We start from the raw sequence: 144,179 nt of genomic DNA, 5'->3' as shown, positions 1-144,179 counted from the left end.
ATGGTTCTTTATGAATGGTTCATTGAATCATTAGGCTTTTTCGGCTTGAAGTGGATCATCACCATCAGACCGATCGGTGTGTGACATCATCATCTCCATCAGACCGATCGGTGTGTGACATCATCATCTCCATCAGACCGATCGGTGTGTGACATCATCATCTCCATCAGACCGATCGGTGTGTGACATCATCGTCTCCATCAGACCGATCGGTGTGTGACATCATCATCTCCATCAGACCGATCGGTGTGTGACATCATCATCTCCATCAGACCGATCGGTGTGTGACATCATCATCTCCATCAGACCGATCGGTGTGTGACATCATCGTCACCATCAGACCGATCGGTGTGTGACATCATCGTCTCCATCAGACCGATCGGTGTGTGACATCATCGTCTCCATCAGACCGATCGGTGTGTGACATCATCGTCACCATCAGACCGATCGGTGTGTGACATCATCGTCACCATCAGACCGATCGGTGTGTGACATCATCGTCACCATCAGACCGATCGGTGTGTGACATCATCGTCTCCATCAGATCGATCGGTGTGTGACATCATCGTCTCCATCAGATCGATCGGTGTGTGACATCATCGTCACCATCAGATCGATCGGTGTGTGACTTCATCGTCTCCATCAGACTGATCGGTGTGTGACATCATCGTCTCCATCAGACTGATCGGTGTGTGACTTCATCGTCTCCATCAGACCGATCGGTGTGTGACATCATCGTCTCCATCAGATCGATCGGTGTGTGACATCATCGTCTCCATCAGATCGATCGGTGTGTGACATCATCGTCACCATCAGATCGATCGGTGTGTGACTTCATCGTCTCCATCAGACTGATCGGTGTGTGACATCATCGTCTCCATCAGACCGATCGGTGTGTGACATCATCGTCTCCATCAGATCGATCGGTGTGTGACTTCATCATCTCCATCAGACTGATCTGTGTGTGACATCATCGTCTCCATCAGATCGATCGGTGTGTGACATCATCGTCTCCATCAGACCGATCTGTGTGTGACATCTCCATCAGACCGATCAGTGTGTGACATCATCATCTCCATCAGATCGATCGGTGTGTGACTTCATCATCTCCATCAGACTGATCTGTGTGTGACATCATCGTCTCCATCAGACCGATCTGTGTATGACATCAAAGAACCACAAGAGCTTTAGAAAGCAGACGACTCCTTGTGCTTCTGATTCTTTCTCGTGGTACTTTGATGTCATCACCGATCGGTCTGTGCAGCGCTGCTTCAAAGCCAACGCATATGCCAGTGTTTCAACACGCCAAATGGTTCACCAAATTCATTCAAAACATGGATTAAGAAATTAAATGCCGCTGTGGGTTAACTTAAGTAGCACTTGAAAATCATCTTAGATCTACGAGTGCTCTGGAGTAATCGTAAAGTCCTAAGTGCATCGTAAGAAGACAGATTTATGTGATCACCTGCAGGACAATCGGCAGATTACACCTTTAACTGGATTCAAGTGCTATGTGATTAATATATAAGGATTTGATTGTGCTTTATTGTTATTATATTCATTTATAAATTAAATAATTAAAAAGGGCAGGAAAAAATTTCAATAAACATATAAACATACATAGTGTGATATTGCACTTAGCCTACAGCTCGTGTGATATTTCTTAACTACGTGATGTAAATATGAGACACAATTTCAAAAAGGGACATTTTGCCCCATGCTCTGCTTCGTATTAGTCATCAATCGACTGAATGAACTGGCAGATGATGCACAGAGGTCTGGGGCAGGGCAAGTGTGTCAGATGCGTTAATAATTATAATGCGTTATTTTTCCCCATAATTAATTAATCTAATTAACATGTTAAATAACCAGCCCTAATAGTTGCGATTAATCATTTGTCAGCACTATATATGTATAGTCATATATAAAAAGAAAATGCATCTAGAATCTTCTCCAGGTTTTTATTTTATTTTATTTTATTTTATTTTATTTTATTTTATTTTATTTCAGACATGTTTCTTGAACACTCCCCCATCTCCCCCTTTGTGGATCAACAACAAAAAAAAATAAAGAAAATAAAAGAAAGAACAATTTATAATTTTATCGACATTTTATTGCTATATTACATGCTTGCCAAAAAGAAAATGTGCTCTTTTTTTTCTCCATCATTTATAGTCTCCACAGGCTTTCTTTCCCCAACAACATTACTGAACACCTTTGAGAGTTAATTTCATTTTTGTTGCAATATCATTATTCATTGTTCCTTAATTTGGCTCTTATCCTGTTGTGTGTCATGGAAAATTTTGTGAAAGGATACAGATCATCTTAACAAATGTTCTGTATTTAAACAAGATGAGTGGAATTTTTTCAGAACCATGCCGACTAAACTAATTAAAGCTTTACCTTTGGGTGTATCTTTACAGCATCGTTTCACATGGACACTTTCGGCAAAATCTGCCCTAAATATTTAGCTATTTTTATTATGAATAGTACTGAAGTACCAAATATATCTTATTGACATGTTTGTCACGTGAAAGCAAACAGCAAATGTGGGGTTATTTTTCTCTGGTATTACTTTTGTGGCTTAAAAACAGATAAACATTGTTAATGAAGCGATGCGAATCAGTGTTTGCCAAGAGGATCAGCCTGATTTCAGGATGAAGGCACGTATTGAGCAGAAGAGATAGCAGTAATAAATATGCACTACAATTTCAGTTTAATTACATTCAACAGGACACATAATTCATTATAATGAATGTTTGCCAGCCAACACAGTTCACATTGAAAATGTGTTCTAAAATTTATAGAAACACTGTGTAGAGAACTGAGTGCATTGTCTACTGGAGATCTTGCCTCATTACAGGATCTCTTTGAGGATCCATGGTCACAAAACATTAAAAGCTCTCGGCAGTTCTTTGTACTTCATGTAGGTCAGTATATATTATCTCTGAACTGAATTAGTGACAGAGTATGCTAATGTTATTAGAACATCTAAGAAACAGCAGAAACCACGAGCATGTTTTTATTTTCAATTCTTCTTTTGGAAGGTTTTTATTGATGCGGTAAGATTCACCAATTTTTTTTTTTTTTATTATAGGCTAGTGTTGTTGAATTGTTGAATTCGTGTAGCATTCTAATGAAACATTTACAGTCATTTTACATAGCTTTGAATGAATCTTAAATGTAGATACGTGCTTTGAGCCACATAAATTTGATTATTTTCAACATGTGGATAGATTAAGGACTAAAACAGCTAAAGAGTAGCTACATAAAACATTGTTCTATCATACTAATATATATTGTTGACAGTGCATACCATAAATATTCTTAAACATCAGGAGATATTAACTATGGCCAAGAATGGCCAAACTTTGAGTTTATAGAAAGGCAATGTCATCACAAATAACCACTCGTTACAACAGAGATGCTGTCATATTAACAACATAGACTCATTGTAAATACGTGCCTCTACCTACATTTCTGAAAAAAAAAAAAAAAAACTATACACACAAATCGCTGAAGTTTCCAGTTGAAATGAACACTTGCGGCCGTTAAACTCAGATTTAAGAGTTAAACTCTTATTCCTTTTCACATTAAGTATGATTTACAGGTTTACAGTTTCAATCAATAAAGCCTATTTTTTTGCAGAATATTATGTTATGACTTCAAAACGAGTATAACATGCTGCGAGGTTTGAAAACTGATACTTTTGAACATTGTCGTCACATATACAGCTCCAGTACGAATGCTGAGAAATAACAGTTCAACCAAACAGATCAAATCCATTCAAATAAAAAGGAAGATAAAATAGCACGATTGCCTCACGGTAACAGTTTTGCATTTGTTAACATTGCATTTGTGTAGGGGATATTTTCAACATGATAGGGCATTAACTTTTAGAGACGTTATGAACCACCACAATGCATACCTGAAGCAACGTAATAAAAACACCGAAAAAAACACGTCAAAAAGTGCCAGTGTTCACGTATTGAACCTGCTTAGTAATGCCACTCACTGGACATTTCAGTTTGAAACTGCCATAAAACATGCGATGACGGTGTTGCAGAAATCTATTTAGAGCATCAACTTTATAAAAGCTTGAAAGTTGTGTCCGTGACGTTACCCATAGGTTTCTGAAAAATGTTTTTGAAGCTAAAAATGGACGGAGCCATCCATCGCCAACTTGGCAGCGCATCACTCCCAGATAATCAAAAATGGGCAAAGATGTGAGTGGAGCTGGTCCCCCACCCAGTTCGACGGTGGGGACAGCAGGGCAATCCACCTGTCAATCAAGTGGCCACACCCTTTATTATGCAGAACTTTAATGGTGCATTCACACCAGATGTAAATTAAGCATTACACGTGAGTAATTTACATGTTAAGTTAATGCAAAGGCTCAAATAGACAACCTGCTATGCGATTCGCGCGAATGAGGTTCCAAAATCGGCGAAACACGTTTCTAAATAGGCTCTGTCTTTATAAATAACCAGCAGATTTGAGTTTTAAACATCTACATTCTCACCTGAAATACCTTTAAAACTTCATTTCATGACATGATAACAGTAATAATTTGAAAATTATCCAAAAAAACGGTGGTTGAAATCACAATGTTGCGTGAACTCAACTGGCTGAAACCCCCCATGATGCAGATTTGCATCTGTTGTGAAGTTAATTTCACGTTCGAATGAAGCAAATAAACTCAAAATGTTCAAGCGTCCAACTATGCGCGCATAGCTTCAATAGATTTATTTGTGCAAGTCTGGTGTGAACGCATAGTAAGGTTTAATATAATTTAAGCGGATAATTAGCAAAAAAATAAACCCCCTTACAGTTGTAATGGGGGCAAAATTTGATATATAGACCACAATTGCTTTTTGTACTAGTCTGTAAAAAAAAGGAAATAAATAAATTAAAAATGTTCTAAAAATGGGCATTTTAACATGGGGACGATTAACTGCAGTTTCAGTCATTTCCGTGTTGATTTCAAGAGGCACGTTTGAGTCTGTGTTGCATGTAAATATATCTCTGAGGAATGTTTTCGTAACCTTGTTGATTACCTTAAAATAGGAGTTCAGTACAATAGAGTTCAATAGAGACAGTTCTGAAGACCAAAGGGGCCCATCAGTATTAAACACAATTTGTTTTCTGGCAGACTGATTAAAACCTGACGTATAGTTGTTAAATGCACACGCTTTTCTTATGCTTTGTCCGCTGCAGGAGTGACCACTGTCCTTACCATGACCACCCTGAGTATCAGCGCAAGAAACTCTCTGCCCAAGGTGGCCTACGCCACAGCCATGGACTGGTTCATCGCCGTCTGCTACGCCTTTGTCTTCTCGGCTCTCATTGAGTTTGCCACTGTAAACTACTTCACCAAGAGGGGGTACGCCTGGGACGGGAAAAGTGTGGTGCCAGAAAAGGTAAAACCATTTCAGTTTTCAAACAAACGAGGGGGAAAAAAGTTTTAGTCGTACTTCAATAAAGGACTTGTTTTGTAATATGTAATTTTTTCACACTCTCGTGATATTTAGAAGTTACTGTTTTCCATACACTGACAGTGTACCGTGCTTACATTTACTGTATAATATTATATTAGGAAAATGACTTATAATATGGTAATACTTTACAATAAGGTTCCATTAGTTAATGTTAGTTAATGTATTAATTAACATGACCGAACAATGAACAATACATTTATTACAGTATATGTTATTCTTTTTTAAAGTAAGTTAATGAGAATACAGTTGTTGACTGTTAGTTTGTGTTAATTCAGAGTACATTAACTATTTACAAGCACAACATTTTAATAATGCATTAGTAAATGGTGAAATTAACATGAACTAAGATTAATAAATGCTGAAGAACTATTGGTCATTCTTAGTTTGTTAACCAAAGTAGTTAACTCATGTTAACTGATGAACCTTATTGTAAAGTGTTACCAAAATAACCTAAAACAGTTTAATAATAGGAAACTTTTGCATGATTACAATTAAATTTTGTGAAATTTAGAGACAGTTACTATGATCTAGCATCTCAACAAAAGGACTATGCATTGTCTTGACTTACTATATGGTAATAATTATAGTATCTTGTAAAAAAATTAAGTTTTTGCATAATGATACAATTTTTTATTTCATAATAATTTAGTTTTTCACAATAATATGACATTTTCTTCTAATAATTAATAATTACACTAGCGACATCCACCGGTCAAATCCGCATAAATTCGAAAAGATCATGCACAGTAATTGTTTTCATTCACATATGATCTATAGTTTAATTATAGCATCAATTAACATATTATTCCTTTGTAGCGCATTTTATGAACAAAACGATACTCAATGACGCTATAGTTAGGTATCAACAATACCAGCAATAGTAAGAGCCGATGACATACTTCCTGTTGACCTCCCTTACAGCAAAAGAAGAAGAAGGAGTCATTGCTGAAAAAGAACAACACCTACACCGCTGCGACGGCGACGACGTTTGCTCCGAACATTGCCAGAGACCCTGGTTTGGCAACTATTGCTAAAAGTGCCCCCCTCCACCAACCGAGCCCAAGGAAGAGCCGAAACCCAAAGCCCCCGAGGCCAAGAAGACCTTCAACAGCGTGAGCAAGATCGACAGGATCGCCAGAATAGCTTTCCCGCTGCTCTTCGGAACCTTTAACTTGGTGTATTGGGCAACTTACTTAAATAAAAAACCCAAATTACAGGGCGCCGTGCAGCCACACTAATTCTATCGCCCCGGTTTTTCTCTCTTTTCTTTCTTATGTTTCTAAACAATGACAAAAAATGTGAAGCGAAGCGATTTGTTTCAATGATAGTCAAGCTCCCACTTTGTGTCGACATATTTAACATTACTGTATCTTCCTATATTATAACGAGAGGGACTGTATTATGTACAAACCACTGCACTGGAAGAAAACTCATACTATATATACAAACAGACACAGTATATCAGACCTGAGAGAATGCTATTCTGCAAATGCACATAGAATTATAGTTTAAAACTCTTTCCTTAGAGAATAGTTAACCCAAAAAAAAACGTCATTAAATAAGCTCCCTTGTGTTGTTCCAATCCTGTATGCTCTTGCTGAACACAAAAGGTGACACTTTTTGCTCTTTCTGTTATAATGGCAGTTTTAGTGAAAAACAACAACACGCAGCGTAAAATTAAACGTAGTCTTTGCAAATCACGCACTTTATTCCAAGTCTTCTGATGTGCTCCTCACCCCTTAGAAATATATATATATATATGTTGTATGCAGTTTTTTTTAATGTCGCTCTCATTTTCTTTTTCTTTGTTTGATTGTTTTTGGACATATGTGCTGATGGTGTTATTGTACGTGTAAACATTCGAAAGAATCTTCTACTTTTGTGTTTCAGAAGAAAAAACAGACAAAACAGGTTTAAAACAACATGAGGGGGAAAAAAAATAATAATAAAAAAACGGGGTGAACTGTTCTTTTTAGATTCTTTTAACATAAAATATGTTTTTGCATTACATTAGCAATGTCCATGGAATACGTTTGCATGGGTGATGCAGAAAACCCAGTTTGAACCAGTCCTGTGTTCCTCTGTTTCTTCTCTTTAGCCTGTGTTCTGTTGTTTGACCTTATATTCGACTAGGATTCCATTAACAGCAATAAAACATGTCTCAGTGGGGAAAAAAACAATCATTAACTCAAGTGTAGAGAAAAGGTTCGTGTGTATATCATAAAGCATACTATTTATTTTGTTTTCATGTAAATATTATAAAATCTTAGAGATGTCAATATTAATTTTGAGCTTTGCTAAATGTAACTACAAGGTACAAACTCAGTGCTTGACAGAGAGAGAGAGTGCATTGTGTTTTGGAAATTCGGGTATATGAATATTGATTTTATTTTTATTTATGTTTTTTGTTTTCTAGATCCTAGTTTTGATTTACCTTTTGATGATTATGCGTGTGCCGATATAAGTAAAATCTAGTATTTTAAGGAGGGACTAAAGTAGATGCTTAGAAAGAATGTAAACGTCTGTCTTGGTGTCGGAATGCAATTTTATATTTAGCATTTAAATACTCTTTATTGATTTTAGTAGATGCTTTTTAAAAGAGAAATTATGGCGGGTGCTTATGTGATATATAAATGATGGCACTAGGGTTACTCGCTAGCATCACTTAAAGTGAACGAGTCCGAGTGGATCAAGAGTAGTGCCTTGTATATATTTGCAAGTTAAGAGCGTACTTTCTTAGAAGGTGCTCTCCTTGTTTCTTTGAATTAGATATAGTCAACCTTTCAAAAACATCACTGAAGAACGTATCAGCCACACTGCCTTCGTCTCACAGCCCATAGTGAACATATATTCCATTCCAGACATGTTTGTCTCTGCTCGTTAATGAAAACTAAAAGAAGACATGTCTAGCGATTAGCCATGTATGTGAATACCCTGTTCTACATATAAATATGTCTTGTAGTGCTATAACAATGCCAGTTTTGTTTATTTCTTTATGTTTGTGGCATGTCAGTCGCTCTTCTTGAAAAGAAACCAAACTTATAAAGAGCACGCTCTCTACTTTTGGACTGAGAGTAAAAAAAAAAGGAAATAAGTTCTCTTTAATGAGGAACTTTGACATTATCATACTTTACTTTGATGTAGCAATATAGGTTAGTAAGGGCTTTTCTGTGACGGAAAGTGATAAAAGGCACAACATTCGGATCAAATTCAGTTGCTCTTCTTTGGTATGTTTATGAATGCCTGAAATAAGAAGCTCTTATAAGTTGCCATTACTCCTCTTCTTCTTGTTTTTTTTTTTTTTTTTTGTCGATTTGTTACTTTTTTTTTCTCAAAATAATGTGCACACAAAAAATTTGTAACTGATGTTTTTTGGGGTACAACACTCACATTTTCTGTGATGCAGATAAATGTTGTGTTATCCCTCTTCATTTTATTCTCTGATCTTCACAAAGAGCTTTTTGACAGAATCTAGAGTTTGCTGAGTTTGTGCCAGATTGAGCAAAGATGGAAAGTTTATTCTGGGATATGTGTGAAACAGTATGTAAATGCACAGTCGTTGGAGCCAGACTTTTGTGAATGCGGTAAAATTATGAGTTCACTGATGCTATACACACACACACACACACACACACACACACACACACATTCCATGATGATACTTGTTCTAAAGATGCAACATTTTATTTGTACCAACCTCTTGCATTTTGCACATTATAGGCATATTTAATATTTATGTAGTCAGCTTTGTGCTATGCAAGGGTAGCTTTAAACCGTATTAATTAGCTTCACACCCTCCCCACTGTTGTTTCCAGTATATATTGTAAAAAGTCATTTACGAACTGTTCACCCTATTTAGCTGTTTATGACTCTTTGTCATTCTGGAAGCATGTAAAGACGGGTGTTTCAGATCTAGAATAATCCATTTTAAAGACAGGGTAATGTGGCAATAAAAAAATAAATAAAAAAGATAGATTGAAAAGAACATTTCAGTTATATGTATTATATTATTTACACAACGGATAATAGATATATTTAGATTGTTTTGTTGCATCTAATAATATATATTTTTGATGACCTGTGCTATGGATTAAGAACTTGTAATTTTACTTTATTTGTCTTATGGGAGATTATAGCATTTCATATGCACACCAGATTGTAAAAGTGGTAACATTTTTGATTTTGCTCTGTACTGAAGAAATCCAACACTGCATTTGTGCTTGGCAAAAGTTGAACATGTGCATAAACGGTCAGCAATGTGCACACGTCCAGAGGCGAAGTATGATGTATTCTGTACTGTACACTGGGAAATCGTCTTTGTAAAAGTTTGCTTTCTTAAATGTCATGGCCCTGTAGAATTTGATTATCTTCATTAGTCATTCAATAAAATAAAAAAGAAATCGATCCATTTTGGTCGTTTTTGTTGCTTTAATTTGCTTGATGCATATTTTTGCATCAAGTTTTCTACGGGTATCCCTGACACTTGTTCAAACAGGAGGAAAACAGAAGACAAATCCATCTGCAGATTATAAAATCTGACAAAAGTGAATCAAATCAGATAGCTGTCCTCCAAAGATGCACCCTTAGTTAAAGCCTGAGAGGAAGCAACACACCGAGTAGTGAGCGATAGAAATAACAACCTTTGTTTGACAGCTGAAAACTGACTGGCCTTAATGCAGTCTCATGCATGTGTCCCAAAACTTACTCTGATGTCATGCTGATGCAAAAACCTTAGCAATGACGAGACATCCATGCCAGACTGCAGAGTAAGGTGCATTTGGGATATGTGTTTGTTATATTTCTATAAATATATAAAGAGTTTATTTGCAAAAACAGATACCATTAAAACATTTTCAAAAATCACGTTTTTTCACTGTGCATTTCAATTAATCTCAATCAAACTGTAGTTGGGTTACTGGGTTAAAAAAAGAACAAAAAAATACAGCACGACAACACGAAAACACGATAACAATAAATAAACACGATTTTTGAAAATTAAAAGAAAACAGAGTTATGTGCTTAAAAGGAAATTCTTCATATGCATTTATTGTGCTATATTGTGCTTATTTTCACATTATTCTTGTGTTAGTTAAAATAAGTGTTCAGATGCACAGATGAAATTTTCTTATAAAATTAGCTTTTTTTATCAGGCTCCTATGTGTAGGTTGTAGAAGTGTTACCAGAAATGCATTGTGTCAAGTCAAATTTAATGTAAGTACATAGTAGTTAGTATAAAAGTAGTTAATATAAAAAATGAATTAAATTTATTTTTGCAGTTCACTTAGTATTTTTTCTTCCAGTTCTCTTCCAGTCATCTCCAGGGCACAGGCGATCGTAATGTGCTCTGTGAATCAGTTCATCTTATGGTGATGGAGTGTTAATTGGTTGAGACCCATCCTCCTCAGGTGAAGCACTGCTTGTTCTTCCTCCGGAGCAGCTGAGGTGTGCTTCAGGACGCTCACATAAGCATGCTGCTCCTTCAGTGGAGCGTTCCTGCGCTCACCTCGTCTTCCCAAACCCTCACACACGTCCTTCTCCATGATGCAAGACGAAGCAGAGGAAAGCAGAGAGTCCGAGAGACTGTTATTACACACTATTACATCAGTTACAAACAGTGCACACAGTGTAATAATCTGAATGTGCTTGTTAGTTAATGATAAGAAAATGTTATTATTTAGGATGCTGATCAGAGGAGGTTATGTTCTCTTTAAATCATGATCTGTCTCCTGCCTAACTGTTTGGGGATTGATTCAATTCTATTTGACTTAATCATCTACTTTGTGCATGTTTACTCCACAAACTATCACATGAAATCAGTGCACTTAGTAGTGCACATTTGCAGACGTAAAATATATTTGAATATGTTAGTTTTGGTACGCACTTTGTTAATGCAATGCTTTGTTCTTTTATCCCTGAATCTTTTTTCAGGATATATGCTGGTGATTTCTGTTTGTTTGTGTCATGTTCAAAGGAGATAAAGGTAAACATCCTTCCTTCACGGCAGAAGCTGTTGTTGCATGCGTCTCCCCTCGGGACGATATTACAGGAGGAGGTGTGTGAAGACAGAAACTATCTCACCATCCTTGTGTCATCCCTTTATCAACACTACCTAATGTCATTTCCTCATTTTAGTTGGTGAAAACCTATGTTTGTGAGGCAGGCTTACATAACCCAACTTATGTAATGCAATTAAAAACGACACTCTGTTTTTATTCACACTGTTGTGTGCAAGCTCTTTTCCCAAAGGAAGTGCCAAAACATTCGATGTAGGATACTGATTCTGCTGGTTTGCCCAGCAACTGCACAGAATTTCACAGTATATAAATAGCCATACAGCCCTGACATTGTGTTATGAGCTTTGTGGTATGATGGTATATATATCATGTGTTTTCTAAAGATGCGTCAACCACAATCCTACTTTAGGGTTTATAAAGCAGTGTATCGGTGAAGTTCGTCACCAGGCAGAAAGCTATAACAAATGATGTAAACTGTGACACTTTAAAATATATTTAACGTGAGTTTTCATGGTCAATTACAGGCAGTTTATTAATTTTCCCTCTTCCTATAGATGCTTACCATACGCTTGTCAAAATAATGATTAGTTAATGTTAGTCCCACGCACAACTATATTAACGACATTAGGACTCGACATTAGGACGTGATTGAAAATAGTGTTACATTTAAAAAGTTACATTTGAAAATAGTGAAACAAACCTCATTCAGTATTTAAAAAATATATATTTGAATTCCAAAATGAAATGTAAGTCTTAGCACTGAATCTGGATCACCTTAACGTTTGGCATTAAGGGTGCTTTCACATCTCTAGTTCGATACATTTGGTCCGAATCAAGGGCAAACAATTTTACATTGTAGCATTTTTCAGCTTTTTTGGTTCCTTTTCACACCACAATGATTGCTTTGGTCCGTACCAGTTGAAACGAACCAAAATGCAGTCACATGACAACATCTACATCACTCATTGGCCACTACGTAATTCCTAAACTGCTTTTCGATTGGTCAGAATTTACGTGTGGGAAAATTCCAACAAAAGTGGAAAAGCCAGCAAACCACACGGAAACAAAACAACTACACGACTGCGCGGGCTGGTTTTGTACCAGGCCATAATCTATTACATTGTTTGTATGCACCACAATATTAAAAAAATACATTTCTGTAATGAAGCGCAGATGCGGCTTGAAAATAACGTTCTAATGCAGTGCAAACTGCGAGCGGGAATCGCTCGTAACTTCAAGCGGAGGCGTGCATTAATTCGTCTCAACTCTGACATGCTTCATGGTCATCTGACCACATTTCTATGAGGCACCGCACCTCCTCACCACTCCCAAGTTTGTCCACGAGCTGCCATGCTAAAGTGCAAACTGTCAACAAACACTTCCTCATCCCATAATGCACAAAGCAGCTGACTACAGCAGCTAGTTTAGTCCAAAAATGATCAGTACTTTTTGCAGTTGGGTCTGTTCGAGGTCGGATAACTTTCTCACCAAAAACGAACCGCTCCAGAGTTCGTTTGAAAGCGTACCGAGACCACCTCTTCAAGCAGGTCTCGGTACGCTTGTTTGGTCCGCTTTTGGTGCTCACCCGAATGTGATTGTTGCTTTCTCACCTGTCCAATCGAACCGCACCAAAGGGGGAAACGAACTCTGGTACGATTCAACCGAACTAAATGAGGCAGGTGTGAAAGCACCCTAAGCCGTAACTAACATTGAAACATTGAAAATGCGAAATACATTTGGTACAGTATTAATTAATTTTTGTTGACTAATAAGATTTCAACTTTTAGATATAGTTAACAGATAAAACTTTCATTTTAGTAATGTATTAGTAAACGTTGAAATTAACATTAATTTATTCAATGCTTTAGTCGATTTGTGTATTGAATCATCTGTCGTGAACAGAATTTTCTGTTTGGTAATTTGATATGTAGTCATCATCCACCCAGTCCTATTGGCTATTGGTTTTTCTCAAATAATGTGAAGCAGCTGATGCAAATATCTAAAAGTTATTGACTCATTGAATTAACTGATTTGCTATAAATGCTACAAGTGTTTCCATCCATCATATCACCACAAAACTAGATTACTTTCTCCCCATCAGGGTTATGTCATATTTTACCTGTTCTCTGCTCATTTGGTAATGTGGACTAGTTGTAGTTTTGTTCCCAAATCCTGTTTCCCTTTGTCTTGTTATTCAGTTAGCTTCCCTGTGTATGTAGTTCTATTGTTTTCTGATTTTCTATTACAGTTCCATCACAGATGTTGTGTTGGTGTACTCGGGTAGTGTTTTGTGTTCCAGTTGCTGAATTAATTGTATTTTTGATATTACGTTTGTCTCTGAGTTACTCCAAATGTAACAGTGGAGATGTGCTCAGACTCTAATGACAGATTTCTGTGCTCCGTGCTTCTTCGCACCAGACTTTACAATAATAATTCACAACAGGGGTTGCTGGACTGAGGCATAGTTGGAGGCCAGACAACATTCAAAAAACAAAAGCGAGTCATAAGAGCTGCCATCCTGCATAAATATCTGCCTCGTGCTGGCGAGATGACATGTGAAGAGAGCCAAAGCAAACCAGCCACTTAAAGAGACGCAAACACACTGCTTCTGACTCACTCCAGACTGATGCATGCATTCCTCTCCTCGTTATTTTCTATAAGATATAGTTTTATGCTGTGCATCTTTCACTGTGTTAATGATATCACTATCAACAAAATCCATTTACACTGCAATTACAATTGCATAAAGGATGTTCTGAGATTAATGTTTTAATTATAACTAAAACCGAAACTAAAACTGTTTGCGAGTTGTAGCAAATGTATGCTGATATTTGGGAAAATTCCAAGTTTGTCCAAACACTTTAACCAGATAAGAAACGCTTATGGTCATTTATCATGTTTCTTTTTACAGTCCTTGTTCTATAAGATATTTGAAGATGTAAATGCAACATTGTGGCAATGTTAATGGGGTAAAGTGATTAGTGAAAATATGTGCACAACTGAGAAAATCATATTAATGGAGATAAAATGTGTGTCTTACGGAGCATACCCGTACTGTATGTGTGAATGTTTTGAAGTGCAAAAATAATTTGTGATCCATCACATACTGTATAAGTTACCCTTGCATAGGTAGAATAATTAAAAAGATATTCCATGCTAGTTCACTTAATTATTCGTACACAGTCAAGAAATAGGAATATTTGGGGGAAAGGGGTAAGAATGCATAGATAAATGAAAGTTTTTTTTTGTATTTGCATAGCTTGTTTTAATGCATGCAATGCTTTTCATGATAGTTGACTTTTTTTTTTTTTTTTTGTACGGGGAACAGAACAGCGTGTATATGTAAGCACCATGAGACGAGTCCCTTTGTGGATGAACAGCATGGGTGCACTGGACCAACTTCTAGACCAACAAAGTCTATGCTGGTTTCCTAAGCAGGTCTTCTTAATAGTTCTGTTGGGCAGATCCTCTTTCCTAACCTTCAGGTCAAAACCGTAGTAAGCCAGTGTGTCTCTACACAGTTTCTTGATTCAGTCACTTCACATCTTCTGCATCTCGACACTCAGCCAACAGCGAATGAGAGGCAAGCGATCGGAATCTTTATCACGTTAGCACAATTGAATTTTGTTCCATTTGTACCTTTGACTTTGCTTTGAAAGTGCGTGCTACAGTCGGCAGGTTTGCAGGAAGAATGCAGATGACTGACTGAGAGGAGTGAGACAGATTTCTGGTTCCCTCACAAATTTTTGAAGCAGTCTGTAATCAAAAATATGCAAATTCTGAGTGCCCTTTATGGAAAGAAAGAAAAGCTGTGGGATATGAGCAGCGGGCAGTGCTGACAAACAACAGCCCAGCATTCTGATTGCATTTGATACTGCGCTGTCCAAACAGCAATATCTCTGTTTGCACATGGAGAGCATATCGAACAACCTGTATGAGGAGAGAGAGAGAGAGAGAGAGAGAGAGAGAGAGAGAGAGACTTGGTTGGCTTTTTTTGTTTGTCAATGCAGAGCCTCCAGCAGGGGGAGGCGTTTCAACGGCCGAACGCTGTCCAATAAGACAACAGAGACAAAAGACACCGAGCGAGAAGGACGCTCATCTCAATCAGCTCCGCTCCTCTGTCGATGGTCTCCTGGGACAGATCATTTTAACCAAGTCCTTAATTCCAGCTCTCGGGACAGAGTCATTGCGAGAATCAAACACAGAGAACAGCGTAGGCTGAGCCTGAATATCAGCATTTCTCAAGCTGTGTCATTTCACTGGAGATAGCAATGCCCATAAACTGTCAAGTCTTATCATTTAAAATGGGAGTTCATCTGTCAGACCAAAATGGTTACACTTATTTTTATGGTCCTCTTTAGAAATTATGCTGATTTTTAGTAACTTTGCAAATGTATGTCAAGTAATAAGGCTAGGGCCAGTAGAATAATGCTCAGTATCTGCAAACGTATATAGTAGACAGTCCCATTGCAAAGCAGGGTTATTCTGAAAACTGACAATTACGTTTTATTTCACAATGCAGTTGTTGCTCCAATAAATAACTGTGTGTGAGCATAACTGACACTTTGTTGCCTTTCTTGCATTAATGTAAAAAAAATAATAATAATTATAAAACTCTGCTACATGGATATATTTACATATACATATGAAAAATATGTAAATATATACATGCAAAAACATTCTCTCCAATAATATGGTCACTACATTATTATATATTCTTATTTCCCACCTCTACGTGGAATCAGTTTACATTACATTGCTATCATTCTCATAGATAATGACAGGGTGTTGAGTTTGATATCAGTCACTCTGCCGGTGTTTGAAGAACAGACTTCTTTCAACACAGAAACATTGCTACATTATGACACAAGCTTTCTGTTTCTGATGCTAATTCATGCATTCATGACCTCCAGACTACATTACTGTCAGCCGACTAAATACATGCCATGGCCATTTAATTTAAATTTATCTTAATTAATCAACTTCCCGACTGCTGCATTTAAGTTGTAATTATTTAGAACTGCATCTATGTTCTGATTGTAATTTAGTGCTTCTCTGTATAATCTCTTCTTCTTTTTTTCCATGCAGTGCATCATTCTCTCTCAGTTTTTAAAATATGGAAGTGCTTTCCCGTCAAGACTTTCCAGAAAGCGCTGGGGCTTTTTGTTTTAAGCTTCGCCCATAGTCCCATTTCTATTCTCATGGAAAGGTCAGGTCACGTACTATATAGATTATCTTGTCTCTTTGAATTTTAAATATAGAGACTCATACATACACATTGCACAATGAAAACCTTGGGTGGGTTGTGGGAGGCAATTCATATTTTATTAAAAGTGTATTCGGAGCCATTTACTTACTTTAAATGAGAAAGTTTGCAGTCTTGTTCCTCTCTGTTGAGTAATCTATAAATGTGTGATGATAGCGTAGCCAGCTCACAATGAGACTGGACATTAAAAATGAGCTTTCTGTAAGCTTCTGTTAACTAAAACTTAAGATAAAGAATCGCCTTTAGGATTTGATGTAATCTACAACACTATTGCTTGAATTAAACAATTAAACAGTAATCTTTAATATATTTATAGAAACATAATTTATTAGTTTTATTATCATATACAGTACATATTACTCATTTAGTAGATGCATTAATGCAAAGTTAGGTATACATTAAAGTATTGTTTTTTCTTAAGCAGACAAAAACATGAATAGCACAAAGATTCGAAACGATAAATGTTGTTGATAAAGTTTCAAATGTTGTCTGTATTTGTACAGGCTAAAGCAGGGAAGGAATTAAAGAATAGAAAAGTAAGTATATATATTTAAAGAGTCATAGTTTTCATCACATTCAAGCTGAAGGCTGGAGCTGCATGAGTTCTCAGGCGTTGTTCTGGTGGTTTGTCAGTGCTAACGTTTCAGAAGCCGAGTAGTTGTTTATCGTATTAAAAAAGATAGAAAAACATGTTGATGTGTACATGCTGGCCTTTATAACACTAGACAAGCCTCTCTCTTTCCACATTAAATGCTTTCAGTCTAATTGATCCAGACCTCTAAGAGCCTCTCGACAACATCCAGGAAAGAGAAGCTCAGTTTTCTTAAAGCCGGAGGGCAATTACTCGGTCTTGTGATCCGATTTAGACACAGGTAACTGCCTCACTGAAGCATTATGGATTTAGTTAAGAACTTTTTAATGTTTTCTCTGGAACGTGTTCAAAACTTAGATGGATTATTTAACTATTCAGGTTCATGGATCCTCTCACCTCTTCCTCAGGAGCTGGAAAGCTGAGCGTTTTCGAGCGGAAGCTCTCTGGACTTTGCTGAGATATGGATGCCCTCGGCCGCCCTGTTAGTGTGATATCTGATTCTCTGTCAGCCGACTGAAGCCAGGCCTGGAGGTGCTTGACTGGTGCTCACAAATCAGCAATGATGCTCTGCTTTCTGTCAACATGTCGACGAGACTGACCCGGTACATTCACGAAAAAAGAACCAGCTTTTAATTGAATAAAGGCTCTATTGAAATGCACAAATTCATTCGTTTTGGATTTACAGTGTAATCAATACACACTAAATGAAGAAACAACTAGACTGAGGTTTTGTGAATCAGTTTTGTACTCCGCTTCAAAAAATGTAGAGAAAATTTGCTTTTGCAGTCACTTTTGATACTGATTTTTATTCAGAAACATAACTGGTCTGATCTGTTATCACACATGAATGATGTTTGTAATGCTGAATTGTATAAAATCTCACATAATTCAAGCATATTCGGTGACTGTTGAAGGACTTAGACGTTTATCGGCATCACTGGGGAAAATCCTCTTCATAGTTTTACACCAAGTATATACAGTAAATTAGACAGAGCATCTGAACTCAGAAAACAAACGTCATGCTGGAGCTCAATCGCTTTGTGAATCCAAATCTCAATTCAAAATGAACTGTTTTACCATTGCCTAACACCGTCAGTAACTACTGCACTTCACTCTTATTCACATGCATATTTAACTTTATTTTTACATGCAGTGTTTGTACTTCTCCCACTGTGTTCATGTTAATGAATGTTCGTTCATGAGGCATTTATAGCACGGACAGTTCTTCCTCGTTGTCGTACATATGAATGAAATGTTAAAAAACACATCCATCAGTTGTTAAATTGATTGGAGGTTGATCTGAAAGCCGTTTAAGCTATTTGTTAACTGGTTCCTGTGCTCTTGTTTGTTTCGTGCTTCGTTCACGTCTGCTCTTCAGCCATGTCTGCTCTCATCTTGCTCTGTATCTCTCAGTTTAGTCCAGTTTGCTAATGCAGCTCTAGGTGCTTCCTGCTGCTCTCTCTTCCACTGCACACGGCTCAACCTGACACTAAATATGCCCTGCGTGGCTTTCCTGAGAGCTCAGTGCCTTCTACACAACACTCAGTGACAGTCATCATGAGTTTGCACATCTTTAATACATCAAGAATGACGAGGACATGAGAAAGCACTCATCCTCGGAGACATCCGTTCAGAGTGAGAGAAGCACCACTCTCCCAAAAAGCTGTCTGAAAGAAAATAATTCATGTATATACTGTATATAGTATGTGTGATGCTTATTTAAATTTGGAGCTTAGATTCTGCCATGGTTGAAACTTTTCAGCTCTATTCTCTATTCAAATTCTATTTTCATATTACATTCTTATTATTACATATTTGTTTACTTAAAATATTTGAGTATATGAAGAATTATAGAGTAGAAAATTACTTAAACATTGATTTCTCACACAATCACAAAACAAATAATCTGATATATATTGTTTCATGTTCGTTATTGATGACATTAATTAGGATCTGCGGTTTAAAAACATTTACATTTAAATTTAAAGCATCCACAAGACCTGTTTCTCATATTTTGGCTCCTTTGGGTGCGATTTCCTCAAGACTTTTAGGTAGAGGTTAAAGTGATGAGCTTTGCATTTCAATATTCAGGTTTTTTTTTTTCTGCTGTTCTTCATTTTTTCAGTCTGCTCAGGGAGGTCCAGTTTGTTCAGTTATAGTTTGTGCTCTGTCCGGAGCGCTGTGGACCAGGTTTTCATCTAGGATTTCTGTGTATTTTGCTGCATTCAGCTTTCATTCTAGCCTGTGTCCCAAACGCTGAAATGAATCACCGCACAGCATGATGTTACCGCAGTGGAAACGTTTGGGAAACTCCAAGCAGGCTTTCATGTGTCTTCCTCTGTGATGAAGAAGACACTGGGGCTCACAAGGATCCAAAACCAGAAATACAGACAGGGGATCAAAAACAATCCACTCAAGCAACCAAATCCAGGGGTTAAGCAGAAGAGACAGCAGGGCCATGCATGGGATAATACACAAGTAAATAAACTCTCATCATTTTTTTTCCCAAAAAAGACCAATTCTGTTTTTCCCAAATGCTCAGCCAAATTTGTAGAGTCCCGTGTGCTCTAGGGAACCAAGATGCAGCAGGAATGTTTTATTTTTATTTTTTATGTCTAGCCCAGATCTGTATTTGGCAATATTTCTGAACTTTGTAGACAGTCCCTTTCACCTCATGGCTTGTTCGTTTTCCCCGATATGCAGTTTCATCTTTTAGAGTTTATTTAAAGACGTGTGCATTATCGAATCATGTCCAAGCAATTAATCCCTTAACTGTCACTCATAGTTTTGAACATTGACTTTGTAGTGCACGATTCAAACTTAAATTTTTATTATTCAGGAATGAAAACATTTTGTAACATGATATTGATGTACCATTTACATGGTAATGCAATGTCTGATTTTAAAATGGGTTTTAAAGGATGAATTTTAAGATTTTAAGTTTTCAGCTGATATATAATTTCTCATGATTTCTAAAATGTGATAGAGAAAAAAGGCAACAAAGAAGTGTTGATTTTTTAACAAAGGTCAAAGTTTTTGAGGGTGCACTCTTGTCATAAATTAATCTATTACTTTTCATACATAATTTTTAACAAAAAACATTGATAAAATATATATTTGAGAGTCTTAGACCTTTCCAACGATATATAGTTTGTCAAGATTAGATTAGATTTGATTGTAATATAGTGAAGTAAATGTAGGCGTCCCACAGAGCGGACGGGTGACAGTTAACAGGTTAAAGTTGCCACAGTTGGATTCAATCTTCAACGCTTCAGACAATATGCTATCTTTACAAATACATGTTAAATTTTCCTACTAAACCTAACCTAACCATCTATTAGTTGCTTATTACTAGTAACTATGACTTTTCTCTCAATAAATTCTTAATTTGCTGCTTATTAATAGTTAGTAAGGTAGTTGTTAGGTTTAGGTATTGGGTAAGATTAGGGATGTAGAATAAGGTCAAGTAGAATAAGGCATTGATATGTTCTTAATTAGCACTAATACATGGCTAATATTGTAGTAATATGCATGCTTATAAGCAACTAATAGATGAAAAAAAAAGGATTTTATAAAAGGCTGCAATATAGTTAAATGAAAACACAGGGATCTGAATGCTTCCTGAATGTATTGTATTTAGTTCATTTAATTTACTTGAGTCTCAAATAATCAGTGCTTTATTTTTTAACATGATCTTACATCGGATTCAACCAAAGTTCAGAGAAACTTGTGGCCAAGTGTTCGAGTATGAATCACCTTACACCCATCCCCATGATATTAAAGCTTTATAATTTCTTTCTCTCCCTTTCAGATAATCTTTCATAAATATTTAACATGTTTCCCTGCAGAGATGATGATATGAATGATTTACGAGCTGAGTTTTAGAGATGCTCGTCTCTTCACGAGTTTGGAGAGGAGCATAGCACAAGAACGAACTCTAATGTTCAGCTACAAGGATTTATTTGTTTGTATATCATTTCCATTAGTTAGCATCGGAAAATTCCAGTCCAGTCCAGTTGCAGGAAATCAAAAAAAAAAAAAGTCAGTGATTGTTTTTATTAATTCTGTGCAACAGATAAACACCTCGTTTCATTAATCCAAACATCAAAATTTGCATGATTATTTTATTTTTTTTTTTTGCCAGTTTACATTACATTGGCAGTGTTGCAAAAGTCGATCAGCAGCACAACCTTGAGAATGAGATGACTGATTTGCTGAAGCATGGTGCATTTGTTCAGTAGTTCCCACCAAATGAGATGCACCAGCGGCAGAAGACAAATAAAGAGTCACTGGCTGAAAGAATTCACCTTTGACGCACACTTCGGCCGAGCACAATCTCTACCCAACAGTCAAAGCGGCATTACATCACAAAGGCATGGACTCAGAGAAAGACTGTGAGGGTTTAGGATGCCATTAGGTCCCTAATTGTAAAAACTATACATATATCCATACATGAACATATAGGAATTATTGCAACATTTAAACATTTAATCATTTACAATGAACAGTTTTACGTAATGCTACAGCCCCAAAAGTGTCAAGTATGATCATTTGAAAGAATATAAACTGGTTTCACCAGTGAGCAGTTAGTGTCTAAGATGTGGACTGATTATCTCTTTTTTTTTTACCACACATTGTTGTATTATTCATTAGAAATATATTGAGCCACGTGACAGCATATCCATCCATCTCATTGATCAGTGTGTCTCCAATGGGGCAACAAGTAACACAGATTTTCATTCTCATATATATTTTTGACGCATCATTTTACCCATAAAATCGATTTCAAATCAAAAATATATTAGGGCTGTGAATTGATTTAGAAAATGTAATTGTGTTAATAACAAATAAACTGGGCTATAAATACTTTAGGTGTTTTTCTCTGAATAAGCTGAAAAGTGTATCTTTTTATATTTTTAAACAGCAGTGTTTGGGACTGTGCAAGTTCTGCAGATTTTTACACCTTCACAGTTTGCATATGAAACTTGTAAATGTAGTTGCATTAAATGCTCACTTGATCCATTGTTTTATTTGAAACTGATTTGAAATACACAATGTCAATAAGAAAGCTGCAGAATAATGTGCAGTCACTGTAGAAATAAAAACAATGTTTCAGCAGCTGCACTGTTGATGCATTCAGGGGGGCAATAATCGTAGGCCAGCGATGCAAGAGTTGCAGAAGCTGTAAAATAACCATGTCCAAGCTGAGGAGCTGAGAAGCAATGCATGAATTTGCATCTTTGTTGAGGAAAACCCTTCTCATCCTGATAGCAATTTAGATCTCATCTATATTGTATCATAATTATATTAATTCAAAAAAAAGTATATGTATGTAAATAGCTACAAATACAGAGGTGTAAATTATTGGTGTAACATGAGTATTTATACTAACGTTGAATTAGTGCTGCAGTCACACATTACGTTTTGCATGGACCTAGCTTTTTCTGCAGCAGTTTATTTCTGCTACAAAAGATGTGATGCTGCCAACTACATGGCACTGAAAGCCCTACATCTTATGAGTTTTGCCCTTCAGCCAAGGCTACTTTCCATGAAGCTGAGCAGCTTAGCAAGTAGCTGTGAACCACCGGTGTTTTATACATGACTGCAGCCGAAACCAACACATCCAGTGCAAGAAGGAATCCACTTTTTAATTTTATTGCATCTATCCATTATACTCAGAGGTGTCAAGTAACGAAGTACATATACTTCGTTACTGTACTTAAGTAGAAATTTGGGGTATCTATACTTTACTTGAGTAATTATTTTTCAGACGACTTTTTACTTCTACTCCTTACATTTTCAGGCAAGTATCTGTACTTTCTACTCCTTACATTTTAAAAATAGCTTTGTTACTGCTATTTCATTTCGGCTTGTTTTCATTCCGGCTTGTCATCATTCAAAAAAAAAAAAAACCTATCCAGATAAATTGCGCCATCCGGATGGAGTGAATTTGATTGTGGTTGGATGAGAAGTATAAACATATACCATTCCGACACCCTATTGGTCTTTACGCGATCCATCGCACCTGCACGTGACACAAATCACATCACAGTCCAGCCAGGACATAGACAGTTTTGGGTTCGTTTATCAAAAAATATATTTCTTAAAAGTAGGGTTGGGTATGGAACCGGTATCCGATCGCCCCAGAGTCAGTCCGCTTAAATTTCACATGAAACCAGCGTCAGACCGGTCTCCTCCCCGTCTTTCAGCGCGCTCTTCAATCCACAGAGACGCAGACCGCGAACGGAGCAGCGCATGCGCACTTAAACAAACAGAGGACACAAGGTGTGTGTTTATCGATAGATTGTTAGAATATCCATATCTGTGCAGTTCTTTGTCATAAATACAGTTTACAAAAGGTCACGAGGTAGCAGTCGGTTTCTCATCTGTAAAGTTTTCGCTCATCACACCACAGCCGGTTTCCTCCAGCGAAAATTTAGCCCTTAACACATATGAACGAACACATACTTTAATTACACTTACTTAAATATACTTAATTTAATCATACGGACTTTATACATACACTACTGTGCAAAAGTCTTAGACACTTTAGTATTTTCACTTAAAAGAATGGTGTTCGGACAGTTATTTATATATTTTGCTGTAGTGTGTCAGTAGAAAATATCAGTTTACATTTCCAAACATTAATTTTGCCGTTGTCAAACTGCTTGTGCATTCAAAATCGCACTAGATTATTATTAAAATTAATGGCAAATTGATATTTCCTACTGACACACTACAGCAAAAGATATAAATAACTGGCTTAAAACCCTTTGGGGTGAAAATACAATTTTTCCATAAGACTTTTGCACAGTACTGTATTTTAAAAACGACATTGTTGCTACTTCATAAAGAATGACCATACAGTAATTCACAGAACTGATTTAAGACAGTGACAGACAGCACTCATCTTAACTTTTATATCAGAGTGAGTGACAGAGATACAGTAGAAACATTATGTGTGGTTTTGTATTAAATAATGACCCAGATTGTGAAATACCTTTATTAGCCTTAAATTAAGGGAAGCACAACTTGGGAAATGAGAGCATCCAAGCTGAAAAGCTATGGATTTATTTTAAATATTTGTAATGTTCTTTAAAGTTATCCATAGTTTTTTTGTGGTTCTTTTTTTTAAAGTATCGGTTCAGGCACCGTTTAGGAGCCGGTACCGTTTTAAAAGTATTGAAAAGGCACTGGACCCTACTTAAAAGTTATTATTTCTCACTGGCTCATTTACCAAATGAGTGCTTTTTCTTCGTCCTCCACAAATGAAGCTACTGTAGGTAGTTCGGTAGCGAGATGTTTGAATAAATTAGCGTTTTCGATTGATTGACAATGTTGTGATAAGTAGGCTATACCAACTTTGTAACTTTGTAACTCGTTGTTGTACCAAATACAAGAAGCTATCAATCAAGAAAGTATCAGGATTATGATTTCTTTTTCAGTTTTAGTTTTTGATTAATCACTTGGAATAATCATTCATTTTGACAGCACTATAATGTTTACTGTAAATAGACAACCGTACAAGTGTAATTGTTACTAAGCCTGCACCAATGTTCTTGTCCATTGCCCTCGCAGATTCCTGCAGCTAAGCTTGGATGTACATTTACATTCCATTAAAAGTTATTGATGACAAGCCTCTGAAGTTTGACTTTTTACACCATAACAATACTTAATGGCATTCATCATATCTCTAGTCCTTTAATGTATTTGCATTGTACTAAAGTGCGTTCATTTTAAATGGGCATATATGCGGCTGATGAAGACCTGAAGGTCGAAACGTTGCTTGATTAAATTCCTCTGGAGCAGTAGTTTTCAGTGTTCAGACTTTACTTCTTTATTTGTCTATATCATTTAGTTGTCTTGCACCTTCGTCCTAATTGGATGTTTGGGATGTGCACACCATTTTTGTATTTTCATATATGCGGATGAAACAGGAAGCCTAGTGCTTCCCAAATTTTTCAACATGAACATTTTAATATAACATTATAGTCATTATGGCCTATTGCCTTTAGAAAAATATTTTTTTGAGGAGGTGGGGTAGTGTACAATAGGCCCCTGTGGTGCGGCCTAAGCTTTTGTTCTTAATGGCATTTTTTCCCCCTTACATTACTTTTACTTTTATACTTTAAGCATTTTTTTAAACCAGTACTTTTACACTTTTACTTGAGTAAAAAGCTTGAGTTGATACTTCAACTTCTACAAAAGTATTTTTAAACCCTAGTATCTATACTTCTACTTGAGTAATGAATGCCAGTACTTTTGACACCACTGATTATACTATTATATCTATCCATTATATAAATGTGATTGCTCTCCTATCAAATCAAAGGGGAGAGATGCTCATTTATTTCTTCAATTGGGATGTGTATGTCATAGTGCATTATGTTTTAGTACGCTTCTCTTTCTCTTTCTATTTTATTTAAACAGTTTTGTGCAAACTTTCCCTTTTACCTCTCCTTTGAAACTAAAGCGAGATACATGATTATATGAATACACAGAAAAGTTCAACATTTTAATATGCAAGTAATGGTCTCACCAACAGCTTAGTAAATTTGGGCAGGAGATGGCGACATGCATTTGATTTAAATGATTTTTGATAATCTAACAGATTAGAGGGAAATGAATGCATGTGCTAACCAAGCATGACCACAGGCACGACACGTTCCGCGGCTAACTTCTGCGTTCAGCACTAATACTGAGCGTTCATAAGCTGACATCAGTGGAAAGTAGAACAGGCCAGGAGCGTGAATTATAATCTGTTGCAAAACAGTGGTGAATTAATAAACAAACACATGCATGCATGGATTAATAGATATTGTGCCACCCTAAATATAGTGTCAAGTGTTTTTTTTCTCTCTCTAGTTTGCCCAGAGATGTCACAGTGGAGACAGATGAGGAGCTGTCCATGGTGCTAGAATACAATCCCCTCCACTAGATGCTCACTAGATGTGTACATGGTGCTGAAACTGAGTTTCTTCTTATAAATAGCTGTTGTCATTAAAATTATGTCACTCTAGCTCAGTTTAGACTCATATGTGACATCTGTAAACCGTACGCAGCGATTGGCCGCCGATGTCACGTGGAATTACCATGCTCTTCTCTTTCCTCATGCTGTGAGGAATGACAGCTTCCTGTGCTCACACCATTACAGTCTCTCTCTCTCTCTCTCTCTCTCTCTCTCTCTCTCTCTCTCTCTATATATATATATATATATATATATATATATATATATATATATATATATATATAATCTCCACATCCATTTACAAGAAGCTAGAAAGAAAATGAAATGCAATAAAAACTAATAATTAAATAAATAAAAAAAAATGCATCAACATATGAGCAAAACATTCAAGGTACAAATGCAGAGAGCCAGCCTTTTAGTCAGAGAACAGCGTATTTTAATTCTAACATTAATAAATGCCCCAATACGTTAACAAAATAGCCTACATGAAACAGTATCTCATCAGTTCTGATTGAATAAGTCGCGTTCGACGACACTAAAATACCGCGATAAAACACGCACACTCTAGTCGCTCGGGTTGTCTGTTCCCTTTTAATAAATATCATTGTGTTTAAAATTAATAATAATAAAACTATCACCAGCAAAAAAAAAAAAATAATAATAATAATAAATAAATAAGACTCCTTGATATGCATGAGTTGATGCTTTGTGTAAGACGTTGTTTGCGTGTTAGTTATAATATTATCTGTGTATAATGGAGAGCTTGTGATAATAGAAGCATGTGAGCTTGGGTTGCATCTCTACCACGCATGTGTTGTATTGCTGCAGCGACGTGCATCAGATCCGCTTTCACACTCTTCATCTGCATTCAAACATTTAGCAGTTGTTCCAGAGCCGGTCTTGCTTTTTTTTTTCAGATAGCTGCCAGTAATATTTCAGTAGAGAAGGAGCTCGCGAAAGCCAACGCGATCTGCTATGTGTCACAGCGAAGAAAGGCAGTAAATAAAGGGGACGCGTCCGTCTGCGTGAAGAGAGAGAGAGAGAGAGCAAGATGGTGATCATGGCTTCTTCTTCTCATCGTTCCTCTAAATGCTTGAATGCGATGATGATCCCCGCGATCTCGCTCAAGCTCTGTCTGTGGGCTCTTCTTATCGCCCATCTTCCTCCGAGGTAAGAATATCAGACGAATTTATCATGTTAACGTGCTGAACCTTATGTGTCTGCGGTGATTGGTGCTGCTCTATTTCACATGCATTCCTCTAATCTGTCCTCCTTGGAGTCTAGGAGTGGATGCATGTTTTCAGATCGCCTATTGTGACATTATGAAGATGAAATTTGATTAATATCTGTCGACAATTTTTTTTTTTTTTTTTTTTTTTTTTACGTTGCTGGTGGCGAACCCCTTTATAAATAAGCTCTAAATGAGGCAGAGATGTGTAAATCTATCGAGTAGTCGACGGGATAATAATTATAATAATATTAATAATTATATAACTAATACTAGTCATTTAATGACCGTGTTCGGTCGGGAGGTGTGTCTTGATTCAAACAGCCATTAAACCGAATTCAGGACAGAATCAGGATAGATGCGAAAGCATGCTTTTATTTAGTCAAAGGCTAAAGTTCAAAGCTTTGCTGTGTACGTGACGCCATTTCAGTCAAGACGCTTGTTTGAGAAGATTTAAGTCAGGGATTGACTCCTCCTCTCCACCTGCTGATGAAGAATCAGGGATAATTCTGGCCTGTAACTACACAGTCTGAGCGTGGACAAGTCACACAAGCACTAGAAGAAAATAATGATATTAAAGTACTGAAATAAAGGAGGTTTTATGCGTTATGTTTTGTTGAGATGGCTTTACTTTACGTGTGTTTCCTTGAGATCCCAGTGCTGTGTGTGCAAAAGTAAAACTAATAATCATTTTGAAATGAAGCTATTATTTTGATATGCACATGTACTAATGAATCTTCTGATCACAAAGCACTGCTGGTGCTTCAGTTTTGGGGGTATTTTGACCAAGGTGGGATTCTAAGCATACACATTTAAATGAAAACTTTGTGCATTTTGTCACCTTTAGCTTTTAGTTGCATCAGTCACATGGGCTTTCTACGTCCGAGGAGATTACTGGCAAAGGCATCTATTGTAATTATAGTAAAAGCCTGCTTTTGTTCCAGTACTTTGTAATATAATACTTGCTTTCCATTGTCAGGATAATGCTATCAATGTCATAAAATGTTTTTATCGTACAGTACTTCCCAGCCAGTTTCACACAGGGCATCCGTCCAGAAAGGCACCTGTATTTGAGATAGGCTAGCGATAATTGATTGGGAAAGGACAGCTAGACCTTGTGTGCAGTTATTGAGGGGTTCAGACTGTCAATACAGGAGCTGTGCAAACCTAGGAGCATAAATTGTATTTAACCGTGCAGAAATCATTGATTGATTAACAGTGACTTGCTGAAGGAATTGCATTGACAGAGCTGCTAATACTGACACTCAGGGTTATTGCTCTAATCTTCTCAAGATTATAGGTGTTCTACTATTTTGCACCTAAATTACTTTGTTGATTAGGCTGTTTGAAAGATATAAGAGTATATTTTTCTAACCAATAAGGAATAGCAGGTAGGTGTCAGATTCACAGGGATCAAAAGCTCATCAGACGGCTGTCGATGTGGCACGTGTCGGCGGCACCCAAAGACTACATGGCATTTTCATCTGGAGTCGCACCACAGGGACTAATATACACCGACTAGTGTTGAGATGAAAGCTTGCTGCTACCTTTGATATCTCTCATGCTGGTTTAAGAGCAAGGCCTGTGGTAACACCTCAACCTTATCACGGAAGATGTTCTGAACCTAAGCTCACATGTTTGACAGTTGACTCCCAAATGCCTCCGATGTGTCGCAGACGTACATTATGATATTCAGAAGTGAGTCTCATCTTCCCAAGTGTCCAGAACACAGTAAAAGCATGTTTATTACTGATCCATAAACAGAAATATGTGATATGTCTTTGATTTCCTTGCTTAAAACAAAATGAAAAGGGCAGTATTAAAAGATACTAAGGTGTACTAAAAAAAAAAAAGATAAAAAAAAGTCAATGTTGGTCCATTTTCATAAATCAGTGGTTCTCGGTGAGTTGCAGCCCAAAATATATAATAATGCATATTGTAGTTAAAAAAGCAAAATAAACAGGCCTGAAGTGAAACCACTCAACAAAAGCTGCAATAATGTTTTTTTTTTTTTTTTTTTTTTTTTTTTTTATATTAAAACTGACCCTATTTAAACTCCAAATGGATCTTATGGTAACACTTCATTTTAAGGACCAATTCAAACTATTATCTAGCATGCACATCACTAGCAGATTGGCTGTTTATTACTACTTATAAAGCACATATTAATGCCTTATTCTGCATATTTGATCTCTTAATCCTATACCATACATAAACTTAACAACTACCTTGCTAAATATTAAGCAAATAACCAGCCAATTAGGAGTTTATTGAGGAAAAGGTCTAGTTAGAGAATTGGACATCGAATTGGACCGATCTTATTTAGTTAGGATTAAGCTTTAAGACCTGTCAATATCCAGACTGTTTAAAGGTCATCTAATTAAGGAACTGAAGGCCATTACAGGTCAGCTGTTGAATTGTTAATAGCGCCTGGTCTTCAGGACACATCTGATTTCCTCTGTGGGCTACATGCACCAGATGATGTAATTCAGTGGAGGAGCTGCGCCCAATAAACAAAACTGGCATCAGCGTCCCATCATGGGAAATATCATCTCCTTTCCATTATGAGCTATCTTATACTGAGAAGCGTCACGAAAGGGTTACGGTGAGCGTGTTCCGGCATCGCTGCATGGGCTGATTGTTGAATCGCAGGTTGGTTATTTCATTATACTCAATAAGGATAAAATGAAAATCTGATGCAATGGCTCTCATGACCACACAGAAGCCATTTGAGCCAAGTTATTTCTTCACACATTGCAAAAATTGAAACAATTTCAGAGTATATCATTGAATACCATTATATTGTACCATTATACTTTGCATGAAGAAAATTAAGGCTTTTTAGGACCTTATGCATCCTTCAAAAAATATTAAACCAGGTATTTGTAGGCAAGCTGCCCACGAGACTATCAGCAAAGACCTTAGTCTGTCTTTAAGAAAGGTTGGGTTAACTCTGCAGAGTTAACATTTTTAGCATGCTAAACCATTAATATTAAATAAAGATCATTTTGAGTTTAAAGGGGTCATATGACGTTGCTAAAAATAACATTATGTTATGTATTTGGTGTAATGCAATGTGTTTATGTGGTTTAAGGCTAAAAAAACACATTCATTTCCAGATTCTGTAAATTATTTTTGCTCCTCCATGCTCCGCCTTCTGAAACCCATTGATTTTTACAAAGCTCATCTTTCTGGAAAGCAAGGTGTGCTCTGATTGGCCAGCTATCCAGTGCATTGTGATTGGCTGAATACCACAAGCGTGTGACGGAAATGTGACCATACTGTGATGCAGTGTGTCCCGCCACGACAAGACAAAACCAATAAAACCTTTACAAATGAGGCTTTTGTTGCATCCAGAGGGGACATGATTACTGATTATAATGACTTATACTGTCTTTTTATGCGTTACGTTGTGTATCGCGCCACGTAAACATAAAGCCATGTCTGGATTTGTAATTGGAGAAATGACAAACAAAAAGTGCTACTCTACACGGATCAAAACTCGTGTTTGAATCATCAGTGGAAAATTCTTTAAATATAAAGAACGTACTTACAGGCTGTGAATCAGAAGTGAAAGACACATGGTACGGTCCCGGATCAGCTCTAGGTATGAGAAGCAGATATCGTCCTCTTTTGGAAGACCAAAAACATGGAAACACACAGCGGCTCCATGACATGGTGGAAGCCGGCAACAACAATAATACAGCGAGAATAAAGTTACGCCTTCTTTCTTTGCGTGAACATTTGAGCGGCATTATGCAAATCTTCCCAAACAGTGATGTAGATATGTGGGGGCGTGGTCAAACAGGGCATTTTAGGACAGCGTGGTTGACTTGAAATTTTATAAAGAATATTTATTTGGATTTGAGACTTTAGTTTTTGCAACTTTACAGATCTTCTTTATGCACCGAGAGCTTGTAACACTCCAAAGAGAAAGGACAAATCAAAATCTCATCATATGATCCCTTGAATGTTGCATTCTGGAGAGTGTTGGGGGTAATGTACATTAGAAGTAGCATGATATCTAATCAGTTTACTCTTTTCCATGTATTGACTTACAGCTCTCCTGTTCACATGTTGAGAGAAATCAGGAGTAAGTGCAGAGGTGGTGTGTGAGCTGTGTGAACAGGATCTTACTGTAGTTCTCAACTATACGAATAAGCAACAATGACTGTAAATAAGCATATTTGTGTTTTTTATTTTTTATTGTTCATCTTTATTTTCCTGCGTCCTCTAATGTACAGATGTGAATCTACATTTCCTTCAGCCTGAGGCTTATTGATTTCACATTTGGTCTGAAAGGGCTTTCACATTTGCCAAATATATACATTTATATATTAAAAAAGAACAAGCAAGACCAGTCAGATGAGAAAAATTCAAAAGTAACACAATTAGTTACTGTTTTAAGGAGTAACACAATATTGTGGTGCATTACTGTTAAAAGTATCTTTCCCCAACACTGATTCTGAATAAATGATGGTGTGGTAGGCTTCCTCATTAAACATCTTAAGATTTTACTTCTTGTAATTAATTTGTCATTTGACTGTCATTGGTTGTGTTCTTAGGGGGTTGATGAAGACCTACATCTCAAGTACACTGCAGGAATTTTTAATTTAAGACTAATTAAAAATCTTATTTTCCAATCCAGGCATGAGGGTTTATTAATGCTTCAAGCTGTGAACATAGTTCTTCTGACTTTCTTTTCATATTTTTCTAGTTATTATTATTCCGTTTCTTCCCTAAAACCATCTGTACATCAGAAACAGTCACAGAGCTTGGTGAGATTGTTAGAAATCCCGGCTGAATTTCAGGAATTACCCTGATGCTCCTGGGAATAACAGCAATTTCTAAAAGATCAGCTGTAAAACTAATGCTGTCCAGAGGAAAGCACATGATAGGAAATCCTCTTAGGTCTCAGGTTAAAATCTCCATAAATAGTTCAGTATATTGACATGTAGTGTATTTATATATACAGAGAGAGAGAGAGAGAGAGAGAGAGAGAGAGAGCCGCCATAGAGTAATAATGAGAAGAATAACAAAGTGCAGTAAAAGGTAAAACAGTTATACTTCACACCAGTGTGTTTATAATTAAGACAATGCTTTAAATATAATATGGTATGAAACACTGGTGTGCAATATTGCACAGCCGGAAGCAGATGACACTTGATGCCATGCACATTCAATTTACAGCCATTTTATGTGGAAAATAGAAGATGGATAGCTGTGCTACTGAAAACAATTCAGTATTATTTGTATCTCCTGCAATAATGCAAACTACAGTACTTCTATAATGTTTAATTGTTGTTGTTTGTATCTTTTATGTTGTTATTGTTTTTGCATGACTATTGTATCACTGTGTCATCTACTTGAGTCACTGGTCCTTGCCCTTTGAAAATCACCATTTGAGGCTATATTTATGGCTTTTATTTTTAATATGACAATTTCTGGAACAAGCCTCTGAAATGTACTGTTAATATGTGAAGTATAATATATTGTATTCTTAACTCTTCATGTGTAGTGTTCTCAGTAGAAGAGCAGCTCCAGTGCTCTCCAGCTCTCTGTGATATTAAGTTTCACATTATAGATGCAACAATTAAACTGCTGGGAAAATGTGTGAAATATAATAACTTCATTGATATTAGGCCTGTCACTAATATGCTGTTATCACTATTATTGCAGGCAATTAATAGTTGTTGTATGAAAATTGTTGTGACCAGTGATTAATTGAAAGGCATCAGTTCTCTTGTCATTTCTTTTTAAGGCAGTCCAATTAAACCCACAATCTATTGTTCATTGCTACAAATATACCCCAGAGAATCAAGACTGGTTTTGTTGTCCAGGATCACATATTACTCAAGATTTCTTGATATACAAAATTTAATTACACTTTATTAGGAGTACCATTTTTGCACAATGCACATTTCTTAATATTAAGCCTAAAAATGTGTTTTAATGTCACTGTTGATGAAGACTGTATGATCTTTGAATAATACCAGCCTTTAAATGCAAGATATTTAATTTGTACCTGAAACATACTGTAGCATAATCAAATATACGTCGGTATATCTTTAGTTGGACTTTAGCACTACTTTCTCACCATTAAATTGCATTAAGCACAAAATTATTTGTTTCAGTTTAGCAGACTTGAAGTATACCAGTACTTTATTCATACTTTATCCAGTACATAAATATGTAAATGTATTTGTATACTTAGCATGAAATAAATGTATTTCAAATACAGATTTTTTTTTTTTTTTTTTTCACTAGGGTCCCCATATTAATGTACAGTGAAGTGTCTTGAGAATGTTACAGTCTGGCCTTTCTGAAATGTTTCGTCAGAGCAGCACAGCTCTGTCATGTTTCTCTCAGAGATGTGCTTTCTGTCTTCTACTGACTCCATGGTTACTGCCTCACACCATCCATTGTCTGATTGCTTTGCCAAGGTCCTCAGCATTCATTTGAGAAGGATCTGGTATACTTTAATAATTCAATCAATTACATAGGATAGATAGATAGATAGATAGATAGATAGATAGATAGATAGATAGATAGATAGATAGATAGATAGATAGATAGATAGATAGATAGATAGATAGATAGATAGCAGCTGTGCACTTCTATGCAAACATAAACTCTACTCTTAACCCAAGCAGGTAGTTTATGAAACACATAAGCTGTGATTAAAATGATTATAGCCTATTCTCATAGAACACATGAGATAATGCTGGAAATGCAAGACAGAGGCTTGTGTTTGTCGCACCTTCCCCTCACAATCTGATTCTGGGATCACTACCAGGCAGAAAGACGGAGCGAGAGCACATTTCCACTTCTAACGCAACACTATTATTGTACGTCTGTCTGTCTCCAGCCTCCTCCATCACACCCACACTCTGCAAAGACTGAACGTTATCTTTGTCCTCCTCTAGATGACGCCCTTTTTTTATGGATCTAGTTAAATGGCCTTTTAAAGAACTTTGTTGGGTTTCATGGTCACATGTCCAATTAAAGCCCAGGAGAAGCATTGCTTTTCATTTTTTGTCATTTATAATTGTTATTTTAGACACCTTGTGTTTGTGTGTAATTTATTTCTCTGTTTTGATGAACATTGTTAACATTTTCATGTGGAAGACATTTTTCATTACCATACATTACAGTATACTCGCTTGACAGCTTGTTAACAGTAACATGTATAAGAGCCAAACCATATCAGATGGACGTATATTATGTTGTCAATCCAGTCAACATGAGCTTACACTCTAGAGACAACAGAAATAAATCTGCACTTACGAAAATGTAAGACATTTAAAAGATTGACAAATTAGCAAGTTTGATTCACCTTTTTTAATGTTGTTTTGTTTTTGTTTCCCTTTAGCTCTGTCCAGCTGGAAAGTGATGATGATGAAGTGACAAACAAAACGTGGGTCCTGACCCCCAAAGTGTACGAGAGCGACGTCACACATATTTTGAACAGCTTACTAGATGGCTACGATAACAAGCTGAGGCCAGACATCGGAGGTAGATTCTGTTTCTTTTTTTACATTCAGATCTGAGCTACTGAAGGTAGTTCAGCAAGTGTGTCATTTTGTTTAATAACTGACTCAAATGCATGTTTAATGTCCAAGAATATTGAACCTCTTTACATTTTGATTTAATAGCTTTAATAACACAGCAAACACCCTCTCAATTCCAAACCGTGATTCATTGTGTGTGTCTGACTGTCGAAGCATACCACGTGTTTTGTGGGAATACTGCATCTTTCTGATTTACTCTTTCAGCTGGGGTTTTATTTAAAGTTCACTTAATTGGAGTTGAGTTGGGTGTACTATTTTAACCTTCCAAAAAACAAATCTACTTCCTGTCACAAAATGTCACATCTCTTTATGAAGATGTTCAGTTGTGATATCCTCTGAAATCAACTAACTAAACTTTTAAGAACCTTCAATCAATTAAAATAGCAAGGTATAAACCCAGAACCCTATTTTATGAGCTCAACAAACTTATCAAACCATGATCTCCCTTTCATAATGGATCTTCTGACCTCTGTGAAAACTTTTATGTTTTGCCCTGCCTCATTATACCTATCACTAACACAATAAATAGATCCCTTATAACTGGTTACGTACTTCCTGGACTAAAAGGAGCCATGATCAACTCAGTATAAAAAAAAAAAAAAAAAATTAGACCAATGTCCAACCTTCCCTTTTTTTAAAGTTCTTAGAAAAAGTAGTCGCCACACAACTACAGTCTCAAAAGGACAGAAACAATTTGCATGAACCTTTTGTCAGTCTGTATTTCTTCCTCTCCACAGTACAGAGACTGCACTTCTAAGAGTAGTGAATGACCTTCTCCTTGCATTTGATACTGGTGTCATCAGTCTTCTAGTCCTCTTGGACCTTGGACCACAGCTTTTGATAATGTTTGCCATTCTATACTCCTGTCTCGTTTGTCTGCAGTTGGCACTACAGAAACTGTCCTGCATTGGCTAAGCTCATATCTCTCAGACAGGCAACAGTATATTAGCATTTATACACACAAGTCTCGATCCGTCACTTCTTCCCGTGGAGTGCCTCAAGGATCTGTTCTTGGTCCACTTCTGTTTTTAATCTAGTGAAGTGACATTCAGCCAAGTATGGTGACCCATACTCAGAATTTGTGCTCTGCATTTAACCCATCCGAAATGCACACACACACAGAGCAGTGAACACACACACACACACTGTGAGCACACACCCGGAGCAGTGGGCAGCCATTAGTTGGGGGTTCGATGCCTTGCTCAAGGGCACCTAAGTCGTGGTATTGAAGGTGGAGAGAGAGCTGCACATGCACTCCCCCCACCCACAATTCCGTCCAGCCCGAGACTAGAACCCACAACCCTTCGATTGGGAGTCCAACCCTCTAACCATTAGGCCACGACTTCCCCACATCTACATGCTTTCCCTGGGTCAGATCATCAAGCGCCATCAATACGCAAATACATTTTTCTGCACAACTCAAATGTCTTTTCTTCTAGTTCTTTAACATCTTGCCTATATGATCTTAAAATATGGATGGCTCAGAATTTCTTAAAATTGAATACTGAAAAAACAGAGATTCTGTTAGTTGGCTTTGTCTTCTTTCATCTTGATTTTTCTATTAATATCAACAGAGTTATAGTACATCCTTCCCCTACTGTTCGTAATCTTGGTGTACTATTTGATTCTGCGCAATGCTTTGAACCCGATATCATCCAGCTTGCCAAGTCCTGTTTTTAACAACTTAGCAATAATTTCCGTTTATGACAATCCCTGAATTTTAAAGATGCTGAAACTTTCATCATGGTTTGATAACTTAACGCCTGTACTATTGTAACTCTTTGTTAAATGACCTACATAAAAAAGTCATTAACCTTGCCTGTATTACTTATCTAGATCTAGAACATAAGATATTCCCTGTCTGCTTTATTTGGTTGATCATGTGACATTTCACATGTACTGTATTTGTGTTCATGTTGTCTATCAACTTTATGTAATGTGTCCTTGGGTTTTGAAATGCGCTACATAAATAGAACATTATTATTATTATTATTATTATTATTATTATTGTTGTTGTTATTATTACAGTATTTATTAAACATTCAATCTAAGCTCTTCAGTCATTTCTGTGCAGGTAGTTCCAGTAATCATCTGAGCCAAATGCTAATCATCTGCCAAAATTTGAAGGAGGAGTAAAAAATAAATGGAATACAGTGCATTTCATAATGGCAACAACTGCAATGAATGGGGCCTCAATGTAACATACTCACTTTGATCTGCATGACATAAATTAAGATCTTAGTTTATTTCTAGGACAAATAGTTCAAAAGTTAAGAATTCTTAAACTTGCGGTGGCACAATAGAGTTGGCCCTAGAGACACCAGAATTAATTATATTTCTATTTAGGGCCTTCCCTTTAAGTGTGCCAAATTTCATCATTCTCCTTCCTATGGTTCATAGGGCTGCCATAGGCAACATTTGGGGAGGAATAATAATTACAGTCCTTTCAGGGCTTGGCCCCTAATAAAAACAAGAGTTGCAAGCAGTTGTATTGGGGCCAAGCACCAAACATTCTGAAATATGTTATCAACGCTAGCTACAGTAAATCTTAACTATAGAAACATGAAAGTACTGCCTAGATGTGGTCTTTTGAGCTTTTTTTGTGCTCTTATGATGTCTAATGGGTTTGAAGGGGTTTATTTGGGTCTGAACTGGTTTGATATGGTTTCCGAAGGGTCGGTTGACGTTTAATGGGCTCTAAAGTGGTTTAATGTGGTGTTCATAGTGTTTATTGATTTTCCGGTCTTCATCTTACTTACTCTATGTCTGTCTGACCATAAAATCTTCAAAATTAAAACTTTTAGACAAAGTTTTATAAGCCGAAAACATCTAACCATCAGCAAACTTTATGTAGTTTGCATGGTAAAAGAGAAAATGATGCCTGCATCTTTGGGCCAAAAACACACATTGGAAAAAAAAAGTTCTCGTTCCAGGACCACATGAGATGAGATTTGAGTGCACAGCTTTCTGCGGTTTACATTTTCAGCATGAAAGGAATGTAATTACTTTATGTACTGAACTCAGCATGCATTGCACTCAGAATAATAGACAGGCAAAGATATACTGTTACAGAAAGCCTAGATGAGATGTGATTACACAAACTCCTGATCTCTTCTGCACTTCATCATTTAACACAGGGGTTTGTGACCTCTCATGTTTTTGAATGCAGTCCAAAATATAAAAAAAGTGTACTTTAAATAATTATGTTAGTCGATTAATGGAGACAGAAAATGAATAGTGGCCAAATAGCCTCAGTGGAGTTTTTGCATATATTATTAATAAATAAATACATAAGTAAATAATTGTGTGTTTGAGGCTTCTTAAATTGGTGCAAAATTTTATAAAATATAAATTTTAGCTTTTTGTGAAAATTACTTTTGCCAATTTACCAAAATCAGTGCTTTTGTATATAATACAGAGAACTGTCTCAGATTTGTCAAATACTAAATGATGCCTCTGTGATTTGTACACACTTTCAAGCTCAGTCTCACATTTCCACGCTACATCACTAAATCGCATGTCAAAATACAAAAAAATAAGTGTGTATTCTCTAATTCTAAAGTTTATTCTAGAGTTGTCAAGCAATAAAAAAAGATGAATCTAATAAATCACAAATTAATCCTACATCAAATTTGGCTGTGCAGTGACCACAAACTATTAAATTATATTGCATAGATCAATTAATGGCACGTCATTAAAATATCAAGCAAAACATTTTCTAAAGAGAAGCTGGTTTGAAATTATGCATCTACAGATTTAGTGTTGACAAACATTTTCTAGGAACTTCTAGAAACGTACATAGATTACCATAAAATCTCATTAAATCTAAGTTTGTCATAATTTACTCAGTGTTATGTTGTACTTATAACTTCATTTCTTCTGCAGAACACAAATAGTGATATAACACAACTAATGATTTAATGAATATCCTTTGAAGTCAGTATATAATGACAGTATGTTGTCATTTACTTTAACAAGAGTGTCAAATAATATGTACATCTGGCTTTTTTCATGTGCTCTGGTTGTTTTTTGTTAAAAAAAAAAAAAACTTACTCCATTGTTATTACCTTAATAAACCTTGTCAAATTTACTCTGAACTAACTGAACTAATTGTACATTTTCTCTCCTCTGCTGTCTACAGTCAAACCAACCGTGATCCAGACTGACATGTTTGTCAACAGTATTGGTCCAGTAAACGCCATCAACATGGTAAGAGATATCCTCTAACACATTTTTATGAATATAAAAGTATAAAGTGTTTCTTTCAGGAAATGCATTTTTATTTTATAATGTATCAGTATATTTTTTATACACTAATGTTATTAACATTAGAAACTAAAAAACCTGTGAAGCTGAAATTCTTACACATACTGTATCTCAGAGTGATATTACAAATTGCAATCTTTTGTCAAGCCTTTTTTTTTTTTTTTGTAGCCAATTTTATTTCATTTTTTGTCTATTTTTTTGGATGTTCATTAATGCTTGCATGCTCACGTACTTTTTTTTAATTGTGTGATATAAATTCACAGTTGTGAGTTATGAATCTGTAAATGTCAGATATGAACTCGTAATTGCACGAAAGAAGATTCGGAGTCAATTCTGACTTTTCTCAGAATTTTGAGATATGAACCTGCAAATGTGAGTTATAAAGTCCAGTTCTGAGAGAGAGAGAAAAAAAAAATACTATTTTCTTAAAAATTATCTCACAATTCTGACTTTATTTCCCAGAATTGCAAGTTCATATCACGCAATCCTGACTTTAGAACTTTAAATTGCAAGCCAGAATTGTGCAAAACAGATTCGATTTTTGACCAATGACCGTTTTTTTATATATTCAGTTATTGAAACGGGCTTCTATACATACTCATTGAGGATATCTGCAGTAAATGAATATTGAATGTCCAAACAAAGGTAATTCTGGGATATATCCAATTAAAGGAGTGAATACTGTTCAGTATTCTCTGTCAGTCCCAGGACTGAGGCGACTATCTAATTGCAGCTTTTTTTTTTTTTTTTTTTAAATAAGAAGATAATTAAAGAACAAAGTGACCCTAAGGAAACTACACACATACAAATGAACAAATAATTAACAGATATCAACTGAAAAATATGACTATACAGTTGTAATAATATACAAACTTCATAATCTCTGGAAGAAGGAGGCAGGAACTGGCAGATAATCAAATCAAGATTTAATGACAAAATAAAAACAAAACAGCACGACAGCCCCTCACGGACGACTGCCATGCACAAACAAAACCAAACACAAAATAAAACATTTTTTCCTGTATGGTATGTATCTGTGAGAAAAGGAGTTGATCCAATTCCCTTCTCTTCTTAAAGTTGAACGCTTATTCTCATTGGGACTAAGGGCTATGCATTCAAGCACTGGTTTTCACACAAATATCTGAAAGGTCTGCCCTTTCTAATTCCTTAGGAGTACACAATTGACATCTTCTTCGCTCAGACGTGGTATGACAGGCGGTTAAAGTTCAACAGCACCATGAAGGTCCTGCGTCTCAACAGCAACATGGTGGGAAAAATCTGGATCCCTGACACGTTTTTCCGCAACTCTAAGAAGGCAGATGCCCACTGGATCACCACACCTAATCGCATGCTTCGGATATGGAACGACGGGCGTATACTGTACACTTTAAGGTACATGCAATTTTTAATTGTGAATTATCATGCATTAACTGAGCGTACCCAGATAGCAAGCACTGAAGCAATGCAAAGTCATTGTTGAATGCAAATTGCACTGAATTAGTTACAAAGCAATGTTGGTTGAATATCAGTTCTGCTCTCTCAGGTAATGTTAAAACAGTGTTAACGTTTTTAATACTTGCCGATGTTAATTCTAGATTCTTGTTGATTTTGAATGATCATTGAAATTAACAAAAAGAATCAGCTGCGATGTTAAAAACAACAACAGCAGTAGTGTCACCAAATCAACATTATACTGTGATTCTAAAACTGTTGTTTTAACAAGACTAAAAAAAACTACTCATGAAATGTTAGCAATACAATCATGTTTCACATGTTTCATATATATATATACAGTACATATAAAATAACAATGCTTCAATTTTACAGTATTATGAATGCAAGTGCCCAAAGTTTCAAGTCTTAAAGATGTTGTTTACTACCGCCTCATTATTTATTTATGTTTGTTTGTTATTGATGAAATGTCACCTGAGAGCAAGTCCATTTAATCGTTAGTATTGTTAACTGTTTAATTGATTCACCATGCAACTCTAGTCTTATTATTTGCTTTTAGGAAGAATTCATCCAGTTATATCAATTATGATGCATGACTGCTGTTAATAGCACTTGATTTGTCAGTCGTTTCATTATTGTGCTGCTGTATGTACATCAGCGAATTCTGGCACCTTCCATATAAATGAGGGGTGTGCTAATGAAATGGCTTTTAAAAAGGAATGTAATTAAGGACATTTCTGTCTGTAGGTTGACCATTGATGCAGAGTGCCAGCTTAAACTGAATAACTTTCCGATGGATGAACATTCATGTCCCCTGGAGTTCTCAAGCTGTAAGTCTGGCCATACGCCCTACATGCAAATCCATCCACATCTCTTCCATTCTTTATTGCTTTTCCTCAACAGTTTTCTACACCTCATGTCTGCTTCCGCACTCAGATGCAGCTGAGAGCATAGAAACCATTTTTAGGATGCTAATACAGACATTGCACTTCTATTTTCGTCCTGAAATATTAAGGACGGATAATGAGGAGAGTGAAAATGTGGCCTAATGTGGAGAGACGTTTCTTCACATGCTCACACGAGCAAGCTGTGCCAGGAAGAAACCACCCCCATGGAATTCTTCCTGTCCTTTGACTTCTGGAGAAGATGTGGGGGAAATGGTTTATGATGGTAATAATGAAGCAGCAGATGTACCATGGACAGTCTAATGGGATAGCATCATCTGTAGTTTCAAAAGAAATGAAAAAAACATAGTGGTTTTGTGTTATTTTATGAGAGTTTGCAAATTGTTGTAGATTATCAGTGGGAAGAAGCTAGTGAGCTTGTGTCTCCTCGTGCTTTGAAAACCACACTTCTTTCTCAACCCACATGGACTGACAGTGAGTTTGTGGAAAAGGACTTAAGATATCAATGTCTTGAAGCCATAAAACATGGAAACCCAACAAGTGTGTGTGCGTGTGTGTGTGTGTGTGTATGTGTGTACTTGTTTTTCTATTCTGGTGGGGACTTAAACCTGAATACACACAGACTCATGGGGACTCGAGTCACGGTGGGGACCTAAATTGAATTTTTTTTTTTATTATTATTGAAGCCAAAAAAAGTTATTTGATATCAGCTAGGCCTTTGTGAAATATCCCCTGTAGTTACTAATTCCCAAATAGATGAAACTGCATTTATAATGGGGTCCAACCGGACTAGCGGGGACTCGTCCAAGAGTCACAAAAGACCCGATGACAACATGGAAGACCACTGATTCATTCTTTCAGTTGAGGCTTCAGGGCATCTGGTTTATGAAGCCAGACAATGATCCAAAGTGATTGAGATGTGGTGACAAGACATTACATTGGCAATTAATGCTCAAAAACCACTCAGTGTGCTGATTGTGCTGAACTGAAGCAGTTCTGCTGTAAGAGTAGTCCGAAAAGCACTGTGAAAGACCTTGACCAGAAGCAGTCGGTTGCACTTATTGCTGCTAAAGATGGCCCAACCAGATTGTAAGTTTCAGGGGGCAATTACTTTTTCACATGAGTGATGAAATTGCTTAAAAAATGTCTGTATGTAATCATGTTGCCTTTGTGTTAAACTTTTATTCATTTTTTTTTTTGATAATCTAAATGATATACACACAAAAACAAAGGAAATGATATATTCATGTGCATGATATAGTCAATGGCATATTCACTGTGTATGTATATAAAAAGATATTATATAAATATATTCAGAAACCTAGCCTTCACTGCACTTTTTGCTGGAGTGGTACAGATCACTACTGCTTCTAGGCATCAGCTTGCATAGTCTATCAGAGTGATGCCCCTGTGCTGAGCGTCCTAATGGCTTGATAAAGTCCATACAAATTCACTTGAATTGGACCTCAATCCGAGGGAAAGGACACAATGATGCTTTTGAGGCAATGGGGCTTTTTTGTGTTCACGGGAAGTTGCACACCATCTGTGAACTTTACTGCAAATGCCTGGCCAGTAAAATCCTGTCATAGGATTATGGCGAGCTGCCATGAATGACACTTCTGAATGCTCTGTGGTGGTAACATCTGGGTCACGATGTCTTTTGTATTTATGCTTCGAGTCACGTGAGGTCATTTATATTTGCAAAACCATATATTTTTATTTTACCACATTTTTTACCTTACCCTTCCGCACCCTCACGCCTCTTCTTTCCCTTGAGCAGCATTTACACTCATGTTTCCTAATAATTGCAAAAACCCATGCCAGTTCGTCCACCAAATTAGCAGATGCCTGAAGTGAGGTTTTGACCCCTTGAATCATGATGGTCACTTGGGGTCAGTACACTGCATCCCTGTGCATGCCCTCACCTTGCGGTTATTACCCAATACCCCTGCTGCACTCAGTGGTATTTAGTTCTGTCTGGCAGTTTCCACTTTTATAATGGGGCATTGGTCTTCACTTCACAATCACCCTGCAACATTATGAAGGTCAGTGTGATTGTGAGGAGAGAGAGAGTGAGGGAAACAGGCAATGCTTGATGCATTTACTACCCCATTGGGTGGTGGTCATTAATGTTAAAGTGGGCAGAATGCTAGAACTAACGAGCTGTAAAAATAATCATAATTTTTAGCTTTTCGGTGAAATATTGTGCTACGAACATCGTTAACAGCTTTAACTTGTCAATGCTGGCAAATTACCAAAGTGGGATCATGCTTGGCTAGCTGTGCATTAAACAATTTTAATGCATTTTGTGGAAACAACGACTAGGGTTGTAAGTAGATATCCCAATCTCTGTGGTCTAGACAGCTCTGCAGGAAGGCTATCTTGATTGTTATTCTGGCCTACAAGCCGTCATTAGCACTTAATGGGGCAGCTGTGGCCTAATGGTTAGAGACTTGGACTAGTTACCTGAAGGTCACAGTTTTGAGTCTTGGTGCTGGCAGGATTTGCAGGTGTGTGTGGGGTAGGGTGAATGAACAGTGCTCTCTTCCACCCTCAATACCCATGACTGAAGTGCTCTTAAGCAAGGCACTGAACCCCCAGTTGCTCCCCGGCGCTGGATCTATAGCTGCCCATTGCTCCAGGTGTGTGTTCACAGTTTGTGTGTGTTCACTGCTCCTGGTGTGTGTTCATGGTGTGTTCACTTCTCACTGCTGTGTGTGTGCACTTGGATGGGTTACTTGCAGAGCACCAATTCTGATTATGGGTTACCATACTTGGCAAATGTCATGACTTTCAGTTCACACTTTCACTTAAGGACATAGCTATCTGAGGATATCTGTGTTCTAGCTCAGCAGCTACTCTCATCACCTGAGATTTAAGTGGTGATCTCTTGAGCTCCTCTAGAGGCTTTCTAGTTGAGCCTCTTCATTGGTTTTGTGTATCCAGTCAAGTATTGCTTGATAGCATAGCTATCTAAGGTAAGCTGTGCTCTTTACTTGGGTGAGGTGTTCCCATTTCTGCCAGGTTATTTTAGGTAAGGTTTCTAAGGAAAGGCTTGGCGTATGCCTGTTGCATTCTTGGTGCTCTTCCACAAGGTGGACAGGCACTCGCCTCAGAGAGGCATGATTGGATTTCATTCCACAATGTGGCCCCTAGGTGGTGCAGTACGAAGTTCCCAAGAAGAGGAACGTCTTGGGTTATCCATTCGGCCAGCCTATTTACGTCTCCTTCAGACAGTTAAGTTGGTGACCTATTTAGCAGATGCCCTTTTATACTTCCGGGCACCCTGCCTATGAAGTCATGGACCATGTGCACCAATAGGATTGGCATTGTATTTGTAATATAATTTATATGAATTTATAACTTATACTATTTGTAATATGATTTATATGAATATAAATATAGACATGTAAATACGTATAAATATTTTCTAAATATATATATTGTATATGTGTGTATTAATATAATCATAATAAATATACTTAATATATAACTTATTTTGTATGCAATTAATCGTGATGAACTGTTTGACAGCACTATATTGTGTAAATATTAATATTAACTCTTATTTTGATGAACAGTTAGCATAATTAGAGATATTAATGTATTCTCACTGTATGAGTCAAATGTAATGATTTTTCTTCTATGCCAAAAATCATTAGGACATCAAGTAAAGATCATGTTCCATGAAGATATGTTGTAAATTTCCTACCGTAAAGATATGTTTTTATAAATTGTATTTTGTGATTAGTAATATGCATTGCTAAGAACTTAATTTGGACAACTTTAAAGTTGATTTTTTAGCACCTTCAGATGCCAGATTTTCAAATAGTTTTATCTCAGTCAAATATTGTCCTATCCTAAGAAATCATACATTTATTTATTTATTTAGCTTTCAGATGATGTGAAATCCACTTTATTACTGCAGGTCACATATTAAACTGGCACTGCATATATTTATTTAATTGCGTCATAGCAATTTTGAATTTACTATGGCATAATGCTTTATTTTGATTTTAAATGGGTTTAATATATCATGCAGCCAGGAAAATGGTCTAATAATGTGTTTCATGAATTCTCATGCATGAAATGCACCACCTCCAGTAGTTTGCTGGTTAATTGACAAAAGTAAAATGCAATCGAGGTTTTTTTTTTTTTAAATCGAGTACTTGATTGGATTTGAAGAATGCTGACAGCCCTAATATTGACCTGCATTGTGTTGTCTATTTTTCTGGAGTGGCCTGGAACAATCACACTTAGGTTTGTAATGAAGCAAATATGCCTAGTTTGAAAGCAGCTTTAGACTAGACAGATGCTGTCCATCCTGATGCCCACATGACATGAAATTAATTTCCTTGTTAAAGAAAAGCTCCTTTCTCCAACAGGGAATGCATTTCCTGCCATGAGCTGGAAGAGTCCAGTGCTCCGAGGGCATTGTTAAAACAGGCAGAGGTGCTTCAGAAGTCTGACACAGTTCTTCAATTTAGCCTGTCACAAAATGGGAAATGTACAGCTTGACTCAATATGAGGGGTCCAGAATGCACCATGGAGGCATCTTGTTAGGGCACTTTGTTCATGTAAACTGAAGCACAGGTCCTAAGCTCTGAGGGTGTTGTTGCACAGTTTAATTGTTGTCATACGAAACCCAGCAGTGACAGAGTAGAATCAGTAACGGTGCAACCAAACACACGAGCCAAACGTTTTGTAGCCCATAGCAAGTGTAGGCCTTGCTTCCTGGTTTCATCAAAGTTTGAAGCGGCAGTAGAACAAAAAAATATATATGAACTGAGTTATGAAAAATATGAAATGCAACAGTCTCTTGACTGAGGAAACAGTTCAGTTTGGACTGAAGACCGATGAGCCACTGATATGTGCATGTGTGAACCCAACACTTGAATGAAGAGGACAAATTAACATTTTTATGGTTTCTCATGGTTAATGTAAAAAGATGAGCTGATGAAAACTAGTTTATTCACTTTATTTGCTTAATACAGTACATGTAAAACAACATTATTGGGTTCTTTAAGAAATAAAATTGCAGATAAGTTTCATCATTGCATGATTATGTAAACGAATCAGTTATTTGAATTAGTTTGTTGAAATGAACTGAAAGAATCAGTTAATGGAAAAGAATCAATTTTCTCCGTTTGCCTGAGGCTCTGAATTACAGGTAATAATGTTGTAAATAATGTTCAGTTTCATAAGAACTCAATATATCAACAGAAGCCATGGGGATTAATTTTGTGTAGCATGATATACTTGTTTTACTCTCAAAAGCCACTGAGTTGCATTTTATAAATCACTAAGGAATATGGTTTCAACTTTACTGTTTTACAGAAGAAGAAAAAAATAATGTACATCCTGGATGGTCAAAGGATAAGAAAATTAATAGCAAACTTTCATTTTTGGGTGAACTATCCTTTAATGTATTGAAAATTTAAGGCTGTTTTTGATGTATATACAAAATTTTTAAACACCATAGCTATACATATTTCATAATCTCAATTTGCAAAAGCTTATACATTCGATGGAAAAAATCATGTAATTGTTTATTGATATTAGGCTTTGTATAAATTACATTTTTCTCATTTATCTTTGGTATCTTTTGTAGATTTCAATATAAATTATAAAAATAAATATTTTTTTATTATTATTTTTATTGGTAATTAATTGTCTCTCGCTGAATGACATTTACATATACATACATTTATGCACTTATGCATTTTATCCAAAGCAATGTTTTTATTACTTTCCAACAGCCACTAGTGCAGATATTTGTTGTTTTTTTGGACCAACTCCATTTCTTTGTTTGTGCAGATGGCTACCCCAAGGAGGAGATTGTATACAAGTGGAAGCGCAGCTCGGTGGAGGTTGGAGACATCCGCTCCTGGCGTCTTTACCAGTTCTCCTTTGTTGGCTTGAGAAACACCACAGAGGTTGTCAGGACTGTGTCAGGTATTACAGCTTTTTTTACATCTTATATACTTGCATGCTTTTTCTTACATTTCTAAAATTTGTTGCAAACTTGTTTGCAAAAGCAAGGTTAACTGAACAGAAAGGCCCAATTCTTTAGATTGTATACCATTTGTAATTTAAACGTGCAGTATGGAGTTTTTGGCCACCAGGGGTCACTCAATCAAAATAATAACATAAGACGTACTTTGATGACGTCGGGAAAGAGCGTAAGACTCATGGGAGTTGTTGTTCATTGGAACACGCGCTCTGTCGCTTCCCACATTCCTCACTCATTCTAACTTAGTATTTTGACAATCACGTCTTTTCGAACGGAGAGATATATGAATTATGAGACCCCTATCAAATCAATATTCCATCTAGCTAGTAGTAATAGATGTTAAAAAACACGGTCGCCTTTCATTAATAATAATGATTAGGTTTATACTATGATATTGAACAAGTTAGTGAACTGCATTTGAAGCTACTTTACCCAGCTAGATATAAAACAAATGTAGATTTACATGAGAGCTAGTCCGTCTGCGTTTTACACAAGACATCATCATTTCACAAAATATACGGATAGATAAAGTTAGCTGAATGGATGCATACCTGTTTATCAGAATGCAAGCGAGTTCGGCATCTCTCTGTAGTTTCAGCTTGTCACGAAGCTCTCTCTATCTTGGAAATGCAACTCCAATATTTACCCGTGTTGCTTCTCTTGTCCCAAAACCATCTCGGGTCATTTATTTCACCCGTACGTTTACGCTTCACAGAACGTGCAGGCAAAGCATAATCATGATCCATAACTAAATTATTGATTGAGGTTTAAATACGAATATAAACAATATAAATATAATATATAATAGTCTCGATCAAGGCTAGCTACTTCTTTTTCTTCGTCGTCTCTATAGTCGAAGTCTAGTCTGTATTTGGCGGTTCCGCAGGAAGTTAGATAAACTAGAGGGGTCAAAGTTTATATGACGTCATAGACGGTCGACAAAACGGAAATAAAGAAACGTTTCGTGTCTTCTAATTAAACTATAATTTTCTCCGGATTTGAAAGTTTGTGGAAACTGTTGGGATGATGTAAGTACACAACTAAAAAATATATATAACATAGATATAGTGATTTCTGCTATTTCTAAAGCAGAAATATTACGTATTGCGCCTTTAATTAACAGTAATAGTTTGTGTACTAAATTATATGTTAAAGTAGTTCTTGACAAGCATATTTTAATTGGTTTTTCTATTTGGTCGATAGCTGCCACAAGTGACTTGACACATTGATTTTTATTTTATTTTTTTTATCAAGTGTCTTAGCAGTTGGTACCTTGGTTTCAGCATTTCCCACAGTGAGCAGCAATGGCAAAATATTTTGGACCCACTTTATATTAAGTGGCCTTACTATGTACTTACATTTTAATTAATAATTTAGTACAATGTACTTATTGTGTACATACATGTTTTTACATTGTACTTATATTTAAAAAAACGACATGTAATTACATCTGAATTTAATTTCTGTAATTACATTTATAATTACACTGTTGACCCATACGTTACACCTTAACCCACCCTTAAACTGACCCATACCTCCAACCCTCTCCCTAACCTTACCCCTATCCCACCTCAATAGCAGCAAAAGTGTTTTACAATACAATATGAACACAATAAGTACATTGTACTTATTTTTTTCTGTAAGTACATAGTAGTTAAGGCCAATATAAAGTGGGACCAATATTTTTTTTAAATACTAGTGTTTTTGTCACAAAATGTCATTTTAAGAGCAAGAATGTATTTCTACACTGAAATCTGAGGTAAGTTTTTAAATATAGCTTCCATTTGAAAATTTGCTCCAGTGTTTTCAGAGTTGTGAGGACCAAGTGATCACCGGACGAACCCCCGAGAGCGCTCTTATCTCAATTAGTCCTTTTGACATTTACCGCTGGCTCAGATGTCTCTGTAGTGGTTAAACATGAGATATACTTAATTTGGGGTATATCTAATGCTTCACTTCATGGAGATCAATGCATTGGCCTAAGGCTGAATTACAGCTGTGGCGAAACAGAGCCACATCGCACGACAGCAAGTGTGATCTCATTTACCAGCATGTAGCTTAAAATGTACCGAAAACATTGCAGGGTGGTGTGAGATGATGAATTGAGTGAGACAGAGAACAATGACAAAAATAACAAGAGAGAGCGGTGATTGGCTTGTGGAGGGAGTCAGCCACCATTCTCTTGCATCATGGGAATCGCTTTAAAAAGATTGTGAAAGGTGTAAGTGTAGATACATGCTTCCTTTTTCGGATTAGAGCTATTCTCAGAGTGACCTGATGCTGTGACATGCAGTCGCGCTGTTGTCGGTGTGCATCGGTCTGTGTGATTCGGCTCGAGTCATGAATGCCCTGGGACACATCAACTTCCTTCTCGGTTTACAGACACCCACGGTTTGCAGATGAGACTCTGGTGGTGCTAATCTGGAGGCAGTGGTGGTGAATGAACATGCCTCTTTTTGAGGGCATGAGTATACATTTTTAGGCTCTCAGCTCTCTTGATTGGTTCAGATTTACAGAAGATATGAAATGCCCTTTTACCACCATACAGACTAATATTTTCTACATTGGTTTTCTTTCCTCAGGCTACAACATAAAGACAAAAATATAAAGCTGGTTTCTGAAAGTAGCAACACTATTAAGCAGAGATGGAAACCGTGACTTGGACTCAAGTTACACTTAAGTCTACACTTAAAAATTGACGATAACTACTAAGATAACTCTAAAGATAATGATACAAACACTATCGTTTCTATGCGCCTTTACCGTAATAGCTGTAGTGCGGACTCTGCTGTTCTTCAACACGGAGAACAATTTTTAAAACTATATAAAACTTTATCTCAATCTTTAGTTATCTTGCTTGGTGTGAACGGGCCTTTAGACTTGAAGACAAAGACTCATCAATACTAGTCATTGCCGATTATATTCTCTCTTTCACAGCATCAAACGGCATATTTTTCTATTCATTCCTTATTCTTTCATTCTCTGTCAGAGATGTTCAAATATACAACAAATATGCGATAATATTATTATAGGCTTACCTTTTGACAATCTTCATGTCATTTAAGTTTAAATGCAATCCAGTGTTTCCCATAAATCACCTTCTCTGGCGACCAACACAGTTTCATTAAGAATGAAAGATTTTTTTACACTTATCTTAATAACATAAACTGTATTTGAAGTTATTTATTTGGCAAAGCATCTGTCAAACAAACTAAAACCAAAAGTATGATATTGCTTTGTGTCATTACCACATTACGAAAGGCTTCAGTTGCACACAACACGGACAGTTAAGCATTATTTTCACATTCACGATGAGACACATTTGTTCACGTTTTCATTGAAACTGCAAGTTTCTGTATGAAAAAAAAAGAATCAGCAAGTGAAGAAATAATGACAACAAAAGATAGTTTGCCTATTGTTAAACTGTATAATATATGTATTCTAAAATATACATTTTTAATTAACATTTATTTTACATTGCAGTTGTATTACAGTATAATATATTGCTATATACTACTAATAATATGAATAAAAATCATAATTGGACCGGACTTGGTCCTTAGGGACTTAGGTGCTATTAAGTTGACATTTTTTCAGTAGTTTGGTCATTCATCTGTTTTAAAAAGATTGTTGTGCCTAAGAAAGATCAGTTGCTGAATTATGCCTAAATTGCAATCTCCCAGCCTGGCCAGCTAAAAAAAGTGTTCGAAAGCCCTCTGAAACCAGGCTGAAATAACTAGATTATATAAGTATTCTGACCTGTAACTCAGCTCTAGCTGTGATTAGAGCCTCAAGTCTTTTTGGATATGATTCAACAAGCTTTAATCATCTGGGGATTTTCTGCCATTTTTCTCTGCATATCCTTTCAAGCTGTGTCGGGTTGGATGGGGGCTGCCAGTGGACAGACATTTTCAGGTTTCTCCAGATTTTCTCAAATCCAGGCTCTGGCTGGGCCACTCAGTATTTACAGTAATCTCTAAAACACTTGTGCATTGTCTTGGCATGCTTAGGATATTTGTCCTGTTGAAAGATGAACCTATGGCCCAGTCTTAGGTCCTGAGCAGTGTTTTCATAGAGAATGTGTCTGTATTTGCACATCGCATCTGTATACTTCTACATTTTGCAACTCCTAATGAGTATAGTGGACAATATCTATGCCGTGGAAGACCGGGGTTCAATTCCGTGCCCTATTCAGATTATAATGTTTCACTGAAGCGTGCGGATTGAATACACCCATTCAACAGAAAACAAAGCAGAGAGACTGAGAGGAATAAGACATAATTCAGCCCAAGAAGATGTGATGAGGATTACCTCAGGATTTGAGATGTCCTCAGAAAAAAGAATGAAGCACTTTATTCAGCAGAGATCATAAACATGAGTCTCTTTTTATTTGTTTATATACTTGTACTAGTTTTCACATAACGTATACGCATTTTACTAAACTACATTTTTATTTTTATTTTTTTTATGTGTTTTTTTGTTCTGTCGCTGTCACGAAAAAAAAAAAATCCTCGTATGTGTGAACATACCTGGCAATAAAGCTCATTCTGATTCTGATTCTGATATTATTATACTTTTCAAAAGCTTGATGTAAATAAATAAATGTAAATGTTCTTTCAATTTATCCCACTGTTAAACTCCACTACTAGGTGGATATTGAAGTACGTTGTGGGATAATTAAATATATTCTAAATAAACTACAAACATAAAATTATATAGATTTATTTTGACCTCACATTTTATCTTGTAACTCCTCCCTCTCAGTGACACAGCTGACTGAAAGGCTCATTATGCAGCTCATTATGCAGCTCATTATGCAGGCCTTTGTCTTCTCAGGTGTTAATCATAATGATATTCATGATAGTTGACGCCTACTCACATATGTTTTTCACTAACCACTCATAACATTTTTTTTTTTCAAAGTTAAACTCAAAGTTTATTTATTTATTTTTATTTATTTTTTGCAGTTAAAACTCTTATCGAAGGTTAAGTGCTTTTTAGGCTTTTCATAGTTTGAAAAAGATACATGCTTTTATCTCATCTCGTTTAGATCTGCAGTCACCGCAGATCACTGTCTTAAGAACACAAATGGGAGAATTAGAATTTCTCACATGAAGATGATGATGATGCCTCACAAACTTTTAAGCTTCTCCAGGCTGCAGTTTTTCTTTTATCAAAGATCTTCTGCATCAAACCAGTTCTCCCTCTCTCTCATCAAACACCAACTGGATCCTCAACAAACTGACAAAGGACTCTCTCTTTCAGATGGGCGAGACATGCAAGTATCAAGTTTAGTCTTATTATTTGATGCAGTAAGAATTAATCACCTCTTTTCAAAAGACGTGTTGAAAATCAGGATGATTCATTCACGCTGTTGATCTGCTGTACTGCAGATTTTGGCAAAACTGCATGATTTTATTCTTTATTCTGCTTAACTTTATTCTGCTTAAACTTTCCTAGTCATGCCAATTGTTGCTGCATGCTCTTAAATAATGTTGGTCAGTATTAGAATATTATTATCCATGGCAAAGAGTGTAATATATCTTAATATAGTAGGATTTTGGCTTTTAGCTATCTAGCAGTATCATCGTCAAAACATTGCCAGCTTCTCATTGGCTGGAAGTATGCAGTGCCTCGTTCCCTTCTCAGGGAACTAAACTGTACCTACAGGTAATTAGGCTGCCCCTGAGCATTCACTTAAAATAACTGCAACCTATACTTAAACAAGACTGCATAAATAATTATTGTAGTGTAAAAATTATGGGTATACTTATAAAGAAAGACAAAGGAAAAAATATGCAAGCCATGACACCATTCTCCCCTCTTATGTAATCAGCCTACTTGGTGCAACAGTGAGTCGAATCTCACTGCAGAACTATGGAACTACACATACAATTACTATCAACACATGCATCCCTATTACTTTATATAAAAGGACTTATGATTTATGTCTGGAGGAATGGGTGAAAAGTGTTATACTCTTTTACTCAAGTGCAGAATATTACAGTGAGCTGGAGGTGCTTTTTCTACACTTAAAAGACACCTTTATCCAAACTGACATGCAGTGCATGTAATAAGTATTCATATTTTATCAGCATGCATGTTCCTCTCGAATCTAACCTTGGATGACCCATAGCAAAAAGTCTGAATACTGAATGTCAAAGTGACATTTCAGTTTTTTTCATTTGATAAAATGCTAAAGTTCCCTATCTGTTGGTCACTACGAGGTATGTCGACCGACAAATGGGGGGGTCTCACTTGGGAGGCCAATCATCTCTGAATTTAAGAGAAAAGAGAGTGGTTCTATGAAAGCTGTTATACTCCACAAAGCCATTCATCTGCTGTGTCGGGAAGCTGTTCTGGTTAGCGGTACGGAGCAAACAGCGGTGTCCCTTTCAGCGATTCCCCTGGGCGCTTCAACTAAGAGAGCAGATTTCCTAAAAGAGCAAATCGCGGACGATTCGCGTCTTTTTCAAGACGCTGTTTCGTCCGCGTCCTTCTGGATGCGGTCGTTTCCTGTTCTCTGACAATGGCCACGTTCGCTCTCTTCCGTGTCTGGGCATTCAGCACGCTGAAGGCGCGTTCGTGGATGGTTCATGCACGCACTGCGTGTGTGACCATGGCAACGCTGTGATCGCGTCTCCCCTTTCTTAAAGGGAAGGGAGCAGACCCCTCTGTCACTACCCGTTCTGGTTTCTCTGTCTCGAGCAGAGGACCGCCGGCTAGTGCTCTGGGAGATTTGAAGGCGACAGTGAGAGCTTCTCCGCCGGGCCACGCCCCACGGACCTCTTACCCCTTCCACAGTGTTTGTCCTGCTGGGTGATTTTGCTGGGCTGTCTTATGGCAGTCCCAACGGGTCATTCAGTTTGCCGCCGGAGATCAGATGTCGGTTGCAGCATCGGGGATGGGCTGTTGACCTCTGTGGATGAAGATTTGGCGGGGCTGCCCACCTTGGGTGTTGTCGCCACTGCCGAATTGGACCCAGAGTTGACAACCGTGCTTGCCCGGGCAGCTGTGAGCATCAGGATGGAGGTGAATGCACCGCCCAGCACTGAGTGCTCATGGCTATTTGATTGGTTCTCGGTGTGGAGCGCGACTCACAACCGCATTTTACTCTGGTTCCTTTCTTCCCGGATGTGCATGGGGAAGTGATGTAGTCGTGGATGGCCCCTTTTACAGCCGGAAGCAACTCATTTCGTTCCTCCGTCCTCACTACCCTCGATGGCGGGGCAGCTAGGGGTGCGTTGACATTCCCCAGCAGGAGAGTGAGATTTCGGTGCACTTGTGTCCGCAAAATAGTCTGTGCCTCTCACCCAAGGCCTGTAAGCTGTCGGCCACTCTCGCTACCAAGGCTTACAGTGCTGCGGGCCAAGCTGTCTCTGCTTTGCATGCCATGGCTATCCTGCAAACCCAACAAGCCAAGGCTTTAACAAATGCACGAGGGTTCAGCCTGGTCTGTATGAGAGACATTGACAAAGTGCATTTTCTCGATGCTCCCATGTCCCAGGCTGTCCTGTGTGGCGACGCTGTCAGGGGCTGTGCCTAGTAGTTCCTGACAGAACAACAGCAGACTGAGGCCATACAGCAGATCTCGCCACGACATGATCCTCCGGTTGCCACCATTCCGTCGCAGGCAGTGCCTCAGCCTGCTCATCACCGTGGGTGCCCCCCTGCGTCCTCCACACCAGCTCCGCCCCGTGCTGAGAGTTCTTCGAGGCCAGCGCGTCGAGCCACGTGCAGGAGAGCAGCACCCACCGTGTCACTCACGGATGCGAAGTCCTCAAAGAAGTCGACTAAACGGCCCTGACACGGGCAACTTGGAGTTGGAGTGGGAATCTGCTCTTCAGGAGCTGGCGAAGACAGCGCCACTCCTTCCCCCGGGGGAGGGCCGGGTGGAAAATCTTCAGTTATGTTTCTGTCTGTTCCGCCGCTGGTCAAATGGCCAGTGGCACCCACTTTTTCAGTGAAAGAGCAATTTTCCCTTTCTTTCGAGTTGCAAGGCTCATGGGTTGACGATGAGCGACGCACTGCCTACTCATTCTCACCCACGATGCCCCCTTTTGCCAGCAGTCGAGAGGTCGCGGTTCGGAGACCCAACGCCTCTCCACGCGTCTCTGGCCAGTTCCTCCGGGAACACGGGAGTGTGGCTGTGATGACCCAGGACGCAATGCCTTCTGGGCCTTCCGACACGACTCCCCATCGCTGCACCACTGCGGGTAAGTCGACTGTCCCTTTGGTGCCACTTGTTCGGAGTCTGGGAGCGCGGCTTGCTCTGCCCAACCTGTCACGCTGGCTTATCCGAACGGTGCGACTCGGCTACGCGATTCAGTTCGCCCGGTGACCCCCCAAGTTCAATGGCGTGCTCGAGACTTCGGTGGCAGTCCGGGACGCCTCTGTCTTGCTCGAGGAGATTGCTTTCCTGCTGGCGAAGGATGCAATCAAGCCGGTCACTCCAGCCGAGATGAGGAAGGGGTTTTACTGCCCTTACTTCATCGTACTTCATCGTACTCTGCGGGGTCCTCCCCTTCGGGCTCTCCCTGTTCCCTCGTGTCTTCACGAAGCTCATGGAGGGCGCCCTTGCCCTACTCTGGGAAGTGGGCGTCTGGATCCTCAACTATCTCGACGACTGGCTCAACTCCTGGTCTGCTTTGGAGGTCAGCAGAAGAGGAAGGCTGTCTCTAAGCAGAGGTTGGCCCACTGGATAGTGGACGCCATCGCCTTGGCTTACCATTCCCAAGGCGAGCCGTGCCCCCTGGGGGTGAGGGCCCACTCCACACGGAGTGTGGCCTCCTCCTATGCACTGGCGCACGGCGCCTCTCTGGCAGACATCTGTCGAGCTGCGGGCTGGGCGACACCTAACACCTTTGCGAGGTTTTACAACCTCCGTGTAGAGCCAGTTTCTTCCCGTGTATTGGGTAACAGGTAATTGGCGGGAAGGGCTGGTTGGGTATCACGCTTGCTGCGCCATTCCCCCTAACACGGGGATGTGAGCGCCTTTCTTCTCCCAGTAGAGTTCCCCGGTTGGCGTACCCTGGTCGAGCATCCTCCAGCACTTGTCGGAGCAGTCTGTCGCCAGGCCCAGTACTGGCTTTAGCATGCCCGGAGTCCTGGTCAGCCCCTGTACTGGGCTAGGTGTTCATATTGCTTGGTTCCCTACGGGTAATCCCATATGTGTATTCTTCCACGGTAAGGTTTCCCTCTTGGCAAACCCGTGTCTTCCCTTGACAGACCCGTTCTGTCAGTCTCTTCTGGCAGCCGTTCCATCCCTACTCCAAGGTAGGACCTGCCTCAGAGACCCCTTCCATATGTAGTACTGCCCCTGGGTCAGTCCATATCGGTATATCCACATGTCGCTTCCCTACGGGTAGGATGTGGTCTCCGTAGCAACCTTTTCCTAAGGCTCGCTTCCCCATTGTCTTGCCAGCTGAAAGAACAAATAGGGAAGATTTGAAGCAATCTTTCTCTGAAGGTTGAAATCCCTTCCATTAACTTTATGTGGGCGGAACAGCAGCATGGCCTTCTCCAGCAGCGATGTACTCACCCTTTGGCCCCTTCGGTACCAAGGTCAGTGAATTTGCACTGGGGCTTTGGGAAGGTTACGACCTTAAGCGTAGCTTTTGTGGCACGCCAGGGCTTGTCAACAATTGCAGCGCCACAGGGTTGTGACGAGGTTCAGGTTGTGGCATTTTCCATAGGACCCCATTTGTCGGTCGACATAACTCGTAGTGACCGACAGATAGAGAACGTCTCAGTTACATACGTAACCCTCGTTCCCTGATGGAGGGAACGGAGACGTTATGTCCCCATGCCACAACCTTGAACCATTCGCTGTTGCCGGGACACGTTCTCGGCTCCTCAGCGTAAAACCTAATGAGTGGATGCACCTGTCGCCCTATTTATACCCGTCGGCACGGGAGTGGCTCAGGTATGTTAATCCACTAGCCAATTTTCATTGGCGTTTTCTCTTAAATTCAGAGATGATTGGCCTCCCAAGTGAGACCCCCCCATTTGTCGGTCGACATAACGTCTCCGTTCCCTCCATCAGGGAATGAGGGTTACGTACGTAAACCGAGACGTTGTGTTGTGTCAGTCCTGTGTCTTGTGTTTTGCTCCCCACGTGTTCCATGACCCAGTTATCCCTCATGTTTAATTATGTTTCATTAGTTCCAGGTGTGTCTCGTCATCCCATAGTCCAGTCATGTGTATTTAAAGTGTTTCATGCTCTTAGTATCTTTGTCCGGTTTTGAATGTCATCTTTTCCATCCTTACAGTACGTGTGATTTCCTGGTTCCTCAAAGATTATTAAAAAGTCTCCGTGCTTGAATTCAACTCCTCGTCTCCTCGTTCCACACTCCCTCACAGTAGTGTGTGTGACTTGTTGTTGTTGTTTTGTTTTGGCTTTGTTGTTATGGGGTTTGAAGTGTAGGAAAACATATTTTAAAGCATTTAAGCATAAGGGGTAATGCACTTATTACATACCTTTATCACTTCTGCTCTTAAAGGTGGAGGACATTGTTTACATTCATTGATCTGGCAGATGCTTTTATCCGAAGTGCATTCGAACAGTGCATCAATATTATTATTATCTACCAGCTCACAACATAATGCACAATACATTATTCATACTGGCCTTCCTGTTCCTGATGCTTACCACTGCTTTGCACCATGTAAACCTTCTTTTTATTTTTACTTCGATGAAGTCCTCTGGACTTTGGTAATAAGACAGTTTATTCTGTAGTGAGCCTGGCCTGTTGGTGTTTCTGAGCTTATCAGTTCACCAGTCCTACTTTTTTATACATTAATGCAAGTGAAAAACTTTACAACCAAAGTAAACCAGTGTCTAAATCACAGGTTTTCTATTCATTACACCCTTACCCCCCACCCCCCTGAATTAGATGATTTAGATTCTCGTTTATAAAACCATGCAGCTTTTTGTTTGACAGAGTGAGAATCCAATGCTTTTATTTGAGTCTAAACCCCTGCCTTTTGCTTCCTTTCTTATGCAATGAGATAATCGCCTGCATCTCTGCTTCTCTCAGTTCAATCAGCAGTGAGTCTCATCTGACGTCATCATCACCTTTTAACTGTGAGACTTATTTCTACTGTAATAGAATATTGAAGAAATAATGCAGACACTTACTGCTTTTTGCCAGATATATCTAAACCTTATCCCTCTCTTTTTTTTCAGTGGAGAAGGAGATTGCTAGTTAATATCAGCTTAAATTGACAGACAAATAAATATTGGCCAAGAAAATATTTCTGTAAAAGAAAACAAAAGCATAAAGGTTTGGAACGACACGAAGGTGCATAAAATACAGAATTTTATTTTCTTTCTTTTTTTCTGGCATATAAACAGCTATATAAGATTCACATAACATTTCACAGTATCCCAGCTTCTGTAACATATTCTGTGAATTAGACGAGAGCCTGTAGTTTATCACTGACTAAAGCTGCAGCTCTTTTGCTTTTCACTAATTAGATCACGTCTGTTTGAAATGCACATTATTATTATTTTTTCTCTCCCCCAGCACATATACAGGATTAGTTTGTTCATCAGCGCCCTGATTGTTCTGTGAAGATAAGCCTCTTTTAAACCAGTTTAAAAGGGGAGAATAAAAAGGATCTTCGGTGTCTGGACGGGTTTGCAACACAGCTTGACAGAGCTAGTTATGTAACTGTCATGGAGCTTAGACGTAAAGCCGAGGAAAAATAAGGTTTTTCCACATTTGAAGGTCAACCAAATTTGGTTAAAATTCCGTTTAAAATTACCTTTAAAATGCAAGCCATTTAACAATAATGCTTAATCATTATTATGTTATTTCCAAATTTAAGCGACAAGGATTAAAACAATTCACATGCATTTGATTAGGGAGACTTACAAAATGTGCAATGCCAGGGGGCTCCAGAAATAAAGTCGGGAACCCTATAAGACTGCAATTGCTATATGTGCTAATACATTGCAAAAATCAATTGTAAATAAAAAAATCTAAATGCAAAGAACACACATTTTAATGACCCTTTTGTGCATAAGCAACATTTGTACATAGAGGTCCCTGCCCTGTGCTGAAGCTATTTTAACCATCTTTTGGCGAGCTTTCTTTCTGTTCATGGTTGCTTGTGATTTGCATATAGGTCTCAACAATGCATGAAAGAGACAGAAGGAAAAGAGAGATATAAAAAACGCTGCCCTCAAAGAGAAGCCTGGGAATGTTCCCACTGTGCAGAGATAAAAGGCAAACAGACATCTCATATCATCATTTTTTTTTTTTGGTGCACCATTTGTTCCATTACAGGCAAGCAGACTGTCAGATGAGATCTCCTGGCAGATTCAGCCTTTGAGGTGCTGCGCTGTGCTCTCATTAGGGACAATCTGAGCACTGGGCTGCTTTGAAGTCCGTGAGCTGAGAATGAGATAAATGCAGTGGAGATGACGCAGCTACTTCAGTCAAACATTCACAGCATCTGAGAGAGATACACTTCCCTGTACCTTCTTCTAGATTTCATTTGAAAAAAACAAAAACAAAAGCAGCAACAGGAAGAAATCATTTTTAGTTCAAAAATACATTCCGCCTCTGCAGCTTTGACATCAGTGATCAGTAATGCGTAAGGGATTCAAAATTATGTTCTCCTTAATTCATACATTTCCCTCCTCATTTATTATGCAATTTACTGCAGTATAGACAATACAGAACATTCTCGAATTTTTTTTTTACTTTTTACTGTTACTTGTTATAATCAATAAAGCTTTTTATCATAAAATTACACACATCAATCATAGTTTTGGCTATAGAAAGTCTGTTTGAAAGCTATCTGGCTATCCTTCTTTCATCGCCAATACTTTGTTGAGCCATGGGTTAATGGGATTTAATGTTATGAGTATGTTTCCCCAAGATGAATGTCTCCTCTAATGAGTTTTGCAAAACCCATCAAACACTTTCAGCCGGTGATTTTGACAGCAGGTCATGGGAGCCGTTTGGATGATGCCTTATTAGTAAACACAGACAGTAATGGTCCTTGACTTTGACTTTGCTGAGTATGCTAAATTAGGGTGTTTTTACAGCAATTTGCCAGCAGAAAAAAAGACAGACTGTTGCTTAGGGGCTGCATCTAATGCAGGTCGTAATGAATACAAATTGAAATGGTGGACCACAGTAAGCATAATTTGGGAGTAGTCCATCACAAAAGTGCCCTGTCAGTAGAAAGAGTAGGCTCAGTATTTATGAAACACTGCAGGTGTAGGTACCCTAATGATACCATCAGTAAGCGAGAAATAAGGAAGGAAGTGTTGTGTCAGAAAAGCGTAAATAGGTTGCTGCGCTCTCATCATTAACTTTTTAAAAAGGGAAGTCTTTAAAGGTGCATTAGGAAAGATTATTATCAAAAACATAGAACAACTGCAGAGATTCTGCAGTAAATAAGGAAAAGCAACCAACAAAGCCTGTGCCACAACTATTACTATTAGCTATAGACAGATATGCTGTGCACAGAATAGCATTTGCTAAAGAACACATTAAGACATGTTACACTCAATTAGGTCTGTCCAGTTACATGCAAGATACAGTAACACTTTATTTTACGCTGTCCTTTTTACAGTGTAATTATACATTTAAGTACTGATAATATTAATTAACTATATGTACTGTTCTTACTATATGGTTAGGGTTGGGATTAGAGTTTGGCTTTGGAAACATGTTAGCAACATGCCAGTCACTTGATAATCATGCTAACAACATGCTAGCAATATGCTAGTAATTTGCTAATCATACTAATTACATGCTAGAAACATGTTAACAACATGCCAATAACTGTTAATAATGCTAAAGACATGCTAGTGACTTGCTAATCATGCTAGCAGGATGCTACTTGCTAATCATGCTAACAACATGCTAGTGACATGTTAGTCACTTGCTAATCATGCTAGGAATATACTAGTCACTTTCTTATCATTCTGGAAACATGCTAGTGACGTGCTAGTCACTTGCTAACAATGTTAGCAACATGCTAGATACTTGTTAACAACATAATAGTGACTTGCTAATCATGCTAATGACATAACAGTAACTTACTAGTCATGCAAGCAACATGCTAGTCACTTGTTAATCATGGTAACAACATACTAGTCACTTGTTAATCATTCTAGCAACATGCTTGAAACATGATAACGACATACCAGTAACTTGCTAATCATGCTAGTCACTAATTTCAAATTAGTTAAAACTGAAAACCCTCAAATTTTAAGCTTTTAAAACTACTTCTAACTTCCTGGCTAGGCTTTTTCATGCCAACTTAAAGTTTGCCTACAAACGTTACTATTTAGTTGTCATTATAATATTAAGTATATGTGACATGTAACATTTATTAATAAGAACAAATCTTTGTGTGTTTACATGTAAAGACACTCGGCCTGAACTTGTCCCATAGGCTGCTCTGCCCATGTAAGTGTATCTGGGATTGTGCTCTTGCTGGGTGTTTTCGCTTGACAAATGACTGCTCCTTGTGATTCCTCTCTTAGAAGACACATGCTTTTCCCAATCTGCAGTGTTGTTGAGGGAGGTGCAGATTGTACAGCCATGTTGTTTTTCATTTGCTTGATTTTCTGACTCCTAAATCCTTTGATGTTGACCTTTAGTTATTGTTATTAAAACAATTAAAACATATTGTGATGCAATCATGATAATTTAATGTAGGCTGAATTTGGGATCTGAATTCAGGAAGGAAAGGATCTCTTTCATCATGGGAAAACACAATTCTTTGGCCCTGAGGAGCAGCTCTCCAGCAATGGGCAGGTTTTCTGTTTCATGCCAGTATAGTTCTGGATGAGTTTAGCACAGTTGGAGTTTGCCTTCTGATTCTTTATTACATTCAGCCTTGCTTCTGTAGCTGAATAGCTTCGCATTACAGCATCCATAAACACTTTAACATACTCAAATTATCCTTTCTTGCTTCTGTGAATATGTGCTTCACACAAACTGTTGATATTGTGTCTGAATTAGGTACCCAGTACTGCCAGTACTGAGAATCGAACAAGTCTAACTTTAACCATTAGGCCACAATTGACAATAGAGTTTGCCAGAAACCTGAGGTAGTATCCAGTTTTGTGAATACCTTGGCGTTTGCTAATATTTTGAATGCCTGTTCTACAGCTAGGAAGATAATTATATCTTGTCACACCCACTTATTTACATAAGTCAAATCAATGCACAGCTTGATTTTTGTCTTGGGTCTTGGGCTCTACAACCATGCTGATACACAACAGGGTGGGTTGAGTTAACATTGGAAATCACCTCCATGTCCTCTATGCATTTCAGCTACACTCACACCTACACTTACACTCATGTTTGGATGTCCTCCTATTGTGTTTCTGTGTGGAATGTGTTGTATCAGTGTGAGGAGACCTAATAGTGGCTTAGACCCGGCAACTTAGTTTTATTTAGTTTTATTTTAAAATGTTCTTTAACATCCATTATATGCTGAGGAGTCCTGTGATTTATCTTGGAAAAGCTGCTGCTTGGAATTGACCTATAAGTAAGCCCCTCCCCACGGACGCAGATGGGCCAATGGTTGTCGTGTATCAGTTGCTCGGGGAGCATAACTCAGACATCTTTAAGTTTCTGCACCATAGCGAAACATTGGAAGATCTGAAGTTTGCATGTATTTGATGATGTTTATGCGACAAAAATTGGAAAACAATGTTCCTGGGGTACTTATAACACTGATACCTGGTATCCTGAGAGGATGGGCAATATACATTATTTTATTACATTTCCTAAACCCAAACAAAACAGAGCAAAAAAAGCATTCAATCCCAATCACAATGAAGACGAAAACGTAAGTTTTCTGGTTGCCATACTCTCATTAAGTTGCAATTCTCATCTGCTCAAACAGAACGTTAACATCATCGTGTGCTTCAGCAAGGGTTCTCTGGATGAAACTAATGCTAAAGTTAGTGAGTCAATGCTAACGCACAAAAAAAAATAGCAAACTGTTATCACGTCACGTACACAAAAACGAAGGTCTACATTTCAGTGCCTCTCCATATTTAACTGGTTAAATGTAAATTAATGTAATTTTACTCTATGGTACATGAATAGTGTTGATCCGGGATGTTGTCGCGGCAATAACAACTGTAACATGGGACTTCTCCTGTTTTCACTGTAATTTGTATTTTTACATATTTATTTTGAAATATTTTATACATCCCTCCATGGTATATTTAAGTCCCACTTGAATGATGGTCCTTCTGTGTCTAAAATGTATCAAAAACCTCTTGGGACAAGGTTTTCACACTGACAGCTGTCATTGTAAGACAGTAGCAACTCTGTTTGTTTGTGCGAGTAAGCAACAGTGACTAAGGAGGGCGGGGCTTACCTGTTGTAGCAATAAGCTTCTATAGTCTTTCGGGCAAAGAATTGACTCATGTCTTCATTCAAATTTCAACCATTTACTGAATGTTCATGTAAAATGAACAGGAGCCAAAAAAAAAAAAAAAAACTCTGTTGTTGCTCTGTCTTTCTTTCTTTCTTAAAGGGAGCGCCCTTCCTTAGTTAGGTGCTTAAAGGCAATGCAATTAGAGAGCAAACCATTAAGGAATAAACATGGGGGGGGGGGTTAACTAATGTACATATAAATCTAAACATATTAAAATCATATATACTCAAACACATATAACTTTAAAGTTAATTGTAATTATTTTAATTATGGCTCTTACATTACCAATAGGTCAATTGACAACAGCCGCTGTGTCCGACATTCAGTCAAAGGTTCTCCTACCAGTCAAACATTTGGGCGAACTTGACTGAATTTGTTTCTTGTTATCTTAAAATCCTTTTGATTTAAAAGAAACATGGGGACTCAGTAGTGTTGATTATGGTGTTGGTTAGTGCTGGAATGGTTTTGAGGGATTTTTTTTTAAAGAAACCCAAAATAATAAGGAGAGAGCAGGTGTGTACATTTGTTTATAATATGATTTTCTTTCCCCAGGAGATTACGTGGTTCTGACCGTCTTCTTTGACTTAAGCAGAAGAATGGGTTATTTCACCATCCAGACATATATTCCTTGTACTTTGATCGTTGTTCTGTCCTGGGTTTCATTTTGGATCAACAAGGATGCAGTGCCAGCCAGAACTTCTTTGGGTAAGACTCTCTGTTTACATTCTACATGATAAACAAACTTTGTGTTATGAAACACAAGTTGTTTTTGTCTTTTTATATACAGTAAATCCAAACGTCCTTAAAACAAATTCACTTGAGAATAAAAAATTATGTGTAAATTTAAGATTTTTTTTTTTTTTATCTTGTCTTACTTATAAACACCATTTGTCTTATTCAGCATTCAGCAGTTTATCTTTCCTGCAATGACTTCTGACGTCACCAAAATATAAATATCAGACCTAAACTCTTAATTTTTGTTTAATTAATATGTAATTTAAGCCTTCTAGATGTGCAAAATGATGGCCAGTTACACACCAATCTACACCAGTTTATTGGCAGATGGCACAAGCTCTACCCACCGAGGTGTTGCATCAATGATGCTTCATAATGGAGCCCTCACAGTTCCGATTGTTTGCTCTCCTGTTGACAGCCCTTAGTCAACCACACCCTTTCAGCCACATACTGACCTCCCTACTCAAGCCAGTCAACCATCCGGCCTGTAGCACCCCATTCCTGGAGAGGTAGCCTGCTACTGCCATCTGTGCCCCATCTTGTAGCCCACCTTGAACTGAAAGGGCTGTAGTGCCAGATACCAACAGGTGATCCACACGGTGATGTCCTGCACATGCAGTGTTTGGGCTAAGTATTCTGTCTAAGATGGTGGGTGTGGGTTCCATGAAGATCCTGAAAGAAAGCTTTTTGTCTTTTGTCAAAGTCTTTTGTTTGGACTGAGGCAATAAGTAGATGCACCACCAATCCAGGGTTCATTTTAAATTGCTGCTGTATGTGACCAATACAACTGGCGAGACTACATCTATAAATTCATCTTGCAGTTTGGCAAGTGAGCTAAGATAGTGAGAGGTGATCGTATTGTGGATGCGATGAAAAGAATTGCACTTTGAATTCGCCTTTGTCCCCAGTTCATCCGCTGCACTCACTGGCATCATCAGTACAATCAGAACCTTCTCCTTATGTTTAAGGAGGTTGAGATGGTACACTTGACATGTCCTGCTCCCAGAATGCCCACCACACACCAGCTTATTGGTAGAGAGAAGAAAGTGATGAAGCCAATCAGCAGATATGGGCATTGTTAGGAGGCCATGATGGTCAGAGGCCAATGGGCAAATGTTTTCCCAGGCGGTTTCCCATCAAGGTACTGACCAGGCTCCACCCTGCTTAGCTTCAGTGGGTGACCATTCTTGGGCTACAGGGTGATATGGCTGCTGGCAGCTTCCGAGTTCAGTTGGAAAAAAGTACTAAACTGAAAAGGACTGAAATGTACCCAAAAGTACTGAACTTTTCTGAACATCTGAACCCCACCTACCATGTCCCTGTCTTTTTTCCAAAGAGGCATCTGCACATAGACTCTCCCTAAATAATTATAGCTAATCCTTCCCTAAAATTAGCATTTGCCAGAGGCACTAACCACCACCTTTACGCTATGCCTTTGTCCCCAGACAAAAAAGGAGAGGTGGAAGCCACTTTTCGAGCCTTGTCCCCAATTGCAACAGTCAGGGAGGCATGCTACTGCACAACCTGGGTAGAGGGAGAGGTTGAGGGTTGAGAAGAGGAAGGGAGTAAGGGAAGGACTGGAGACGTAAAGCAGGAGAAAGGGAGACGTCAAGTGGTCAAGGGGGCATGTCAAGTGGTGGCACTGGACCCATTTGGCTACATCTTTTGGAAGCTCAGCAATGAGCTGGACCACCAGATTGGCAGGTGTCATAGACCTGCTGGATCATCACAAATGGCTGACTGTTTTATTCCCCAGTTAAATTTACTCACTGTTGCTTTTGCTCTAGGGCATGATCCAAACAGGATGACCTTGATATTCATAATCCAGGAAGTTCTGATTGGTTATCTGTTGAGATGCTACTCCAGACACCAGCAGGTGAGGCACGCCTGTCACTGAGCATGCGGCCATCCACATGCCTCTGCTGTCTTCTCGAATGAGACCACAAATGTGTCTAGTTTATCCTGTGGACCATTTTTGCTGAGTGGCACGTGGGTAACAATGGACTCTATGTCTACAGCCCTGCCTTTCTGGCTCATCATGCTCCACAGCATCTCCACAGTTCATCCCAGGTTTCAACACCACTATCGCAAGTTTGGAGTTGTGCTAAGGAGAAGGTCTGAAGTCCAGGGAGTGAAGGCTTCATCCTCAGATTGTGAGCCAGAGGTGTCAAACTCAATTCCTGGAGGACCAAAGCCCTGCAGAGTTAAGATTCAACCCTAATTAAACACACCTGATCCAACTAATCATGTCCTCCAAGCTTATTTGAAAACTACCTGGTATGTGTGTTGGAGCAGAGTTGGAACAAAACTCTGCAGGGCTCTCGCCCTCCAGGAATTTAGTTTGACACCCCTGCTTTACACCAATGAGCCTCCAACCAGAAGCCCTTTGAAGAGTATAGATTTTGTGTCAAATCTAGAGGAACCTCCTTCCTTTCAGGAAAGATCTGGTTTATCTGTCCCAGTTCAGGTTTTGGTATCCTCAGATGAAGATATGGAGGCTTTGGATTTGGCCCTATTCTGACTCTTTAAGTGATTATTGCTTTTAGCCTTGACTTTGTGCAGTGGGAAATAGCCAAACCACAAACATGACCTTGCTATGTAAAAGATACATATCACAGATAACCTCACTAATCCATATGCAACAGATAATGAAATCTCCTTGTTCTTATTTGAGTATTATTTACTTTTCTCCCCAGGAATCACGACTGTGCTTACCATGACCACTTTGAGTACCATTGCTAGGAAGTCCTTACCCAAAGTGTCATACGTCACGGCTATGGACCTCTTCGTATCAGTGTGCTTCATCTTTGTTTTCGCCGCTCTGATTGAGTACGGAACGCTCCACTACTTTGTGAGCAACCGCAAGCCCAGCAAAAACAAAGACAAGAAGAGGAAAAATCCTGTGAGTACACTTCTGGAAAAATTCACATTATCGACTACCAATACCACATTATAAAGTCTATTAACTACTAGTATTTCTAATTCTAAGATTAGCCTATTTGAGAACTGCAATTGTTAGGGTTTTTTAGGGTCGGGATTAGCTGCTAACTTAAAGTCTATTCAAGATTTAGTTCTTCAAAGTGCTCCAAATAATAACACTCTTCAACAAGTAAGCAAGCTACCTAGGCAGCATTTCTAGGCTGTGTGCTCCCAATGTGAAGATTATATCTCACTTTGGTGAAATTCTAAGGCAGCTTCTGGATGAGAATGATATTACTTTGAGCTCAGTGTAAAGAAAAAAAAAAGGTAGCCTGTTTAAATACATAGAATTAGTTTTGTAGTTAAATAAACCTGCCTAAAAAGCTGCCAGAAAGTGTCCAGCAGGCATGTGAATTATGTGTGCTTGCTACAGTTTTGTGTTGTTAGCTTAGCAATTAAGTCTTTATTGTTAACTCTGTAGGAATCCACTTTGAGTGCTTTGTGTGAGGAAAGCAATTTGTGATGCAGCTAAGTGTGATCGTTGGTTGTCTATGAAGAGCATTTCTAATCAGTCACTAATGGGTTTCCATTACGCCTGAGTAGGCGGTACACCGTGAGACAGCTCACTAGGTTTTGGAACATAAGTGTGCATACTAGAACCTTTTTCTCTGAACTTCCTCTACATGTGGTCAGATTTGCAATCGTGGACCACCTCTGTCAAACAGTGTCACTGAGCAGTGATGTCCTTAATCTGAATCATTTCAGCAGCAGGTTTGAAGTGCAGCCTTAGATTTTCATCTCAGCGGGGCGTTCATATCCGTAGTGTGAGGAGGGCTGATCTCAGCAAATGGGTCGTTCCACTTTCAGATGATTAAAGGGATGCCAGAAATGTCTTATTTGATTTGGGGGTATAGAATGTCAGGCAGATTAATGAGTAATAATTTTCAAACTACATTCGACAGTTCGGTTCCCAGTCAAAGGCACACTCTGAAGTAAAACTCTTCAAATCAAAGACCAAGAAGCTTTTGCTGAAGAAGAGTTTTGATCCCTGCAGAGTTGAAGAGTACCAGTCTCCTCCTTAGATGATTATGTTCGTCTTTTGTTCTTTGGTAGTGATTGTTTGCCCTTCTATGATTAGAGACCTGATTGTTCAAAAGCTCTAAATTCTGACAGGCCTTATAGTTTACACTATATGTGATTGCATTTTCGATCATATGTGAAATTAATGCACTTTGTAGATGTGTTTTCCTTAGGAATGAGCAGTCATTTTCTAGTCTGTATTTTAAGATATGCAGTGAACCTCTCAATATATGCTGTCTTGCACACCCTTCATCTGTGTCTATATATATGTGTGTGAGGTTGGAGTAATCTGTTCTCTTTCCACTTTCAGAGTCTTTTTGGCATTATTACTGTATGCCCGTTCTATGTTGTTGTTGTTGTTGGTTTGTTTGTTTGTTTGTATTTGTTTGTTTCAATTTCAAATTTTCTTTTGTTTCCTGTGTGGACAAAAGCTCCTGCGGCTCTTTTCCTCAAAGGTATATTGCTCATGTAAAGTTCACTAATAATGCATGTTTCTGCATTCTGCGCTGCCACACTGCTCTTGTGTCTGGTCTTTAGATTCACTGCACTAACATCTAGTCAGTTTAGCACTGAACCTCCTGTGCTGTGAATAGCAGTGGGGCACACTCACCTCTTATTTTACTTCAATGCAATAAAACAACAGCGATGGCTGAAAGACTTGCTTTATTCTTTTAATTAAAAAGTGGCCGCCTTCCTCCTTTTCTGCGTGTTTGAGGCTTTAAACCTGACAGAAATAGTCGGCAGAGCCTTAACAGCTTGAAACAGACAACCACACTGATTAGCTTAATCCCAATTAAAGAGCATGAGCCTGATGGCTTTGGCAGATTTAGCCGTAGTTATCTTTTAAAAGTCAATGTGCATGAGGGCACAGGCCTACATTTAGCTTCTATTAAGAATTAAAAGATAGTTCTCAAGAATTCGGAAAATAGATCAATGTGAAATCAACCTACCAGACTATTCCAGTGGTTCTCAACTAGTTTTGCTTCAGGACCTCGATTTAAAAAATGTGACAAATTATTCATTTTCTATACAAATGACATCTTAAATTTTGCCAAACTGATGCGAGTATGCACATAAATGTGTGTTCCTTACCTTACTCTAATTATGAATTTCTAGTAGTATTCTAAGTGATTTTATCATATCACATATTAATGTGCTTATTGTTTTCCTCCCGCGATCCTTTCAGATGTACAATCTATTTTTGTCTCACAGCCCACCAGTTGGGAACCACAGTTCAAAACAAAAATAAAATCATAAATGTAGATTAATAATGTAAGACGGAAGAGGAAGTTTCTCTTTGAAGGTTGTCGTATTTCATTCAGTTAAAGCTGTCAATTCCACTGTATTTGTTTCTTTCCACATAGCAAGCTATCTGTGCTCTTGTGCTTTCCTAACGCTTCTGCGAAACCCTTTGAGAAGCGAGTCACATGACCCGTTTCCGCACAGCCTCAGGTGGCTCTGTCCTAAATGCTGCATAGCGTGCACCCGGAGAAGCCAGCGTGAACAGCTGGTCATGCTTCGTTTTTCAAAGGGATCTGAAGCACTCTTCCAGTGCTGGGCAAAATGATTGTGAATCCAGAAATGTGGATATGTCCCAATGATCCCATGGTTTTGATGGGAAATATTTACATGGAGGTCTCATAACATTTGTGTGTTGCAAGTGCGTTTTTAGACTTCTATTTTAGTACTGATGCTGGCCAAGATTTAAGATTTAAGAATCATATTATTTAGCAGTTCTGTGTTGACACTTAGTACCATGTTAGACAGAAGCCATGTGGTCTCACATGGGAAATGTTGCTGTAGTGACTTCTAGGGTCCTAATTTTTACATAAAGTGGCCTTAACTACTATGTACTTACATGTAAATTAATAATTTGGTACAATGCACTTATTGTGTACATACATGTTTGTACTCACATTTTAAAAATACCTGCATGTAATGTGTTTTGCAGTAAAATATGAACAACATAAGTACATTGCACTTATTTTCTGATGTATGTGCATAGGATTTAACGCCACTTAATAAAAAGTGGGACCCCATTCTAGTAAGTAAATAATAAAGTTATGCTTTATTTTTGCATGGTGCATAAACTAGTGTAATATAATCATTGCACAACAATATAAAACACAGGCAATTAAAAGCAACATACATAATTTACTTTTTAAGTATTAAAGAAAGAAAGTAAAATCAAGAAGCCTGTTTTACAGCCAACTATTGCATCTGCACAATGCACTCTACCTGCAGTATTAGGTGTAAAGTATCCACTGACAGACGTTTGAACGCAGCCCCGACAGCTGTTCGAGATGTCGGACTCTTACTGTTTTTGTTTTCTCTTCTAAAAGCAGGCTCCCACTGTGGACATTCGCCCGCGCTCGGCCACCACCATCCAGATGAACAACGCCACCCACATGCAGGAGCGGGACGAGGAGTACGGCTACGAGTGTCTGGATGGGAAGGACTGCTCCAGCTTCTTCTGCTGCTTTGAGGACTGTCGCTCAGGAGCGTGGCGGCACGGCCGTTTGCACATCCGTGTCACTAAGATAGACTCTTACGCCCGCATTTTCTTTCCTACTGCATTTGGTCTATTCAACGTAGTTTACTGGTTTTCCTATCTTTATCTTTAAAATATTTTGAAAAATATAGGCTGGCCTTATTTTATGTTACAGATTCCAGCAAGACCCTTTCTTGGAAACATGCACCCACTGAAATAAAAATTAGTTGCATTGTGTTGTTGTTGGTTTACCATTCTATGTGTTTTTTTTTTTGTTTTTTGTTTTTTTTTTTAAGTGCATTTTAGGATGTTTGTGTGTGTGTGTGTGTGTGTGTGCATTTATTTAATGTGGAATTGTCAGTTTGTCTATGTTTACTTTTTTTTTTTTTTTTTAAGTAAAAATACATTGTGCATAAAGCAAAAGTTGTAGCAAAAAAGAAAACATTAAAAGCGCCGACGGGGAGGTCGATGAAAACCTGCATCTGTAAGATTATTCCTGAATCGTGTAGAGCAAGCAGCAGAAGATCTGAGGACTGCATGCCTACATGTCCTTTCAGCCCCTAAAGAGCAAGCACTAAAGAGATTTTGGGAAACTTCTTCAAATGCATGGCTGTCAGGCCTATGTGAGGTAAAAGCAATCAATCAAATATAAATAAATGTGTCCGAGAATTTATTTGTATACACTCGTATTTGCTCTTATTATTTGTGCGTTCTGTGGTCACGGCTGGTCAAACGTGCGGTCACCTGTACAGATGCTGTAAATAGATGAATACTGTATAATGTAGTGATCATACTGCATGCACCTTTTAGGCCAAAAATGAGCAAAAGTCTTCTATTGTCATCAATTAATAAAAAAGCAAAAAAAAAAAAGGGTCAGGAAAGCTTAACTAGAACAGTCCAGGCTACATTTTACTATTAGATGTCAGTCATTCCCACAGTAAATACACAATGATATTATTACATGTATAAATAAGTACTGTATTACTTTTTTTTGTATAATTTTGGGTATCAGTATGAGCCTCCTTTCCATTTTTTGATATATATAACAAAATTAGTAGGATTTACATGTAACAGAATGTTGTCAAAAAAAATGTCTTTATGTATTTTTATTTTTCATTCGTGTATTAATTTATGTTGTTATAATAAATTAGGCTCAAACGTAGGAGGAGGGTCACCCTTGCACTCAATACTATACAATTCAGTTGACAAAAAACAAAACTGCTTATTTCAGTGAATTGAGTAAATAATCTGTAGATAGATATGTTTATGTGTGTTACTCAGCTTCAGTTTTGTTGCATTTAGAAAATGACATGCATGCATGTAGTAAATATTATATTTAGACAGAACATTAACATGCATACACGGGAAACAAATTACAAACTGTCAATAATAAAATGTAACATATGCAAGCACAACCAACTTTCTATTTTAATAACCCATTAACTTTAGAAATCTCACCCCAGGTTAGTAACTATGCCTGTGATTTAATTATGTTTATACTGCTCAAGTTTTATCACTGATCAATTCAAGTACAAAACACCGAAACAAATGCAACTAAAACACTGTGGATAGAAATCAGAGACTTGCCAAAGTATGAGGGTATAATCAGATGTATAGGTCTGTTCTCCAGTGATGGAGTTAAAATCAATGCTTTTTTTCTTCCCAAAAGAAGAAAGTTCAACTGTTTGCTAGCAAAATTGACAGATAAGCTAAATGTTTCAGCTACATCAGAAATACATAATCTAGACCTGTATACAGTTTGGTTTCCAATCCCTATGCATTATCCTTCCACCTGAACAAACCAGCATATGGTACGCTTTTGTATTTTTTGCCTACTTATGCATCTTGATATTTTTGCATCATACACGTGAGCATGGTTAATTTTTGATTTGTTTATACTCGTATTAAAATTAGACTTCTGAAAAATCCTCTTTTGAGAAATATCAACTTTACTATCAACCCTTTATAGAATCAGTTTGTTGTTTGTGTGCCACCTCCACTAGAATAATCACGGTAGTAGAGCGATGCTCGATTTGTTTCTCTTTTGAATAGTTATTCTGGATGTTTGTCCTGAAAATCAACACCCCAGAGACATCACCTAGCCATTCGTAATGCACTGTTTATTGTTTGCTGTAGGACACATGGATGTGGTAGCAATAGAAACTGTGTGAATGTGGATCGCTTTGGTGCCAAACTATGAATCCTTTTGCTTTCTACCATCGATTTAAATAGCTTATTTCAGCAAGCTTCCTGTTTTTACACCCAATGCTTTATCCATTTATTTTTTATGAAATACAAAGAGAAAATTGGACATACTACTAATTTAATGTCGAATTACCATTTCTATGTCAAGTGCAACCTTAAGTGAAATTAAAAGCCCTTTTGTCTGGTTGCTAACCCTTTGTTTTAATACATATTATCAGTACTTTTAATGTCAAAATGCTATAATTCAATACCGGAAATAAAGTTTCACTCTAAAAGCCACCATCAGGACATTGCTAGAGATTTTCAGAGAGCTAACCAGCACTTTTGTTTTGTTCTCACTATTTCTTGGTTGTTTTGAGGATTGTTATTATTATTTTAATGTAAGTGTATTATTGTGTGGCATAAAGAAAAACTTGTTTTACAAAATCAAATTACAATGTAATTGTAGTGTGTGTGTGTGTGTGTGTGTGTGTGTGTGTGTGTGTGTGTTTGTGTTTGTGTTTGCTGACATTACTCATATGCCTCAAACGCTTTCTTAATCAGAATTGTAGTCTTATTTTCAGGTAAAAAGATGCACTATTTGAGAAGAAAATTGTAAGATATGAAGACTTGTTTCCGGAGGATATTTCTTGATTTTTTTCCTCATATAAACCTGAATAGAGATTGTTTTATTTATGCTTAAAACAAAGGGGAAATTTTTGTTTTACACTTAGTTTTATTACATTATGCAATTTTGTTTCTCAAGTAACTTTGTGTTTTGTACATGTGAAATCTGATCTAATGTGGTATCTCTTTTCTTTTATCTTGTTTGTTTAGTACAATAACTGTAACTGAGCTTTATTGCTAATTGTATCTTCCAAACATGATCTAAATTGTTAAAAGCTTTCATATTGTATAATTTCACTTAAGCGGCAGTTGATTGTTTGGGTTTGCACAGAAAAAAATATTTGTATGGATAAAGCATTATTAAATTCTGAATATGTTTATATATTATATAAATATATATTTCGTTTCTTACATGATTGCACAAATATAATCAGATATATAAATGGATAAATCTCAGAAAATGAAAGTGTTTTAGTAACAAATACAATATTTGTGAAGAGCACATGTAAATAATAAATATTGTTACATACTTTATTGCCTGTGGGAAACACTAAATCATTTACCATGCTTCTATAGCAGTAATGACAAGCTGCAAAGCAAAAAGATTGAAAGTAAGCTCTCAGCTGTTCAGCGTATCTATATATTTATGGAGTAGTGTACTAAAAGGACACTGGTGATTTCATGTAAAGGTTTGCATTGTATTATTATATGTACTGAAATCATTTTACTGAAGGAGAAGCACAGAGCTGTGGAATTTTTCAATAAAACATTGCATTCATAAGGTGTATGGATGTATTTCTTAAATGAGAAGAAGTACCAGAGATTTTTGCGATTGTATTCCACTACAATATTCATAATGAAATAACCTTGGGCAAATTACCAAAACAGTATTTGGTGCAAGGTATTTCCAGATTTTATTTTGGAGAATAAGTCAACTGGGAAGTGTAGTGCAGTTTTTAAGGGTCTCAGTGCATGCTGGGTTATAAGGGAATAAAACAGCAGACTAAGTGGCTAAAGAAGCACTGAAAATGGATAATATTAGTGTAGCAGTCACTTTAAGCAGGTCAGAAGAAAAGTCTGTGATTATTAAACAAGTTTGTAGGAGCAAATGGCAAAAATACTGGAAATACTGGAAAAATAAGATATTTTTATAGAATACAAAGTAACAAAACAAGGTCAAATCATCATATAAATAGGAAGGGACTTTATTATATTTACAAGATTAAGAATGGGTCATACGTATCTTAATGCAATTCTTCATATAATCGGCAAAAATAATTCTGGTTTATGCTATGCATAAGTGAAACTAGAGAATGTTTTGATAATACATAAAATAAAAAAAATAAAAAAACTAATACAAAACGGAAAAAAAATTATCTTATAAGAGTTATGCAAGCTTTGGGTATTATAGAATTTACCTTATATAATATGTTAAAGGCAGGAGTAGAATTTGATAAAACAATTACAGCTTTAATCAAGCCTCGGAGAGAAGAAAAAAAAAAAGGTCAACTGTTTGAATTTGATTTAATGATTCGCTCATAAATACTTGACTTATTTCATTACTAAGTGAATCGAAGAAATGAATGAACCTCTTGAATGAATAACAAAATAAATACAAATACAACTACAAATACAAATACAAAATCAACACAATTTTAATTTAAAGCATAAATAGTGATCTGCTCCATTTTGATCGCCACCATGGACATCAGTGTTTATATGCATAAACTTTTATTCCTTTTCTTCTGTGATAATATGAATGATTGTAAGAGTCTACCTAAAAAGCTTCACACTTTGAGCTTTTTAAATGACAAACATTAAAACACTCAAAGTCAGATGAAAACTTTGAACATAAAACCAGAAAAAAGAGCTTGCTTCAGATGAATGAAGCAAGAATCACACACTACAGCTACACCACAGCATCTAAAAACATTCAGTTGCATTTTAACTGTACACAGAACGACTGGATTGGCCCCTTATAGTCCAACATGCCCTAAAGCTAAAAGTAGACATCATGTCCTTCGAGATGATTGAGTGTCCAGCAACAATGAATTCTGAGCACAACTGCAGAAACTTCCCAGAAGCACACTCCCAAAGAACAGACACATTGTGCTAATCTCTATAACCGCAGGGTCAGAGGTTCACCTAACATAACCTTGAGTGGAAAATAAGAGCTTTAATGGCCAGCCATGAGGACACAGGCAGGAAGAAAGTTACAGCAAATTTTTATTTTTCAGTGCACTGTCCTTTTAAGTGTTTTTTCCAGCTGGCAGAGAAAAGATTGTGCATAAGGACCTGCTGTTTCCATTTAGTATTTTGTTTATTTCATGTCGTGTTTGTCCCAGGTCCTATTAAAGAAAATTGAGCAACTATCCACTTGATCTCAAGTGAATCTTTACACACAGTGACACATTCAGTGTACGCCAATGGGTGCCAGTATTGTAAAAATTAAATCTTTTGTGTTCCACAGAGGAAAGAAATGCATTTAGACAGAACTGTGTTTTTGTTGTTGTTGTTTTTATGGGTGTATTATTGAATTAATTGTATGCATGTCCACATCTCCACTCCCACTTACAAGCAATTTCCCATGATTACTCTTATTATGAAAAACCGTGGTGTTTTATACTCCAATTATTTACTTGTATACTTGATGCTAAATCAAAAAAAAAAGAAAAACAATTTTTTTTTTATTGAAATTTAAATGCAGACGGCCTGTTCATTTTAAATCACCTTCTTCAAATGCAAAATGCAATCATGAAGAGTAATCTGATGACCATGGCCAATCCTATGCATCACTCTGAATCATGTTAACACAGCCGCAGTATCTGATTTGATAACATCCGCAAGAGATTTGATCTAAATGTAGAGTTCCCCATCCATGTTAAACAGTTGCACACACCCATCTTTACAGCCTGTTCTATAATTCATCCAAAATGCCGTGACCTTGACTGATTATCACTCGGCTTGCAACATTTTTTCGTCCCAGTGGCTGTTGACTTGAGAAGAATATTAAAATCCCTCTTCAGGGCTCTGTGGATTTGACTGCCAGGGTTTGTCAGCGGTGTCTAACGGAGCCGGATCAGACCACAAACACCTTCCTCTCACTGCTCTCTACAGGAACAGGGGAAGTCTGAGAACACATGAAAACACTGACCTTCACTTGCTTCAACAACAACAACAAACAAAAAAACTAATAATTTGATCAAATGTTGACATGGATTTTATTTCATTCAATCAGAAAATGATGATTTATGTGTGAATTCTGCTGAAGTTTGACCATAACTCTATCACATTGATCAATGTCATCTTCTGGACAGCTATCATCCATTGCTGCAGGACATGCTCGGTCATTCAACAGAATTGCAAACAACTGCATTTCTCAAGCTAATAAGTCACCAAGGTCATTCTGAAGATGCACAGCAGATGTGCGCCACCAAGTGGATAAAAATAGTAATGCTGACAAAATGTGACATTAATATTGCTCTTCAGCATTAATTTCCCCTGCTGAGTAAAAACTTATATATATATATATATATATATATATATATATATATATATATATATATATATATATATATATATATACATAAAAGGTGTGGGAAGCATTGCACAACACTGCACAGCCTGCTATTGAACTATAACTATAACTCTATTGTATTACACTTACTGAAATTGGCTTATTTTGGCATGAATTGCCACATGAAAGATAAACATAAAATAAACATAAATATAAACATACAAAGAAAATGTTTTTAGTGTTATTTGTGCACTACAGAATACAACAACATCAGCAGAGCTTCATCTGTGCTGTAAATCTTAAGAATCACTAGATGGCACTGCAGTTGTGTTTAAGACAAAAATATATTTTTATAACAATTTCTGTAATGAGGTTTCAATTAAGAGTTCTTTACATTTGGACCTTTTTAGAAAAGTCAACGGTAGAGACATGTTACTGTGCTCAGAGGACTGGACTGTGACCTGTGACCCTGGCCAGCTGGGAGTCGAGGGATGGAGCACACAGTGCATGTGTTATCAGTTACCAGGCACTTCATTAAAACAGCAAACATGAAATCGTGCTTGAGACACAGAACAAGGCAATTGTGCGTAGTGTGAGGACATCCTAAATATGTGTGTTCCTACAGACCCTCTACATTAGGAGTGAATCACTCGCGTGTGCAACAGTTTTGCTCTAGTCAGCTGTCATGAATCTTGACTGTGTTTTTCCATCTGCTCGCCACCAGAGGGCGCCTTCTGTCTACATGTCTACGTCACTGTGTGGGAAGATTTGCATAACACCAAATGTTCACGCAAAGAAAGAAGACATAACTTTTATTCTCTCTGTTGCCGCCAGCACCATGTCGTGGAGTCGCTGTGTGTTTCGTTGTGAAAGTTAAACTACTTTGTTTGGTCTTCCAAACAAAGAGGACACGACTAGAAATCAGTGGTTAAGTTGTATTTCAACACTGTTCCAGATCCTCTTAGTGAACGAATCGAACCAGTTCACCAAATCGAACTGAATCGTTTGAAAGACTTCACGTCTCCAGTATGCACGAATACACAAATGACTTAAGTTATTCGGTTTATAAATGTGCCTAACACCCCCTCTGATGTGAAATAAACCAATATCCCGAGATATTCAGTTACCCCAAACAGTTCATTGACCGAACTGCTAAAAGTGAACCGATGATGGGTTGTGCTCGAGCGGAGCAGCTGGACTGAGTCTCGTGCTGTTGGGACACACATCACAGTACGGTGAGGGACATAACATTTCTGTCACACGCTTGAGGCATTCAGCCAATCACAACACACTGGATAGCTGGCCAATCAGAGCACACCTCACTTTTCAGAAATATGAGCTTTGTAAAATCACTGTGTTTCAGAAGTCGGGTCATAGAGGAGCAACAATAATGTACATTATATGGAAAATAATGTGTTTTTTAACCTTAAACCACATAAACAGATTGCATTACACCAAATACACAAAATAATGTTCTTTATAGCAGCAACATATGACCCCTTTAAATGGTCCAGATTGGTATATCCTTGAAAGCTGCTGGACTTGTCAGTTTTGACTGTGAAAAGTTCTGGAATGAATGAACTTCACTGAAGACTTCCTCTAGTTCTGTGTGAAATTCTAGAGCGACACGGAGGGAAGCATATTATTTTAGATGTTTATTGTCGGATTATCATACAGTATATATTAACAAATAACACAGTTTTGACTATCATGGTGTGCATAATGAGTGTGAAATAGACTAATTACTTTGTTTTGGATTATTTTAATCCGTTGCTTTTCCCGATCACTTATATTGTTTTTTTTTTGTTTGTTTTTTTTTGACTGATTTAAATTCTGACTTTTAACATTAAAATTGATGCACGTGTCTTTTTCGAGGGTTTCAGTTAATTTCTGTATTGCCAGTTTAAAAGGGTCTGCTTGAATATTTTAATCATATTTTATCCATGGGAAATTTATTTATGGTTATATTATTTTGTCGTCATTGTTTTGTTTTAAGGAGTTACAAACGGCTCTCATCAACCTTAACTGACATATTATATCACATTCATTTGACAGGTTTGGCCATTTTTTATTTTCTGTTGTTGGAGTGAGAGGGTTTTGTGAGATTTTGGGCTGGAAATCATCCAATCTGGCAACACTGTGCATGCTAAACACATACGTGACGTCACCGTGCTACAGTCTGCAGTGAGGGGTGTCTCCATATTATTGTCTTATTCTACAAGAAAATATTTTAGATCCTTAATTCTGACCCTATACCTAAATTTAAAGGGGACATAACACATTATTGATTATAGCATCCTTCATCTCTCTAAAGAGTGTTTAGTTTTATCAGATTATAAAAGAAAGATACAGCTTTGAGATGTGGCCAGAGTCACAATATAGCATTCCCTCCCATTTCTTTATTAAGTGTTAAATGATTAAATGTTGATTAAATGCTGGCGGTAACCTTTTCTACAAGATTTTGAGGATTCCTGATCCTACTGGCCCCTGTTCGACCAATAATATCCTGTTATGACTGTACTTTTGTGTAATAAATATGACCAAAATCATAATAAAAAACTTCTGGAAGCTGAAACATTATGTTGATTTCACCAAAAGGTACATATTAACCCTTTAAGACTGATAGACAATCGCTTGCATTTGAAATGAAGTTTGAATGTTTTGGGGGTTTGGTCAGGCTTTAGAAGATGTACACAGCATCAGGTAATGAGACAATACCTCAGGAAAACAAACACAAAGCGCTGGTCTGCTCTGTAGAAGCACATTCACCCTGCTCTAATCCCTTTGGCTAGAGTTGCTGACACTGGCTAACCCTTTAGAATAGGCCTCTCTCATGATGTGGGAAGGCCATGCATCTTACCAACCAGTCCATGTTCAGCAGCACCACTGCACTATTAAGAAAACAATACAAAATAAACCACTAACCCACATCGCTGAGAGGAGCAGGTATGTCTTTTTTATATATATATTGAATAGTTCAAGTTTCAGTTCAGAATGTGATGTTTAGAAATGTATTAGTGTAAAAAACTGAAGTAGGTGTTCTGAAAAAAAAAAAGTTTCAGTTTATTTTCTTGGATTTTATATATTTATTACATTTTTTTCTCAGTTTTTAATTGAATATTGTCACTGTATTTTGAGTTAAGCTGTTCATTTAAAAATGTAAAAGTATATTTTAACACCTGACATGAATCCTCAGGAATTCAAAAATGATTGAAGGTGATCGAGAACTTTCAGCTTTGATTCAGGAGCTCTGGGACAACGACATAAATCGGCTGAGACCTGGGATTGATTATCGCATATCTCTGCAGGTAATTCTCACATCTTTCCCGTGTGAATTTCACATGTTCACTAGAAATATCTAAACGATAAATAGTGAACTCTGAATAATAGTTAACACTTGGTTTCTGCATTTTACTTTAATAAAGTGACATGTATTTGCTATTATATGTTTGTTGACCTAAGGTGTTGAGGTCAGAGAAAGCGCAAACAGACTGAAATAAGCATTGTTCTTCAGTGTGGTGTTTAGAAAATGATTCACAATGACACTTTTGGGCGTAATGTAAACTTCAATGCTTACTATACCATTAATGATAGAGTGATTACATGGTTTAATCACAAGTAATTGACTGCAGACTGCAAGTTAGTTAACTTTAGTTTTAGTTAGAATACACAACATATTCTGATTAAACCTCTATTCTGGTATTTACATACTAAACATCAACTGAAACTTTTGTGTGTGTGTGTGTGTGTGTGTGTGTGTGTGTATGTTAAACTCCCTGTCTAAAGTTATTTATGCCAGGCACGCATGTAAAAACAGACAGAAAATACCTTTTGGGAGTTCCTCAAGGTTTGCTTTGTGTCACAGGGTAAAGCGGGTGATCTGGCAGGTTTTGCGGATGACAATGATGGAGCAGGGCTGCCTTTGTTCACATTTGTTGATGAAAACATTTTCAAAAAGGAGACTTTCTTGGGTAAGAAATAAGCTAATACCTTAACGTTTTGTTTATTTAAAAGTAGACTGTGGAAAACATTTCACAAAAGAAAAGAAAATCTGGGTTTTAAACCGTGTTCTTGCCTCTTCCACACACAACTCAGAAAGTGACATCATCCAATTAATTTTTAATGAGAGTTTAAGACTTTTGGCGAAAAGTTTAAGTTTTCTTCTACTTTTTTTCAAAACTCTAAATCAACTGAACCAATTGATTTGCAAAATGATACATTGTTTTGATGCACAACAGTATTATATATATAGCCTATTTTTATTTTATTTATTTTTTTGTAGGGCTTGTTTTATGTGTTTTACGGAGGACTTGGCTAATCAGTCCATTGACAATTAATGGGGTCATGACATGGATTTTGTTCTTGTAATTTAATGTTCTGAGGTTTACTTATAATGTCAGTTTTTTGCACAAATTAATATGTGGAAAAATGCTTATGCTAAACCCTCATTCTGACCCGAGCTGTTTTCAGGGGCGTGTCCTTTAAGGTTCATCAGTAATCAGCTGCTGTTATGATTGGCTAACATCATTGCATAGGAAACAGTATCAACTAGTAGTCGACCGATATATTGCTTATGGCCAATATATCGGCCGATATTTTTCAAATATCAGCATTGGCTGATGTCTATTTTGACGGCGACTGTATTTTGACATACAGAGCTCTCTCTCTCTCTCTCTCTTGTTCGCCTTCGTCTTTAACAGTTCTGTCTAACGTGGATAGAAGTCTGTTTAATAATCAGATAGAACAGTTAAACAAAGGAATCAATCTATACAGAAAGTATTATAATGATTGCTTTTATATTAGGCCTCTATATTTGCCGTCACCATTAAGCAAATGTGCCTTTAATATAATTTAAACAAATCTTTGAATGACTAATGAACATTTAATTTCACAAACCTTGCAAACTTAGTTGAATCCAGCAGTGAGATCTTCTAGCATGATCAAGTGTTCTCTGTGTGACTTTCAGTCCATTTGAAATTAATGCTTTAAAATTTAAACTTGTGATTTCAAATTATGCTGCGCTTTATGCATTTGCCCAATGTTATATTCATGTCATTTTCACTGTGTGCTGTGTGTAAAGAGAGGGTTAACCTGGCTTTATTTGAAAAATATGATTCCCAGTGCACACAAGCTTCCCAGAATACTGAGTGCCCTGTTGGTTACAGTTTTACGTACTTTTTAATTATATTTTTTATTAAACATTTATTTATTTTTGAAAAAAGCTGTCATCTAAAGTATAAACCTGTTTCTTTTACACATTTATTTTTTAATCCATTGTCAAATTATTTCACATTTCTTAAATATTAATAAGAATAATTTTAAAAATCTTATCGGCTTTATATTGGCTATCGCCCCCCCTGCTTTCCAAGATATCGGCATCGGCAGTCAAAAAACAAATATTGGTCGACCATTAGTATCAACGCCCCTCACTATTGCATGTTTTGAGTGTTTTGACAACATTCCCAGATGAAGCATTATGAAATCCTTTACTTACAGTTTGTGGTGCTGGTGCAGTTGAATCAGATCTAGTTCTGCTTCATATCTCAGATGTTTCTTTTTGTCTTTCCATGACACTGTGCCTCAATTACAAAACAAAATCAAAGACGCTGGGATCCTTCTGATATCTGTACAGCACCCACTGAGAAACCTGATGAAAGTAATCTAGTTATCGACGATTCTATTGTACGGAACGTGAATATAGAGACACCAGCCACCATAGTCAAATGTTTACCGGGAGCCAGAGCGCCTGACATCTTTGCAAATGTAAAAGTGCTGGCTAATGCTAAATATAAATACAGTAAGGTTCTTATTCATGCCGGCGCTAATGATGTTCGACTTCGCCAGTCAGAGATCACTAAAAATAACTTTAAAGAGGTGTGTGAACTTGCAAGCACGATGTCAGACACTGTAATATGCTCTGGTCCCCTCCCTGCTTACCGTGGTGACGAGATGCATAGCAGATTGTCATCACTCAATGGCTGGATGTCTAAATGGTGCCCACAGAATAACATAGGTTTCATAGACAATTGGACGAGCTTTTGGGGCAGACCTGACCTGTTTAAAAGAGATGGTCTTCATCCCTCCTGGGGTGGTGCTGCTCTTCTGTCTAGAAATATGGCACATAGTCTTAGTGTTTATACTTGACTAACTGGGGCCCAGGTCAGGAAGCAGACAGACTGGCTAAACCGACCATCTGCTAGCTGCCTCCCGTCACAGAGGTCAGTTAATTCTCAGCACATAGAGACTCTTTCACCTAGATATCACACTATAGAGACTGTGTCTGTTCCCCGAACTAGAAAATACAAAAAAACATCCAAACCAAGTTAAGACTTACAATTTAATTGAGGTACATCAAATAAAAAACAGAAGCAATATGGATAAACACATGATAAAGCTTGGCTTATTGAATATCAGATCCCTTTCTACGAAAACACTTTTTGTAAATAATATGATCACTAGAAACCAGAAACCTGGCTAAAACCTGATGATTACATTATTTTAAATGAGTCCACCCCCCAAGATTACTGTTATAAACATGAGTCGCGTCTAAAAGGCAAAGGGGGAGGAGTTGCTTCAATTTATAACAACGTTTTTTAGGATTTCTCAGAGGGCAGGCTTCAAGTATAACTCGTTTGAAGTAATGGTGCTTCATATAACATTATCCAGAGAAACCAATGTTAATGATAAATCCCCTGTTATGTTTGTACTGGCTACTGTATACAGTCCACCAGGCCACCATACAGACTTTATTAAAGAGTTTGGTGATTTTACATCCGAGTTAGTTCTGGCTGCAGATAAAGTTTTAATAGTTTGTGATTTTAATATCCATGTCGATAATGAAAAAGATGCATTGGTATTCAGCGTTTATAGACATTCTGAACTCTATTGGGGTTAGACAACACGTTTCAGGACCTACTCGTTGTCAAAATCATGCTCTAGATTTAATACTGTCACATGGAAAGGATCTCTACTGCCCTGAAAGACAGCGGAGACCAGGACAACTAGAGCCCAGATACAGATCCCCTGTAAAGACCTTGTCTCAGAGGAGCACCAGGACAAGACCACAGGAAACAGATGATTCTTCTGCACAATCTGACTTTGCTGCAGCCTGGAATTGAACTACTGGTTTCGTCTGGTCAGAGGAGAACTGGTCCCCAACTGAGCCTGGTTTCTCCCAAGGTTTTTTCTCCATTCTGTCACCGATGGAGTTTCAGTTCCATGCCGCTGTCGCCTCTGGCTTGCTTAGTTGGGGTCACTTCATCTACAGCGATATCATTGACTTGATTGCAAATGATTGAACAGATACTACTTAAACTGAGCAGAGATGACGACATCACTGAATGCAATGATGAACTGCCTTTAACTATCATTCTGCATCATTGACACACTGTTTTATAATGAATGATGTTCAGTTGCTTTAACACAATATTTTTTTTGTTTATAGCGCTATAACAAAGCAAACGATCTTTCACTGCGTTTGTCCTGATGACAGACTCGTATCAGTAACTGTATCCAGTGTAGAAAAGACAGAGCTGAGATTGTAATTTCTATTTGATTTTGACACATTCACTGTGATCACATGTCGGCGATTAGCGACTGAACACCAGTGGGCGGGGCCTATGCTTTTTTTTGGAGCTCAATGAAATAAATGCTTTGTTTATAATGCAAATACTCTTATGCCATTGATTTACCTGATCTGGTATCAAAACATCTGGTAAAAAAGACATTTAGGCACTGGTTTAATTAAGATAGCCTTAAGAGAAAATAAAATGAATCCAAACAAGTATAGGTACTAATTTAGAGATGACGGTGAAATATTTGCATATGTGTCATTTCAGCTTTTATCTCACTTCTGGACAACTATGAAAGTGATACTGGTGAACCGGAGATTGTCACACCAGAGGAAGAACTGGAAAACCACAAGTTCCTGGATTCGATCCTAAAGACCCCCACTATGAAGGTAATAAATGGGTCAAGAAAAAGATTTATTACTGATCAGCTGTATTCTGTTTTTCATAAGACACTTTTTTTTTTTTTTTTACTTCAATCTAAAAAGAGAAATGATTTTATGATTCCTTACCATCTGTGTAAGAAACTGTACTGAATAGTAAGTTGCAATAGATGTATATTTTCTCGTATTAGATGGCCCACAAATATCTCATGGGGAAGCGTCTCTCTCCAGAGGACACCGCAGGCTTCAAGAAGCAGCTCTATCACATTTGGTTTGAGCTGTACGCCAGGAGAGGATCCAGTAAGTAAGTACAGAGGATTCAGAACAACTTACAGGAGATAATTTGGGGCACGATTCACAAGATTTGTTAAAGAGATCATCCATCATAAAATCAGAACTCTGTTATAATTGACTCACCCACTTCATTCCAAACGGCTTTGTCTGTGGAATGTAAAAAATACAGGGTGAACCATCACTTAACATCACATAAATTCTAAAAAGAATGTTACAATTATTCCAATTACAAGTGCAATTATTAATTATGTTCAATAACATTAATTAGATATCATTGGCAGAATACACACGCTTGCATTCAGATCTGCCGGCCGCACAACATGTTCTCCTTCTTCCATAACTCTTTTCACTACAAAAGAAAAGATATTTTGCTATTTCTGTTACATCACAAATTAAAGACGATTTTTTTTTTATTTATCAATTTTCTTCTGGTCACACAGACAAATCACTTTGACATACTCTTGTGTCCTTCTAAAGCAGTTTCCCCATTCTGAGCTTCATTAATGATACTGATGTAAGATTTTTTTTGAAAGCCATGTTTTGTTTGTTTCTCTCTCCACACAAGACCGGACTCATCAGGTTTCGAGCATGTCTTTGTAGGAGAGACGAGAGGAGGTCATACTGTCATTGGCTTTCATAACTGGATCCAGCTGTACTTACAAGAGAAACTAGGACACATTGACTACAAAGGATACCGTGTTAATGCCAACTCGCCTCAGGTACGTGACAGGATCATAGAGCGGCTCGATTCATTTACCTGCCTCAGGGCTTGTCTTTGTGTGCTTGTTTCATTATATACTTTTACATTTAGTCATTTTGCAGACACTTTTATCCAAAGACCCTCACATATATGGACAATAGAAGCAATCAAAATCAACAAAAGAATAATAATATTTGGCCCTGGAGCGCATAAGGTACATTTTTTGAAACTGAGATGTATAAATAACCTGAAAGCTGAATAAATAATCTTTCCATTGATGCCTGGTTTGTTAGGGGGACAATATTTGTCTGAATAAATCTAAATATTGAGAAAATCATCTTTAAAGTTGTTCAAATTAAGTTCTTAGCAATGCATATTACTAATCAAAAATTACGTTTGATATATTTACAGCATATCTTCTTTCTAATTATGTTTTATTCTGTATATTATATTTATTTATTATACTTATTACATTATAATTATTATTATACTAATATAATAGTGATAATGATCTTAATTCAAATTTTATTATATTTTATTTTTGTGCATATTTCATTTATTAATTCATTTTCATTTATATACAAATAAAATATGCACAAAATAAATAATAAAATACTAGTTATTATCATAATTACTATTAATAATAAGTATAAATTTAATAAGTAAGATAGATAAATACAGGGGTAAATAAAAAATAAAATAGAAAGAAAGAAAAATAAAGGAGACAAAAGAATAGAAAAAAATATATTAATAATCAAAATAAATTAAAAACAAATAGTAAAAAACAATATTGCTAAATTAGCATTAAAAGATACTGAAATGTGAAAATTATGTCATTGTTTACTCACCTTCACATCATTGCAAAGCATAATGTAATTCTTTCTTGTGCAAAACATAAATGAACATACACCGTCTATGCAATAGCTTTTTAAAATCTTGTTTTGCAACTTTAAATATTCTGAAAACAGAGCCAAATTGAAGTGCTTATTCTTCCTCTAATGACTTGCGGCCATGTCTCAAATGGCATACGTCTACTTTATGTAAAGTACACTTGGGTTCACTCTATCTAATACTCTTATATAGAGAGAGCATATTCATATTGTTCCTAATTTCCTTATACTTCATGTTCAATCTCGTTCCCAGCCAGATGAGAACAAGCACATTATGGCTTTGCAGTTCAGCTGGAAGAATGGAATCAAGCCCAAAGGAAGCATCTTCATCGGCGTGAGCCCTGAGTTTGAGTTTGCTCTGTACACTCTGTGTTTCCTCACATCTCCAAACGAGCGAGTCAAAGTCTCCTTCAGCATCTATGAGGTGGAGATCGTCTGTCACCACTACAACCAGAAGCACATCAGCACCACCTATCCTGTGCTCGTCAGATACCTCAATGTATAACCAGCTGCTGGGATTCAGAGTCCATGCATTCATAGTGGCTACTGATTTCATGTTTTCATTTAAAAACAATAAACCGTTTGTAGTGTCTCGATGAATTCTGAAGTCACCATCATTCTGTGGTCCTGAGGTCATAATTTCTGAAAAAATCCCAAAGTCCCTCCCCTTTATTAGTATATATATATATATATATATATATATATATATATTGAGAATTGCACTGGTTTTAATGGAAACTGTAAACTACTGGTAATTGGTTGCCTTCTATTAGTAGCTTGTTAAAACCACTCAACTTTGTGGAATATGTCCCAAAAACACATTACAGAAACCCATTTTTAATGGTTTTAATGGTTAGAGGTTGTTGGTTTGTAATGGAAATCATTAGAATATATCTGATGGTTTCTATGGTTTTTCTCAGCAGGTGTGACTTCTTGTTTTGTCTTCTCCAAAACCAAGAGTATTGACGTGTGGGCTGTGATTTCATTGGGTTTGAGCTTCGGTGCATGAGTCGTCTCATTCTGCTTATTGACTTTGGAAATGCCTGAATGCTTAGGGAATACAACTGTAAAACTGGAACTTAAAACTGGAAACTTAGAAAAAGACCGAGCAGTCTTGTTTAATAAGGAGGCAAAGCAGGTATATGTTTAGTTTGACTGCACTTGTGTGGCATATTGATTGCTTAACTAAAAATGAGTCTTTTTTTTCATAACAAGGACAGAAAGGTTGTGTAAATGTGACTGATGAAACTGACAACACATAATGATAAGGCACTACTGAAATGTATTTTCTTTTTGGTAAAGCTTGATCAAAGTCATGCTCGGTAATTCACACAGTGCTGGAAATCCTCAGTATACATTCCTAGACATGCTGATAGTGATAAAAGATAATAGACTCTGTCATCATAACACATAAAAGCTCTCATTTGTCAACACCTGGTTGATATGTAACATCATGGAATGAATATGTGAACAAAGCTGAACAAATCTTTTTGGTGAACTGATTCAAATGACTGACCACTAAGGCTTGTGTCCCTAGAGTTTCTTTATTTTATTTTATTTTATTTTCAATTGAACCTATTACATCTACATAAAGATGTAATTTAGATATACATCTAAAATGACATTATTAAATGTTTTTTATTGTTTTATTGTCTTCCAACTAAACTGAACTTTGGACCTTAGTCATAGGGTGAGGCTAGTTATTTTCTTCTTAAGGGATCGTCTGAAATTTCCACCCTTAGTGCAAAACGTAAGCCATGTCCAGTCATTAATTCAGTATTGGGACACAGCTTCTGTTCAACATCACATGCAAAATAAAATATTATATATAAAAACACACACATACAATACATATTTTGAACATATAAAAAAAAAGTATATATGCATAGTGAAGTGACATTCAGCCAAGTATGGCAACCCATACTCAGAATCCATGCTCTGCATTTAACCCATCCAAAGTGCACACACACAGCAGTGAACACACACACATAGCAGTGAACACACACACATAGCAGTGAACACACACCCGGAGCAGTGGGCAGACATTTATGCAGTTGTGTGTTCGGTGCCTTGCTCAAGGGCACCTCAATCGTGTTATTGCCAGCCCGAGACTCTCTAACCCAGAGGTTCCCAAACTTTTTCAACTCACGGCCCACCCAACCAAACACATATGTTTGCGTGGCCTATTGCAAAAAAAGTTTACTGACCCCCTATGGTTGGGTTAATAACTTGGTACTCAGAAACTAGATTGTTAACTGTATTTATTGAATGAACTAGGGTTGTGCGATATGGACAAAAACATTTTTGTGATCAATTTTGTGATTTGATTTTGATCACAATTTTGATACACACAGATATGCTTTACAATCATAAATGCATTCAGGATGAACTTGAAACATATTTCAAAAAGAAAACCAATTAGAGCTTTATCAAAAAGTTGTAACCTTTCTACCACAGATATAAGTCAAAATAAACACTATAGTAAAGGTGTAACAAAATGTATAGACTGTATGGCAAATAAAAATATAAATAAATCCCATGTCCGGGAACTTTTTTTTGCCATGCATTGTTCATAGAGCTCATAAATTGTAGCTGTGCCTCAGGTGTTGAAATAGATTTGTTATACATTATACAGGTTTACACGTAGCCTTCTCCGTTTGCAGTGCAGAAGCAGCAGCAATAGTGCATCACATTAAAATAATGCATGAGCGCGAATTGGATCGGAGATAGTACTGCGGGAGGTCAGGGCCGAGGAAAATTGTGCTATTAATCGATTTAGAAATCGCGCACGCTCAAATCGTGATTTTATGATGATTTCAATTAAGCACACAAACATAGAATGGACTGGAAATGAACAGAAAATAACTCAGGCTGGCACCTCTCAGCAAAACGGAAAAACCAGATCCAGGCAGAGCTCAGCAGCGGGTAGACAGTCACCGGAGCAAGCAGTCAGGAGGGAACATGTTGACAGCCATTTATGCATGTTTGAATTTGTTGTTCTGTAGCACAGTGGTTCCCAAACTGGGGTGCGTGCACCCCTAGTGGTGCGCAGACTGACCACCAGGGGTGCGCAAGAGAATGTTTGTAATGGCGGGGAAAAAGATCGCTCTTTATTATTTTTATGTATTTAACTGAGGTAAACTTTACATGCAAAGGTTTTATTAGGAAATAAAATTTCACATTTCACATTACACACTACATTACTGTATAAATTACAATTGATTTCATTTCATTTTACAAGCACGTTTGTGTCACAATAGCCCCGCCCTGTTCTTTTCGTTCATATTAGGCGCTAACTGATAATTCGTTCATTTTTTTCACTTACTACATTCAACAGAATGGACACCTGGGGCCGGATTCACAAAAATCTTCTTAAGAAATAAATTAAAATATTAAAACATTCTCAAATATATTCCTAAGAACATCTGAATTTTTTTTCTTAAGAAGAAATTAACAGCCGTTATCTGAATAAATACATGTTGCTGCTAAACTCACTCCTGTAGATTACCCTAATAATCATAATCATAAGCACGCACCAGACTGTATATTTTTGTTGCTACTTTGAATGGCGCTCAGCTTCATGTTTTAATGCGGCCTGATTTTGAACAGTTACTTTTAAAATAGCCTGTCTTAAGCTGTAGTGTTTGTGTCGTGTTTTTGCACTTTCATCTGAGTGAACGCTTCCGGTATTTTAGTCCGCGCTTCTACAGCAAATGCATCCTGCGCACTCATATGCACCGAATATTGGCAAAGATGATGTATTAATAAACTAAAATTAACCCTGACTCATTTCAGGGTTGCTAATGAGTTATGAAGTCAGCAAAAAGCAGCGTCACACACAGGCTAATCATGAGCGATCATGTTTACATTAACAGTCATCGCTGTCCCTTCAGAAAACTTGTGCACATCTCTAGTCCTCCTATGTATTATAGCTGTTGCTGTAATGTTCAAATATAACAATTAATTTCAAATAACCCAATACATTAATTAAATAATTATTATTATTTGGATTTAAGAAAAGTCTGGCGCTGTCCTAAATTTAATAAGATTATCTTCAACAATCTTAAGAAAAGATAAGAATATTCTTAAGATGAATTTGGGATTTTGGGAATACAAAATATCCTTAAGTTTTTTCTAAAATTAAAAAATAAGAAGAAAATGGAAGTTGAGAAGAAATTTCTTCTTAAGAATGTTTCGTGAATCCAGGTTAAAAACGGGCACTTTAAAGAAATTAAATATTTATATGTATATATTATATATGTTTATATTAATGTATATGATCTGTGTGCAAACATGCAGGCCCATCCATCTCACAAAAAAAGGAAGTGATCTTTTATTATTATTATGTTTTCTAATTTACTGTGAATATTTGTATTTAGTTATTGCAATTAAAAATGTGAAATCTAACCAGAGTAAGGTGTTGGGGGGTGCTTGACAGGTGCCAAACACTAGAAAGGGGTGCATGCTGAAAAAAGTTTGGGAACCACTGCTGTAGCATATGCAGCAAAAATATCTAAGATAAATTGGTGGTTTATTCTTAAACCAATCAGCGAGCTCAAATAGTGGAAGCATAGTATCAGTTTAATATATATATATTTTTTTTGTTATTTAATTATATATATGAAATGGTGTTATTATGTTATGACTTAGACATTTTTACATATGGGAAGTCGTGGCCTAATGGTTAGAGGGTTGGACTCCCAATCGAAAGGTTGTGGGTTCTAGTCTCGGGCTGGATGGAATTGTGGGTGGGGGTAGTGCATGAACAGCTCTCTCTCCACCTTCAATACCACGACTTAGGTGCCCTTGAGCAAGGCATCGAACCCCCAACTGCTCCCTGGGCGCCGCAGCATAAATGGCTGCCCACTGCTCCGGGTGTGTGCTCACAGTGTGTGTTCACTGCTCTGTGTGTGTGCATTTCGGATGGGTTAAATGCAGAGCACAAATTCTGAGTATGGGTCACCATACTTGGCTGAATGTCACTTCACTTTCTTCACATATATGAACAATATTATTGTTTCTTTTAATAGTAATTGGCAGCCCACAGGTTGAAAACCACTGCTCTAACCACTAGGCCACGAATTATTTATATATATATATATATATATTGTTTAATTTTTAAACAAAATTTTTTTTTAAATATACACATGCATGTGTTTGTATTTATATATACATATTAAATATACACAGCACACACCCATGTATTATGTAGACAAAAAACTTTATTTTGGATGCGATGAATTGCAATTTATTTTTATTTTAATTTTAATTTTTACAGCACTAACTGCAAACATAGGCTACTGCAAAATTCTGAAATCTGAAAAAAAAAAACATTTAGGTGAAATATAGTTTGTTCCCCTCCTATACTGTATTTGTATTAATGGATTATATCAGACTATATTGGCACAATTTCCCCTGTAAAAAGACTGTGGTTTATTTTGGGTAGTACAACAATAAATTAACATTTTGGTGAAATTTAGTGTTTAGTTTTTAAGCACTGTATTTTAATGAAGGAATGGTTACAAAAATAAAGATTAAATTTAACCATTACAAAATATTCTCTATCGGTTCTCTTTTGGACATCACCAAAAATAAATATATAATAAAATAAATAAATAAATAAATAAATAAATAAATAATAATAATAAAAATAATAATAATAATAATAATAATAATGATAATAATAAAGTGAAGCTACAACATTTCAGTCGCCCCTGGTGGCTGGCTGTGGAATAAGTCAATAAACCCCACCTTCTATGTAAACCAATGTGATGTTCACATTTTTTGGAAAGATGAAGAAAGTCTTGTGGGGTTGGGATGAAATGAGGGTGACTAAATTATGACTTTTTTTTTTTTTTTTTTTTGTTAACACTCCCCTGGACACCGATTGGATTTTTGAGACGGTCCCTTAAGGGCTATGCGCAACCATGACGTGTCAAAACCTGTTTTTATACAGTCTATTGTCAGAACACCCTCGAGTTTAAATAATATGCAGCTTTAAGCAGCATATTTAAGGATGTTTGTCTACAATAGTTGAATATTATGTAAACGAACGGCGGTATTAATATCTTTCCAAGACTGTCACCTCTCTAGAACAGAAGGAGAAAGCAAATATACTTAGGCAAGTAACTTATCATATTTGCCTATGTGTTTCTCTTCAGATTTAGTCAGAAATACAGCTTTTATAAGTTCTGAACATGTATGGTAACGCTGTTTATTGTACATATAGTTTTTGTAGAGTTTATTAATTGTTTGGTTTCACATTCATCTCAGGAATGTTGCGATGTCAACCGACCAGGAAGCACAAGAAGATGAGCTGCTTGCTCTAGCGAGCATCTATGATGAAAAAGAGTTCCGCAGGGCCGAGTCAGCGAAGGAGGGCGAGATCCATCTGTGTCTGGAGCTTCCTCCGAACTTCACACTGCTAGTCAAGGGTGAGACGATCAGCAGGTGGTGGAACTTTGTTCTAGCCGGTGTTGGGAAGCTTACTTTGGAAATGGAAATGTTACAGATTACAATGTAACCTATTTAATTTTAATTACCATCTAAAGACATCCAACACCTTACCAATTAATTATAGCACTTTTCTATTCTATTCTATTCTATTCTATTCTATTCTATTCTATTCTATTCTATTAATTTTGGTCCTATTTATTAAATATACAGTCATGGCCAAAAATATGGGCACCCTTGGTAAATATGATCAAAGGAGGCTGTGAAAATTAATCTGCATCATTTTGATCTTTTATTTTATTTTTAATCACATAAATGTGTCCTTTCATTGGATAATAAAATGTAAAATGGGGGAAAATATCATTATGAAATAAAGGTTTTTCTCAAATACTGGTTGGACAAAATTTTGGCACCCCTTGAAATTCTTACAAGTAAAATATCTCTGAATTATATTCCCATTCATATTCACAATTCTGAGCATTCCAGCATGATTATAAACATGAAATTATCCAGCCATAGCTTCCTGTTTCTCAGAAATATAAAGAGGATGAGAAACAAAGCCCAAATTCCCTTAATTATCCATCAAAATGAGAAAAACTAAAGAATATATTTCTGATGTCCAGCAAAAGATAATTGAGCTTCACAAATTATTGAATTGGCTTTAAGAAAAGAGCTGGAGTAGTGAAAGTTTCCATTTCCACCATCAGGGCAATAATTAAGAATTTCCAATCAACATAAAATGTTATGAATCTGCATGGAAGTGTCTATATCGACCTAATGCACGGTGAGAAGGAGAGTTTGAGTGGCTAAAGACTCTCCAAGGATCACAGCTGGAGAATTGCAGAAAATAGTTGAGTCTTGGGGTCAGAAAACCTTAAAAAATTGTCAAACAGAACCTACATCACCACATGTTGTTTGGGAGGGTTACAAGAAAAATTCTCCTAGCTCATCCAAAACCAAGCTTCTGCTACAGCCATTCCAGTCCTCTGACCTGAACCCTACGGAAAATGAGAGGAGTGAACTGAAGAGGAGAAGAACCAACATGGAGCTGGGAATCTGAAGGCTCTGGAGTGATTCTGGATGAGGGAATGGTCTATGATCTCTTGTCAGGTGTTCTCTAACCTCATCAGGCATTATAGGAGAAAATTTAGACCCTGTTAAACTGGCAAATGGAGGTTTCAAAAAGTATTCAATAAAAGGGTGACGTTAATTGTGGTCAGTGTGTATTAGAGAAAAACATTTATTTTCATAATTATATTTCCCATATTTTAAATTCTTATTATCCAATAAAAGGATACATTTTTGTGATTTTTTTTTTTAAATAAAAGATCAAAAGGGTTAACGATACAGATTAATTTTCACAGCCGCCTTTGATCATATTAACCAAGGGTGCCTATTTTTGGCCATGACTGTATATATATATATATATATATATATATATATATATATATATATATTATAAAACACCTTGTGAGACAAGCACTTTACAATTAAACAAACAATTAAACACAACTTACGTTGACCAATGTGCTATACAGAATGCAAAAATTTTAAATAAGCACCATAACATGATAAAAGGACAATGACAAACGGGCGAACTGCATCAACATTCATTTTGTATAAGACAGATCAAATAGAAAAGTGTTTAACCTCACTTTAAAAATGGACAGGGTGGGTGCAGTTCTAATTTCAGGTGGGAGATTGTTCCACAGTCTTGGAGCAGCAATAGAAAATGCTCTATCTCCTCTATTTTTAAGTTTTGATCTAGGAACCACTATGAGGTCTAAGTTTCGCAGACCTAAGAGCTCTTGTAGGTTGGTGGAGTGTCAGTAGATCAGAAAGGTAAGCAGGAGCTAACCCATTTAATGACTTAAAAACTAATAGCATGACTTTATTTTAATTAATATTAAATTAATTCTGTGACACACCGGCAGCCAGTGAAGTGACTGAAGGACAGGAGTTATTTGTTTCCGTTTACGAACTCCTGCCAAAACTCTAGCAGCACCATTCTGGACTATCTGCAGGCGATTTATGGATGATTGACTGATCCCCAAATAAAGCAAATTGCAATAATCTAGCCTTGTAGTGATAAAACATTTTCAAAATTGGAGAATGAAAGTAAAGACTTAATTTTCATCAGGGTTCGAAGCTGGTAGAAGCTTGCCTTCACAACTTGATTTACCTGTCTGTCAAGTTTTAGGGCACTGTCCAGTACCACTCCTAAGTTTGTAACTTAAGGCTTAACATAAGGTCCCAAAGCACCAAGATTCACATTTGTTGTGTCATGTACACTAGAAGATGTAAACACCATAACCTCAGTCTTATTCTCATTCAGTGACATTCATGCTTTAACATCCTCAAGGCAAGCAGCCATCTGTTCTAGACTATTTTTATGTTTAAGGGGAAAAAATATTTGTGTGTCGTCTGCATAACAATTACAACTCAAGTCATATTTCCTAAAAATAGTACCTAAAGGAAGCATGTATAAAGAAAACAACATAGGGGCTAGTGTGGACCCTTGAGGAATTCCACACGTCAGCTTTACAGAGGAAGATCGATAGTTACCAGTGTTAACTGAGAAACTCCTGTTTGTCAGATAAGACTGAAACCAATGTAAGACTGAGCCTCTGATGACCACTACTTGTTCTAAACGAGACAGCAAGACATTATGGTCTACCATGTCAAATGCAGCACTTAAGTCCAGAAGTACCAATGCTACCGAGTCTCCAGAGTCAGTGGCTAAGAAAATGTAATTGAGCACTTTTACCAGAGCCGTTTCAGTAGAGTGAAATTTTCTAAAGCCGGATTGAAATATATAATTTTTTTTATTATTGACCAAAAATGTTTGAAGCTGGCACAGGACTACTTTGTCTAAAATTTTTGTCAAGAATGGGAGATTAGAAATAGGCTGAAAATTGTATAATTATAAGGAATCCAAGTAAGGCTTCTTAAGTCTGGGTTGCACTGATGTGTGTTTCAGACTCAGGAACAACTCCTAACTAAAGGCATTTGTTTATAAAATATAAAAGTGTTTGACCCATTGCATTAAACACTTGTTTAAATAATCGTGCCGGGATGGTATCTAATGGTGAACCTGTAGGTTTTAGCTGCTTCACAGTGTCATTTAAAAAAGTTATTGAGATAGGTGTAAACTTACTAAGCAAGCCGTTGTAATTTAACTGACCTGCAGGATCACCAGTGGTCAACTGAATATCATGTCTAATTCCAGCTTGTCTATGAAAACTAGCAAAACAGCTCACATATAGCCACTGACTCAGTCGGGTGAATAGAAACAACAGGGTTCAGAACCGTATTAATAACATTAAAAAGGATTCTAGGGTTATTGTAATTCTTGTCTATAAGGGTGGAAAAATAGTCTGATTTTAATCTAAAGTAGTCTAAAGCATATACATAAACCTCACTAAATAAATCAGTTATTAAATAAGCATGTGTCATAAACTCCCGAAATATTGTTGTCTCATACTTTAGAGCAATCCATGCAATTTATCAAAGACATCAGTTAAAGTGTGTGTGTGTAGGTGTGTTTAGGTGTGTTTGTGTGTATATAGGTGTGTAGGTGTGTGTGTAATGGGGCTGATGAGTCATGAGACGTGCAGATCCATTTGCAAGCTTTTATTACACAGAGACATGGTCATAGCAGGCATGGGTCAAACACTGACAAACAGGTATATAGAGGGCAAGACAAATAATTTGCCTAGGACAAGCATGGGTCTTCGATGAGAGAGCAATATCCAGAGGGCTAAGCAAGAGGGGTAATCCAGAATCCAGAGCAAAGGGTCAAAACACGAGAAACAGGACAAGGCAAGAAAAAGACTAAATTATGAAAACTAGAAACTAAGATAAGACTATGAAAACTACAAACCAAACAAGACTAAGAAAACAAACACAGAATGGCTTCGTATCGCAGGGAGAGGGATATGGGCAGAACAATACTCGACCGTGTGTGAGAGGAAGTCCAATGCTTATAAAGAGTGTCTGATGGTTGTGCTCTGTGTGTGTGTGTGTGTGTGTGTGTGTGTGTGTGTGTGTAATTGGTGGCAGCTGTATGTGATAGTTATCAGTTGAATGTGATTGGTGCAATGGAGCATGGGAAATGTAGTCCAGGGAGTTCTGTGTAGTGAGAGTCTGTGTTGTAGATGATGACATCTGGTGGTGATTAAATGGAAGTCCAATGACCGGATCATGAAAGTGTGTGTGTGTGTGTGTGTGTGTGTGTGTAGGGGTGGGCATGTTTTTGTGACATATCAGGACACAACTCTGTATAATGACATGGGTATGACATAGGTATTACAAGGAGAGGGTGACTTATGAGGACATAAGCCATGTCCCCATTTTTCAAAACCCTTTTTCAAAATCATACAGAATGAAGTTTTTTTTTGAGGAAGTAAAAATGCAAATTTCCTGTGAGGGTTAGGGTTAGGGGTAGGGTTGGTAGGGTAGGGTTGGTGAAGGGCGATAGAATATACAGTTTCTACATTATAAAAACCATTACGCCTATGGGATGTCCCCACTTTTCACAAAAACAAATGTGTGTGTTTGTATGTATGATGTGACAAAGCTGACCTAATTGTCACTGCTGGGCAACACTGGCACATATGTGTTGGACATTATTTCATCTTCCCCTCCACATCCGTCAATATTCATAACCCCGGACATTTCACACACTCACACTGCACGTTGTTTGATGTCGTCTTGTCTAATCGGTGTTTGTGATGTTGAATTGGGCATGCGATGGTCGGTGTTCCGGTGTGAGACGCTGCCAAACAGAGCGATAGAGCGGCGATCACTTATGACGTCACTGACGGCGCCGCGCTGCCGCAGCGCACCGGAAACCAGCCAAACCATTGTTTTATATTAGTAGGGGGTACCTTGTTTTTTGCGTGTATATAAATTAAATAGTTGAATGTAGTATTTTTGTGTTTAATGTTTTATTTGTTGATTTATGTGTTTTGAGTTTGTGTTTAGTATTAATTAATTGTGTAAAAGTAGAAATGCCTGAAGTAGTGGGGTTTTTACCATCTGTTATTACCTGTTTGAAAAGTCCCATTTGAAGGGGGTGGAGTCTGTCCTATATAAGGGCAGGCCAGAATAAAACTTATCACTTGTTTACCAAGTCGGAGCGAGAGAGCAACTGTGGTGCCTCAAGCGATCTTTTTGTAACGCCTGTATATTGTGGATACTTACCTGTATACTGACTTTTTTCATTTGGATTATTCCCTCTTTATTTTTCTGTTTATTGTTTCTTTGGTACTTTGTTCACCTATATATATTTTTCACCATTGGACTGTGTATATTTTTTTGGCACTGTAAATAAATTGCACTTGCACATAAGTGCTATTGCGGGCTGAGCCATCATTTAACATCTTTTACGGACATTCACAACGTCCCCAAGCGAGTGGTGGTTCTCGTTTTATCACATATGGTGGCAGCGGTGGGATGGCAACCCGCAAGACAGCGCCAAAAGGTAAAAAACCCAGGACGGGTTTGCGGTCCCAGGGGAAGGTGGTGGCTGGAAAGGATGTTACCTGGGATTCAATGGAATCTACAGAGGATGAAGAGGCAGCTACAAGGCTTCCTGAAGCATCAGCAAAGGCCAGTTCACCACAGACCAAGCCCTTCACAGCTGGTGAAATGTCTGGTGAAGGAATGATGTCTCTGATGCGCAAATTCCTGGATGCACAAGAGGAGAGGGAAGAGAGATATCTGCGAGAGCTCCGTGGTCTACGAGAGTCCATCGTACAGTCAGCACGGCCTGCAGAGACCTCGTATGACATAGATAGTCTGCGGATGGACCTACCAACTCCGGCAGCACAGAGAGGACCTACACGAGACAGGCAGGCACATGTCCTAGACTCCACAAATGTCCCAGCACCAAGTCAGCCAATGCAGCGGTCTGAACCAAAAATGCCAGCCTTCCAGCAGGGGGAAGACATTGAAAACTATCTTCGGCGGTTCGAGCGGTTGGCCAGGACCTGGGGGTGGCCTGAGCAGGAGTGGAGCTTTCGACTTGTCCCCTTGCTGACAGGGCAGGCACTGGAGGCATACTTAGCGATGGATGAGGAGAAGGCAGAAGTGTATGCTGATCTAAGGGAGGCACTGCTGGAGAAATTTAACATCTCACCAGAAACTTACCGCCAGCGCTTCCGAGTGTCCTCTGTTCCAGCGGGAGAGTCACCAACAGAAACTTACCATCGCTTGAGGAATCTGTATCGACGATGGATACGGCCTGAGGAGCATACTAAAGAGGAGATTGGTGAGGCTATTATCCTGGAGCAGCTTCTTCGTGTACTTCCGTATGATACTCGCACATGGGTACGGGAGCATGAGCCGATGACAGGCCTGGCGGCAGCAAAGCTGGCTCAACAGTACATGAATGCTCACAGGGGAGGCCTGCGCACTCAACCACCAAGAGGTACTGTACGTTCTGTTTCTGATCGTTCTGGGGCTGAAGCTGAGAAAAGTCACGCTGATCGTATAGACCATGCACAAGGACAAAAATCATCTGTGGGCAAGGGACTAATTTGTTTTTATTGCCAACAGCCTGGACACAAAGCATCAGTGTGTCCTGTGCGAAAAGCAAAATTGACTGGATTTTGTTATGTTCCCAGAGAGGAAGACAATGCTAGAGACTCTGTAGAGGAGAGTCAAAATAGGTGTAAGGTGACAGTAAATGGACATTCGTTGCAAGCTCTTTTGGACACTGGTAGCACTCTTTCTCTGTTAAAACCATGTTTTGTGCCAAATGTAAATTATGTGAGCACTACCGCTGTTCAATGTGTACATGGAGATGTAAAGCAGTACCCTAGAGCTGAAGTTGTTGTTGAGGTGTATGATCAATTGTACTTGTTAAATGTTGCCATAGTTGATAACTTGCCAGCTGATATGATTTTGGGTCAAGACTTGCCAGTACTAAATGATCTGTTACAAACCACCAAAGACTCTGAAACTGTTACTCCCTCTGCCACTGTTGAAGTGTCATGTCCTGTTGTCACCCGGGCACAAGCCAAGGCAGGTCTGCAGCCACTGCCGGACTTGGACAGTAGTCTGTTGCAGGGCGGCACAAAGGGCCCTAGGAAGTCACGCCGACAGCGGCGTCTAGAGAAGTACATGGGCACCCCAGTTTCTAAAACCTCTGTGGATGGTCTTCAGGTTAGTGGCTGGAGGATTCCGGAGGACATTGCGAAATTACAAAGGGATGATGAGTCTTTAAAATCACTCTTTGAGAAGGCAGGGTGTGAAAATGCAGCTAATCTGTGCAATGAAAAATATGTTGTGTTAAATGGAGTGTTGTATTTGCAGACAAATGATGTGACACGTTTAGTTGTTCCAACATGTTGCCGCCATATTGTCTTACATTTAGCACACACTGTTCCCTGGGCTGGCCACCTAGGACAGCAGAAAACATATGCACGCATTAGTTCACGGTTCCACTGGCCTACACTATACACAGATGTTCAGACATATTGCAATACATGTGCCATCTGTCAAAAGACCAGTGTTGTTTCCCAGCGGGGCAAAGCACCCCTGCATCCTCTCCCTGTGATCTCTTCTCCTTTCAGACGCATCGCCATGGACATCGTAGGCCCACTTGAAAGAAGTAGTGCAGGACATCGGTACATCCTGGTGGTCAGCGACTATGCTACAAGATATCCAGAAGCGTTTCCACTCCGATCCATCACAACGCCGAAAATCATCCATGCCCTCGTCCAAATGTTCTCCAGAGTAGGCATTCCAGAGGAGATCCTGACAGACCAGGGAACTAACTTCACCTCACGGTTAATGGGGCAACTATACCAGCAGCTGGGTATCAACGCCATCAAGACGACCCCATACCACCCTCAGACAGATGGTCTGGTGGAGCGTTTTAATCAAACCCTTAAGAACATGTTACGTAAGTTTGTTGCCGACACAGGACGGGATTGGGACAAGTGGCTGCCTTTTGTGCTTTTTGCCTACAGAGAAGTACCTCAAGCCTCAACTGGGTTCTCACCATTCGAACTGCTCTATGGATGGCAAGTGCAGGGACCATTGGACCTACTGAGAAGAGGGTGGGAAGACCCTGCATCCAGAACGGAGGAGAAGGGCATAGTGCAGTATGTTCTAGAGATGAGAGATCGACTTGAGCGGTACAGGGAACTGGCCAAAGAGAACCTGCAAGAGGCACAAAAAGCTCAAAAACGATGGTATGACCAGCATGCAAGACTTCGACAGTTCCAGCCGGGGCAGAAAGTTCTACTCCTATTGCCAACATCATCGAATAAGCTGTTGGCCAAGTGGCAAGGGCCATATACCGTGGTCCGCAAGATGGGGCCAGTGACCTATGAGATCCACCACCCTGACAAAGGGAAAGCTAAACAAACTTACCACATAAACCTGTTGAAGGAGTGGAGAGAGTCGACCGGTAAGGCAACAGAGACGTCACTTCTTGTACGGAAGGTGGAGGATGTGGAGGATGAAGGTTCAGAGGCAGAAGCTCAGAGACAGACGTCAGTGGTGAGCTTGGATCACCTAGATGACGTGAAAAAGGAAGAGCTACAGCAGCTGGTGAACCAATTTCCTGCTTTGTTCCGCCAGAGACCTGGTCGGACTGAAATGTGTCAACACACCATACACCTGACAGACCCAGCACCCTCAAGACAGCGGCCTTACCGTGTTCCTGAAAGGTTGGTGGAACCTCTAAAGGAAGAGATCAAGATGATGAAGGAACTAGGAGTAATAGAGCCCTCGGTGAGTGAATGGAGTAGTCCCATGGTCATCGTACCAAAGAAGGATGGGACACTGCGTGTCTGCATCGACTTTCGCAGGCTGAATGCGCAATCAAAGTTTGATGCCTACCCAATGCCACGAGTGGATGATTTGTTGGAGAAAATTGGACAGGCTCAGTTTATCACCACCTTGGATCTGTGCAAGGGCTACTGGCAGGTGCCCCTCGATCCAGCCTCCAGACCATATACAGCGTTCCGGACCCCACTGGGGTTATACCAGTTTACTGTCCTTCCGTTTGGCCTGCATGGGGCACCTGCCACATTCCAGAGGTTAATGGATCGAGTCCTCCAGGGCTGCGAGGAATGGTCTGCTGCTTATTTGGACGATGTGGTGATCCACAGTAACTCCTGGCCTGAGCATCTTCAGCATGTGCGACAAACCTTGGAGAAGATACAAGCAGCTGGGTTGACACTGAATGTAAATAAATGTGAGTGGGCGCGTCAAGAAGCTGGATACCTTGGATACCACCTAGGCAATGGCCAGCTGCGACCACAGGTGGACAAGGTGGAGGCAATTCGGCGGAGCCCAAGACCCAGAACAAAGAAGGAGGTGAGGTCTTTCCTAGGGTTAGTGGGCTGGTACAGAAGATTTGTGCCAAACTTTGCCTCAATTGCAGTACCCTTGACGGACTTACTGAGTAAGTCAGTGAGCAATCCAGTTCCTTGGTCTGAGGATTGTGAGACAGCATTTAACACTCTGAAAGAAAAGATGTGTTCCAGCCCAGTCCTACAGAGTCCAAATTTCTCAAAACGGTTCCTTGTACAAGTGGATGCTTCAGCTACAGGAATTGGTGCAGTGTTGGCACAAGGAAGTTCAGGAGAAGAAAAGCCAGTTGTTTACCTTAGTCGCAAGCTGTTGCCCAGGGAAACCCGATACTCTACGATAGAGAAGGAATGTCTTGCCATCAAGTGGGCCCTTGACAGCTTACAGTACTACCTCCTTGGACGAGAATTCGATCTGGAAACTGACCACAGAGCATTGACCTGGATCCAGTCAATGAAAGACCATAATGCCAGAGTTACAAGATGGTACCTGTCCTTGCAACCGTACAACTTCAAGATACGACATCGACCTGGCAAACAAAATGTGGTCGCCGACTACCTGTCCCGGTTCCCAGTCAGTGCGTCGCTTGGAGAGGGGGAAGGTAATGTGACAAAGCTGACCTAATTGTCACTGCTGGGCAACACTGGCACATATGTGTTGGACATTATTTCATCTTCCCCTCCACATCCGTCAATATTCATAACCCCGGACATTTCACACACTCACACTGCACGTTGTTTGATGTCGTCTTGTCTAATCGGTGTTTGTGATGTTGAATTGGGCATGCGATGGTCGGTGTTCCGGTGTGAGACGCTGCCAAACAGAGCGATAGAGCGGCGATCACTTATGACGTCACTGACGGCGCCGCGCTGCCGCAGCGCACCGGAAACCAGCCAAACCATTGTTTTATATTAGTAGGGGGTACCTTGTTTTTTGCGTGTATATAAATTAAATAGTTGAATGTAGTATTTTTGTGTTTAATGTTTTATTTGTTGATTTATGTGTTTTGAGTTTGTGTTTAGTATTAATTAATTGTGTAAAAGTAGAAATGCCTGAAGTAGTGGGGTTTTTACCATCTGTTATTACCTGTTTGAAAAGTCCCATTTGAAGGGGGTGGAGTCTGTCCTATATAAGGGCAGGCCAGAATAAAACTTATCACTTGTTTACCAAGTCGGAGCGAGAGAGCAACTGTGGTGCCTCAAGCGATCTTTTTGTAACGCCTGTATATTGTGGATACTTACCTGTATACTGACTTTTTTCATTTGGATTATTCCCTCTTTATTTTTCTGTTTATTGTTTCTTTGGTACTTTGTTCACCTATATATATTTTTCACCATTGGACTGTGTATATTTTTTTGGCACTGTAAATAAATTGCACTTGCACATAAGTGCTATTGCGGGCTGAGCCATCATTTAACATCTTTTACGGACATTCACAACGTCCCCAAGCGAGTGGTGGTTCTCGTTTTATCACATATGACAAAATTCAAATGTATCCCCTTTGTAATCATTAACATTTTCAAAAGTAGTGTAATTTAAGAAGACATTTTTTTTCAAGAACTGTAACTGATTACAGTTACATTTAATTTATAATAAAATTACGTAATTCTGTTTTATGTAACTCATTTCTCCCCAACACTGGTTCTAACAGTCAATATGCCCATTTCTCACAAACATATTTTATTAATGGATGTAGAAAACTATTAGTATAATTTTGCCAGAAAAAGTTATAGAATTGTTATCACTTGTGTAGAAAATTTTCCTGGCCAAGCAAGACATATAGATGTACATATACAGAATGAAGGAAAGTAAGGAAGAGAAAGGGAAGAGCAAAAGAATGGCAGTATTTCACATCAGTTAACCATAACCTAATGAGAATCATCAAAGAATCCAAAATCACCTTAAAGGGGACTCAAACTTAAACACACATCTAAATAGTTAGAAACGGTTACTTGAATTGGCTTCATTCCTGAACAAGGGTCCTGATGCGGTAGACAACAGGGGTTCTTGATGAGTTATTTTAGAAGTAAGCTGGAACTACTAAGTAAAAAAAAACTACTGGAAAATCAAACTCAAAAGGTAAGTTTGAGGAGTCTTGGATAGTTATTCGTCTCGAAAAGCAAGGGTTTCTGAGCGCAGATTATCCAAAGATAATGAATTTCTGCTCACACCCACCTTTAGGGTGGAATGCCCAATCACACAATGTGTGTTGTGTATTGAGAAGAGGTCGATAAGAAGTCGGATGGGGAGACCCGAGAGTTGATCTGTTCATCATCTTCCAGATAATGGGAGTAAACATTACTATTTACCATTAAGCACCCATATAACTGCATACCACGGGGCCAGATTCTGTCATTTATATGCAAATGTCAAAAGTCTAAAGGAATCCCTATGACATAAATCCCAAACAATCGTACATGACCCTAAGCAGATGCTACACACGTTCATGTAAAAAATCTTGTGTAATATAAATAGTGTCTGTTTGTTTGCTGGTTTTTATTGTATTTGTTATAATACAATAGTTTTTGGCATGAAAATAGCCTAAGATGCTGGCATGGCTTTAAATAAACAATATACTACTACTAATAGATTCTGTAATGTTTTCTTCTTATTTCCAGGACACAACTCCACAGAGCATCATCTATCATATCTAGGTCCACTGGTTCTGAGTTTTGGATTCCCGGCTAATTATCCTTCAGCTTCGGCTCCAGTTTTTGCTCTAGGCTCCAATTGGCTCACAAGAGTCCAGGTGAGTCCTGTTTACGCTTAGTGAGAGACTTTGTGCATTGTGTTCATATTCTGCTGTTCTGGCCACGGATTTGCCAGTCTTGTCTTTTTCTTGCAGGACCCTGTACGTTATAGTTCTAAATTAGGTTTAATCGTTTAATCACCAGCACAGCGTCTTGTCTCCATCGGCAACACGATTTGTGTTGATTACAAGTGACGTCACAGGTACCGAAGAGTGCAAGTAGCGATTGCAAGTGACATTGTAATTTAGTTTCTTTTTTCTTGTCTTCGCCACCTGGCTACTGTTATAAAATTTTGGGAAATTCAAACAAAAAGTAATCAAAAAATTCAACAAAATAAAAAATAAAGACTGCAAGTGATGACACTAATGGAAGTGCAAGTATCTGAGAATGCAAGTATGAGAGTGCAAGTGCAAGTCTGCAGCCAGACCCTCTTGGAGAATCATAAAGGTCTTGGACCTGTGCATGGATACATGCAGACTCAAGCTACACACACACACACACATACACATAGGCTCAGATCAATCTGTTAGAAAAGTAAATACAAAATCTTTCCTAATTTAAAGTAAACATGATTATATGTAATCATATATTTCGTGATTATTAAGCATTACAATTGTATCATCATGATTTTAAAACTCTCCAATATTTTTTTCTATATCCTAATGTTTCTAACAAGTGTAAACTAATTTACACTAATTACATCTAATTACATCATTTTAGAAGAGTACACTACCAGTCACTTTTTTAAACAGCAAGATTTTATATATATATATATATATATATATATATATATATATATATTTTTTTTTTTTTTTTTTTTTTTTTTAGAAGTCTCTTCTGCTCACCAAGCCTGCATTTATTTGATAAAAAAGAAGCGTGATAAAAAAGAAGCATATTTTAAAGCTGAATTTTTTGCATCATTACTCCAGTCACATGATCCTTCAGAAATCATTCTAATATGCTGATATGCTGTTCAAAAAACTTGTATTATTATTTTTATGTTGAAAACATCTCAGTAGAATTTTTCTCAGGTGTCTTTGATGAATAGAGTGTTCAGAAAAACGTCTTGGTTACGTATGTAACCCTAGTGCCCTGAAGGAGGGAACAGAGACGTTACGAATGGGATCTCGCCCGAAAGCCCAATCACCTTTGAGTGGTACAAAACGAGCCAATGCAATTGGTCTGTGGAATTTGCATCTCATCTCCGTCCCGCAGCTCGCATTCAAGTCTTCACTGAGTAGCTGAGCCAGTGACCCGGTCGTTCTGCGGAACAGCGATGTGGCAACGGGACATAACGTCTCCGTTCCCTCCTTCAGGTAAACAAGGGTTACATACGTAACCAAGACTTTCCCTTTCAGTCAATCACGTTCGACGTTACGAATGGGGCCCCTTACAAAATGCCACTTGGCTGTCTTCCAGCGACCCGTTTGAGTGATAGCACCCTGTGGTGAGGCCAACACGAGTGAGGGCCTATAGCTCACACAGAATACACTGGGTAGCATATTCCAGCTGGACATATGCTAGCAGGCTGCCTGCCCGTGGGAGGACTTACAGAAGGCAGGTATCTACCAAGGTTGTGATACATAAGAACTCTGAGGTACCCAGCCTGCAGGGTGGAAGTTTCAACGACAGAGCTGGCAAGGGGCTTGCCAAGGTAAAGACACATGCTGCGGAGAGACTTACTGTGGACATACACACGTGGGATTACCCAGAAAAGGGGAACCAAAACACATGGAGACACCTAGTCCCACACAGAGCTGACCAAAGGGCATGTACGCAAGTGTTGGACATCAACAGTGCTGGAGGAACCCAGGTTTCTGACTGAAGAACTCACCTGAGGGAAATAGCTCATGCATCCAGTCCGCGGAGTGGAATGGCACAGCAAGCGGATGGACACCGAGCAGGTCCTTATTGGCCCGAAGGGGCGAGTCCCCGGAAGGACACGGACTCTACACGGAGATTATAAAATCTCGCTAATGTGTTAGGTGTCGCCCAGCCCACAGCTCTACAGATGTCTGCTAGCGAAGCGCCATGCGCCAGCGCCCAGGAGGAAGCTAAGATCCTAGTTGAGTGAGCTCTCACCCCTAGGGGGCATGGCAGGTCTTGTTTTCAAAGATAAAAACTTTAGCTCTACTGAGAGCAAGGGTTCGAAGGGAGCTCTCTGCAGTGCTGATAGAACCACTGCGAGGTCCCAAGAGGGGACTTGCTGAGGGTGAGGCGGATTGAGCCTCCTTGCTCCTCTCAGGAACCTGATGATCAGATCGTGCCTCCCAAGAGACTTACCTTCAACAGGGTCATGGTGAGCCGAAACGGTGGCCACATAGACCTTGAGGGTGGAAGGAGACAGCCTTGGTTCCAACCCCTCCTGAAGAAAGGAAAGCACTGACCCAATCGGACATTTCCAGGGGTCCTCACGCCATGAAGAACACCAAGTGATGAAGAGGTTCCACTTCAAAGCATAGGCATGTCTGGTGGACATGGTTCTAGCTGAAGTGATGGTAGCTACCACCTGTGGTGGCAAGGTACCTAAACCTTCCATGACCCATCCAGAACCCACACATGTAGGTTCCACAGATCGGGACGTGGGTGCCAGAGAGTGCCCCGTCTCTGAGAAAGAAGGTCCTTCCTCAGAGGAATTGGCCAGGGAGGGGCTGTTGCGAGGAGTACAAGTTTGGGGAACCAGGTCCGGCCAGGCCAAAAAGCAACCATGAGGACCTGCTCCTTGTCCTCCCTGATCTTGCACAACTTCTGTGCAAGAAGACTCACTGGGGGAATTGCATACTTGTGCAGGCCCAGCGGCCAGCTGTGTGCCAGGGCATCCATGCTGAGGGTGCCCTCGGTCAGGGAGTAAAACAAATGGCAGTGGGAATTTTCTGGAGAGGCAAACAGGTCTACCTGAGCATCTCCGAAGTGCTCTCAAATCAGCTGAACAGACTGGGGGTGGATTCTCCATTCCCCGCGGCAAGACTGCTGCCGTGAAAGCTTGTCGGCTGCACGATTGAGCCTGCCCGGAATGTGTATGGCACGAAGCGAGCTCAGATGCTTGTGACTCCACAGGAGGAGATGGCGAGCGAGTTGTGACATGTGGCGGGAGCGTAGACCACCCTGACGGTTGATGTACGCTACGGTCGCAGTGTTGTCCGTACGGACCAGAACGTGCTTGTCCTTCAGCAGGGCCCTGAAGCGGTGCAGAGCAAGATGTACTGCTAGCAACTCAAGGTAATTGACATGCCACCAGCCCATGGCAGAGGCATCTGTTGACACAACAACATGTCTGGACACCAGTTCTAGGGGCATGCCAGCCCGTAGAAATGAGGGGTCCAACCACGGGGTGAAGTATCTGCGGCAGGCCGGAATGATGGTCACTCGGAGCGTGCCCTGTTGCCATGCCCATCTCGGGACTCGGTCGTGGAGCAAGTGCTGAAACGGTCTCATGGAGTAGCCCGAGCGGTATGACCGCCGCCGCGGACGCCATATGCCTAAGGAGCCTCTGAAACAGTTTCAGTGGAACCGCTCTCTTGCCCTCGAATTGTCGAATTGTCGAATTGCTCTCTTGCCCTCGAATGGCAAGCGAGTCTATTTCCATACCGAGAAAAGAGGTCCTCTGCACAGGGGAGAGCTTGCTCTTTTCCCAGTTGACCTGAAGACCTAGTCGGGTGAGGTGTCTGAGCACCAGATCCCTGTGCTCGCACAACCACTCTCGAGAGTGAGCTAGGATCAGCCAGTCATCGAGGTAGTTGAGGATACAGACACCTTGTTCTCTGAGAGGAACCAGGGCTCCCTCCGCGACCTTCGTAAAGACACAGGGAGACAGGGCCAACCCGAATGGAAGAACCTTGTACTGATATGCCTGCCCTTCGAAAACAAACCTCGGTCTGTGTCGAGGAAGGATGGAGACATGAAAGTACGCGTCCTTCAGGTCGATCGCTGCAAACCAATCCATCAGACGAATGCATTCGAAAATGCGCTTGGGCTTAGCATCTTGAACGGGAGTCTGTGCAGAGCTCGGTTCAAGGCACACAAGTCCAGGATTGGCCGTAACCCACCTGTCTTCTTGGGTACTATGAAGTAAGGGCTGTAACAGCCGGACTTCATTTCGGCTGGAGGGACCGGCTCTATCGCGCCCTTTGTCAGCAGGGCCGCGACCTCTGCGTGCATGACAGTGGCATATTTGCCCACCATCGTCACGGGACACCCGGAAACCTGGGGGGACGCTGGGCGAACTGAATCCCGTAGCCGAGCCTGAGCGTCCGAATGAGCCAGCGGGAAGGCCTGGGGAGCTCTAGCCAGGCTCCCACAAACCGAACCAGCGGGGTCAAGGGGACTACAGGCGTACCCACAGTGGGGCAGCGTGGTGGAGCAGACAGCCCCGGCATGGGAGGCATAGCATCCCTTAGCGGGGGCGGAGTGCGGGCACTTGTCTGACTCCATGTAGTAAAGAGGGCATGAGAAGGCGAAGCATTCTTGAGCCGGCTTTGCATGGAAACTGGCAAGGGGAGAGGAGAACGAGAGCGGCGAGGAAGCACGTCGCCAACTGTCATTCGTGGCCTCTTGGGACCCGGAGGTAGAGGAAACAGCTCTTTTAGTGAAGGTTTGGGTACCACCGGCCGCAGGGCCAGTGGCGGAACAAAAAGAAAACAAGAACAAAGGATTCTCCCCCGGCCCTCCTTGCTACCATCTCCTGATGAGCTGACGTCTCCAACTCCGGGTCGCCCGTCTCGGCTTGGCCTGGCGTTTGGCAGGTTTAGGGGCAGAGACGGGTTGCGCCGCCCTTCTGCGGCCATCTCCTCGCTGCGGCCGGTGCGAAGGCTGCTGCCGTGGCCAAGCGGGAGTGGAGGAGGAAGCAGCAGGCCTTGGCCACAAGCGTGGATGAGAACTTACAGGCCTTGGAGGGCAGCTTGGGAACCACCACGCCAAGCGGAGGCGCTCTGTGGACACAGTTGCATCGCAACAGAACGCTCCACCGGGGGAATCCCAGCATACCCCTTGGCCGCCCCACCATCGAGGGCAGTGACGGTGGAGGAAGTACCAGAACGGTTTCGGGCAGTTAAAGGTGCCTTCCATGAACTGGTTACTTCCTGGTGCACTTTCAGGAAGAAAGGAACCAGAGGAGGGTGCTGACGATCCGCATGAGCAGCCCCCAGGAACCAATCATCCAGCCTCGATCGCTCGGGACAGGGTGGAGGATTCCACTCAAGCCCGATGCTCTATGCTGCCCAGGAAAGCACGGCCGTCAGCTCGGGATCGGACTCGGACAATGCTGGCACTCCCGAGGGAGGCAATGCAGCCGAACACTCATCTCCCGAAGTCTCAAGCCCGCCTTGTGATGCGGCGATTGACATACGGTCCTCTTCGCGAGCCCCGAATGAGATGTCAGGAGCCTGAGAGGGTCCAGCAAACTCATCCAGAAGCTTAACCGGCTGCGGCGTATGTGAGGGGGGTGTGGCCCGGGGAGGTGCGCTCGTCGGGGAAGCCCACACAGTAACCCTCAGATCACCCTGGCCACCAGCCGAAGTAGCCCTCTTAAGAGAAGAAGAGCTAGAACGGGGTGTGGCAGAGGGGACTCTATACCGCTGAATCGCGCCTTCACACCAACACCAGCTCTTGCTTGTAAAACTCCAGTGATTGCAGCAAGCGATATGCTCGGCTCCGAAGCGAAAGCTTGAATGGGAGTTGCTCGCGTTGCTCCTTATATACCCGCTCTGCGGGGCGGAGCTTGCGATGCAAATTCTGCACTGTTTTGTACTTTGTGTACCATTGGTTTGTTTTGTACCACAAGAAGGTGATTGGGCTCGAGCTAGATCCCATTCGTAACGTCGAACGTGACCGACTGAAAGGGGACAGCATTTATCTGACATATAAATATTTTGTAACATTATTGGGGCTGTCAGTCGATTCAAATATTTAATTGCAATTAATAGCATGATTGTCATGCAAAATGTACATGTATTATTTATTATTACCTTTCTATGCCCACATGTTGTATTTTGATGCAGCCAACTGCTCAATTAAAACAGTTTCTTTGATATATATTTTAATGTTTCTGTTGTCAAGAAAGTGGAATGAATATGAAACAGTGACTGAAACACGTATCATTAAGCCACTTCTAATCATGGTTGATTACAATAACCTTCCGCTCTCACTCCATCAGATAACTGCGCTTTGCAGGAGACTGGATGAGCTTTGGGAGGAGAACCAAGGCAATGTGATTCTTTTTACCTGGATGCAGTTCCTCAAGGAAGAGACTCTGGACTTCCTGGGAATCCAGTCACCGCTGGAAATCCAGAGCATTGAGAGTGAATCTGGCTTAAAACAAGCAGCGGACGTTTCCGGAGAAAAATGTCAAGTGCAAGATTTAGACCCAAGAGCTGTGCAAGAAGTTGATGCTCGCACAGATATACTGAGTCAGCTGCTAGATTTTGACGAAGCTCAGAATCAGAAGGTGTTTGATGGGAAGGTGTTCTGCTGCGGCATCTGTTACTCAGAGAAGCTCGGATCGGAATCACTGCTCTTCAAAGAGTGTCAGCATGTGTACTGCAAGTCCTGCATGAAGGAATACTTTCAGATCCAGATTAGGGACGGAAAGGTCCAGTGCCTTACCTGCCCTGAGCCAAAGTGTGTGTCCATGGCCACTCCTTCACAGGTATCTCCTATCTGCTCTGATATAATTATGCCATAGTGTAAGTATGAATAGATTATGTAATCTATTCATACTCTTTTAAAAATGTACAAACATTTTTTTTTTATCCAAGTATAAAACTCTTTCAGATTTCGAGGGTCCATTAGGTCTGTGCAGTTCCTTTATTTCAGTAATTCAGCTCAAATTGTGAAACTTGTGTTTTAAATTAATTCAATGCACACAGACTGAAGTAGTTTTAGTCTTTGGTTCTTTTAATTGTGATGATTTGGCTCACATTTAACAAAAACCCACCAATTCACCAAATCTCAACAAATTAGAATACTTCTTAAGACCAAATTTTTTTATTTATTTTTAAAGCATTTTTAGAGAATTGTTGGATATTTATCTCTGCATTCTAACCACATTCGGTTCTAAGAGGCTTTTTATCTGAGATATATCACACACCCCTACTGGTAACTACAATTTTTCTGCCTTAACCTATATTTATTACAATAATGAGTCAAAGAAAACAAAGCAATTATTTCCATTTATTTATTTTTGTGGCAAGGCCAGTAAATATCTGAACCTTGAATGAATATTTGTATTCTGAATGTAGACTGACAGTCTGCTCGTGTAACAGGTGAAACTTCTTGTGAGCAAAGATGAGTTTGCACGCTATGATCGTCTCCTGTTGCAGTCGAGTCTGGACCTGATGAAGGATGTGGTGTATTGTCCTCGTAAAAGCTGCTGTATGGCGGTGATGGTGGAGCCAGACTCAAACATGGGCATCTGTCCCGCCTGCAAATATCCCTTCTGTACACTCTGTAAGCGGAGCTATCACGGCCTCAATCACTGCATACCGACTGATGGTGAGATATTCACACCTGTTGCAGATTAACCCTCTGGTGTTGGTTGGTCATTTTAGTCTGGGAAATTTTTTTATTGAAATGTAAAAATCTAGGGATGCACAGTATATCGGCAATATCGGTATCGGCCAATAAATGGTCATTTTAGTGTTATCGTTATCGAACTGATAAGAACATTTTGCTGATATATTAAAGCCGATATTAAATAATGTTATGGAATCTTTGTGCGCCCGTTAAGCACGTTGTAATGGGAGGAGCGCATTACACAACATAAGTTATAGTCTGGTTAACACATAACTTACTTTGAGTTCACCTGTACATTTGAATCTTTTTGTACATATATAAGTTGTATTATCATGTTTATGTTGTATAAATATCTGACAGTGTTACAGTTTACCAGTGTTCATTCAGCTCTTCAGAAACAACGCACGCAGCTTAAATAGTAATGCTGCTATTAGAAACAATGGCAGCTTTTAATTTAAGATTCTTCTTTTCCAAAATAAGTGATATATTAATAGTAATAACCATCACTTTTATTTTTAACTTATTAATTTCATATGGTTTATGTATTATTGTCAGTGGGGAGGTTATTCCATTAAAATTATACATGTCATATGATTTTTATTTTATTTTATATTTTACATAATAATGTTGTCCAGTGACTAGATTGCATAGTTTTATTTATTTGTAAGGCTGATTTATGTTTGATTTATGTTGAAGTGTTTAATGGCATTTAATGATGAGACCTTCTTGTAATCAGGCTCTCAGAAATTACATAAAAATTTGGATTCAGATTTATCAGCCAACATATCGGTTATTGGTTTTCATATATATAAAATGAACGGTTAACGGTATCGGCCAAAATTTTCCTGTTGGTGCATCCCTGAAACATTACTACTTCATCAGAATGGCTTTAGACGATAGTCACTACTTGACCAGACAAAAAAAAATTATGGACTTGAATCAGAAAAGCTCAACGGTCTAGAGACTTATCTTGCTCACTTCTCTACATGTCAATGTGAAGACATGGTGTGTCTTATTAGTAGGTTCCCTATGCTGTTTTCAGATGTCCCCAGTCAAAGTACTGTCATTTGTCATGACATTGATGTTGGAAACTCCCCTCCTGTCAAGCAGCACACATATTGGGTTAACTACCAAAAACATGAGATAATGAGAGAGGAAGTGCGATACTTGTTGCAGCATGGTTTTGTTCAACCTAGTCAAAGCCCCTGGACCTCACCCTGTTTGCTGGTGCCGACATCTGACACTACGTATAGATTATGTACAGACTATCGCAAAGTTAATAGTCTTACTAAACTGGACTCTTTCCCACCTCGGATGGAGGATTGTATGGACCGAATTGGTGCAGCCCGCTACATCACTAAACTTGACTTGCTAAAGGGCTATTGGCAAGTGCCACTAACAGACCGAGCCTCTGAGATATCTGCTTTTGTTACTCCAGATAACTTCCTGCAATATTCTGTAATGGCTTTCGGGATGCGAAAAGGACCAGCCACCTTCCAGCGTCGGATGCAGAGAGTTTAATCTGGAGTAGGCAACTGTGAAGCTTATCTGGATGATGTAGTGATCTTTTCAGATACATGGGAAAACCATCTAGATACACTTACTGAGGTTTTTAGTCATTTGGCTGAAGCTTCGTTGACGTTGAATCTGGCTTAGTTACATACTTGGGTAAGAAAGTTGGCCATGCTCAAGTTTGCCTGGTGGAGGCTAAAGTGTCAGCTATCCTTTCCAGTTCCCATAAATAAATGAGATTTATGTGAATGGTAGGGTATTTTGAGGATTTTCTCCATTAACTAACCTTCTGATTCCCTCTAAGAAAGTCCTATGGAGTGCAGAGTGTGCCAACGTTTTTGCTGCTGCAAAGGACAAAGGACATGTAATGCCCCTGTGCTTGCTGCCCCAAACTTCACCCTGCCTTTCCAATTGCAAATAGATGCCAGTGCAACTGGAGTAGTAGCAGTTCTCCTGCAAGAAGATGCTTTTGGAGTGGACCACGCAGTATGTTATTTTTTCCAAATGTCAGCAGAATTACAGCACCATAGAGAAGTAGATTTTAGCTCTCCTCATGGCACTGCAACATTTTGAAGTTTATGTTGGAGGTGGTTGTACCCCAGTATTAGTTTATACTGACCACAATCCTCTGACCTTCTTATCTCGAATGTGTAATTCTAATCAATGCCTGATGCGCTGGTCCCTCATTGTCCAAGAGTACAACTTGGATATTCGTCATAAAAAGGGTTCCGAAAATGTAATTGCAGATGCACTGTCCAGAACCAATAGTGCAGACAGTTGACCTGTGGATACTTTGCCCCTTTGGATGTGAGTACATGTTATGTTGAATTATTACAATTATTCCTCTTCTAATACAATTGATAATGCATGTAAACAATCGATCGGATTGAACCACGAAGCTGAAAGGATTGTACATGTGCAATGATGCAGAAATAACGTAGGCTAATGGTGTAGGACGCACGGAACGATCAGCTCCTCCTTCTGATTAAAGTTTTGTATTAATGTGTGTCCTGTCATTATAAAAATCTCCTTTCACTCGGCAATTGTGGAGCAGGACAACCTTGTTTTGGATACTCATCCACATTTTGGCTGCGGAGAGGGGCTTATTTTTTATTTTATTTTATTTTTCGTGAAAAATATGAGTATCACAGCACAGTGGTTTATATGTGTATTTATCCATAAATTAGTAAATATTATTTCTGCTGGTAATAAACAAATAAAAAACTGTGTAGGGTCACTTTCACTGTTTGAGCAGTGTGCGCATGTCAAAAACAAACAAAAAAACATTCCGATTTGAAGCTTGAGACATAAAAACATGCACATCAACTCGATCACTTTAACAAGCGTTTACGTAAACACTACAATCAGATTCATCAATCATGAGTTCAGTCCAATTCAGCACAAAAATTGTACATGTAAATGCATTGTCTCTATTTTAACACGAAATACTCCCATAATGGAAAAGTAATAAAAAAGTTATTTTTTAAAAAATAGAATTTTTGAATTGGTCAATTGATCATAATTTTTTACCTATATATGTATTAGTAATATTTTTTTTTAATACAAAGGAAAAAAAGAAAACATATTATTGAACAAAAATATATTACTCTGATTTTACTTAAAATAAAAACCAATTACATTTTAGGTGTCTGGTCACTTTAGACAGCAACAACACAAGTGTGACTCCCAACACCAGAGGCTAAAGAGTAGCTTGTGTCGGATGTTAGACATAATATCGTATCGTATATTAGATGCTCAGTGCTAAAGAATGTGAAGTCCACACACTTTGTTAGTTTGTTCAAAAGTTGTGTGTTTCTTTACCAGATGATATCCGTAGTTTGCATGATGAGTATAATTCTGCGAGCAAAGAGAGGAGGAAGTTCCTTGAGAAGCGTTTTGGCAAGCAGGTCATTCAGAGGGTGTTGGAATCTTACAGCACAGACTGGCTAAATGTTAACAGTAAACAGTGCCCTTGCTGTGGCGCTAACATACAGGTCAGTACTAAAGACACGTGCATACATTGGTTTCCCATTTCTTCACTGACATATTTTATGTCCCGTGTTGAGAGAAATCAGGAGTTAGGTGTAAAAGCACTTCCCTCAGCCTGAGACTTATTAATTTAACTTTTGATGTGATATATAAAATAGAACTTATATATATATATATATATAAAATATATATATATATATAAGATATAAGCCATATATAAACATACTGTATATAAGCAAGACTATTTCAGGTTACGTATTTAATTTCAATATGTAAAGCCATATTTAAAGTCAAGAAAATAATCAATATAAAAACTGGAATAAAAATTAGGGATGTTTTTGGTCCAGTGATTAAGAGCTATGGAACTTTTCCACAAAACTGCTAGCATTGTAAATCCTCAAAAATATTTAGATTTGTATTTTTTTTTTTTTTTAAATGTATGCACATTTATAGCTCTATTCTTTGTTTTATATTACCTTTGCATCAAATTACAAAAGGTTTTCGCTTAATGCGCTGGTGTTTCTAATGCAGCGAATGGGATGCAATAAGATGAATGCATACGTGGAAAAGTACTACTCACTGCTATAGTAATAGTTAATTCAATTTGTGCCTGGCATTCAAACCCCCCCCCCCCCCCCAGAGATCTCTATGAAACAATTTAAAGAGAAATTGTGGCAAACTGAAATCTCATGTGTTGTGCTAAGCTCTGCTCTTTGTTTATGCTCATGTGCTCATGTGTTCTGGTGTTTCCCTCTGGTGCAGAAGAATAAGGGCTGTAATAAGATGACCTGTTCGATGTGTCAGGGCTATTTCTGCTGGATCTGTCTGAAAGCTCTTGGCAAGGAGGACCCTTACAGCCACTACAAGGACCCCAACTCGCCCTGCTACAACCAGTGAGAACAGTCTCCACTGCTGAGTCTTTCTACATTCACTTAAGACATAACCATCTGTGCTCAAATTACAGGAAATCTGTATCATGCACTACAAGTCAAACGCTTTTATCATTTTTTCCCTCAAGTCTCTTCTGCTCACCAAGTCTGCTTTTATTTGTTCCAAAGTACAGGAAAGGCAGTAGAATTATTGAAATATTTTTACAATTTAAAATAACTGTTTTCTCTTTGAATATATTTTCAAATCTAATTTATTCCTCTTATTTCAAAGTTGTATTTTCAGCATCATTCCTCCAGTCTTCAGTGTCACATGATCTTCAGAAATTGTTCTAATATGATGTTTACTGCTCAAGAAACATTTCTGATTATTATTATTATTATTATTATTATTATTATTATTATTATTATGTTGAAAACAGTATCATTTTTTAAGGTGTCTTTGATGAATAATAGAAAGTTCAGAAGAACAGCTTTTATCTGAAAATAGAAATCTTTTGTAACAATATAAATGACTAAAATGATACTGACTGAATTTGGTGCATTTTCTGGTGTACAAATCTGAACATGTTTAGGATGAATTCTATGCACAGTTTTACACACAAGTCTCCTTGCTCTTAAAGTCACATTAAATAGATTTCAGATGACTGAAGGTTAATGGCTGGTGCACTGACGGCGTATTTGATTTTTTTTCTCTGCTCTAGAATGGAACGTATAAATGGAAATAGATGAAGAATAAGGCCTTGGGAGTGACGAAGATAACTGATCCACTATAAAGCAATGCTTAAAGGATGTTTTCATGCACATCAGTGGACTATAGATCCAGACGAGAGATGCAAGCGTCTCACATAGAACTAGCCCTTTTTTGCATTTCATTTGCACAATATACAAATCCAGTTCACAATGTTTCTGTTGTGCATACTATCTTCCCATCAAATTGTTTTATTAAGTACTCACTAAGTACAGCCGTGCAGAAAATGTGCATGCAAAACTAGAAAAGATGAACAAGCTTGCATTCAGCGGATGGAAATATTGTCTTTACACTGATTTTGTGAGAAGAAAAGATGATCTGAACACTGACAGAAATTGTATGCATTTTTTTAGAGAATTAAATATTTACTTATGAACCTAAATTATTTATTTTGATAAAGTACGTTGTTGAATATAATAGTATGTGGGTATAAAAGATAAATTATTAGCTTCACAATCAATGAGATTCATAAAACATTTTTACTTAAATGTTACTATTAATAAGTGTGTAATAACTACTGACTGCGATCCATGTGGATTTTTGGTCGATTAATGAGGCAGAAATATATTGTTAGTAAGATTTTAGAGGATTCTTATGTGTGGGGTGAAAGAAAAAGTAACTAGTAGTAAAGTCATAATATTAGTTTTGAAATTAGATGAACTAGTAATGAGTAATATATTACTTCTTAGTAACTATAGCCCAACACTGGTGGACAGACTATCATCAAGACTGTTTGTTTCTGAATAAATCATCTCTCCACTGATGTCGTGATTGTTAGGAGGACAATATTTGTGTGAGATACAACTATTTCAAAATCTGGGGGAGCAAAAAAAATTGAAATATTGAGAAAATCATCTTTAAAGTTAGCACTCTTCAGAGATACTAAATATGATCATATTTTGTAATTATTATTTAAATCTGACTACTTTTCAGGAAAATGTGATGGGGTTTCAAATCAAAATATGATCTGTTATGAAACAGGGCATCAGTTTTATACTCCAGGACTCAAAGCATGTTTATTACACATTGTGGGAGACACAACAAATTAATAGAGAATATATTTCTATTAAATATTAAACATTGTTAATAAAATCTTGCAAATTATTACTACAATGTTTTGCTCTTATTTGTTCTTTTTATTTTGCCACAAAAACACATTCATGTGCAAATTAGATATACATTGTATGGAAAAACTATTTTATGGCCATTTTACACACATTTTGCATAAAGAAAAATGTTTTTCAAATATATATTACATAACATAGTTGAGAATCATCTTTATATACATTTTGGTATAAAACAAATTAAAACTAATGTGTGATTAAAACAAAAATCCCAATTTTTGCCTTTTCATGTCTTCTTATTACAAAAAAAATAAATAAATAAAAAAACAGGACTTTTTAAAGTCCCAATGGCATAACATATAACTCATTTTTCAACTATTTTATTTTTCACATTTTTTTGTTTTCTTGTTTTTTTTTTTTATGTTTTGTTTGACTGCACTTGTGTGGCATGTTGATTGTGATGATATGTAATAATGATAAAGACACTTCTGAAATGTATTTTCTTTTTGGTAAAGCTTGATCAAAGTCATGCTCGGTAATTCACACAGTGCTGGAAATCCTCAGTATACATTCATAGACATGCTGATAGTAATAAAAGATAATAGACTCTGTCATCATAACACATGAAAGCTCTCATTTGTCCACACCTGGTTGATATGTAACATCATGGAATTAATCTGTGATTAATCAATTAATTCAATCAATTAATCAAATGACTCACCAGGCTTGAGTTTATTTTCTTTTCAATTGAACCTATTTCATCTACATATAGATGTAATATAGATATCTACAATGGCATTATTAAATGTTTTTTTTATTGTTTAATTGCCTTCAAACTAAACTGAACTTTGGACCTTAGTTAGGGTGAGGCTAGTTATTTCTGCTGTTCTTCCTAAGGGATCGTCTGAAATTTCCCCCCTTAGTGCAAAATTTAAGTCATGTCCAGTCATTAATTCAGTATTGGGACACAGCTTCTGTTAAGCACTGCAGTGCCGTCAATCAACTAATTCCATGCAAAATAAAATATTATATATAAATACACACACATACAGTTTATATTATGTGGGCAACATTTATGCTGCAGCACCCGGGGAGCAGTTGGGGTGTTCGGTGGGCACCTCAGTTGTGGTATCCCCGGCCCAAGACTCGAACCCATTTATATATACATATTAAATATACACAGTACACACACATATATTATGTAGACAAAAACCTTTATTGTGGATGCTATTAATCGCAATTTAATCATTTGATAGCACTAACTGCAAACATAGGCTACTGCAACTTTTGAAATGTGAAAAAAAATTGGGGGGATGAAATACAGTTTGCTCCCTTCCGATACTATATTTGTATACATGGATTATTATATCAGACTATATGGACACAATTTCCCCTGTAAATAGACTGTGGTTTATTTTGGGTAGTCCAACAACAAATGAACATTTTGGTGAAATTTAATGTTTTGTTTTTTTTCTGAAATAATTATTAAGTACATTCATTTTAATAACATATTTCACCTTTTGACACTTGTTTTTTATTTCACTTTTTTTTTTTTTTTTTTTTTTTTTTTTTTTAAAGCACTGTATTTTTATGAAGGGATGGTCAAAGATATAAATATTAAATGTAACCATTACAGAACAGTCTATCAGTTCTCTTTTGGACATCACCAAAATTAAATAATAATAATAAAATAATAATAATAATAATTATTATTATTATTATTATTATTATAAAGTGAAGCTACAACATTTCAGTCGCCCCCTGATGGCTGGCTGTGGTAAAAGCCAATAAACTCCACCTTCTGTGTAAACTAATGTGATGTTCACACTTTTTGGTTGTAAATTTTGGTTGCTTGAACTACAAATAGATGCTATAACAGGATAAGGAAAGATGAAAAAAAGTCTTGTGGGGTTGGGATGAAATTGGGAGTAACTAAATGATATTTTTTTTTGTTAACACTCCCCTGGACACTGATTGGATTTTTGAGACGGTCCCTTACGCTTTATGCGCAACCATGACGTGTCAAATCCTGTTTTTATACAGTCTATGGTCAGAACATCCTCGAGTTTAAATAATATGCAGCTTTAAGCAGCATATTTAAGGATGTTTGTCTACAATAGTTGAATATTATGTAAATGTGCGGCGGTAGTAATATCTTTCCAAGACTGTCACCAGAACAGAAGGAGAAAGCAAATATACTTAGGCAAGTAACTTATAATATTTGCCTATGTGTTTCTCTTCAAATTTAGTCAGAAATACAGCATTTATAAGTTCTGAACATGTATGGTAACGCTGTTTATTGTACATATAGTTTTTGTAGAGTTTATTAATTGTTTGGTTTCACATTCATCTCAGGAATGTTGCGATGTCAACCGACCAGGAAGCACAAGAAGATGAGCTGCTTGCTCTAGCGAGCATCTATGATGAAAAAGAGTTCCGCAGGGCCGAGTCAGCGAAGGAGGGCGAGATCCATCTGTGTCTGGAGCTTCCTCCGAACTTCACACTGCTAGTCAAGGGTGAGACGATCAGCAGGTGGTGGAACTTTGTTCTAGCCGGTGGTGGGAAGCTTACTTTGGAAATGGAAATGTTACAGATTACAATGTAACCTATTTAATTTCCATTACCATCCAGTGGCGGAGCTAGACTTTTAAAACAGGGGTGGCAAAGGGGTGGCAAGGTATTATTTTGGGGGGTCAATATACAAAGTGTTCAATTACACTAAAAATAAATTATTTTCCACAAAATGTATACAGATTAAATTTAAGTTGTTTATTTTCCAAAATGTATTAAAGGGTTAGTTCGCCCAAAAATGAAAATTATGTCACTAATAACTCCCCCTTATGCTGTTCCAAACATGTAAGGCCTCCTTTTATCTTCGGAACACAGTTTAAGATATTTTAGATTTAGTCCGAGAGCTCTCAGTCCCTCCATTGAAGCTGTGTGTACGGTCTACTGTCCATGTCCAGAAAGGTAAGAAAAACATCATCAAAGTAGTCCATGTGACATCAGAGGGTCCGTTGGAATTTTTTGAAGCATCGAAAATACATTTTGGCTGGATTTCCGGTTCGCGAACGAATCATTCAGTTCACCAAATCGAACTGAATCGTTTTAAACGGTTCGCATCTCTAATACGCATTAATCCACAAATGACTTAAGCTGTTAACTTTTTTAATGTGGCTGACACTCCCTCTAAGTTCAACAAACCAATATCCCGGAGTAATTCATGTACTCAAACAGTACACTGACTGAACTGCTGTGAAGATGAACACCGAGCCGAGCCAGATAACGAACAATAGACTGACTCGTTCATGAGTGAAGAAGCGGTTGCATCTGTGTTCGGATCACCAGTAGTTCTTTCGGACAGTTCCATCCAATAAACCGGTTGAAGAAAAGGGTTCACCAGTTCTTTTGCACTCAACGTTATGGCGTCATTGGCGATGATTGCCCTTGATTCAAGCCTTCAGTTTACCCGCGCTCATAACAATAGCACAGAATCAGTTCAGAATCAATCACCAAAAGAATCAGTTCAGTTCAGACGCTCTGTGTATCGGTCTGCTTCATGCTGAATCACACATGCGCAGTATCATCAGCTCCTCGGTTCACGAATCGGACACGTCTGACAGAAATGGTTCTTCACTCGTGAACGAGTCAGTCTATTGTTCGTTATCTGGCTCGGCTCGGTGTTTATCACAGCAGTTCAGTCAATGTACTGTTTGAGTACATGAATCCAGCTGCTTTGATTTGAACTCTCTCTCACACAGACACGGAAGAGAAGACAATGCTGAATAAAGTCGTCGTTTTTGCTATTTTTGGACCAAAATGTATTTTCGATGCTTCAAAAAATTCCAACGGACCCTCTGATGTCACATGGACTACTTTGATGATGTTTTTCTTACCTTTCTGGACATGGACAGTATACCGTACACACAGCTTCAATGGAGGGACTGAGAGCTCTCGGACTAAATCTAAAATATCTTAAACTGTGCTCCGAAGATAAAAGGAGGCCTTACATTTTTGGAACAGCATAAGGGTGAGTTATTAATGACATAATTTTCATTTTTGGGCGAACTAACCCTTTAAGTATACAGCAAAAATAGAACAAGTATTCAAAGTGCTCCTTGGACTAATCAAGTCCAGTAGTAAACAAAAACTGAGGTAAACTTGGACCTGTCAAAACAAGGCAGGACAAGGCAGTTGAGTACACCGTAACTAATAATACAAATACTAAAGTAATACATTACGACAAAATCTGAACATATTGAGGTCTAGCCTATTTGACAACACAAGTAAACACAAGACAACAACATGCCGGGACACTTGTTCTAAGGGCACGCCGGCCCGTAGAAAGGCAAGGTCCAACCAGGGGCTGAATCGGCGCCGACACATCGGTGTGATGGTGACACGATGTGTACCATGACTGCTGCGTGACTGCAGCTGAGGATACCATATGCCCCAGCAGCCTCTGAAAGTGTTTCAGTGGTACCACTGTCCTGCCTCTGAAGGAACTCTTCAGTTCAGCACTGACTGGGCATGCTCGCTGGTAAGCCATGCCGTCATACTCACCGAGTCTAACTCCATACCGAGATAAGGTGCCTGTTGGTGTCGCTGTTGGACAGTGTTTTCTCTACTTCCTGTTGGCCTTCTGTAGCTAATCATAGCTCCATGTAGCTGTTTTTATTTTATATTTTTTCTCTATAATCTTTCTTACTATCACTGTCTGTTTGTTTGTTTTTTTAATTGTAAAATATAACTTAATTCACACCATATTTCTGATATTACCGATCAATCTTATCAGATTAACTTTGATCGTTCACTCTTCCGTGACTGCAGCACACCTGCAAAGCGTTAGCACTCGTTAGCTTGTCATTAGCGTTTTCTTTTCTCCTCTCCTCTCCTCTCTCACGCTGCAGTTTTCCACAAGTTCATCAAACAACCGCAGTAAGAATATTTCATCAAGCACGGTGAGTAATGGCTTCTCCTACAATTGTTATTTGCACCTCTTGCCACATGTACAGTTTATCTATCTCTGTCGCTGATGAGGGATTCACATGTGATAAATGCAGGGAAACAGTTAGGCTGACAGAGAAGATTTCAGAATTAGAGACACGCATCCAAACTTTAATTGAGGACAGTAAGAATGTTAGGGCTCTAGATATGGCTTTGGATGCGTCTAGCTCAGGGATTCCTGTACATTGTCCGGTTCCAGCAGAGCCCCTGCAGCAGGGCAACTGGGTGACGGTGAGGCAGCGTAGTCGTGGGTCAAAACACCGCTCTTCTGTTCCGATCAAAACATTAAACAGGTTCTCCCCACTCAGTGATGCACCCACTGAGAAACCTGATGAAAGTGCTCTAGTTATTGGCGATTCTATTGTACGGAACGTGAATATAGAGACACCAGCCACCATAGTCAAATGTTTACCGGGAGCCAGAGCGCCTGACATCTTGGCAAATTTAAAAGTGCTGGCTAATGCTAAACGTAAATACAGTAAGATTGTTATTCATGCCGGCGCTAATGATGTTCGACTTCGCCAGTCGGAGATCACTAAAAATAACTTTAAAGAGGTGTGTGAACTTGCAAGCACGATGTCAGACACTGTAATATGCTCTGGTCCCCTCCCTGCTTACCGTGGTGATGAGATGCATAGCAGATTGTCATCACTCAATGGCTGGATGTCTAAGTGGTGCCCACAGAATAACATAGGTTATATAGACAATTGGACGAGCTTTTGGGGCAGACCTGACCTGTTTAAAAGAAATGGTCTTCATCCCTCCTGGGGTGGCGCCACTCTTCTGTCTAGAAATATGGCAAATAGTCTTAGTGTTTATACTTGACTAACTGGGGCCCAGGTCAGGAAGCAGACAGACTGGCTAAACCGACCGTCTGCTAGCTGCCTCCCGTCACAGAGGTCAGTTAATTCTCAGCACATAGAGACTCTTTCACCTAGATATCACACTATAGAGACTGTGTCTGTTCCACGAACTAGAAAATACAAAAAACGTCCAAACCAAGTTAAGGTTAACAATTTAATTGAGGTTCAACAAATAAAAAACAAATGCAATATGGATAAACAAATGATAAAGATTGGCTTATTGAATATCAGATCCATTTCTACGAAAACACTTTTTGTAAATAATATGATAACTGATCATAATATAGATGTGCTCTGCTTGACAGAAACCTGGCTAAAACCTGATGATTACATTATTTTAAATGAGTCCACCCCCCAAGATTATTGTTATAAACACGAGCCGCGTCTAAAAGGCAAAGGGGGAGGTGTTGCTTCAATTTATAATAACGTTTTCAGGATTTCTCAGAGGGCAGGCTTCAAGTATAACTCGTTTGAAGTAATGGTGCTTCATATAACATTATCCAGAGAAACCAATGTTAATGATAAATCCCCTGTTATGTTTGTACTGGCTACTGTATACAGGCCACCAGGGCACCATACAGACTTTATTAAAGAGTTTGGTGATTTTACATCCGAGTTAGTTCTGGCTGCAGATAAAGTCTTAATAGTTGGTGATTTTAATATCCATGTCGATAATGAAAAAGATGTATTGGGATCAGCATTTATAGACATTCTGAACTCTATTGGTGTTAGACAACACGTTTCAGGACCTACTCATTGTCGAAATCATACTCTAGATTTAATACTGTCACATGGAATTGATGTTGATAGTGTTGAAATTATTCAGCCAAGTGATGATATCTCAGATCATTATTTAGTTCTGTGTAAACTTCATATAGCCAAAATTGTAAATTCTACTTCTTGTTACAAGTATCGAAGAACCATCACTTCTACCACAAAAGACTGCTTTTTAAGTTATCTTCCTGATGTATCCGAATTCCTTAGCATATCCAAAACCTCAGAACAACTTGATGATGTAACAGAAACTATGGACTCTCTCTTTTCTAGCACTTTAAATACAGTTGCTCCTTTACGCTTAAGAAAGGTTAAGGAAAATAGTTTGACACCATGGTATAATGAGCATACTCGCACCCTAAAGAGAGCAGCCCGAAAAATGGAGCGCAGCTGGAGGAAAGCAAAACTAGAGGTATTTCGTATTGCTTGGCGGGAAAGTAGCATATCCTACCGAAAAGCATTAAAAACTGCTAGATCTGATTACTTTTCTTCTCTTTTAGAAGAAAACAAACATAACCCCAGGTATTTATTCAATACAGTGGCTAAATTAACGAAAAATAAAGCCTCAACAAGTGTTGACATTTCCCAACACCACAGCAGTAATGACTTTATGAACTACTTTACTTCTAAAATCGATACTATTAGAGATAAAATTGCAACCATTCAGCCGTCAGCTACAGTTTCGCATCAGACAGTGCACTATAGACCCCCTGAGGAACAGTTCCACTCATTCTCTACTATAGGAGAGGAAGAATTGTATAAACTTGTTAAATCATCTAAACTTACAACATGTATGTTAGACCCTATACCATCTAAGCTCTTAAAAGAGGTGCTTCCAGAAGTCATAGGTCCTCTTCTGACTATAATTAATTCCTCATTGTTATTAGGACATGTCCCCAAAACCTTCAAACTGGCTGTTATTAAGCCTCTCATAAAAAAGCCACAACTTGACCCCAGAGAACTAGTTAATTATAGACCAATCTCGAATCTCCCTTTTCTGTCCAAGATACTAGAAAAGGTGGTATCCTCACAATTATATTCCTTCTTAGAGAAAAATGGTATATGTGAGGATTTCCAGTCAGGATTTAGACCGTATCATAGTACTGAAACTGCTCTCCTTAGAGTTACAAATGATCTGCTCTTATCATCTGATCGTGGGTGTATCTCTCTATTAGTTTTATTGGATCTTAGTGCTGCGTTTGACACAATTGACCACAACATTCTTTTGCATAGACTTGAACACTTTGTTGGCATCAGTGGAAGTGCATTAGCATGGTTTAAATCGTACTTATATGACCGCCATCAGTTCGTAGCAGTGAATGAAGATGTATCATATCGATCACAAGTGCAGTATGGAGTACCTCAAGGCTCAGTTCTAGGGCCACTACTCTTCACGCTTTATATGTTACCCTTGGGAGATATCATCAGGAAACATGGTGTTAGCTTTCACTGTTATGCTGATGATACGCAGCTCTATATTTCCTCGCAGCCCGGTGAAACACACCAATTTGAAAAACTAATGGAATGCATAGTCGATATAAAAAATTGGATGACGAGTAATTTCTTACTGCTAAATTCAGAAAAAACAGAGGTGTTAATCATAGGGCCTAAAAACTCTACTTGTAATAACCTAGAACACTGTCTAAGACTTGATGGTTGCTCTGTCAATTCTTCGTCATCAGTTAGGAACCTAGGTGTGCTACTTGATCGCAATCTTTCCTTAGAAAGCCACGTTTCTAGCATTTGTAAAACTGCATTTTTCCATCTCAAAAATATATCTAAATTACGGCCTATGCTCTCAATGTCAAATGCAGAAATGTTAATCCATGCATTTATGACTTCAAGGTTAGACTACTGTAATGCTTTATTGGGTGGTTGTTCTGCACGCTTGGTAAACAAACTACAGCTAGTCCAAAATGCAGCAGCAAGAGTTCTTACTAGAACCAGGAAGTATGACCATATTAGCCCGGTCCTGTCCACACTGCACTGGCTCCCTATCAAACATCGTATAGATTTTAAAATATTGCTTATTACTTATAAAGCCCTGAATGGTTTAGCACCTCAGTATTTGAATGAGCTCCTTTTACATTATACTCCTCTACGTCCGCTACGTTCTCAAAACTCAGGCAATTTGATAATACCTAGAATATCAAAATCAACTGCGGGCGGCAGATCCTTTTCCTATTTGGCGCCTAAACTCTGGAATAACCTACCTAACATTGTTCGGGAGGCAGACACACTCTTGCAGTTTAAATCTAGATTAAAGACCCATCTCTTTAACCTGGCATACACATAACATACTAATATGCTTTTAATATCCAAATCCGTTAAAGGATTTTTAGGCTGCATTAATTAGGTAAACTGGAACCGGAACACTTCACATAACACCGTACTTTCTACATCATTAGAAGAATGGCATCTACGCTAATATTTGTCTGTTTCTCTCTTGTTCCGAGGTCACCGTGGCCACCAGATCCAGTCTGTGTCCAGATCAGAGGGTCACTGCAGTCACCCGGATCCAGTACTTATCCAGACCAGATGGTGGATCAGCACCTAGAAAGGACCTCTACTGCCCTGAAAGACAGCGGAGACCAGGACAACTAGAGCCCCAGATACAGATCCCCTGTAAAGACCTTGTCTCAGAGGAGCACCAGGACAAGACCACAGGAAACAGATGATTCTTCTGCACAATCTGACTTTGCTGCAGCCTGGAATTGAACTACTGGTTTCGTCTGGTCAGAGGAGAACTGGCCCCCCAACTGAGCCTGGTTTCTCCCAAGGTTTTTTTCTCCATTCTGTCACCGATGGAGTTTCGGTTCCTTGCCGCTGTCGCCTCTGGCTTGCTTAGTTGGGGTCACTTCATCTACAGCGATATCGTTGACTTGATTGCAAATTAAAACAGACACTATTTCAACTGAACAGAGATGACATCAATGAATTCAATGATAAACTGCCTTTAACTATCATTTTGCATTATTGAGACACTGTTTTCCAAATGAATGTTGTTCAGTGCTTTGGCGCAATGTATTTTGTTTAAAGCACTATATAAATAAAGGTGATTGATAAAGGTGATTGATAAGAGATTCTCTGCACAGGAGATAGCTTGCTCTTTTCTCGGTTGACCTGAAGCCCCAACTAACTGAGGTGCTGGAGCACCAAGTCCCTGTGATCGCACAACTACTCTCAGGACAGGGCCATAATGAGCCAGTTGTCGAGATAGTTGAGGATCCTGACGCCCACTTCCCAGAGTGGGGCAAGGGCACCCTCCGCAAGCTTCGTGAAGACACAGGGGGACAGGGAGAGCCCGAAGGGGAGGACTTTGTACTGCCATGCCTGACCCTCGAATGCAAACTGCAGAAATGGTCTGTGGCGAAGGAGGATCGAGACATGAAAGTACGCTGTCAACTCTGGGTCAAATTCGGCAGTGGCGATAACACCCAAGGGGGGCAGCCCCGCCGAATCTTCATCCACAGAGGTCAACAGCCCATCCCCGATGCTGCAATCGACATCTGATCCCCGCCGGCAAACTGAATGACCCGTTGGGACTGCCAGAAGACAGCCCAGCAAAATCACCCAGCAGCCGCACAGGACAAACACTGCGGAAGGGGTAAGAGGTCCATGAGGCGTGGCCCGGCGGAGAAGCTCTCATTGTCACCTTCAAATCTCCCAGAGCACTAGCCAGCGGTCCTCTGCTCATGACAGAGAAACCGTAATGGGTAGTGACAGAGGGGTCTGCTCCTTTCCCTTTAAGAAAGGAGAGACGCGATCGCAGCGTTGCCATGGTCACACACGCAGTATGTGCATGAACCATCCACGAACGCGCCTTCAGCGTGCTGAATGCCCAGACACGAAAGACAACGATGGTGGCCATTGTCAGAGAACAGGAAACAACCGCATCCAGAAGGATGTGGATGAAACGGCGTCTTTAAAAAGATGCAAATCGTCTGTGATTTGCTCTTTTAGGAAATCTGCTCTCTTAGTTGAAGCGCCCAGGGGAATCAGTGAAAGGGACACCGTTGTTTGCGCCGTAACGCCAACCAGAACAGCTTCCCGACACAGCAGACGAATGGCTTTGTGGAGTATAATAGCTTTCATACCACCACTTGGCCCTCTTTATACCCGTTGGCACAAGGAGTGGCTCATGTATGTTAAATCCACTAGCCAATTTTCATTGGCGTTTTCTCTTAAACTCAGAGATGATTGGCCTCCCAGGTGAGACCCCATATGCCGTTCGACATAACTCATAGTGACCGACAGATAGGGAACTGATTACTTTTCTAAACATCTATGTTTTCAAACCTTAACCTTACGGTTAGTGCTCAACACTGATCACCTTCATCACTTGAATTAAGATTATAGTAATTTAATTTAAAACACAGCCACCACAAAATCGGATTTTAGCACCCTTATTACTTTGAGATTATTCTGAGGTTAAATACATATTTAAAAACTTAACACAAAATAGTTTAGTTGCTATGATACTGTTTTTTAAACAAAATATTTGTTTATAGATAGGAAACATTGGTATCTAACAATTCCTTGGGGGGCAAAAAACTGTTAATCATGTGTTGTAAACTCCTGAAATATTGGTATCTCATACTTTAGAGCAATCCATGCAATTTATCAAAGATATCAGTTAAAGTGTGTGTGTAGGTGTGTTTGTGTGTATATAGGTGTGTAGGCGTGTGTGTGTAATGGGGCCGATGAGTCGTTAGACTTGCAGATCCATGTGCAAGTTTTATTACACAGAGACGTGGTCATTACAGGCATGGGTCAAATGCTGACAGACAGGTATATAGAGGGCAAGATGAATTTTCCTAGGACAAGCGTGGGTCTTCGATGAGCGAGCAATATCCAGAGGGCTACGCAAGAGGGGTAATCCAGAATCCAGAGCAAAGGGTCAAAACATGACAAGGCAAGGCAAGGCAAGAAAAAGACTAAACTATGAAAACTAGAAAAACTAAGATGAGACTATGAAAACTATGAACCATAACAAGACTAAGAAAACAAACACAGAATGGCTTGGTATCGCATGGAGAGGGATATGGGCTGAACAATACTCGGCCGTGTGTGAGAGGAAGTCCAATGCTTATAAAGCATGTCTGATGGTTGTGCTGTGTGTGTGTGTGTGTGTGTAGGGGTGTGTTTGTGTGTATGACAAAATTCAAATGTATCCCCTTTGTAATCATTAACATTTTCAAAAGTATCTGTAATTTAAGTAGACATTTTTTAGGAACTGTAACTGATTACAGTTACATTTAATTTATAATTAAATTACGTAATTCAGTTACATGTAACTAGTTTCTCCCCAACACTGGTTATGTGTCTATATCCCAATTTCTCACAAACAGATTGTATTAATGGTGGATGAAAACTATTAGTATAGTTTTGACAGAAAAAGTTATAGAATTGTTATCACATGTGTAGCAAATTAGCTCAAAAGGGAAATATTTACGATTAATTATAACTGGTTATAATTAATAATGAATATTTAGATTAGATTTAAGAATTAACTGTAGTACAATTGATATTACAATTATTTGAATCAATTGGTAATATAAGGGATTTAATAAATGAACCTAAACCTAACATATTACTAAACCAAGCAAGACATATAGATGTACATATACAGAATGAAGGAAAGTAAGGAAGAGAAAAGGAATAGCAAAAGAATGGCAGTATTTCACATCAATTAACCATAACCTAATGAGAATCATCAAATAATCAAGGGGCTCAAACTTAAACACGCATCTAAATAGTTGTAAACGGTTACTTGCATTGGTTTCATTCCTGAACAAGAGTCCTGAACGGAGGTTCTTGATTAGTTCTTTTAGAGGTAAGCTGGAGATTTTCCTCTGGTTCTTCTGAAGATAGGAAAGTACACAGCAGATTGAAAAAGTTCTTTTGAAGATAAAAAAACTGCTGGAAAATCGAACTCAAAAGGTAAGTTTGAGGAGTCTTGGATAGTGTTCGTCTTGAAAAGCAATGGTTTCTGAGCGCAGATTATCCAAAGATAATGAATTTTAACAATTTCTGTTCACACCCACCTTTAGGGTGGAATGCCCAATCAGAGGCATGAATTTTAAGCAGGAAAAACTTTATTTTTCTCTGTTTATGGTCCATTTGCATGTTTATTGCTAGTCTGGGGAACTTGTGTAGTTTTACCCAAAACTATGGTACAAACAGTAAGATGCATTTGACAATCACATAGTGTACAGAATTGTTTGAGGAATAAAAAGCAGATCAATTTGATACCAAGGACAATACATCTAAAAAGATCTTAAAGCAGATATACACTCATTTACCTAAATATAAGTATTGAGAGTCTAACTAATACAAATAAAGAATTGTTACTAGGCTACTGCAATAGTGAAACATACAAATAATACATGCGTATACCAGATACATTTGTAAATGATTAATTATATTCTAAATGAAGAAAAGTTTTTGTGTGTGTGTGTGTGTGTGTGTGTGTGTGTGTGTGTGTGTGTGTGTGTGTGTGTGTGTGTGTGTGTGTGTTGTGTATTGAGAATAAGTCGATAAGAAGTCGGATGGGGAGACCCGAGAGTTGATCTGTTCATCATCTTCCAGATAATGGGACTAGGGTTAGGGTTAACATTACTATTTACCATTAAGCACCCATATAACTGCATACCACGGGGCCAGATTCTGTCATTTATATGCAAATGTCAAAAGGCTATAGGAATCCCTATAACATAAATCCCAAACAATCGTACATGATCCTAAGCAGATGCTACACATGTTCATGTAAAAAATCTTGTGGTTTTCTTCTGGTTTTTATTGTATTTACAATAGTTTTTGCCATGAAAATAGCCTAAGATGCTGGCATGGCATTGAATAAAAATATACTACTATGAATAGAGTCTGAATGTTTTCTTCTTATTTCCAGGACATACCTCCACTGAGCATCGTCTATCATTTCTATGTCCACTGGTTCTGAGTTTTAGATTCCCGGCTAATTATCCTTCAGCTTCGGCTCCACTTTTTGTTCTAAGCTCCAACTGGCTCACAAGAGTCCAGGTGAGTCCTGTTTAGTAATGTGCTCTTTTATCATTCTGATTCATTCTTTTTAATTGGTAATACTGAATCAAAACTGTTTCTCTAAGCTGTTTCACTCAGACAATACATCACTTCACTACTATACACTCTTAAAAATAAAGGTGCTTAAAAGATGCTTCACAGCGATGGCAGTTATTTTTGGTCTTTGGTCACCATCTTTCTTGGCTTGTTATAATCTGATGAAACTTCTTTCGCCACAAAGAAGCTTATGTGAAAGAGAAAGGTTCTTCACATGTTAAAGGTTACATTTAGACAAAAACAATTTTATATGGCATCGCTGTAAAGCTCCTTTATTTTTAAGAGTGTACTGAACACTCTGGTAGTGTTTAGGTCATATACATAAAAATCATTATTTGTTGATAATGTTGTCAATATTAGTAAAATTTTAACAATTGTCCCACTAGTGTACATTAATGTTTAACCAGTAAGTTTGTTTTGAAATGCTTTTATCTTGTACAAAATTACACAAAGTAATGCTTGTGGTGTTCTCGGTCAAAAATTACCAATGAATGAATGAATGGGTCATACTGAAAAACATGAACATGATTATGTTGACATAATGTTCAAGTGTGCTTGAAATTATAAAGGTCTTGGACCTGTGCATGGATACATGCAGATTCGAGCTACACACACACACACACACACACACATACCTTTATGTACACAAAAAAAAACTATTTTGAGCATTAAGGCCTTTCTTTTTCAAAGAAATTCTTTATCATCAAATCATTGAGGCTCAGATCGATCTGTTTGAAAAGTAAATACGAAATCGTTTTTAATTTAAAGTAAACAATTAAATTTAATCATATATTTGGTGATTATTAAGCATTACAATTTTATGTAGACTTAAAAGGGCAAAGAATGTATCATCATGATTTTAAAACTCTCCACTATTTTTCTCTATCTTAATGTTTCAATGGAATGAAAATGAAATAGTGACTGAAACACGTCTGTTTAAGCAACTTCTAATCATGGTTGATTACAATAACCGTCCGCTCTCAATCAATCAGATCACTGCGCTTTGCAGGAGACTGGATGAGCTTTGGGAGGAGAACCAAGGCAACGTGATTCTTTTTACCTGGATGCAGTTCCTCAAGGAAGAGACTCTGGACTTCCTGGGAATCCAGTCACCGCTGGAAATCCAGAGCATTGAGAGTGAATCTGGCCTAAAACAAGCAGCGGACGTTTCTGGGGAAAAATGTAAAGTGCAAGATTTAGACCCAAGAGCTGTGCAAGAAGTCGACGCTCGCACAGATATACTGAGTCAGCTGCTAGATTTTGACGAAGCTCAAAATCAGAAGGTGTTTGATGGGACGGTATTCTGCTGCAGCATCTGTTTCTTAGATAAGCTCGGATCGGAATCACTGCTCTTCAAAGAGTGTCAGCATGTGTACTGCAAGTCCTGCATGAAGGAATACTTTCAGATCCAGATTAGGGACGGAAAGGTCCAGTGCCTTACCTGCCCTGATCCAAAGTGTGTGTCCATGGCCACTCCTTCACAGGTATCTCCTATCTGCTCTGATATAATTATGCTATAGTGTGAGTATGAATGTAATCTATTCATACTCTGTTAAAAATGTACAAACATTTTTTTTTTAATCCAAATACAAAACAAAACACTTTCAGATTTTCTGGGTCCATTAGATCTGCGCATTAGGTCTTAAAGTGACAGCAGTTTAATATACAGGTGCTTCTCAATAAATTAGAATGTTGTGGAAAAGTTCATTTCAGTAATTCAGCTCAAATTGTGAAACTTGTGTATTAAATAAATTCAGTGCACACAGACTGAAGTAGTTTTAGTCTTTGGTTCTTTTAATTGTGATGATTTGGCTCACATTTAACATTTAACAACCCATCTCAACAAATTAGAATACTTCATAAAACCAATAATAATAATAAAAAAGCATTTTTAGTGAACTGTTGTTCTTCTGGAAAGTATTTTTGCTGGCCAGTCAAGCACACCAACACCATGGTCATTTTAACCAACTTTTGGTGCTTTTGGCAGTGTGGGCAGGTGCCAAATCCTGATGGAAAATAAAATCAGCATCTTCAAAAGGCTGGTCAGCAGAAGAAGCATGAAGTGCTCCAAAATTTATTGGTAAAAGGGTGCAGTGACTTTGTTTTTCAAAAAACACAGTGGACCAATGGAGAGATGACATTGCACCCCAAATCATCAACGACTGTGGAAATTTAACACTGGACTTCAAGCAACTTGGGCTATGAGCTTCTCCACCCTAGCTCCAGACTCTAGTACCTTGGTTTCCAAATGAAATACAAAACATGCTCTCATCTGAAAAGAGGACTTTGGACAACTGGGCAACAGTCCAGTTCTTCTTCTCCTTAGCCCAGGTAAGACGCCTAAGGAGTTGCTTAACAAGAGGAAAAGACTACTGTAGCCAATTCCTTGTATTCCTTGACATGTCTGTGTGTGATGGCTCTTGATGCCTTGACCACAGCCTCAGTACATTCCTGGTGAAGTTTACTCAGATTCTCGAATTGATTTTGCTTGAAATTCCTCATAAGGCTGCGGTTCTCTCGGTTAGATGTGCATCTTTTGCTTCTATACTTTTTCCTTCCACTCAACTTTCTGTTAACATGCTTGGATACAGCACTCTGTGAACAGCCAGCTTCTTTGGCAATGAATGTTTGTGGCTTACCCTCCTTGTGAAGGGTGTCAATGATTGTCTTCTGGACAACTGTCAGATCAGCAGTCTTCCCCATGATTGTGTAGCATAGTGAACCAAGCTGAGTGACCATTTTGAAATCTCAGGAAACCTTTCCAGGTGTTTTGAGTTTATTAGCTGATTAGCTTGTCACCATATTCTAATTTGTTGAGATAGTGAATTGGTGGGTTTATGTTAAATGTGAGCCAAAAACATCACAAAAAAAAACAAAGACATAAACTACTTCAGTCTGTGTGCATTGAATTTACGTATTACATGAGTTTCACAATTTGAGTTGAATTACAGAGATCGGGTCGTCGGGGGTCTCGCCTATGACTGTCGCCCGATCCACTATGCACCGGCCCCTTACGCTCCCTCCTGCAGGTGGTGAGCCCACAATCAGTCGGAAAAGGGTGGATTGCTCACTTCAGGTTGGTGGAGAGTTCCTGCCTCAAGTGGAGGAGTTCAGGTATCTTGGGGTCTTGTTCACGAGTGAGGGAAGGATGGAACGTGAGATTGACAGACGGATCGGTGCAGCTTCTGTAGTAATGCGGTTGTGTACTGGTCTGTCGTGGTGAAGAAGGAGCTGAGCTGTAAGGCAAAGCTCTCGATTTACCGGTCAATCTACGTTCCTACTCTCACCTATGGTCATGAGCTGTGGGTCATGACCAAAAGGACAAGATCCCGGATACAGGCGGCCGAAATGAGCTTTCTCCGTCGGGTGGCTGGGCGCTCCCTTAGAGATAGGGTGAGAAGCTCAGTCACTCGGGAGGAGCTCAGAGTAGAGCCGTTACTCCTCCACATCGAGAGGAGCCAGCTGAGGTGGCTCGGGCATCTATTTCGGATGCCTCCTGGACGCCTTCCCAGGGAGGTGTTCCAGGCACGTCTCACCGGGAGGAGGCCCCGGGGAAGACCTAGGACACGCTGGAGTCTATATGGGACTATGTCTCCCGGCTGGTCTGGGAACGCCTCGGGGTCCTCCCGGAAGAGCTGGAAGAAGTGGCTAGGGAGAGGGAAGTCTGGGTGTCTCTGCTTAGACTGTTGCCCCCGCGACCCGGCCCCGGATAAGCGGAAGATGATGGATGGATGGAGTTGAATTACAGAAATAAATGAACTTTTCCAAGAAATTTTGATTTATTGAGAAGCACCTGTACTTGCTGCTGTTTATGTCATTAATCAACAAATGAAAAAGATATTTACTTATTGCTCTTGACTGAATAATTTTGTGGCTTTAATAAGCATTAATCTATGCAGTGAAGACTGTAGTGTATGTTATGTTTGATTGATCGAGACTAGAACTCACAAGCCTTCGATTGGGAGTCCAACCCTCTAACCATTAGGCCACGACTTCCCCAGTGTGTCAGTATTTTAATATTCTTTTGCTAGTAGTTTTTCTGGTGATATCAAAAATTGTATATATATATATATATATATATATATATATATATATATATATATATATATATATATATATATATATATATATATATTAGGGGTGCTCCGATCACGATCGGCCGATCGTTAATGCGCATCTCGTCAGTAAAGCCGGTTTTCTAATCAGCGGTTAATTCCATCAGGTGCGTGATTTCACATAGGGCAGCTGTTACTACACAAGGCCGTTGTTAACCGAGAAGATGCGCCAAAAAATGCTGAAAATTAACGTGATTTGTGCATCTTTTCTATTAACAATGGCTCTGTGTAGTAACAGCTGCTCTATGTGAAATCACGCACCTGATGGAATTAACCGCTGATTAAATAACCGGCTTTACTGACGAGATACGCATAACGATCGGCCGATCGTGATCGGAGCACCCCTAATATATATATATATAATTTCCATTTTAATTCATTCATTGAAGTGATTTATTCAAACAGATGTTTCATTTCATTCTTCATGAATAGATTATTGAATCATTGACTCATAGATTTATTTAGGACTGAATGCTCTGAGTTGCACTAATGTTCTGATCTGGCTTTGTTAGAAAATATTTTCATGGCAAAAAAAAAAACTAAAAAAAGATAATATCTTATCTAAAATGCAACTCACTCAATATTCACTTAATTATTTTTGAATTGTTGTATAAAATCAATATCTCATTCACTATCGCACTCATGGGCTAATATTCAGGAAAATTAGCGCCACTTTTCCTTGTATGATATTACTTAACCACATCATAACGTGCCAAAAAAAAACAAAAAAAAAAACATACAGAGATATTTATCTCTGCATTCTAACCACATTCGGTTCTAAGAGGCTTTTTATCTGAGATATATCACACACCCCTACTGGTAACTACAATTTTCATGACTTAACCTTATTCATACCAATAATGAGTAAAAGACAGCAAAGCAATTCTTTCCATTTATTTATTTTTGTGGCAAGGCCAGTAAATCTCTGAACCTTGAATGAATATTTGTATTCTGAATGTAGACTGACAGTCTGCTCGTGTAACAGGTGAAACTTCTTGTGAGCAAAGACGAGTTTGCACGCTATGATCGTCTCCTGTTGCAGTCAAGTCTTGACCTGATGAAGGATGTGGTGTATTGTCCTCGTATAAGCTGCTCTATGGCGGTGATGGTGGAGCCAGACTCAAACATGGGCATCTGTCCCGCCTGCAAATATCCCTTCTGTACGCTCTGTAAGAGGACCTATCACGGCCTCAATAACTGCATACCGACTGATGGTGAGATATTCACACCTGTTGCTGATATATTAAAGCCGATATTACGTAATGTTATGGAATCTTTGTGCGCCCGATAAGCACGTTGTTATGGGAAGAGTGCATTTCACAACATAAGTTATAGTCTAGTTAGCACATAACTTACTTTGAGTCCACTTGTACATTTGCATATTTTTGTATATATATATATAAGTTGTATTATCATGTTTATGTATAAATATATCTGACAGTGTTACAGTTTACCAGTGTTCATTCAGCTCTTCAGCAACAATGCACAAATAGCTTAAATAGAAGTGCTGCTATTTGAAACAATGGTAGCTATTAATTTAAGATACTTCTTTTCCAAAATAATTGATATATTATTAGTAATAACCACCACTTTTATTTTTATCTTATTAGTTTCATATAGTTTATTAAAAATAATTATATTATTGTCAGTTTGGAGGTTATTCCATTAAATTTATCCATGGCATATGATTTTTTATTTTATTTTTTACATAGTAATGTTGTCCAGTGACTTGATTGCATAGTTTTATTTATTTGTAAGGCTCATTTATGTTTGATTTATGTTAATAAAAATTGGGATTCAGATTTATCGGCCAACATATCGGTTATTGGTTTTCATATATAAAAAAATATCGGTTAACAGTATCGGACAAAATGTTCATGTTGATCCATCTCTAAAAATTTACTACTTCATCAGAATGGCTTTTACGATAGTCGCTATGTGACCACACAAAAAAAAATTGTTGACTTGATTCGGAAGAGCTAAACGATCATAAAAAAAATGTTTTAATTGTTTTATTTGAAATGAATGGGAAATATGCAAAAGTACATTGTGTGTACAATATACAAATTATTCATGATGCTGAAAAAATGTGCACAGCAATGAAGGGGCGACACTCTAAAATATCAAGAGTGCAAAATAGACCAACCCCATTTCGATCAGATTGAAGGGGGAGGTTTATTCCTCTTCTAATACGATTGAGTATGCATGTAAACACTTGAACCATGAAGCTTAAAGGATTGTGCATGTGCAATGATGCATTATAAAATGCTCCTTTCACTCGGCAACTGTGAAGTGGAGCAGGACAGCCTTGTTTTGGATACTCATCCACAGACAGACCATTGTGGCTGCGGAGAGGGGCTTATGTTTTTTTTTTTTTTTTTTTTGTAATAAAGTATCACAGTATCACAGCACAGTGATTTATATGTATATTTATCCATAAATGAGTAAATATCAATTTGCTGGTAAAAGCAAAGAAACTGTAGGGTAGAATTATTATGTGCAAACAGTGAGAAACTCGATATTATCTTTATGTCACTTTTCATTTTTTGAGCAGTGTGCTCATGTAAAAAAAAAAAAAAAACACATTCCGATTTGAAGCTTGAGACATATAAACATGCACATCAACCCGATCACTTTATTAAGCATTCATGTGAACACTACAATCAGATTCATCAATCATGAGTTCAGTCCAATTCAGCACAAAAAGTGTACATCTAAATGTAGCCATTGTCTCTATTTTAACATGAAATACTGCCATAATGGAAAAGTTATATATATATATATATATATATATATATATATATATAATTTTTTAATTGGACAATTGATCATAATTTTTTTACATATATATTTATTTGTAATAATAAATTCTATAAAAATACAAAAGAAAATTGAAAAATATTATTGAACAAAAATTTATTACACTGATTTTACTTAAAATTATAGACCAATGACATTTTAGGTGTCTGGTCACTTTAGACAGCAACAACACAAGTGTGACTCCCAACACCAGAGGCTAAAGAGTAGCTTGTGTCGGATGTTAGACATAATATCGTATCGTATATTAGATGCTCAGTGCTAAAGAATGTGAAGTCCACACACTTTGTTAGTTTGTTGAAAAGCTGTGTGTTTCTTTACCAGATGATTTACGTATGCAAGATGAGGATAATTCTGCGAGCGAAGAGTGGAATAAGATCGAAGAGAGGCATGCCATTCAGAGGGTGTTGGACTCTCTCTGCACAGACTGGGTAAAGGTTAACTGTAAACAGTGCCCTTGCTGTGGCACTAACATAGAGGTCAGTACTAAAGACACGTGCATACATTGGTTTACCATTTCTTCACTGACATATTTACTGTCCCGTGTTAAGAGAAATCAGGAGTGAGGTGTAAAAGAACTTCCTTCAGCCTGAGGCTTATAAATTTAACTTTTGGTGTGATATATAAAATATAAGTTATTTAAAAAAACATATATGAGATATAAGATATATATAAACAAACTGTATATAAGCAAGACTATTTCAGGTTACGAAAAAGCAACATAATGCATTACTTTCAATAAATATTAAGTAATGCATTTAGTTGTTATTTATTGAGTAATGCAGTATTGTTATGTAAAAGTGACTTTCCACAACACTCTTATCAACAAAGAAAGCTTTATATATTCTAAATACTATAGTGCTGCTGTCTAAACTAAACTGGCTTCTTCAGGACAAGCTGACAGTGATTTAAAGCCAATACAACAAACCGTTTAAGCTGAAAGAAATTCTGAATGCTGAAAAGCAAACATAAGGTAGCATCAGGGCATGACCCAAGAATTCTGCAGATGCAAATGTAGAAGCATTTTCTTAAAAACTTTTCAAGAGTTTTGAGCAAAAATAAAAAATGTTTGGATCTTTTGACCTGTAGGTGGCGCCAAATTTAGCAGGTCCTCATGAAGTTTTGTTCATTTTGTGTTGCTGAGAAAGACCACCTCATAATTTGAGTTCAACATATTTAACTTCAATATGTAAAGTCATATTTAAAGTCAAGAAAATAATATCAAAATTGTATATTAGGAATGTTTTTGGTCCAGTGATTAAGAACTATGGACCTTTTCCACAAAACTGATATATTGTAAATCCTCTAAATTTTTTTTCTATTTGCCTTTTTTTATGTATGCACATTTATAACTTTATTCTTTATTTTATATAACCTTTGCATGAAAAAAAAAAAGGTTTTCACTTAATGCACTGGTATTTTTAATGCAGCAAATGGGATGCAAAAAAAATAGATATGTGGTTCTCTCCCTTTCACTGCTCTTGAAGTTAACCAAACGATGACGACTACTGTTGCTTAGAAAGGTCCAAAAGTGGAAAAGTACTAGTCACTGCAATAGTACTGTTAATGTTATCATATACACCTATTAATTCCATTTGTGCCTGGCCTTCAAATGCTAAACCACCAGAGATCTCTATGAAACAATTTAAAAAGAAATTGTGTCAAACTGAAATCTCATGTGTTGTGCTAAGCTCTGCTCTTTGTTTATGCTCATGTGCTCATGTGTTCTGGTGTTTCCCTCTGGTGCAGAAGAATATGGGCTGTAATAAGATGACCTGTTCGGTGTGTCACGGTTATTTCTGCTGGATCTGTCTGACAGCTCTTTGCAAGAAAGACCCTTACAGCCACTACAAGGACCCCGACTCGCCCTGCTACAACCAGTGAGAACAGTCTCCACTGCTGAGTCTTTCTACATTCACTTAAGACATAACCATCTGTGCTCAAATTACAGGAAATCTTTATCATGCACTACAAGTCAAACGCTTTTATCATTATATATATATATTTATTTATTTATTTTTTCTCCAAAGTACAGAAAAGGCAGTAAAAAATTTAAATATTTTTACTATTTAAAATAACTGTTTTTTATTTGAATATATTTTCAAATATAATTTATTCATCTGATTTCAAAGTTGTATTTTCAGCATCATTCCTCCAGTCTTCAGCATCACATGATCTTCAGAAATCATTCTAATATGATGATTTACTGCTCAAGAAACATTTCTGATTATTGTCAATGTTGAAAACAATTGAGTATAATTTTTTTTCAGGTTTCTTCAAAGAATAGAAAGTTTATCTGAATTGATCTAATTCAAACTAACTGAATTTGGTGCATTTTCTGGAGTACAAATCTGAACATGTTTAGGATGAATTCTATGCAAAGTTTTACACACAAGTCTACAGTATAATAGATTTCAGATGACTGAAGGTTAACGGCTGGTGCACTGACGGTGTATGAAGAATGAAATATTTACTTTTGAACCTAAATTATTTATTTTGATAAAATACAATTTACGATTTATGTTTTACGATACAATATTTGGTAAAAATAATGAGGCAGAAATATATTGTTAGTAAGATTTTAGAGGATTCTTATGTGTGGGGTGAAAGGAAAAAGTAACTAGTAGTAAAGTCATAATATTAGTTTTGAAATGAGATGAACTAGTAATGAGTAATATATTACTTTTTAGTAACTAAACACTGGTGGACAGACTATCATCAAGACTAAATCATCTCTCCATTGATGTCTGGTTTGTTCGAAGGACAATATTTGTCTGAAATACAACTATTTCAAAATCTGGGGGAGCAAAAAAATGTAAATATTGAGAAAATCATCTTTAAAGTTGTCCAAATGAACTTCTTAGCAATGCATATTACTAATCAAAAATAAAGTTTAGATATATTTACAGTAGGAGATTTACTAAATATCTTAATGGGACATGATCTTTACTTATTATCCTAATGATTTTGAAAGAGTTGAATTCATGATTGATTTGTTTCATAACTTTTTACACACGTGGTTCTGTATGGGACGACTCAAGAAATCTCTAGTGCTGTTAAAAGTTTAGGCACTTGTGTAAAAACACTGTGAAATAAAGATGCTGTCAAAACTAATGTCATGAATAGATTTTCTTTATCAATAAACTAAATGAAATCAACATTTGGTGGAGCATCCTTTGAGTTTCTCACTGGATTATTACATGTAATGGAACACTGACTGTTTGGAAATCTTAAGTTATATTTCCTACTTTAAACACTGATCTTATAATCTCCTGAATAATAGGACACACTGTAAAAAATTGTGCCGTTAAATAACAGTAATTTACTGGCAGCAGGGGTAGTGCCAGTAAAGTACTGTTAATTTACAGCTCTCAACCATTAATTTACCACTCTTATTTTTTTTTTTTTCAGTATTTTACCGTAAATTCTACCATGGAAATTAACTTCACTCCCACTGCTTCAAACAGTTTGAGTTTAAAAACTAGCATTGCTACGATGTTAGTACTATGAACTTATTTCATTTGAGTCCACTGAGAAGGAATATTTCTTAATATAAAACTGCAAACACTTAATGTGTAATAGTAAAGTAACTAAATGCATGACTTTTACTCAAATCACTGCGGCTCACACGTATGTGCTGAAATACTTAACACAGATATCACCACTGTATC

At 38.2% G+C, this 144,179-nt stretch overlaps 4 protein-coding genes and 1 pseudogene across 11 annotated transcripts; all 5 read left to right on the top strand.

The window, feature by feature from the left end:
• Nucleotides 1–9,907, top strand: part of LOC113038226 (gamma-aminobutyric acid receptor subunit alpha-1-like) — a 24,753-nt pseudogene extending 14,846 nt beyond the window's left edge.
• A 17,230-nt stretch (nucleotides 9,908–27,137) lies between these two features.
• LOC113038225 (gamma-aminobutyric acid receptor subunit gamma-2) lies at nucleotides 27,138–75,020 on the top strand. 4 transcript variants are annotated; one of them, XM_026195493.1, is made up of 10 exons: nucleotides 27,139–27,508; nucleotides 34,939–35,081; nucleotides 39,279–39,346; nucleotides 40,575–40,795; nucleotides 41,603–41,685; nucleotides 47,578–47,715; nucleotides 64,754–64,906; nucleotides 67,633–67,838; nucleotides 69,367–69,390; nucleotides 71,281–75,020. In XM_026195493.1, exons 1-10 carry the CDS (start codon nucleotides 27,390–27,392, stop codon nucleotides 71,557–71,559), a joined length of 1,434 nt encoding a protein of 477 aa, XP_026051278.1. In that variant the 5' UTR covers nucleotides 27,139–27,389; the 3' UTR covers nucleotides 71,560–75,020. The 4 variants fall into 4 exon arrangements, with proteins under 4 accessions (XP_026051279.1, XP_026051278.1, XP_026051277.1 ...); XM_026195492.1 differs by having other exon boundaries at nucleotides 71,278–75,020; XM_026195494.1 differs by lacking the exon at nucleotides 69,367–69,390 and having other exon boundaries at nucleotides 27,138–27,508; nucleotides 71,278–75,020.
• A 5,517-nt stretch (nucleotides 75,021–80,537) lies between these two features.
• endou2 (endonuclease, polyU-specific 2) lies at nucleotides 80,538–88,175 on the top strand. 2 transcript variants are annotated; one of them, XM_026197059.1, is made up of 7 exons: nucleotides 80,538–80,700; nucleotides 80,951–81,062; nucleotides 81,620–81,725; nucleotides 85,593–85,714; nucleotides 85,897–86,009; nucleotides 86,565–86,718; nucleotides 87,843–88,175. In XM_026197059.1, exons 1-7 carry the CDS (start codon nucleotides 80,588–80,590, stop codon nucleotides 88,092–88,094), a joined length of 972 nt encoding a protein of 323 aa, XP_026052844.1. In that variant the 5' UTR covers nucleotides 80,538–80,587; the 3' UTR covers nucleotides 88,095–88,175. The 2 variants fall into 2 exon arrangements, with proteins under 2 accessions (XP_026052844.1, XP_026052845.1); XM_026197060.1 differs by having other exon boundaries at nucleotides 87,847–88,048.
• A 5,340-nt stretch (nucleotides 88,176–93,515) lies between these two features.
• LOC113038223 (E3 ubiquitin-protein ligase RNF14-like) lies at nucleotides 93,516–119,877 on the top strand. 2 transcript variants are annotated; one of them, XM_026195490.1, is made up of 8 exons: nucleotides 93,516–93,710; nucleotides 93,863–94,023; nucleotides 105,991–106,121; nucleotides 112,274–112,765; nucleotides 113,382–113,610; nucleotides 116,968–117,137; nucleotides 117,895–118,025; nucleotides 118,724–119,877. In XM_026195490.1, the coding sequence occupies exons 2-8, from the start codon at nucleotides 93,873–93,875 to the stop codon at nucleotides 118,749–118,751; spliced, it is 1,332 nt and encodes a 443-aa protein (XP_026051275.1). In that variant the 5' UTR covers nucleotides 93,516–93,710; nucleotides 93,863–93,872; the 3' UTR covers nucleotides 118,752–119,877. The 2 variants fall into 2 exon arrangements, with proteins under 2 accessions (XP_026051275.1, XP_026051276.1); XM_026195491.1 differs by lacking the exons at nucleotides 93,516–93,710; nucleotides 118,724–119,877 and having other exon boundaries at nucleotides 93,873–94,023; nucleotides 117,895–118,326.
• A 1,963-nt stretch (nucleotides 119,878–121,840) lies between these two features.
• Nucleotides 121,841–143,665, top strand: LOC113038222 (E3 ubiquitin-protein ligase RNF14-like). 3 transcript variants are annotated; one of them, XM_026195487.1, is made up of 7 exons: nucleotides 121,841–122,037; nucleotides 122,190–122,350; nucleotides 133,389–133,519; nucleotides 134,569–135,060; nucleotides 138,677–138,905; nucleotides 140,833–140,987; nucleotides 142,258–143,665. In XM_026195487.1, exons 1-7 carry the CDS (start codon nucleotides 121,970–121,972, stop codon nucleotides 142,390–142,392), a joined length of 1,371 nt encoding a protein of 456 aa, XP_026051272.1. In that variant the 5' UTR covers nucleotides 121,841–121,969; the 3' UTR covers nucleotides 142,393–143,665. The 3 variants fall into 3 exon arrangements, with proteins under 3 accessions (XP_026051272.1, XP_026051274.1, XP_026051273.1); XM_026195489.1 differs by lacking the exon at nucleotides 134,569–135,060; XM_026195488.1 differs by lacking the exons at nucleotides 121,841–122,037; nucleotides 122,190–122,350 and having other exon boundaries at nucleotides 129,625–133,519; nucleotides 134,586–135,060.
• Nucleotides 143,666–144,179: the final 514 nt, after the last annotated feature.

Source organism: Carassius auratus, chromosome 21, assembly GCF_003368295.1.
Source record: "Carassius auratus strain Wakin chromosome 21, ASM336829v1, whole genome shotgun sequence".
NCBI lineage: Eukaryota > Metazoa > Chordata > Actinopteri > Cypriniformes > Cyprinidae > Carassius > Carassius auratus.
The sequence above is the reverse complement of the archived record's forward strand: the minus strand, read 5'-3'. Positions and strand labels throughout refer to the sequence as shown.

Bases quoted from the DNA above. Each gene is read 5' to 3' on its own strand.
- LOC113038223 (XM_026195490.1), top strand. From the start codon at position 93,873: ATGTCAACCGACCAGGAAGCACAAGAAGATGAGCTGCTTGCTCTAGCG. The intron at 106,122-112,273 runs GTGAGTCCTGTT...TCACTCCATCAG, and splicing joins ATTGGCTCACAAGAGTCCAG to ATAACTGCGCTTTGCAGGAG. The intron at 113,611-116,967 runs GTGAGATATTCA...TTTCTTTACCAG, and splicing joins TCACTGCATACCGACTGATG to ATGATATCCGTAGTTTGCAT.
- LOC113038225 (XM_026195492.1), top strand. From the start codon at position 27,390: ATGGTGATCATGGCTTCTTCTTCTCATCGTTCCTCTAAATGCTTGAAT. The intron at 41,686-47,577 runs GTAAGTCTGGCC...TTGTTTGTGCAG, and splicing joins TCCCCTGGAGTTCTCAAGCT to ATGGCTACCCCAAGGAGGAG. The intron at 47,716-64,753 runs GTATTACAGCTT...TTCTTTCCCCAG, and splicing joins GGTTGTCAGGACTGTGTCAG to GAGATTACGTGGTTCTGACC.
- LOC113038222 (XM_026195487.1), top strand. From the start codon at position 121,970: ATGTGCGGCGGTAGTAATATCTTTCCAAGACTGTCACCAGAACAGAAG. The intron at 133,520-134,568 runs GTGAGTCCTGTT...TCAATCAATCAG, and splicing joins ACTGGCTCACAAGAGTCCAG to ATCACTGCGCTTTGCAGGAG. The intron at 138,906-140,832 runs GTGAGATATTCA...TTTCTTTACCAG, and splicing joins TAACTGCATACCGACTGATG to ATGATTTACGTATGCAAGAT.
- endou2 (XM_026197059.1), top strand. From the start codon at position 80,588: ATGATGTGGGAAGGCCATGCATCTTACCAACCAGTCCATGTTCAGCAG. The intron at 81,063-81,619 runs GTAATTCTCACA...TTTGTGTCACAG, and splicing joins ATTATCGCATATCTCTGCAG to GGTAAAGCGGGTGATCTGGC. The intron at 85,715-85,896 runs GTAATAAATGGG...TTCTCGTATTAG, and splicing joins TAAAGACCCCCACTATGAAG to ATGGCCCACAAATATCTCAT.